The sequence below is a fragment of the Neoarius graeffei genome, chromosome 5, assembly GCF_027579695.1.
Source record: "Neoarius graeffei isolate fNeoGra1 chromosome 5, fNeoGra1.pri, whole genome shotgun sequence".
Classification (NCBI taxonomy): domain Eukaryota; kingdom Metazoa; phylum Chordata; class Actinopteri; order Siluriformes; family Ariidae; genus Neoarius; species Neoarius graeffei.
Window position 1 is genome coordinate 113,369,282 of NC_083573.1, and position 144,179 is coordinate 113,513,460.

General features: G+C 42.4%; 1 protein-coding gene across 2 annotated transcripts; it reads left to right on the forward strand.

Moving 5' to 3' along the window:
* The first annotated feature begins 24,584 nt into the window (after nt 1–24,584).
* On the forward strand, nt 24,585–102,832 carry mybpc2b (myosin binding protein Cb). Of its 2 annotated transcripts, XM_060922790.1 has the most exons (30): nt 24,585–24,643; nt 48,491–48,565; nt 48,643–48,663; nt 49,938–49,955; nt 55,494–55,553; nt 55,671–55,819; nt 71,005–71,122; nt 71,256–71,304; nt 71,419–71,478; nt 72,134–72,300; nt 79,629–79,761; nt 79,852–79,976; nt 80,917–81,022; nt 81,167–81,336; nt 81,726–81,891; nt 83,294–83,400; nt 83,654–83,683; nt 84,077–84,219; nt 86,048–86,207; nt 86,316–86,420; nt 87,413–87,601; nt 87,699–87,833; nt 88,422–88,589; nt 88,809–88,897; nt 89,356–89,551; nt 93,777–93,916; nt 99,676–99,835; nt 100,270–100,406; nt 101,297–101,483; nt 102,745–102,832. In XM_060922790.1, the coding sequence occupies exons 1-30, from the start codon at nt 24,616–24,618 to the stop codon at nt 102,768–102,770; spliced, it is 3,417 nt and encodes a 1,138-aa protein (XP_060778773.1). In that variant the 5' UTR covers nt 24,585–24,615; the 3' UTR covers nt 102,771–102,832. The 2 variants fall into 2 exon arrangements, with proteins under 2 accessions (XP_060778773.1, XP_060778774.1); XM_060922791.1 differs by lacking the exon at nt 49,938–49,955.
* The last annotated feature ends 41,347 nt before the right edge of the window (nt 102,833–144,179 follow it).

A 144,179-nucleotide genomic window follows, 5' to 3' on the forward strand; every position in this document is an offset into this window, starting at 1 on the left:
TTTACTTTGTAAGTGTGGGATAGTTGGATATATTCCCAGAAGGAAAAGCTTGGGGTCCCTTGGTAACTTCTTAGCTAATATTTGGTCAAACATATTAATAATATCTTGCCAGAAGGATTTCACTTTCACACATTCCCATATGCAGTGGTACAACATTCCCCTTGCTTCATTGCACTTAATACATGTATCAGGGATGTTATTATTAAACTTGTGCAATTTGACTGGGGTTATGTATGTGCGCATCAGCCATTTGTACTGAATAAGTTTCAGATTGCTGTTAATTGTTAGTTTCTGAGCTTTCATACATGCCTCTTTCCAGTCTTGTAGTGATATTTCATCACCTATATCTTTCATCCACAGTCTCAACTTATGCTTTGAAGATTCATCAGACCCAGACATGAATAAATTGTACAGGGATGAAATTAAACCTTTATCATAACAATGTCTTAAAGTTGTTGTCTCTAAAAAGGAAGTAACAGGTATGTCCAATGAATGGTTTTGAGATGACGATATAAAACTCCTAATTTTTTGGGATGTTATATTTGGTTGATATTTCTGAAAAGGACATAAATACATCATCTTTTCCATACACATCTTGCACTTTCCTCAATCCTTTTTCAGCCCATGTTCGAAATCCTGGATCGCTACTCCCTGGTTTGAAATTGGCATTTCCCCAAATAGGACTAAAACGTGACCAAGATGGATTAATGTTCAAATATTTACAAGTATCAAACCAAATATCGATCATATTTAATACAATAGGGTTATCTGTATTTTTCCTCAGGCTTTTCTGATCTGCTGAATACAAAAACAAGTGAAGTGGTAAGCTAGGCCTCACTGAGCAGGATTCCAAGTCTATCCAGACAGGGGTGTTTTCAGACGAGAAATAAAACTTGATGGACCGCATCTGAGCTGCCCAGTAGTACCACTGGATGCAGACCCGTTGCAACAAGGTAGGCAGACTTGGCAATTGCCTAGGGCCCCAGCCCTCGAAGGGCCCCTGCTGCCGAACAACTGGTTATGTATTCAATAGCAATGACAACTTTTTGAGCGCGGCAGCGCAGCGCCTAATGACACTTGTTGAAATACCCTAGTTCCAAGGGGGGCCCCCAATGCACAACAGCGCCTCCCTACATGCTTTGGCCGAAAAGTGCAATGACAGTCTGTTGTCAACCCCTCAATGCCCATCTCCGTCCAGTCAAGTGGTTGCAGAGCTCCGCGGCAAAAAAAAAAAAACATCAAATATGAAGCGAAATTACCCCTCAGGGAGCCAGAAGAGAAAGAAGAAAAGGGAAGAGAAAGACAGAAAAAAACAAGACACTGGTAAGTGAGAATGTACACACTCATTAATACCAAGCAGGTTGACAAGCAAATTTGGTAGCTAGCTTACGTTAATGGTAGTTATCTTGTAGACAGTGTTTATAACAGTGATGTAAACATTGTCATGCACAACAGGCTTACAAACTTGCAAGGACTGGCTAAAAATTCTAATATGTGCCACACAAATAGGTGAAAGACTGTCAACTTCTCCCAGATTAACTTATTGTGTTTATCAAAATGTCATAGTCAGAGTTAGTTTCAGCGAGCTGCATGGCTTTCATCAGAAGTAGCTAGTGTGTCATGAGCATGAATGGAGTAGGACAGGGGATGGCTCACAAGAAAGCTCTTTTTTACATAAATAGGCTACGTTTGTGACCTTGGTCGGATATTAATGCAGTAATTAGTCGACACTGCCATTACAAGCATGGCTGACAGATTTTCCAGACTGGAAGGTGTTTATGCCCTCTATGACTTCCTATTCTCAATAGATAGCATGAAAGACACAATCAAGAATGGAAAACTGCATGAGCGGTGCAAGACATTGGAGCAAACACTCCATGACATTGACGCAGAGGACTTAGCACTGGAGATCAATTCTGCTGTCCACACTTTCCCAGATAATGCATCCACCTGCCCATTTGACATGCTTGACTACATATACAGTGAGAAGCTACTAGACTTGTACAGCAATTTAAGCATTGCACTAAGTTTACTTCTTACACTTCCTGTGTCAGTTGCCTCAAGTGAGAGGAGCTTTTCAGCTCTGAAGCTTATTAAGAACTATATGAGGTCTGCCATGGGCCAAGAGAGGCTCTCCGGACTGGCACTGATGTCAATTGAATGTGATGTCCGCAGGTCTTTGGACATGGAGGGTATTGTGGCTGCCTTTGCTGAAGCCAAAGCCCACAAGCAGCAGTTTTAGACATTTTGCCCATGATTCTAGTTGTGTATTCTTAAATTTTTATGTGTTTTTCTATGCCTTTTGCACTTTTCTGTGTGTGCTGGTTCTTATTAAGATTCTTATTCATGTTTGTAATCATTTAATCACCATTTGAAGTTATTTCTACTTGTGTATATACTGTAAATATTTAGTGTTGTGTTATTTGCACATTTTATATGACTTTTTCTTATTTTCATATTTGATTTATATATATATATATATATATATATATATATATATATATATATATGTGTGTGTGTGTGTGTGTGAGTGTGTGTGTATGTGTATTTTGTCTATTCTTGTGTTTAATTGGGTTTGATAATTATTTATAATAATGTAAAGAGTTCATTTATTAAGTAAAAATCCTAAGAATGATTACAATATGTGTGATGTTTAGTTATTAAGTCTTCAGTGGGTAGGCAGCCATAAGGCCTTTCGTCGAGGGGGGGGATAATTATGGGCCCCAGATCCCCCTATGCCTAGGGCCCCCAAATAGCTTGAAACGGGCCTGACTGGATGTTTGGGCATTGAAGGCCTCCTCGATCATATGGAAGATATATTAAGGATAAACATAATCTTGGTGTCAGGGACCAAACAGGAGAGGAGATCAAATGCGCTCAAACCACAGTTTATTAATAACAGGGGAAAATGGAGTTGGGAGAATGTGTGTGAAGTTCAGTGGCAGGAGAACTGAGAGGCCGGGATGGCATCTGAGGTCTCCCATCCAAGTATTGACCAAGCCTAACCCTGCTTAGCTTCTGAAATCTGACAGGATAAGGCGTTGTCAGTGAGGTGTGGCTGTAGGCTAACAGTACTTGGGTCTCAGGCAGTCTCCCAGCAAGCAGACCCTCATCAGGCAGGAGTTAGAGAGCAGGCTGGAACACAGAGTCACAAATCAGGTAGCAAGATAGGGGACAGAAATGCAGGGTCAGGTTACCAGGGCTGAAGAGTAGGGCTCCAGGCAGGGCTGCTCACACCAGGCAGATGGAAAGGCAGGCGAGCAGCAGGGCTGAGCGAGCTGGAGATCAGGCGAAGGTACAGGAGAGGCAGGCAAGAGGCAGAGTCGACAGAACGGAAGGCAGATCAGGTTATTGGGGCTGGAGAGCAGACAGAACAGGATATTTACAGGAGTCAGAGTAGTAGGAACACAGAGCAGGTTATCAGGCTGAGAGTTGCAGACGATCTGACACAGAAGCTTGGGAGGACTGCAGCTTAAATACACACAGGGGGAAAGCAGGTGATCGGCAACAGCCAATGACAGTCACTGAAAGATAATAAGAGGAAGTGAGTGCAGGCGTGGCCGGTAATGCTGAGTGGAGATGTTACCTGAAGAGAGAAGCCCACAGGTAGGACCATGACAGAACCCCCCCTCAAGGGACGGCTCCAGAAGTCCCTAGCCACAGATCCACAAAGACGGGCAGGAGGAGGGGGAATACCGGTGGAGGGTTAGAACTCCTCTGACCAGTCAGAGTCCAAGGCCTCAGGATCTGGTTCAGGATCAGACTCAGGGACAGTAGCGGTGGGTGCATCGTCATTCCGACAAGGCCCCTTTTGTTGACCCCTCCGGTTGGCCGGCTGGTCCAGATGCAGGCAATGAAAGGTGCTGATGAGGGTGCGGTCTAAGATTCTCCCAGCAGGGACCCACATCCTCTCCTCAGGACCATAGCCCTCCCAATCCACCAGGTATTGGAGGCCCCACCCCTGCGTCGTGACTTCAGCAGTCGCCGGACGGAGTAGACCGGGCCACCATCGATGAGATGAGGAGGATGAGGAGGAGGAGGAGAAGGTGCAGCTGGGACCAGCGGGCTCTCGTGCACTGGCTTGATCTTAGAGACGTGGAAGGTGGGGTGCACTCTCATAGATTTGGGCAGTCGGAGCCAGACAGCAGACTGGCTGATGATCCTTTGGATAGGGAATGGTCCGACGGACCGAGGTGCTAGCTTACGAGACTCCACCTGGAGGGGCAGGTCCTTGGCAGATAGCCACACCTTCTGGCCCACCCAGTAGGTGGGCGCAGGCGTCCTCCGCCGGTTGGCGCCAGTAGAGTAGCTGGTGACTGACTTGAGGAGTGCAGCGCGGGCTTGAGACCAGGTGCGGCGGCATCGGCATGCATAGGTGAGGGCAGCCGGGCAGGTGACCTCTCCCTCCTGGCTGGGGAACAGGGGTGGTTGGTAGCCATACATGCAGTGGAATGGGGACAGCCCGGTGGCTGAGCTGGTGAGGGAGTTGTGAGAGTATTCCACCCACAGCAGGTGCTCGCACCAGGCCCTAGGGTTGCATGATGCCATGCACCGAAGTGCCTTCTCCAACTCCTGGTTAGTCCATTCTGACTGGCCGTTGGACTGGGGTCGGAATCCGGAGGTGAGGCTGGCGGTGGCCCCGAGTAGGTGACAGAACTCCTTCCAAAAAGAGGAGGCGAATTGCGGTCCCCAGTCCGAAACGATGTCCTTGGGCAGCCCATGGATGTGGAAGACATGTTGCAAGACGATCTGGGCAGTCTCCTTGACTGACGGTAGTTTAGGGAGAGGAACAAAGTGTGCCATCTTGCTAAAGCGGTCCACGATGGTGAGTATGACTGTCATCCCGTTAGAAGGGGGTAGACCCATAACAAAATCCAGGGAAATGTGGGACCAGGGTCGCATTGGCACGGGCAGAGGCTGGAGCAAACCGGCAGGAGGCCGGCTGGAGGACTTATTTTGATTACAGGTAGGGCAGACTCGGATGAAGTCTCGCACATCCCTGCTCATAGTAGGCCACCAGAACCATTGGGTGAGCAGGTGGTAGGTGAGAGTGGAACCAGGGTGGCAGGCTAGATGGGAGTCATGTCCCCATTGTATAACCTGGGATCGCAGGTCTTCAGGAACGAAGAGGTGACTTGCGGGGCATGCACTGGGGCTGGGTTGGTCACGGAGGGCTTCCCGCACTCGTTCTTCGATGTCCCAGGTCAGAGCAGCAACGATACAGGGGTCAGGTAGGATGGGAGCCGGGTCCTTGGAGGGGGCATCATCCTTCTGCAACTGGCGGGAGAGTGCGTCAGGCTTGGTGTTGCGAGATCCGGGCCGGTATGAAAGGGTGAAATTGAATCGGGTGAAAAAGAGAGCCCAACGGGCCTGTCTGGGGTTGAGTTGTTTGGCGGTGCGGATGTATTCTAGATTCTTATGGTCTGTCCAGACCAGGAATGGGACTATGCATCCCTCCAGCCAGTGACGCCATTCCTCCAGGGCGAGCTTGACTGCCAGCAGTTCCCGATTGCCTACGTCGTAATTGCGTTCGGCCAGTGATAGCCGGTGGGAGAAGAACGCACAGGGATGGAGCTTGTTGTCATCCGCAGACCTCTGTGAGAGCACTGCCCCGACTCCCACGTCTGAGGCATCCACCTCAATGATGAATTGCCGCTCCTCATCAGGCAGCCGGAGGACGGGAGCAGTGGTGAACCAAGCCTTGAGGGTGGCAAAGGCTTCGTTGGCAGCCGGAGTCCAGGTGAAGGGCTGTTTGGTGCTGGTCAAGGCGGTGAGGGGTGGCGCAATGGTGCTGTAATTACGAATGAACTTCCTGTAGAAATTTGCGAAGCCCAGGAACTGCTGAAGCTGCTTCCTGCTCTTTGGTACTGGCCATGAAGTAACTGCAGAGACTTTGGCAGGGTCCATCTGGATGCTCCCTTCTGCCACGATGTACCCCAGGAACCCCACAGACTTGGCATGAAACTCACACTTCTCTGCCTTGATGAAGAGAGAGTTTTCCAGGCGGTGACGATGCACTTGCTGGACGTGCTGGGTGTGTTCGGACAGGGTTTTAGAGAAGATCAGGATGTCGTTGAGGTAAATGAATATGAACTTGTTCAACATATCTTGCAGGACATCATTCACCAGAGCCTGGAATACCACTGGCGTGTTGGTAAGGCCAAACGGCATCACCTGGTATTCATAGTGACCAGTGGGGGTGTTGAACGTGGTCTTCCACTCATCTCCCTCCCTTATCCGAACCAGGTGGTAGGCATTCCGGAGATCGAGTTTGGTGAAGACCGTGGCTTCCTGGAGCAGCTCGAAGGCAGAGGTAAGCAGTGGGAGAGGGTATCGGTTCTTGACGGTGATGTCGTTGAGACCCCTGTATCGATGCAGGGGCGCAGGGATCCATCCTTCTTTTCCACGAAGAAGAACCCAGCGCCGGCAGGAGAAGAGGATGGACGGATAAGGCTGGCAGCCAGAGAGTCACTGATGTAGGCCTCCATCACCTTCCTTTCTGGGGCGGACAGAGAGTAGAGACGACCCTTGGGTGGTGCAGTGCCTGGGAGGAGATCAATGGCGCAGTCGTAGGGCCGGTGAGGAGGCAAGGAAGTGGGCTTGGTTTTTCTGAATACCTCCCGAAGGCTGTGATAGCACACTGGGACATTAGTGAGGTCGGGGGCAGAGCTGGCAGGTGGAGTATGAGTGTTTAGGATGGCGGCTCGTAAGCAGGTCCGGTGGCAGTCCTTGCCCCATTCTCTTATCTCTCCAGTGGCCCAGTTGAGGTGAGGACTGTGCTGGTGGAGCCATGGATAGCCCAGGATGAGGGGTTGGCCGGGGGAACGGAGCAGGTGAAATTGGATGGTTTCATGGTGGTTGCCTGACAGAGTCATCGGAACAGGGGCAGTGAGGCGGGTGACGATGCCAAGGAGGTGGCCATCCAGTGCCCTGGCTGGCACGGGAGAGGATAAGAGATGGCTCTGCAGACCCAACTGGCACGCAAGCTCGGTGTCCATGATGTTAGCCTCGGCGCCAGAGTCAATCAGGGTGGCCAGGGTGTGGGTGGAATCCAACAGACGAAGACAAACTTGGAGCATAGGTTTCTGGTTGGTGGAGGACTGGATGGTCATTGAGCCCAGCCAGGCCCCTCCTGTGTCCGGTGAGCTCGTCGCTTTTACTGGGCAAGAGGCAGCACAGTGACCATCACCCCCACAGTACAGGCACAGATTGGAGGTGATCTGACGCTGGCACTCTGCCGGGCTGAGTGAAGCACGGCCGATCTCCATGGGCTCTGACTGGTCCAGAAGGCTCAGCGGAGAAGCAGCAGGAGATGTAGAAGGGGCTGGGTTATTCCGTGCGCTGGTGACTGACTGAGTCTGGCGGGCCCTCTCTCGTCGCCGGGTCCGGACCCGGCGGTCAATGCAGACGGCCACGGCAATGGCCTCATCAAGTGTCGATGGTTGTTCATGCAAGACCAAATTGTCCTTCATGTAGTTGGCCAGGCTGTGCAGAAAAGCGTCCACCACCGCCTGCGTGTTCCACTTGCTGCGCCGGGCCAAGGTCCGGAAATCGATCGAGTAGTCAGCCACTGTTTGTCCACCTTGGCGAATACTCATCAGTCCTCTGGATGCCTCTACTGACGACGAGCCCAGGTCGAAGACCTTGGTCATCTCCGCTGCAAGCAGGGAGAAGGAGGCACACGCCGGTGTCCGGCGTTCATACTCTGCAGTCCCCCACAGGCGGGCGCGGCCAGTCAGACGAGTGATGATGAAGGCCACCTTCGCTGCCTCTGACACAAAGGTTCTGGGCTGCAGGTCGAACAGCAACCGGCAGCTGGTCAGGAAAGCATGGACTTGGGAGGGATCACCGTCAAAACGCTCCGGACTGCTGACCTTGGGTTCTGGGGCATTGAGTGTAGCAGGAGCACCTTCTGGAGCTGGAACGTCAGCGGTGGGTATGACGGGGGCTGATGCAATGAGGAGCTGCGGTGGTTGACTCGGAGGAGCAGGGGGTGCTAGGGCAGTGAGCAGCTGGAATGCTTGGTCCAGTTGTCGTTGCTGTTGCCCAAGCTGGATCAGGACTGTAATGTCGGCAGACATCCGACTGACCTCCCCTTCGGTACGCTGCAGCCGGTCTAGGCCAGAGGGTTCAGGCGTTGACTCGATGTAGTGGTCAGATCGTTCTGTTAGGGACCAAACAGGAGAGGAAGATCAAATGCGCTCAAACCACAGTTTATTAATAACAGGGGAAAAGGGAGAATGTGTGTGGGTGAAGTCCAGTGGCAAGAGAACTGAGAGGCAGGGATGGCTGGTGGTGACTTCTGAGGTCTCCCATTCAAGTAGTGACCAGGCCCAACCCTGCTTAGCTTTTGAGATCTGACAGGATCAGGCATTATCAGAGAGGTGTGGCTGTAGGCTAACAGTACTTGGGTTTCAGGCAGTCTCCCAGCAAGCAGACCCTCAGTAGGCAGGAGTTAGAGAGCAGGCTGGAACACGGAGTCACAAATCAGGTAGCAAGATAGGGGACAGAAATGCAGGGTCAGGTTACCGGGCTGAAGAGTAGGGCTCCAGGCAGGGCTGCTCACACCAGGCAGATGGAGAGGCAGGCGAGCAGCAGGGCTGAACGAGCTGGAGATCAGGCGAAGGTACAGGAGAGGCAGGCAAGAGGCAGAGTCGACAGAACAGAAGGCAGATTAGGTTACTGGAGAGCAGACAGAGTCAGACGGAACAGGATATTTACAGGAGTCAGAGTAGTAGGAACACAGAGCAGGTTATCAGGCTGAGAGTTGCAGACGATCTGACACAGAAGCTTGGGAGGACTGCAGCTTAAATACACACAGGGGGAAAGCAGGTGATTGGCAACAGCCAATGACAGTCACTGAAAGATAATAAGAGGAAGTGAGTGTGGGTGTGGCCGGTAATGCTGAGTGGAGATGTTACCTGAAGAGAGAAGCCCACAGGTAGGACCATGACACTTGGACATTTATTTTGCCAAATAAAGTTGGTAAACAATTTTCTCGTTCTGGTAAATAAGGAAGAGGGAGGTGGTAGGGGGATATTTTGGAATAAATAAAGGAATTTAGGAAGAATGTTCATTTTTAGGATATTTATCCTGTCAATCATTGAAATTGGTCATGATGCCCAGCGCTCTAGAGACAAGGTTGTAGTTTCCTGCAGTGAGTCATAATTTATTTGAGAAATTTTATTCACCTCAGGAAAAATCTTTATGCCCAGATATGTGAAATTATCTGTAGAGCTAAAAGGAGAAGCATGAACATTGCCATTTCTCCTATCTGACTCATTAAGTAACATTATAGAAGATTTTGAGTAATTGATTTTGTATCCAGATATTTTTCCAAAGGTTTCAATAAGATCTTTAAGTGCTGGAATGAAGCTATTCAAATTTTTAAGAAACAAAATCACGTCGTCGGCAAAAAGTGGTATCTTATGCTCCACCTGACCCTCCAAAATTCCATGAATATCTGTTTGCATCCTAATTGTTTCTTTCTGAATTTGCAGATTTTATCTCAGATCTGGTTATTTCCTTAGACAAAGCATTAGTTGTCGGAGATTTTAATATTCACTTCGATAACCCAGAAGACCCTTTAAAAACAGCGTTTTTGTCCATCTTAGATTCAGTAGGGATTAAGCAGAATGTCATAGGACCGACCCATAATGGTGGTCACACCCTTGATCTAATACTAACATTCAGATTAAACGTAGACCGTATAGTCACACTTTCACAGTCTGAAGTTATCTCAGATCATTATCTCATCTCATTCAAACTATGTCTGAGTAATAATATATGCACCTCACCACGCTACTGTATTAAACGTACTTTCACGTCAACTACTGCACAGAGCTTTATAAATGATCTCCCAGAGTTATCAACTTTGATTGGGTCACTGTCAGCCCCTGCAGAACTTGATCAGGCAACTGAATGCTTAGAGTCAACATTCCGCTATACTTTAGATAATGTAGCTCCTCTAAAAAAGAAAATGGTCAGAGACAAAAAAATTAGCACCCTGGTATAATGATGACACTCGCACATTAAAACAGACCACTCGAAAATTGGAACGTAAATGGCATCAAACAAAATTGGTAGTGTTCAAATTAGCGTGGAAGGAGAGCTTCCTGATGTATAGAAAAGCTCTTAGTGCTGCGAAATCAACATATCTCTCCTCCCTAATAGAAGATAACAAAAATAATCCTAGATTCCTATTTAATACTGTAGCAAAATTAACCAGGAATAAGTCCACTACAGGCACATGCACACCTGCAGTATGTAGTAGCAACGACTTCATGAACTTTTTAATGACAAAATTGAGAATATCCGACAAAAAATTCAAACTACTAATTTAAGGTCAAACAATGAAAGTTACCTTGTAGTTAACTATATAACTGTATCAGATCATCAGTTAGAATGTTTTACTCCCCTTAAAGAAACTGAATTACTTTCATTAATCTCTGCATCAAAAGCCTCAGCTTGCGTACTAGATCCCTTACCTACACGTCTATTCAAACAGATAATATCTGGAGTAATTGAACCACTTCTAAAAATAATAAATTCTTCTCTTACGATTGGCTATGTACCCAAATCCTTTAAACTAGCAGTTATCAAACCCCTGATTAAAAAACCTAACCTTGATCCCTGTCAGCTGTCCAATTATCGGCCAATATCAAACCTCCCCTTTATCTCCAAGATCCTTGAAAAAGCTGTGGCACAACAGTTATGCTCATAATTACATAGGAATAACATCCATGAAATGTATCAGTCAGGATTTAGACCTCATCATAGCACAGAGACAGCACTGGTTAAAGTAGTAAACGACCTACTGTTGGTGTCTGATCAGGGCTGTGTCTCGCTGCTTGTGTTGCTTGACCTTAGTGCAGCATTTGATACCATTGATCATTCCATTCTTCTGGATAGACTAGAAAATGTTGTGGGAGTTAAGGGAACGGCCCTCTCCTGGCTCAGCTCTTATTTAACTGATCATTATCAGTATGTTGATATAAATGATGATATTTCTAGATGTACTGAAGTAAAGTTTGGTGTTCCACAAGGTTCTGTCTTGGGTCCACTGCTTTTTTCTCTATATATGTTACCTCTGGGTGATATTATTCATAAACATTGTATTAGTTTCCACTGTTATGCTGATGACACACAGTTGTATGTCTCTGCAAAACCTGATGAGAGACACCAGCTTAATCGAATTGAGGAATGTGTTAAGGACATTAGGCACTGGATGCTTATTAATTTCCTTCTGCTTAACTCTGACAAGACTGAAGTACTTGTACTAGGACCACATACAGCTAGAAGCAAGTTTTCTGATTACACAGTGACTCTGGATGGCCTTTCTGTTTCTTCACGTGCAGCAGTAAAAGACCTCGGAGTGATTATTGACCCCAGTCTTTCATTTGAAACTCACATTGATAACATTACCCGGATAACTTTCTTTCATCTCAGAAATGTTGCAAAGATAAGAAATTTAATGTCATTGTATGATGCGGAAAAACTAGTCCATGCTTTCGTTCCCTCCAGGTTGGATTATTGTAATGCCTTACTGTCTGGATGTTCCAATAAGTGCATAAACAAGCTCCAGTTAGTTCAAAATGCAGCAGCAAGAGTCCTTACTAGAACTAGAAAATATGACCACATCACGCCTGTCTTATCCACACTGCATTGGCTCCCAATCAAATTTCGTATTGATTATAAAATACTACTATTGACCTTTAAAGCACTGAATGGTCTCACACCACAGTACCTGAGTGAACTTCTGCTCCTCTATGACCCGCCACGCCTACTTAGATCAAAAGGTGCAGGCTATCTGCTGGTACCTCGTATAGTGAAGGCTACATCAGGGGGCAGAGCCTTTTATTACAAAGCCCCAAAGTTATGGAACAGCCTTCCAAGTAATGTTCGGGAATCAGACACAGTCTCAGTGTTTAAGTCTAGGCTGAAAACATATTTGTTTAGTCAAGCCTTTTGTTAATGGTGTTTGTGAGGTAAAGGTGTAGATCTAGAGGGTCCTCAGACAGAGTGGTTTGGTAAACTGGGATGTATGGATGCTGTCAGTCCCCACTCGCTTGCTCACTCAAGTTTGTTGATGGTGTAGTGGCTGGCTGCTTTATGTCCCAGGGCTCCCTCATGCCTGTGTTACCTTCTGGCTCTCCCCTTTTAGTTATGCTGTCATAGTTAGTTGCCGGAGTCCCTGCTTGTACTCAGTGCAATATGTATACTGTTCCTACTTATTCAGGTGACATTGGGCATATCTAACCACCTGCTTTTTCTTTCCCTCCCCCCCAAAAAAATCTGTCCCTCTGAGTTACATGGAGTCAACAGAAAATCTTTTGGTGGAGAGGGTGGAGACCTCAACTGGCTATTGTAGCCTGCAGGGAATCGGCCATCAGACTTTCTGTCGCATGTCCCAGACCCGGTGAAACGTAACTGAATTGTCTTGGCCAGCCCTAAGGGTCCCATCTGCATCTCATCATTGCTGAGGAGTGTGCTCCCATCACCCAATCAAGCATCCAGCCAGAGCAGGTCATGCTATTTTTTAACCATATTAACATGCCATTGTTGTGTGTTATGCCTGATGTCAAGATACTCGTCTCTGCAAGCCTACCACACAGATTTAATACTTGTGTCATTTTTAGGGCATACCTAACAACCTGTGTTTTCTTTCTCTCTCTTTCTCTCCCCCCATCTATCCCTCTGAGTTACATGTTGTTCCTGGGATTGAGATGCTGGCCTCTTCTGCCCCTCGGACTTGCTTGATCCATCCTGGTGCCCTGTGTCTGGTTGGAGTCTCATCACATTGCTCCTGTGGAGGACGGCTCCATGAGGACAGTTGAGGGTTATACCTGGAGGATGCTCTGGATTCTTACAGTAATGCTTTTATGGCTGAGGACTACAGTTGACTTGCTAACTTTAGGACTGCAGTTGTCCTGAACAGTTTTGCACTCAAGTTTCCATCAATGAAGAGTTATAACATCAATGAAACTGTCTTCATGTTAAAACTGTTAATGTTATAGTCATGCTGTCTGTTGTTGTCCAAATGAGGATGGGTTCCCTTTTGAGTCTGGTTCCTCTCGAGGTTTCTTCATGTCGTCTGAGGGAGTTTTTCCTTGCCACCGTCGCCACAGGCTTGCTCATTGGGGATAGATTAGGGACAAAATTAGCTCATGTTTTAAGTCATTCAAATTCTGTAAAGCTGCTTTGCGACAATGTTTATTGTTAAAAGCGCGAAACAAATAAACTTGACTTGACTTGACTAATTGCTATGGCAAGTGGTTCTATTATGAGAATAAACAGTAATGGAGATAGAGGACTTCCTTGCAGGCAACTTCTGGAAATATTAAAGAGTTTAGAGACCGCATTATTGGTTAAGACTTCTACAGTAAGTCCTGTACAAAGCAATCTGACCCAATTACAAAATGTATCTCCAAAGCCAAAGCAAGTAAGCACTTCGAACAGATAAGGCCATTCGACCCGGTCGAAGACCTTCTCCACATCAAGTGAAAGCAGGGCTGTGTCTTTCACCGCTCTTTGACTGTGTAGAATATTCAGTACTCACCTGACATTATGAAACCCTTGTCTACCTTGGATAAATCCATTTTGATCTCCTCCCACCAGCCGAGGAAGCCGGCCTTCTAATCTTCTTGCAAGAACTTTGCATAGTATTTTTGTATCTTAATTTAGGAGGCTAATTGGCCGCATATTTTCACATTTTGTATTTGGTTTTCCTGGTTTTGGAAGCAGTGTAATTAGGGCAACTCTCATGGATGTAGGAAGGATACCATTCCTGAAGGATTCCTGAAACAACTCAAATAAGGGTGTCAGTAATTTGGATTGAAATGTCTTATATAGATCTATAGGAATGCCATTGAGGCCTGCTGCTTTTCCAGCCTGCATAGAGCCTATTGCATCTGCTATCTCCTGTTTTGTTATTCCTTCATCTAAAGTCTTACTCTCCTCTTCAAAAAGTTTAGGAATATTAAGATCATTCAAAAATTTTGTCTGTCCATCCAGGCTGGAAGAGCACTCAGAGCTATACAGTCTCTCATAGAAGACCCTGAAAGTCTCACTAATTTCTTCAGGATTCACAACAGTTTTACCATTTGGAGCTTCTATATAATTAATTGACCTTTCTGTTGCTGTTTAATGTGCCATGCTAATATTTTCCCAGACTTTTCCCCTTGTTCATAATATGATTGTTTGAGTTTCAATAAGTTGGCAGCCACTTTGTTAGCTGATAGTTCATTATACTGGGATCTAAGAGCAAGAAGTTCTGTATGCTTTTCTGGTGAGCTAGATTTATTTTGATAGAGATCAGTTTCAAGTTTTTTAATTTTCTCTTCTAGCTTCCGCATTTCAAATTGTGCTCTCTGTTTTTTGAATGAATTAAACAAATGATTTGACCCCTAATGAAGGCCTTAAATGCCTCCCATCTTATACTAGCTGAAGTTTCAGAAGTGTTACATTGGAAATACAGGTCAATTTGTTTATCTAAGAAATCTACAAATGCAGGGTCTAGAAGCCACTCTGGTTGGCAGTGCCATTTTGGGGGGGTCTCTTACAAGCTTGACATCTTCATATATCAAGGATACTGCTGCATGGTCAGATAAGACTATGCTGCTATATTGGCACTCTTTAATTTTGGAAACAAGTAATGCTGAAACTAGGAAAAAATCTATTCGTGAATGAGTTTTATAAGTGCTAGAATAGCAGAAGTATTCCACTGCCTCTGGTTTTCCATATCTCCATATATCCAGTAGATTTAACTCTTTCATAAAATGGTGTATTGTCTTCCTCGACCTGGTGTGAGTGTTATCAAAGCCTGATGATCTGTCTCCTGATGGCTCTAGTGTGCAGTTGAAATCACCAGCTACTACATAGTGTCCAGAAAGATTTGACATTGTCAGGGATAAATTGGTATAGAATTTGGGGTCATCTTCATTTGGCTCACAAACATTTATCAGATTTATATTTTCAGATAATAAAGTACCTTGGACCATGATATATCTGCCAGCAGGGTCCCCTATAACATTATGGATTTGGAGGGGGACTGACTTATGGATCAATATCATGACTCCTCTAGCATGAGTGGTATAAGGAGCAGAGAAAACCTGACCCTGCCACCTTTTTCTTATCTTAGAGATATCCCCACTTAGCAGATGAGTTTCCTGTAAGAAAATTATTTTTGACTGTAAAAATTTTGTCCTACTCATCACTTGCTATATCTTTGCAATTTTATTCAAACCTCTACAGTTCCATGAGGTGAATTTTAGCTTAAAACTCTGTCATGAATTATTTTTTTCGTATTGATAATGTATTGGAGAAAACACCCACAAAAGAAGCACAATAAGAGAAAAAAAGAGAAAAAAGGACCCCCCCATACTATGTTGCCATGGAAACTCCTCATCTCCTCTTCTTCTTTAACAACTGTTTATGACAATTTTGTCCACCTACGGTACCTCTCTCTAACTTTTCCGTCTTTTTTAACTCTAACTGCTTGTAACTATACTACACTAACCATTTAAACTATAGTTCTTATGATTGAACAGTGCAACTTTTTCAACTTCAACACAAGGTTGTATTAAACTAACTGACAGAGCGTAAACATCAGAGCGAACTGTCAGATACCTGTTATTCATCAGTGAGGATGGGTAAATTACTCAAGCAACTTAACACTTAACTGTTGCTGGTCTTTTCTTTTCATCTTTTATTACAGTCCGTTTCAAATCCAGTCTTTCCCGATGGGGCAAAGGTGAAATAAACAGAGATCCCATCCTCAAGTCCATTCTAATCCCTCAGAGACTGGAGAAAGTTGTCCGCCTCAGCCGGAGTTTGGAAAAGGTGAGATCTGTCATCATGCGTCACCAGGAGCCGCACTGGGAAGATGATCCTGTGTTTATTGATCCCCTTGTCGCGCAGCTTCTTTTGCACATCATTGTAGCTGCGCTGTATTCTGTGCACTCCAGCAGAAAGATCTGGGTGAAAGCGAACTTGCTCGTTGTCATAAAGGATTTTCCCTTTAATTCGTGCTGCCTTCAGCACTCGCTCCTTGTCTCTGAAATTCAAGAATTTCATTATGAGAGTCCTTGGGCGTCCTGTACTTGAGTTAGGGGGAAGAGTGCCGATTCTATGCGCCCTTTTGATTACCGAGCCTCTTGCGGCTCGAGCCCCAGGGCTCCCGGTAACCACCTCTCCATAAATGCTACGGCATCTTGGCCCTCTGCTTTCTCCGGTAAACCCACCAATCTCACATTGTTGCGTCTGCTTCTACATTCCAAGTCATCAACTTTATCAGTGAGAGTTTTAACGGTGTTTCCCAGTGTGTTGACTTTGGTTAGTAGCTCATTAACATTATCTTCCGCATCTGAAATCCGTTGCTCAGCATGTGCAATGCGCCCCGTGCATTCCTGCACCTGCTTTTTCAGATCGGTAATTGTTAGCTGCACAATGTTGATTTTCTTGTAAAGACCACTTTTCAATGAAATTATGGCTTTCATAATATCGTCGTTAGTTTTCTCGCCTGGATTAGCCATTTCCCCGGCGTCTTCTTCCTCGACGTCCTCCTCCATGAGTGACATGGCGTTGTTCATTTCTTCTCCATCAGAGTGTTTGTCTTCTTGTCGTTGTTTTTGTTTGTCCTTTTTGTTGGCCTTTGGTGGCATTTTTATGTCCAAGTACTGTGATATTCACATTGCTTAAGTTTAAATCAAGTTCTGGTTAGTTTTGTAGGATTTATTACAAGCTAGCAGCAGAGCTCAAAAAGTCGTGACTATCTAGCACATTTCCATAACCGGAAGTCCATGTCATCCTGATATTAAACTAATGATAGGAGTTTCTCTTTCTTCTTTTACCATCTTCCATAAACTTGACACTGAAGATCTTCTTCTGTGAGTTGGTACTCAAAAACATATCAAGGGTCACAGTTTGATTACTGTCAACAGTCCATGATCACAGGGCCACAGTCCATGTCTGATGACTTCCCACTGTGTAAACAGTCCACAAATACTCTTTCAACAGTGAGTTTTCCATGGCAATAGGAACAGTGTATGGACCCTTTTCACGTGACGTCACGACAAACGCGGCTGCCATTTTGGACATGAACTACCAGTAGTCTACCACAGCCAACAACAAGGAATGACGGCGAAGCATTGAAAGGAATATAGCCATCAAAGTTTTTACTTTCAGCAAGACTTCCATCATGCCATTATATTGTTGTGCACCTGGATGTAGTAACCATCAACACACAAGGCAAGATTTATCATTTTATCGGATCCTGACAGATGCTGACTGATGGAGAAGATGGATGGTCTCTAAAATATTGGCAAAATGATGTTTATTGACATAGCAATTGTGTGTAATGGGAAGCATTTGCATATCCGAAGTGTTGTGTTTACATCAAAGATAAAATAAACCGATATGACAATGACTGCTGCTGCCAGGTTGGGGACACAAACTAGTAGAAAGGAAGTGTGCCAACAGTGCCAACACACTTCCTTTGTGGTCGATTCTGCTTTAAGGTAAGATGCATTTAATTATTCATCTGCTGTGGGTTTGGAATCGGTAGCCTGACCGATTCGTTCATGTTTGTGGTGCCATTTGTTTGTTGACGCGTGTTGAAATGGAAGATTGGTTGTTGGCATGATTTCCAGTGATGCTTTGGTGCTGCTGTGGATCAGATGTGTTGAGTAGCCTGACTGTTTTTTTTTTTCTTGCATGTGGTATCATTGTTGACGCGAGGTTGTTTTTTGAACATGCCAATGCGGACACGATTTCCCCTGATGAGTTATGACTTCAGACGCGATGCGTGTGTGGAGGTGTGGAGTCCGCGTGATATGTGCGTAAGATAGGCTTCTCATGTGTTTGGAGATCCGCGCTCTGAGACAAGCGCAAGCACCCCCCCCAAGGGAAAAAAAGGGACGCCTCGAAAATATCAGCATAGTTCGAGCACTGGGTTGGAGAAAGTAATGGCAAATAGTGAGTGCACAAACCATAGAAGGTAAACTGTACACAGCGCCAGGGCAGTGTGATGGTATGTCTACTTTTAGATTGTGTTAGCTTATCAATGAACACACTCGTCACTCGACGAGTTTCACGTCTTTACGACGGATACTTAAATGTGTGTTAGGTATTATTGTTGCAGTCTAAGCAGTCATTGTAGCAGCAAGATGAGTGAGAACCGAAAGGGTCTGTGCCATAAACCGTTATTTCTTCATGTACAAAATGGCGGTCGCGCTTACGAAGGTCATGTGAGTGAAAAGGGTCTATAGAGGGATTTCACTGATGTCACCCGAAACCAGAAGTAAACAGACCCTGCGCCATTTTGGAAGACCAACAAACTCGTGATTAGGGGGAAATAACGTCAGCGGTATGTGAACCCACGAGAATAAAGTGGAGTGGCAAACAACTTAAACAAACAAATCTGAGCTGTTTTATTTATGATTTATTGGCCCAACAGTAGACTTGAAAGAAACCTGTGAGAGACTTGGCAAAAAACTGTGGATATAATGGATAAGTCTGTGCATGATCTGTGGACACTTTGAGGTAATAATAATAATAATAATAATTTAGGATGGTTTGGGGCTTGCTCTCCTTCCTAATATATAAATAAAGCATAGCTGTTGTGTAGGCATATATCATAAATACATAATTTGGATGAATTAAGCTAAATTATGGATACCTTAATAGTAACAAAAAGTATTAATTTTTCAACTGAAAAGATATATTATTAAAAGATAAATATCAACAAGATTACCTTGGCCATAACTATGTGTAGGTTATTCTTAATAACAGCTGTAATATCACGAACCAAGCCACTAACAACATAACTGTAAGCCTGTAGCCCTTTGTAGGCTTTCAAGTCATCAGCAGTGTAGGCACTGGGTGTAAACAACAAATAGTTTACAATGTCTGGGTAGCAAACAGATGGCAGAATTGGTGTCAGGTCCTCCTTATGTTTCCATTCTCCCTTGCCGCGAGTCTTATCATATGGGTCAAACCCATCAATCACAGCCAGTTTCTCCACATACCGTGCCCTTTCTGCAGCTGGTAATGTACTCACATAACCCGAATTATCATCCATCGTGTCACTTTACTCTCGCTCGTACTTTGTTTTATATTGTGAGTGCATGTACTTGGTCTTCCAATATGGCGCCTAACAAAATCTCGTGGCGCGGTGACGTCATGTGGTAGCCCTGGGCTACCGCGTGACATCACCATACCACAAGATTTTGTTAGGGCGCCATATTGGAAGACCTCAAGTACATACATACATACTCACAATATAAAACAAACTACGAGTGAGAGTGAAGTGACACGATGGATGATAATTCGGGTTATGTGAGTACATTACCAGCTGCAGAAAGGGCACGGTATGTGGAGAAACTGGCTGTGATTGATGGGTTTGACCCATATGATAAGACTCAGGGCAAGGGAGAATGGAAACATAAGGAGGACCGGACACCAATTCTGCCATCTGTTTGCTACCCAGACATTGTAAACTATTTGTTGTTTACACCCAGTGCCTACACTGCTGATGACTTGAAAGCCTACAAAGGGCTACAGGCTTACAATTATCTTGTTAGTGGCTTGGTTCGTGATATTACAACTGTTATTAAGAATAACCTACACATAGTTATGGCCAAGGTAATCTTGTTGATATCTTTTAATAATATATCTTTTCAGTTGAAAAATTAATACTTTTTGTTACTATTAAGGTATCCATAATTTAGGTTAATTTATCCAAATTATACATATGTATTTATGATATATGCCTACACAACAACTATGCTTTATTTATAGAATAGGAGGGAGAGCAAGCCCCAAACCATCCTAAATTATTATTATTATTATTATTATTATTATTATTATTATTATTAAATTGTAGAAGTCTGGGAGGCTTGCTCCTCATACAATTATCAACTTGGGGCCAATTTAGCATGTTTTAAATCTGAATCTCTTGCGTTTGCTTGCCTCAAAGTGTCCACAGATCATGCACAGACTTATCCATTATATCCACAGTTTTTTGCCAAGTCTCTCACAGGTTTCTTTCAAGTCTACTGTTGGGCCAATAAATCATAAATAAAACAGCTCAGATTTGTTTGTTTAAGTCGTTTGCCACTCCACTTTATTCTCGTGGGTTCACATACCGCTGCCGTTATTTCCCCCTAATCACGAGTTTGTTGGTCTTCCAATATGGCGCAGGGTCTGTTTACTTCCGATTTTGGGTGACGTCAGTGAAATCCCTCTATAAATGGTCCATGGTATTGGTCAAACAAATCAAGTCTGTGGGCTCATACTTGCTGTAGTCCATACATAAAGGGGGTCTGGATATAATATGGCTGTAGGGGTTGCAATCATGCGACCAGTCTTGGTGTCTGGTAAACAGGTAACATCTGCGGTGCTGACTGGACATTGTAGCAGGAAGGGATGCTGAGCTGATCATAGGTCATATGTCTTTGTGGGTGTCTCTCTTTTTGTGGTCACTGGTAGAGTGGTTCCTCAGATTCAGCAGCAGTACTTGATGAAGGCTGAAAACATATATGTTTAGTCAAGCCTTTTGTTGATAATTTTTATGAGGTAAAGGAGTAGATCTGGAGGGTCCTCAGGCATCAGTGTTTTGGTAAACTGGAATGTATGGATGCCTTTCACCCACCCACTCTCACTCGTTCACTCGGGTTTGTTGACAGTGGAAAAGCTGCTGCTTTATGTCCCAGGCTTCCCTCATGACTGTGTTACCTTCTGGCTCACTCTTTTAGTTATGCTGTCATCATTAGTCTCACCAGAGTTCCTGCTCGCACTCAGTGCAAAATGTACACTGTTCTTACTCTTTAGGTGACATTGGGCATACTTAACAACATGTGTTCCCCCATCTCTTCCCTCTGTCTGTCCCTCTCTGTTGAGTACATGTTGATCCTGAGACACCAGTGGTGCTCTTCAGACCTGCCTGATCCATCCTGATGCCCAACATCTGGTTGGAGTCTCATCAAATTGCTCCTGTGGAGGACGGCCTCATATGGACAGTCAAAAGACACACTTGGAAGATGCTCTAGACATTTACAGTAATGCTTTTATGGCTGAGGACTACAACTAACTTGCTAATTTTAGGACTGCAGTTGTCATGAACAGTTTTACACTCAAGTCTCCATCAGTGAACAGTTTATAACTTCAACAAAACAGACTTCATGTTAAACTATAATGAATTTCCTGGTTACACAGTTGTACTTTGTGACTCTATCGGACACAGTTATAGAAGTGAGTTATTTATAATCACGCTATCTGTTATCACTCAGATGAAGATGAGTTCCTTTTAGAGTCTGGTTCCTCTCAAGGTTTCTTCCTTATGCCATCTGAAGGAGTTTTTCCTCACCACCGTCACCACAGGCTTGCTCATTGGGGATAAATTAGGGATAAAATTAGCTCATGTTTAAAGTCTATAATTTTCTGTGAAGCTGCTTTGCGACCATGTCTGTTGTTAAAAGCATTATATAAATAAACTTGACTTGACCATGGCTTGTGCACTTCTTCCACCCAGACCCTATAGCCCCTTTTACATAGCCTGTTCAAGGGGGGAATGCCACACCTTTATTCCAACTCACTGTTCTGTATAAAATGTACAATCCCAATTCCAAAAAAGTTGAGACAAAGTACAAATTGTAAATAAAAACGGAATGCAATAATTTACAAATCTCAAAAACTGATATTGTATTCACAATAGAACATAGACAACATATCAAATGTCAAAAGTGAGACATTTTGAAATTTCATGCCAAATATTGCCTCATTTGAAATTTCATGACAGCAACACATCTCAAAAAAGTTGGGACAGGGGCAATAAGAGGCTGGAAAAGTTAAAGGTACAAAAAAGGAACAGCTGGAGGACCAAATTGCAACTCATTAGGTCAATTGGCAATAGGTCATTAACATGAGTAGGTATAAAAAGAGCATCTTGGAGTGGCAGCGGCTCTCAGAAGTAAAGATGGGAAGAGGATCACCAATCCCCCTAATTCTGTGTCCACAAATAGTGGAGCAATATCAGAAAGGAGTTCGACAGTGTAAAATTGTAAATAGTTTGAACATATCATCATCTACAGTGCATAATATCATCAAAAGATTCAGAGAATCTGGAAGAATCTCTGTGCGTAAGGGTCAAGGCCGGAAAACCATACTGGGTGCCCATGGTCTTCGGGCCCTTAGATGGCACTGCATCACATACAGGCATGCTTCTGTATTGGAAATCACAAAATGGGCTCAGGAATATTTCCAGAGAACATTATCTGTGAACGCAATTCACCGGGCCACCCGCCGTTGCCAGCTAAAACTCTATAGTTCAAAGAAGCCGTATCTTAACATGATCCAGAAGCGCAGATGTCTTCTCTGGGCCAAGGCTCATTTAAAATGGACTGTGGCAAAGTGGAAAACTGTTCTGTGGTCAGACGAATCAAAATTTGAAGTTCTTTATGGAAATCAGGGACGCCGTGTCATTCGGACTAAAGAGGAGAAGGACGACCCAAGTTGTTATCAGCGCTCAGTTCAGAAGCCTGCATCTCTGATGGTATGGGGTTGCATTAGTGTGTGTGGCATGGGCAGCTTACACATCTGGAAAGACACCATCAATGCTGAAAGGTATATCCAGGTTCTAGAGCAACATATGCTCCCATCCAGACGACGTCTCTTTCAGGGAAGACCTTGCATTTTCCAACATGACAATGCCAAACCACATACTGCATCAATTACAGCATCATGGCTGCGTAGAAGAAGGGTCCGGGTACTGAACTGGCCAGCCTGCAGTCCAGATCTTTCACCCATAGAAAACATTTGGCGCATCATAAAACGGAAGATACAACAAAAAAGACCTAAGACAGTTGAGCAACTAGAATCCTACATTAGACAAGAATGGGTTAACATTCCTATCCCTAAACTTGAGCAACTTGTCTCCTCAGTCCCCAGACGTTTACAGACTGTTGTAAAGAGAAAAGGGGATGTCTCACAGTGGGAAACATGGCCTTGTCCCAACTTTTTTGAGATGTGTTGTTGTCATGAAATTTAAAATCACCTAATTTTTCTCTTTAAATGATACATTTTCTCAGTTTAAACATTTGATATGTCATCTATGTTCTATTCTGAATAAAATGTGGAATTTTGAAACTTCCACATCATTGCATTCCGTTTTTATTTACAATTTGTACTTTGTCCCAACTTTTTTGGAATCGGGGTTGTATGAATATGGAATGATTGTCATTGTTGTTCTGCCTCTGAGCTGGCACCAAAGGTAGTCATAGATCCAAATTGGTGTCTGTGTAAATGAGAGAGACAGCATAGCTGGACAGGAGTATTATGTATGTTGCATATGATGCACAGAAACTTTTCCTGTGTTTGAAGAGTGGTATACATGTGCATGGCTAACAAAAGCACCTCAACACTCAGTTCACCTTGTGTTATTGTTTTGAAAGCAATGCTGGTATGCTCGCTGTAGACACATTTATGATGCGTGTGCTATATGTTACATGTTGGAGATGCCAGTGCACCGTTGTGTTCCATGTCAACACTTCTGCTTCCAGAATGCCAGCACATTGTATTAAAACACAGTCTGTGGTGGCTTTATTTGGGTTTTGTTTGATTTAGTGTAAACAACTAAAAACTGGCACAATGAGAGGTCTTTTTAACAGTGATATATCTGGATCTCTGCTTAAAAGGGGCTGATGACCTGCTGTCAGACTTAACCACACCTACAGTTCCGAGTGTAATCATGACTATATGATACCATACTACAGATATTACCAACATGGAACAGTTTACAGTGTTAAATGTATTCGGGGTAAATAAACAATGTGTGCCTAATGTTAACTCATTTATAGCAAATTATTCAGATGGAGCCAGTGAATAATTTAAATTCTGTTTGAGACCCTTGCAAGGAAACACAGTGTGTTTGTGGGTAACTTCCAAATTTAGCACTGAATACTGTGAAGGAACCACAAATGACCTCAGAGAGAGAGAGAGAGAGAGAGAGAGAGAGAGAGAGAGAGAAAGGTGATAGAGGTGATAGAGGTTTGAGAAGTGTAATAACAGAAGTTTAAATAAATATACATATAACAGGAGACTTAGAGAAATGTTACATGGCATTATGTAAAGCCAAGAGAAAATTCTGACTCCGTTTCAACACTTCAGCACTTCAGAGATGGCAATCACTCCTTTCAACACTTTTGTCTAACTCTCTTTTTTCTTTCTCTCTAAAGCTATCTGTGTCTCATTTCTTTCTATGTGTCTCTCTCACATAGATAGATAGATAGATAGATAGATAGATAGATAGATAGATAGATAGATAGATAGATAGATAGATAGATAGATAGAAATAAAAAAAATAACAGGGTAGTTAAAGGCTAAAGTAAAAAGAGAAACAGATCCTTTGCTTCTGTTCTTGGCTTGACCACCATCCAGAAATGTTCTCCTTGAAGTCACTGAGGGGTTTCAGGTGTCATCTCTCTCTCTCTCTCTCTTTCTCTATATATTTTAATCTCTCTCACACTCCTCCTCCTCCCTCCTCTTGGAATGACAGCATGAGGAATAAAAAGGAAAAAGTTCGCAGACAGCTGCAGACCAGTGAGAGACTCAGCCGTCACCATGCCCGAGCCCAAAGCCAAAGCTAAAGGTACCTCATCATTCCTGATTATATTTTAGGGTTACAGAATTATTAGTCATTTTGATGTTATCATTGAAGGTATTACAATAAATATTACTATGATGATGGTGATGATGATGATTATTATTATGATTATTATTATTATTTTGTTGTTATTATTATTATTATTATTATTATTATTATTATTATTATTATTATTATTAGTTGTAGTAGTAGTAGTAGTACAAACCAAAGTGTGTATTCAGTGCATGTAGTGTACACATAATTGTTTGCATTGTATGAATAATAATAATAATAATAATAATAATAATAATAATAATAATAATAATAATAATAATTATTATTATTATTATTATTATTATTATTATTATTATGAATGCAATACTATTCTACACTGCAGAGAGTTGGTTTACTTAAGATTAATAAGAATTGCAGAGTGTGCACTGTGATTAGGGCAGGCTTAGCAGGTGTTTAAATGTCAGCGATATCTGAGTGTGTGGGGGGGGGGGAGGGGAGGAGGTGTGTGATTTTATACTCATAAAATGTATAATAATGTAATGTATGCAATAGGATAATGTCCAGATATTTGTGATCTGTACATCTCAGTACTGTTTGACTCTATAATGCACAGATGTGTATTGGTTTATATCACACACTATCTCGTGTCACCCAGATGATGAGTCTGGTTCCTCTCCATCTCAGGGGGTATTTCCTTTCCACTGTCACCTCTGGCTTGTTCATTAGGGATACGAATCTAAATCCATATTCAGATTTCTGTAAAGCTGCTTTGTGAAAATGTCCATTGTTAAAAGTGATATATGAAGAAAAAAAAGGAATTAAATTGATGTGAGGCTGTTTAGGGTCTGTGGTTTGGGACATGCTTTGACCCACTCGTATTGTGTTTTTGTGTGTGTCGTAATTGTGGTGTGTGTTTTGGGACATACCCACAGTAGAATGATGCTGAGATGTTTGTATTATGTATTAAATTATTTTGTGTGGTTCAGGACACATCCATAATCCACCACAATACATCACATGGTGTCTAAAAGAAGTAGGCTAGTGAGGATGGATTCCCTAAAATACACTGCACCAGGGCATACACTATTTTGGGCATTCTTAATTTCCCTGAGGGAACCCTCCCAAAGGGATCAATAAAGTTTTATCTAAATCTAAATCTAAATTTCCTTTCTAATTTGGACAAGCCTAAATATGTACAATTAGGGATCATTGTGAAATATATATGACTAATATTAAAGAAAATGAAGACAGGAAACTTAGAAGCATGAAACTGGGAATTTGGGTTATCCAATATAGACCAGACTAAGGAACTAAGAGACTTGGGACTTTGAGGAGACTTGAATTGAGGGAAAAGGGAAACTAGAAATCAAGAATAAATCTAGCGAACTAGAGAAAATAAATTAAATATTAGAGAAGACCTAGGCAACTATGAGAATCAAACACTAGTAGAAACTAATGGATCAGAAGAACTAGGAAACTATCAGTAATTAGGGATAGACTGACTATGAAACTGGGAAAGTGAAGAATAGGAATCTAGAACAATAAGCAGAGAACCTCATAGACACTGGAGATTACACAGCTAGAAGATTTGGGAGATTGGGAAATGATGAAGATATGAGTATAGAAAGCTAAGAAACTATGGACATAGGAGACAAGGGAAGTATGGAACTGGGGAACCAGAGAAGGAATGAGGAAATTTAAGAACTACTACAAGACGAGGAAATTTAAGAACTACTACAGAAGTGTGGAACCAAAGAAAGGACCGGAGATGTACAACATTGTAGTTTGCCTATATATAGAATAGAACATAAAATAAAAATATTTAATATATACTCATCTACGATGAGTCTGAGAGTGTGATGGTTCAAGCCAAGCCCATGTTCTCTAATTTTAGTGATGTATGGTGAGATGAGACTGGAGAGCCAGTGGCTCCACTACTCTCCTGCTGTTTGAACCCTCAGTGTCATCACTGATTCCTGACTCTCACTCTGCTTTCAGTCCCATATAAATCACAAAATCACATCATCACTCGTTATATCATGTCCTGTAACTCAATGTTTAAATTTCAAAATATATGAAAACTCCTCCCAGCTCTTCACTGTCTTCCATCACTGTCAGTGTTCTCCAGTTACACCAAGTATCAGGTTTAACATACAGCTTCTTGCATTTAAAGCACTTCATGAATTTGTCCCTGACTCCCTCTCAGCTTTACCTCTTTCTCACACCAGCTTGGCTCTCAGACCTTATCCCACTGCTCTTCCCACAAATCCTCACAGAACTCCCCACACTCAGAGCTAATCCACATTCTGATAGCAAACACCTGCTGAACACCAGCCTGCTCATAAGGAGGTACTGTTAGCGCTAAAGCATCAGTACATGACTTAATGTCAGGTTACATCATGTGTTCATTAGAACAGTATAAACACAAAAACTATCATGAATTAGAACATACACCTCTGGACATTTCTAAAGTATAAATGGAGAGAGAGATTGTGTGTGTACTTGTATTTGATGACCAGAATACAATTTTTCCCAACAAAGTTCAGACATTTTTGGGAAGTGAGGACATTTCAGCTGGTCCTCACTTCTTCAACGGGCTGTTTGAGGGTTAAGACTTAGTTTTAGGGTTCAGGTTAGAATGAGGTTTAGGTTAGGATTTGGGAAAGGGGTGGGGTTAGGCATTTAGTTGTGATGGTTAAGGTTACGGTTAGGGGCGAGGGAATGTATTATGTCAATGAGTCGCCGTAAAGATAGAAGCACAAGAATGTGCGTGTGTGTGTGTGTGTGTGTGTAAGAGGAATGGGCTGAGCTGTAAAGGGTGTAAAATTTTATCCTTCCTCTCATCTTGCAACCTTTTAATAACCTTAACCAATGTTAATCTCCTAAATTATCACTCAGAGGAATACTACCTCATCTCAGCGCACACGTGTGTGTAAGTGGTCTTCTTTACATATTAACAGGCTCCAGGGGAAGCCATGGCCTAATGGTTAGAGAAACAACTTTGGGGACAAAATGTTGTTGGTTCAATTCCCTAGACCAGCAGGACTGGCTTAAGTGCCCTGGAGCAAGGTGTCTAACTGCTCTGGCAAGAGTGGTAGTGTACTTCGTGTCTGATCAGCCAATGAAAAACTGATGATGTAATTATCAGTTTGGGCACTGAACCTGAACACTCTCCATGTTATTTTGTTGAAATGAAACACGTTTCATTGTAGATGATCATGTTTCAATGTGCACACAGTAAAACACAAACATATATGTACATCTTCTGTATTATTTATAAATAAGACACATTGTAAGAACAGATGGGGCAATGCAATGTTTTGAATGAATTCCGAAAAATTGTGAATGAATTCCTTGATATTTCCATCAATAAAGATCAATACAATAGGACAATTTAAAATGGAGTTAGGATCTCACGACGCAAAACATTTCCACCTGTGTAATTACTGAAACATCAACTGAATATCATAAATTAAACTAAAAGATTAATTTTTAATCATATAGTTAATATTAACTGAACTAAAAATATTATTAGAATTAAATTAATTAACAAAATTATCATTTAATGGTACTATAAAATAATTTAAAATGGTAAACGAATATCTTGTAAAATAGTTAGGTAATGTCCTTTAAAATTGTAAAGTAATATAAGTTAATATGCAAGTTGATAAATAATTCAATAAGATATTATATTTTAAAACTAAATCAGTTTAAAATTGGAAGTTAATATAATTTAAAATTCTAAATGAATGAGGTGAGAAATTTGTAAGTTAGTCAACTCCAAAGTTGGAAGTTAATGTAATTTAAAATTTTAAGTTAATATACTTTAAAATTGGCAATTTATAGTTTAAAAGTGGAAGATGATATAATTTATGTGTAAGTTAATAAAGCTTAAATTGTAAATTAGTGCAATTTAAGATTGCAGTTTAATATCAGTAAAATTAGAATGAATTAAAAATTGTAAATTTATATGGAGTAAATTTGTAAGTTAGTACAGTTTAAAACTGTACATTAATATAGTAATTATCACATAAAAGTTTAAGTTAATGTAGTTTAAAATAATTATATTGTTGTTAATTATATGAATATAGTTGAAAAATTGTAAGTTAATATTGTTTAAAGCTCATATCATTGTTATGACAAGACTGTTTCATTTAATTTCTCTTTTTTGTAAGGACAGAACACATTTATCAACATTTCTGTAAATGTGTTTTACACTGGTGCTTGAAAGTTTGTGAACCCTTTAGAATTTTCTATATTTCTGCATAAATATGACCTAAAACATCATCAGATTTTCACACAAGTCCTAAAAATTGACAAAGATAACCCAGTTAAACAAATGAGACAAAAATGTTATACTTGGTCATTTATTTATTGAGGAAAATGATCCAATATTACATATCTGTGAGTGGCAAAAGTATGTGAGCCTTTGCTTTCAGTATCTGGTGTGACCCCCTTGTGCAGCAATAACTGCAACTAAACGTTTGCGGTAACTGTTGATCAGTCCTGCACACCGGCTTGGAGGAATTTTAGCCCGTTCCTCCGTACAGAACAGCTTCAACTCTGGGATGTTGGTGGGTTTCCTCACATGAACTGCTCGCTTCAGGTCCTTCCACAACATTTCCATTGGATTAAGGTCAGGACTTTGACTTGGCCATTCCAAAACATTCACTTTATTCTTCTTTAACCATTCTTTAGTAGAACAACTTGTGTGCTTAGGGTCGTTGTCTTGCTGCATGACCCACCTTCTCTTGAGATTCAGTTCATGGATGGATATCCTGACATTTTCCTTTAGAATTCGCTGGTATAATTCAGAATTCATGGTTCCATCAATGATGGCAAGCCGTCCTGGCCCAGATGCAGCAAAACAGATGTCTGCTCTTAATGCAGTGTCTCCTGAGAGCCTGAAGAGCACAGGTAGCCAATGTCAGTTTTCAGCCTTGTCTCTTGCATACAGAGATTTATCCAGATTCTCTGAAAGTTTTAATGATATTATGGACCATAGATGATGTCATCCCCAAATTCTTTGCAGTTTTACATTGAGGAATGTTATTCTTAAATTGTTGCACTGTTTACCACCTCAGTCTTTCACAGAGTGGTGAACCCCTCCCCATCTTTACTTCAGAGAAAGTCAGCCTGTCTGGGATGTTCTTTTTATACTCAATCATGTTACTGACCTATTGACAATTCAAAATCAAATCAAGTTTATTTGTACAGCGCTTTTAACAATAAACATTGTCGCAAAGCAATTACCAATTTAGGGTTTTTTTTAGCATTACACAACTTTTTCAGTCTTTTGTTGCCCCGTCCCAAGTTTTCTGAAATGTGTTGCTGACATCAAATTCAAAATGAGCATATATTTTTCAAAAAAACAATAAAATTTCTCAGTTTCAAGATTTGATATGTTGTCTTTGTACTATTTTCAACTAAATATAGGGTTTCCATGATTTACAAACCATTACATTCGGTTTTTATTTATATTTTACACAGCTTCCCAACTTTTTGGGAATTGGGGTTGTATTTAATTTAATTATATAATAATTTAATTATAATAATTTAAAGAAGTCACTCTGTTTTGTTTCTGTATCTTGTAAATGATGTAGGAGCTTTTTTTTAAATAATATGCATTATATCTTTCTTAAAGATTTTATTTTTACACTCCAATTTTATGGTAATATCTGATGAAGTGTTGTTTTAGAAGATGATGGGGTTTTGTTTGTTTGACTTCCCAACATGAGGACATGTATTACACAAATTAAAATATTTTTAATAGAAATACCTTTAAATCCCGACAGAATTTGTGTGCTTTAAATCACTGCTCTACACATATAGTGTCTCAACATACAATAATGAAGTGAGGTTTATTATTATTCTAGTAAAATATAACTTACCAATGATTGCAATGACTGAAATGTATTAAATAAAGCCACTTCGTACATTTTATCAATTTATATTTGCATTTAATTTAGTGGAATGCCAGTGAAATTAGTTAGTTCCTGTTGTCACTGATGTTATAGCAGCTATAAACAGTTGTTTCCTCACCAGTCGCTCTTTATTCTCTCTCAAGTTAATAAGACAGAAAAAAAACAACTTTCTCCTGAAATCACAAAGAGGTGTAAACTCCTCTGTCCTGAAAATGTCAGAAAACTTAAAGTTACAGCCTCTGACTTTTACACAGAACTGACACTGGAGACTCCTTCCAGAAACATTACAGAAACGTCACCATATCAGCAATTACACATGTTTTAATCTCATTTATGTGGAGTGTCTGCACAACATGTCCCTGTAAATGAGTTGTGGGTGGTAAAAGAGAGCAACTGGACTTGCTTGAAGATTCTTGAAGATGTTTCACCTCTCATCCAAAAGGCTTCTTCAGCTCTGTCTGACTGGTAGGGAGTATCAGGTATTTATCCTCTCATGGATGAAAAGCTCATCTAAGGTGTCATTGAGTCCTCCTGCTGGTGTGGGTCACTGGGGGCTGGTTGTGAATGGCCTCGAGAGTTGTTAGGGTGATCAATGGATTGCCCGTTAAGGTGATCAATGGAATGCTGATTCTCTCTGTCCTCCTGTGAGTCACTGAAAACAGCTGGGTTTTGGTGTGCATTCAGTTGTCTGGGAAGTGTGCCAAGGACTGCATTGTAGGTGGCTGATAAATTATGTCTTAGACCCCACCTCTGTTCAGTGATGGCCATTCCAGGTTGACAAAAATGGCTTCTTTAACTCCTCGCTCATACCAATGATCCTCTCTGGCTAAAATGTGTATGTTGCAATCCTGAAATGAGTGTCTTTTGTTGTTAAGATGAAGGTAGACAGCAGAGTCCTGGCCTGAGGAACTGGCTCTTCTGTGTTGAGCCATGCGCCTGTGAAGCGGTTGTTTTGTCTCCCCAATATACGAGTCCATGCATTTCTCACTGCACTGAATTGCATACACTACGTTGTCCTGTTTGTGTCTGGGTATTCTGTCCTTAGAGTGGACCAGTTTCTGCTTCAGGGTGTTACTGGGTCTGAAATGTACCGGAATGTTGTGTTTGTAGAAGATCCTCCTGAGTTTCTCAGATAGACCAGAAATGTAGGGAATGACAATGTTCTTGCGTTTGTTCCTGTTATCCTCCTTGTCTGTTTTGTTCCTTTTTCTGCTCTTGAGGAAAGACCAGTTGGGATACCTGCTGTTCTGAAGTGCTTTCTTAATGTGATTCTGCTCCTTCTCTTTTCCCTCTACCATTGTAGGGATATTCTGAGCCCTGTGTTGCAAGGTCCTAATGAGCCCCAATTTGTGTTCCAGTGGGTGGTGAGAGTCAAAGAGTAGGTACTGGTCTGTGTGTGTGGGTTTCGGGTAGACCTCGATGCTCAGGCTTTTGTCTTGTCTAATGTGTACACCACAATCCAAGAAGGCTAGATTATTCCCACTGACATCCTCCCGAGTGAAGTTGATGTTAATATCCACTGCATTGATGTGCTTAGAGAAGGCTTCCACCTCATGGGTTTTGATTTTAACCCAGGTGTCATCCACATATCTGAACCAGTGGCTGGGAGCAACTCCTGAAAAATTGGTCAAAGCTTTATGTTCCACTTCCTCCATGTAAAGATTGGCCACAATAGGGGATACCGGTGAGCCTATGGCGCATCCATGCTTCTGTCTGTAGAAACTTTCATTAAACTGGAAATAAGTGGTAGTCAGGCAGAGGTCAAGCAGGGTGCAAATCTGGTCCGTGGTGAGGTTCGTTCTATCCAGTAAGGTGTTGTCTCGAAGGAGTCGTTTTCTAACAGATTCAACTGCTTCTGTGGTGGGAATGCAGGTGAACAGAGAAGTGACATTGTAGGAAACCATGGTTTCATCTGCGTCTAGTTTGAGGTCTGCAACTTTAGTAGCAAAATCTTGGGAGTTTTTGACGTGATACTAAAGTTGCAGACCTCAAACTAGATGAGCCAGTTCCTCAGGCCAGGACTCTGCTGTCTACCTTCATCTTAACAACAAAGGACACTCATTTCAGAATTGCAACGTACGTATTTTAGCCAGAGAGGATTGTTGGTATGAGAGAGGAGTTAAAGAAGCCATTTTTGTCAACCTGGAACGGCCGTCACTGAACAGAAGTGGGGCTCTAAGGCTACATCCACACGACAACGGCAACAAGATGTTATTTAAAAATATATCACATCCAAATGGGCAACGATCAGTAAAATATCAGGTCCATATGGCAACGCAACGCTTGCTGAAAATGATGCAATACACATGCCACACCTCTAGGGGCGCTGTAAGATGGTCCCTTCGGAGACACCAGAACAATAGAAGAAGTAAGGACGCATGCGCATAATGCGCGAGACTTCATATTAGCCACAAAGTCAGGAAAATCTGTTCGTAAAATTACATTATAATGACCAAATACAATGAAAAGTATTTTTCCAGTCTCACCTGTGAAAGGTAATCCCATGTGATCTCGTTTGGACGGCAAACCTGTTGGTACAGTTAAACGCAGCTAATCTTTATTCTCCGCTTTGACCTATCCAATATGGCGGCGAGGATGACGTATGATTCTACGCGGAAGGCGGCGTCTTTAATGGTCCGGAATAAATTGAATGCTACATGTTGATGGATTAATTTGCTCTTCTACGCCCTTTTTGAGGAATGTATTGTAGGACTTAAACCAACATATAAAGAGGTGAGATCGCTCCTTTTTTTCCCTATTTTTGCTGGCGGGATTGACTCTGCCCTAAGGGCTATTCTCTCTCTCCCTCTCTCTCTCTCTCTCACTTTGCACCATTACACAATAAATATTCACAGTGAAAATATTTTGTAAGCGTGTTTCATGAACCAAGTTATAGGATTTGTTGACAACTCGCATCGAGTTCGTTACACTTCTACCTGGCGTGAAGCACTCACAGTCATGTGGTTGTGACGTCATCGTAAACAAATCCGTTCTACTCATCCAGACGACTTCACAACGGCAACGTTGCCAGATCTTTCCACTCTGGAACCCGTTCTCAAAAAGATTGCGTTTTGGGCACCCAAAATGCCGGTGCCGTGTGGACGCCAGGCCGAAACGATAAGCAATTGTATCAGAGTCACCTGAATCCGTTGCCGTGTGGACAGGGCCTAAGACATCATTTATCAGCCACCTACAATGCAGTCCTTGGCACACTTCCCAGACAACTGAATGCACACCAAAACCCAGCTGTTTTCAGTGACTCACAGGAGGACAGAGAGAATCAGCATTCCATTGATCACCTTAACGGGCAATCCATTGATCACCCTAATGACTCTCGAGGCCGTTCACAACCAGCCCCCAGTGACCCACACCAACAGGATGACTCAATGACACCTTAGATGAGCTTTTCATCCATGAGAGGATAAATACCTGATGCTCCCTACCAGTCAGACAGAACTGAAGAAGCCTTTCGGATGAGAGGTGAAATCTCTTCAAGAATCTTCAAGCAAGTCCAGTTGCTCTCTTTTACCACCCACAGTTTACCATGACCTGGATGACTGAGAATCTTCACAGACCCTGTAAATGAGCTTCTGTTACTATAGAAACAATAACATCTTAAAATGAGTGCATGAATATAAACCTGCACTCCTGCCAGAGCTACTGTTATAGAAAATTAATCAACACCTTCTGACCAGTCAGAGTCCAGAACTCAATAGCAGTATGGTGTTAAAATAGAATACTAAGCAGAGCTGTGAGAGTAAATACTCTAAGCTTAATAGGTTTGATCTAAAACATTATTAGTACTTAGTAAAGCTGTGTGTAACACCACTGGATTCAGAGGTTTAGTGATGCAGAAGGGGTGTGTGTGTGTGTGTGTGTGTGTGTGTGTGTGTGTGTGTGTGTGTGAGAAAGAGAGAGAGAGAGAGAGAGACTGATCTGTTTAAGTACTTATAGAGCTCTAAATACTTTCACACCAGGGAATTGGTGCAAACACACTCATATTACACTCTTTGATAATGGCACGAGGTTAAAACTTATACCCACACAGTTTATCTGTGTGTGTGTGTGTGTGTGTGTGTGTGTGTGTGTGGCATGGCATTTCATTAGAGAGGCATTACACACTATGGGAATGAGACTTAGCAGTAATGTGATGGCCAAGAATAGCAGATCGACATGGATCTGAAAAGTGTTTGTGTTCCATTGATTTGCTCACTTTTAGATGTTGCGCAATCACACCACTGTGTGCCATCAGCTTCAGAGTGTTATTATTGCCCCTATTGGTCAAAAACGGAAATTACGATAAATGCTAACAGAAGTCCATTGAGGCAGGGATCATGCTGTTCCATACCAAGCAGATTTCTGCTGAAACCCACCATCCATTATCTGTAGCCACTTATCCTGTACAGGATCGCAGGCAAACTGGAGTCTATCTCAGCTGACTATGGGCGAGAAGGCAGAGTACACCTTGTACAAGCCACCAGGTCATTGCAGGGCCGACATATAGAGATAAACAACCATTCACACTCATGGTCAATTTAGAGCCACCAATTATCCTAACCTGCATGTCTTTGGACTGTGGGGGAAACCTGAGCACCCAGAGGAAACCCATGCAGATGCAGGGAGAACATGCAAACTCCACACAGAAAGGCCCTCATTGGCCACCTGGCTCGAACCCAGAACCTTCTTGCTGTGAGGCAACAGTGCTAACCACTACACCACTGTGCCGCCCACTTCAAAACACAGTTACAACAAGTGTTGCCAGGCAAAACAAACCTCACCCAGTAGCACTTATGATGAATATGAAGAAAGATCTCATCTCATTATCTCTAGCCGCTTTATCCTGTTCTACAGGGTCGCAGGTAAGCTGGATCCTATCCCAGCTGACTACGGGCGAAAGGCGGGGTACACCCTGGACAAGTCACCAGGTCACCAGGCTGACACATAGACACAGACAACCATTCACACTCACATTCACACCTACGCTCAATTTAGAGTCACCAGTTAACCTAACCTGCATGTCTTTGGACTGTGGGGGAAACCGGAGCACCCAGAGGAAACCCACGCGGACATGGGGAGAACATGCAAACTCCGCACAGAAAGGCCCTCGCCGGCCCTGGGGCTCGAACCCAGGACCTTCTTGCTGTGAGGCGACAGCACTAACCACTACACCACCTTGCCGCCCATGAAGGAAGATATCATGAAAAAATTATTTTGGCCTTTATGGTGACCTTGACCTTGATTTCAACCTTGTGTGTGAACATACTTGGCTGATAAACATGGTTCTGATTCTGATTCTCTGCTGCTCTCAGCCAATCAGAACACACTGTACTGCTCTCAGCCAATCAGAACACACCGTACTGCTCTTACACCATATTGTGTGATTGTTACACTCTTACATTCTTACAGCACGATGACATAGTGGCTACCATGTCTATATGAAGCAGTTGGAGGTTCTATTTGAGACCAAATGCCCATCTATCCTGAAAGTTTCATGAAGATTGATATAGCCATTTTCCTGTAATATCATTTACAAACAAACAAACACACAATTACCTTGCCTCATCCCTGGCGAGGTAATTAAAACCACTCTAAATGCGCTGTTAGAATACTGTTTAGATTACTGTCTACTGGCTAGAAATCTGTTTCAATTTCAGCTCATCAACCCACCAACCTCATTTCTCAACCATATAGGGAAAGTTTTGTGCTTAAACTGTTGTTTACCATATATGGTGATTTGTGGGGATTTCATTAGGAAAATTAGTGTGCTTGTAAATGCAAACCCATTTAGAATGTGTAAGATTCATCAGTTCATTGTGTACATCATTGTGTGTACCCATAGGCTACATTTGATAAATGGCAACATTGTTATGTATACTGGTGGATTGTCTGGATCATCAGAATTAGAACTTTAAACACCCCTGGTTGGTTATGGCTTTATCCAGTTCTAACCTCTTGTTAAATCTAGTTTCCATATTTAGTTTCGTTCTCTTCTCTACTCTCTCAGAAATAAAGGACTAAAACGGCACTTTTCCTTGTTCTTAGTGTGATACCATCAAGTAATTTGTGTTGTTCTACTTGTAAATACAACCCTGTTTCCAGAAACACTGGGATGCTGTATAAATGTAAATAAAAAGAGAATGCTTTCCAAATCATGGAAACCCTATATTTAATTGGAAACAGCACAAAGACAACATATCAAATTTTGAAACTGAGAAACTTTATTGTTTGTTTGTTTGTTTTAAATATAGGCTGATTTTGAATTTGGTGCCAGCAAGGAACACAAGAGACAAGGCTGAAAACTGACATTGCATGCCTGTGATCTTCAGGCTCTCAGGAGACACTGCATTAAAAACAGACACATGTCTGTAGTGGAAATCACTGTATGGGCTCAGGAACACTTCAGAAAACCATCGTCTGTGAAAACACTTCATTACTGTATCCACAAATGCAAGTTAAAACCAGATATAAACAATATCCAGAAACACCGTCACCTCCTCTGGCCTCAAGCTCTTTTACGATGGACTGAGGTGAAGTGGAAAACTGTCCCAAGCCAACTCCAGTGATGAGCAATCAGCTGCTGTCGAGGCCATGCAAAACTGCATTGTGAACATCAGAGAATGGATGTTGTCGGACAAGCTTAAACTAAACGATGATAAAACAGAATTTGTCATCATCGAGATGAGACAGCAACTTGTGAAAGTTAGTATAGACTGCTTGCGAGTTGGTGACAGTGTAATTGCACCAGCTAGTGAAGTAAAGAACCTTGGTTGCTAGTTTGATGAACAATTAAAGATAGACACACACATTAATAACATCCATAAGGTCGCCTTTTCCCACTTGTATAACATTAGAAGAATTAGGAAGTTTCTCAGTGTTGCTTGTACTCAGATTTTAGTTAATGCTTTTGTGACAAGCTGCCTTGACTACTGTAACAGCCTCCTGTATGGCTTGCCTCGTAATCAGCCACACAAACTCCGACATGTACAGAATGCAGCAGCAAGGCTAATTTGCAATGTTGGATGTTTTGATCACATCATTCCCTTCTTGTTTAGTCTCCACTGGTTACCAATTAGTTACATCATTCAATTTAAAATTTTACTTTTTACCTATAAATGCACTCACTCCTGCGTATATTACAGAACTAGTAAAACTCAAAACTGCTTCTAGGTACAATCTAAGTTCTTCTGATGACAAACTCTTCCTTCAGTTTTCCAATATAAGGACCCTAGCTACTCTGGGTGACCAGTCCTTTACTGTCATGGCACTCAAACTATGGAACAGTTTCTTCTTCTTCTTTAAAGTTTCCCTATGTTTATCCGAAACACCACTAATGTAGATGCTTTTAAATGCATCCTGAAAACTTATCTATTCAGGAAGGCATATTGCTGTCAGGAAAATAATTTAATTTTAATGTTTATATTATGGCATATTCAATTTTCATTTTCTTTACTATTATGGCATTAGCTTGATATAATTTCTATATAATACTGTATATGTTGAAATGAAGTTTGTGTAATCCATCCATCCATCCATCCATCCATTATCTGTAGCCGCTTATCCTGTATAAGGTCCCAGGCAAACTGGAGCCTATCCCAGCTGACTATGGGCGAGAGGCAGGGTACACCCTGGACAAGTTGCCAGGTCATCGCAGGGCAGTTTGTGTAATATTTATAGTTATTTATATTTATATATTGTAGGCCTGGGTTGGACACTGTGCTTTGCATAGGCTGAGGCGGATGCGGGTGAGCAAAACCTATTGTTTGGGTTCGGCCTGTGTGGGGTGTGGCATTTGACCCAGGCATAAGAAAAGCATAAGACAGGCTAACTATATTTTATTGTTATTTATTTCCTATAATGCATGTGTGAGCATATTCAGTGTAATATGCACACTATGTCAATTAATTATTATTATTATTATTATTATTATTATTATTATTATTATTATTATTATTCCCGAGGTCTGATGAATCAAAAGTAGAAAGTCTTTTTTAGAAATCATGGACACCAAGTCCTCCAGGCTAAAGAGGACACTCAAGCACAGTGAAATTCATCCTCTGCATTTAACCCATCTGAAGCAGTGAACACACACATGCACACACACAAATGAGCAATGAGCACACATACATACCCAGAGAACTGGCCAGCTATGCTACAGTGCCCGGGGAGCAGTTGGGGGTTAGGTGCCTTGCTCAAGGGCACTTCAGCCCAAGGCTGCCCCATGTAAACCAAACCACATATCTATGGACTGTGGGGGGAAACCGGAGCACCCGGAGGAAACCCAAACTATTAGTAACAGCCACTCCGGAGAGTATGGCGAGGTATTGTCTATGTCGCTCATTCACAGTTAGTTGTTGCAGCTTCTCATATGGCTGAACAAGCCAATTCGCGATTTGCATGTGCGGCCGCAGTTAGGGCAGGTTGTTCCTCCTGGAAGAGTTGGTCTGCTTGGGGCTTGCTGCCTTGCTTTTCAGGCTTGTCTCTTTCGAACAACATCATCTATACATTCGGATTCGAAGGTCTCGACTATTTTGGCCGTCGCCCGGCACCAGGAGGAGCGGTCTGAGGTGAGACTTTCAAAGTCATTTGGCTCGACTTTTCCTTTTTTGAGGTATAATTTCAGAGTGTCTTTGTATCTCTTCTTTTGACCTCCTTGAGAGCGAGTTCCCACCTCAAGCTCTCCAAAGAAGATTTGTTTCAGGAGACGTGTGTCATCCATTCTGGCACAGTGCCCTGCCCAGTGTAGCTGGTTCTTCATGACCATGGATTCAATGCTGGTACTCTTTGCTTCTTCCAGCACGCTGACATTTGTCTGATAGTCTTTCCAGGAGATCCCAAGAATTCTTCGTAGGGAGCGTTGGTGAAATTGCTCCAGGGTTTTGAGGTGTCTGCGATATGTCACCCATGTCTCGCTGCCATATAAGAGTGTTGGTATGATCACAGCTTTGTACACCATTAGTTTTGTGTCAGTTTTGAGGTTACAGTTCTCGAATATGCGTTTCCGAAGTTTTCCAAAAGATGCTCATGCACTCCCAAGTCGGTGAGTAACTTCGTCATCGATGTTTGCTTTAGTGTTGAGAATGCTTCCGAGATAGCAGAAGTGTTCAACAGATTCCAGTGTTTCCCCATCTAGTTGAATATTTGCCATGGGAGCCTGCTAGCCAGGAGCAGGTTGAAACAAAATCTTCGTCTTTGTTTTGTTCATTTGGAGGCCAAGCAGCTTATAGGCTGAGTTAAAGAGATTGAGGGTATCCTGTAGGTGCTTTTCTGACATGGCTACAACGGCACAGTCATCAGCATATTGTAGGTCATTCCTTATTATTTTCTGGACTTTTGTGGTTGCCTTGAGCCAGCTCAGATTGAAAATACTTCCATCAAACCGGTATCTGACTGTGACACCGGCGGGGAGTTGGTCTTTGATGAGAACAGTGACCGCGAAGAGGTAGACGTCGAAAAGGGAGGGTGCCAAGACACAACCTTGCTTGACACCGGTCACAATGGGGAAAGCGTCCGTTTCCAAGTTATTGTACAGCACAGTGGCAGTCATGCCGTCATGCAACAATCGCAGCATCTTGAGAAACTTGTCTGGGCAGCCCAGCTGTTTCAGAATTTTCCACAAAGCTTCACGGTTCAGGGAATCGAAAGCTTTGGTCAAGTCAATGAAGGCCATAAACAGGGGCTGCCGCTGCTCGACGCACTTCTCTTGCAGTTGTCTGGACGCAAAGATCATGTCAATTGTGCCACGTTCTGGTTGAAAGCCACATTGTGATTCTGGAAGAATCGATTCGCTAAGTGGTTGGAAACGAGTGATGAGGACCCTTGCCAAGATCTTGCCAGTGTGAGACAGCAGCACGATGCCACAGTAATTGCCACAGTCTGATCTGTCCCCTTTTTTGAATAACACAACAATCATCGCGTTTATTAGTTCGTTTGGTAGAGCTTCATCCTCCCAAACATGTTGAAAAAACTTCATCAGTTGAGTGGCTAGGACAGGCCCCCCAGCTTTATACACTTCAGCAGGGATGCCATCAGGTCCATAAGCCTTGTTATTACTCAGGCTCATAATAGCCCGGGCAACTTCTTGGAGACTCGGCAGGGAAGCAAGTTCAGTTCTTTCGGGAAGAAGAGGGATCCGACTTATAGTCTCTGCAGTAACTGTGGTTTTACGATTCAGAAGTTTTTCAAAGTGTTCTTTCCATCTTGCCATGATTGATGCGTTGTCCTTGAGCAGTGAGCCATCTTCCACTTTCAGGGGAGCCAGGCCAGTCTTTATTGGTCCATATAACGCCTTTGTGGCCTGAAAGAAACTTCTCATGTCGTTACTGTTGGAGAAACCTTGAATTTCGGAGGCCTTATCAGACCACCATTTATTTTTCATTTCTCTGATGCGTACTTGCACCTTAGCTTTGAGGTCGGAGAATTTCTTGTGTTTAACGGAATTATCATGATCATCTTGCCAAGATACGAAGGCACGATGTTTCTGGTCCAAAAGCTCTTGGATTTCAGGATCATTTTGATCAAACCAATCTTCATTCACTCATTTGTGAGTGCCAATTGTTTGGGTACATGTTTCGATAATGGCAGATTTCAGCGAGCTCCAGTGCTCGTGGACACTGCCAGGGTCAACATTGGTAGAGATACTGTAAGCTGCTGCAAATTTTCATTTAAACAAGTCTGAAAGTTTTCCTTTTCTAGTGGAATCTTCAGTTTCAGTGTGTTTAACTTCTTCCATACAGGCCTGGAGGTTTTTCGGAATTTGTTCCTCAGAGCGATATCCATACACGAGCGGACTAGTCTGTGGTCCGTCCAACATTCGTCGGCACCTCTCATCACACGGGTGCACCTCACGTCTTTTCTATCCCTTGCTCTGATGATCACATAGTCCAGGAGATGCCAGTGCTTAGATCATGGGTGGCGCCAGGTAGTTTTATGTCTGTGTTTCAGGCGGAAAAGCGTGTTAGTGATGACTAGGTTGTGCCGCACACAGAATGTCAGCAAAAGGTGACCATTAAAGTTTGCATTGCCGACACCTTCCTTTCCTATGGCTCCTTGCCAGAGCGCTGCGTCCCTGCCAACACAGGCGTTAAAATCCCCCAACAAAACAATCTTATCGGTAGTCGGGATAGCTTTCATGATGGTTTCCAAATCCTCATAAAACTTCTCCTTGACAGCATCGTCTGAGGTTAGTGTGCATAGCAGCTAGCAATTGTTGCATTTTGGTTGTCATCAAGTTTCAGGTGGAGTGTCATGATTCTCTCATTCACTCCAATTGGTGTTTCTTCCAGTTGATTCACTATATTGTTCTTTATAGCAAAACCAACTCCGTGTATTCTTCTTTCTTCCTGTGGTAGACCTTTCCAAAAGAAGGTATACCCTCCTAAATCCTCTTTCAGTTGCCCTTTATCCGCAAGGCGAGTCTCACTCAGGGCAGCAATGTCCACGTGAAAGCGAGCAAGCTCCCTGGCAACAAAAGCCATGCGTCGTTCTGGGCGGTCACAATCATCTTTATCTGTAAGTGTCCTCATGTTCCAAGTCGCAAAGAGAAAATGGCAGGTGGGCACTTCTGATTTTTCTTTTTTGTTTTCTGGGTTTTCTTCTTTCTTTTCTTACTGCTAGGAGACGACCCACTGGGCGCAGCAACCCAGCCAGGAAGAGTCGGGATGAACTATTTTTGAGGCACCTTTTCTAGCCCCATCCCCAAAGGGGGGAGCAAAGTGGATCCTAAAGAGGGTTGCTCTGTCATAGGTGTCGCTGCCGAGAAGTGACTTCATCCCTTTTTCCAGCCGCTTAGCGACCCATGACATCTACCGCCAATTGTGCAGAGTTGTGACTAGGAACTCCCAGGAGTCGCATCCCTGTCCCACTCGCCATGCATCCATCGCCGGTTGGACTTTTCAACACCACCAAACATAGACACCTGGTTTGCGCGTGATTGATTATTGTGAAGAAGCCCCTCCGCACTCTTGACAGTGTGAAGGTTGACACAGTGGCATACCGAAGTAAGAAGACTGTGCCGCCCGCATGCCACTGCAGCAGATGGCCGTCAGGATATTCCGAGTAAAAGTATCAAGTGCCCTTCCAAAACTGCGGTCCAGGAGGTTTCTGTCAGGGACCTCACCCTTAGGCTTAAAAGCCTGTCCCACAAGGCAGCGGGAGGCAGAGACTTTTTGAGGTGGTCTCTGCAAGCTATTTAACCCATAGCTGGGACCCTGACAGGTACTACCACCCCGGGTCAGGGTGGACCTGGGAGCAATGATGACTGAGAGGTAACTCCACCTTCCCCAAAACTCCAGAACTCCCGAACTGGAGCCTCATCACCGAATGCAGTTTTGAGTCATACCCAGGACCATAAAACCCACACAGACACAGGGAGAACATGCAAACTCCACACAGAAAGGCCCCTGTTAGCTGCTGGGTTCAAACCCAGAACCTTCTTTCTGTGAGGCAACAGTGCTCACCACTACATCACCATGCTGATTACAGAAGGACCATCCGGCTTGTTATCAGTGCACAGTTCAAAAGTCAGCATCTGTGATGGTATGAGGGGGCATTAGTGCACATGACATGGGTAGCTTGTACATCTGGGAAGGCATCATTAATGCTGAATGATATAAACACATTTCAGAGCAATATACTGCCATCCAGACAAAATCTTTTTCAGGGAAGGCCTTCTTTCTTTCAGCAAGACAACGCCAAACCGCTTTCTGCACATATTAAAACTGCATGGATCAGTAGTAAAAGAGTCCAGGTGCTAAACTGGCCTGCCTACAGTCCTGACCTGTCTCCCATTTAAAACATGTGGTGCAGTATAAAGTGCAAAATACGACAAAGATGACCCTGAACTGTTCAGCAACTGAAATTGTATATCAGGCAAGAATGGACCAATGTTTCTCTTTCAAAATGACAGCAATTGGTCTCCCCAGTTCCCAAACATTTACAGAATGTTGTTAAACGTAGAGGTGATGCAACACAGTGGTAAACACGCCCCTGTCCCAACTTGCTGAGCACATAAATGACTGAGTACATATTAAAAATAAATAAATAAATAAATAAATAAAGTTTCTCAGTTTCTACATTTCATATGTTGTCTTTGTACTATTTTCAATTATATATAGGGTTTCCATGATTTGCACATTGTCACACTCTGTTTTTATTTGTGTTTTAATTATGTTTAACTAATGTTCTAAAACATTAGTCATGTTACAGGCCTTTCTTCGATATCTTTGAATCATAACTAAATAATACAGTGAGACTAATGTATTTTTTCTTATAAGATTTTAAGAGTCCTGGCATGCGCACAGCATGGGTGGCACAGTAGCATACAGTGCCTTGCAAAAGTATTCATACCCCTTGAACTTTTTCACATTTTTCCACCTTACAACCACGGACTTAAAAGTTTTTTATTGAGATTTTATGTGATAGACCAACACAGAGTAGCACATAATTGTGAAGTCAAATGAAAGTGATAAATGGTCTTCAAAATTTTAAACAAATAAAAATCTGAAAAATGTGATGTGCATTAGTATTCAGCCCCCCTGCGTCAATACTTTGTAGAGCCACCTTTTGCTGCAATTACAGCTGCAAGTCTTTTGTGGTATGTCTCTACCAGCTTTGCACATCTAGACACTGAAATTTTTGCCCATTCTTCTTTGCAAAATAGCTCAAGCTCAGCCAGATTGGATGGAGAGCGTCTGTGAACAGCAATTTTCAAGTCTTGCCACAGATGCTCAATGGGATTTAGGTCTGGACTTTGACTGGGCTATTCTAACACATGAATATTCTTTGATCTAAACCATTCCATTGTAGCTCTGGCTGTATGTTTAGGGTCATTGTCTTGCTGGAAGGTGAATCTCCTTCCCAGTCTCAAGTCTTTTGCAGCCTCCAACAGGTTTTCTTCCAGGATTGCCCTGTATTTAGCTCCATCCATCTTCCCATTAACTCTGACCAGCTTCCCTGTCCCTGCTGAAGAAAAGCATTCCCATAGCATGATGCTGCCACCACCATGTTTCACAGTGGGGATGGTGTGTGCAGGGTGATGAGCAGTGTTAGTTTTCCACCACACATAGCACTTTGCATTTAGGCCAAAAAGTTCAACTTTGGTCTCATCTGACCAAAGCACCTTCTTCCACATGTTTGCTGTGTCCCCTACATGGCTTCTGGTAAACTGCAAATGGGACTTCTTATGCCTGTCTTTCAACAATGGCTTTCTTCTTGCCACTCTTCCAAAAAGGCCAGATTTGTGGAGTGTACGACTTATAGTTGTCCTGTGCACAGATTCTCCCACCTGAGCTGTGGATTTCTGCAGCTCCTCCAGAGTGATCATGGGCCTCTTGGCTGCTTCTCTGACCAGTGCTCTCCTTGCTCGCTCTGTCAGTTTAGGTGGATGGCCATGTCTTGTTAGGTTTGCAGTTGTGCCATACTTTTTCCATTTTTGAATGATGGATTGAACAGTGCTTCTTGAGATGTTCAGAGCTCGGGATATTTTTTTATAACCTAACCCTGCTTTAAACTTCTCCAGAACTTTATCCCTGACCTGTCTGGTGAGTTCTTTGGTCTTCATGATGCTGTTTGTTCTTCAGTGTTCTCTAACAAACCACTGAGGCCTTCACAGAACAAGTGTATTTATGCTGAGAGTAAATTACACACAGTAGGACTCTATTAACTAATTAGATGACTTCTGAAGGCAGTTGATTGCACTGGATTGTATTTAGAGGTATCAGAGTACAGGGGGCTGAATACTAATGCACACCACATTTTTCAGATTTTTATTTGTCTAAAATTTTGAAGACCATTTATGATTTTTGTTTCACTTCACAATTATGTGCTACTCTGTGTTGGTCTATCACATAAAATCTCAATAAAAAACTTTTAAGGTCGTGGTTGTAAGGTGGAAAAATGTGAAAAAGTTCAAGGGGTATGAATACTTTTTCAAGGCACTGTAAGTGGTTAGCGCTGTCGCTTCACAGCAAGAAGGGTCTGGGTTCGAGTTCAGTGGCTGATGGGGGCCCTTTCTGTGTGGAGTTTGCATGTTCTCCCTGTTTCTGTGTAGGTTTCCTCTGGGTGGGTGCTCTGGTTTACCCCACAGTTCAAAAACATGCAGTTAGGTTAACATGGGACAGCCTTGGACTGAAGTGCCCAAGAATGGCCGTGTGCACGTACATGGCGGTTTTGCTCTCCTATGATGAATTAAATTTTGTTGTGCAGTGACAGTAAAGCCATTCTTCTTCTTATGATTACAGCAGCAGCTCTTAGATTGAAATCTACACTCTCCAGCTGAGATTAAACCCGTGAATATTCTGTATCCATTTTAGGGTTCTTTTTATTCAGTAGAATAAAAATAATCTTAAAGGAGTATGCATACAAGAAGGAATATACACTATGTGGCCAAAAGTATGTGCACCCTTGACCATCACACCTATATGTGGTTTCTCCCAAAACTGTTGCCACAAAGTCTGAAGTGCACAATTGTATTGAATGTCTCTGTACACTGTAGCATTATAGTTTCCCTTCACTGGAACTAAAAGACCCAAACCTTTTCCTGCATGATGTGCACAAAGCAAACTCCATGAAGACATGGCATGTTAAGATTAGAGTGGAAGAACTCCAGAGTCCAGCATAGAGCCCTGACAACCATCTTGAACATCTTTGGGATGAACTGGAATACTGACTGCATGCCAGGCCTTCTCATTTCACATCAGTGCCTCAGCTGACATGATGTAATTTTCTTGTGGTGTAATGCCCACAGATCTCCAAAGGCATGTTCCAAAATCAAGTAGAAAGCTTTTCCCGAAGAGTGAAGGCAGAAAAGGGGAAACCAACTCCATATTAATGACCAATGTTTCGGAAATGGATGCTCAACAAGCACATATGGGTCCAATGGTGAGGTGTCCACATACTTTTGGCCATATTGTGTAAGTTTGGACCCAACAATGGGGTCTGGGAATTTCAGGGGTTATCTAAAGTCATGCCATTTTTTGCCACTGACTATCAAACCAAATTTTCAAGTTTTATATTCAAATTTTGGTATTAGGAAAGAAAAAAAGAAAAATATTAAATAGCATCAACCATTATCACATCTTACTCTGTGGACAATTACTAAACTACTCCAGAGAGGCTGTATTTCAGTGTGAACATGATATTGTAAGGTCAAAATAAGGGGGTAAGCAGTTCCTGAGGACTCAGCAATGAGGCCACAGTTATCTGTCTCTATTTTGAGTCACCACAAACAGATACTGAACTTCTTTGGAGGCAAGTGTCCATATCAAGACTTTATTGCCCCTGTGTGGCCACTGAGGTGATGCAATAATCCATTTTCAGCACTTGGGGGTGGAGGGTGGTTTAGAGGCCCAGAGCTTGGATCCAGTTCTCCCTGAAGTGTTTCTTGGAGTACAGTCTGTAGACCCCACTGATCTGGTGTCAAATGCTTGAAATTCAGAACAATCATCTCAGGCTCTATTTCTGACCTTGAGGCTGGAGCTGTCTGGTAAAGGCATCTAGTTTCAAATTCTTGGGTGGAGGGTGAAAGGATTAAGTTAGATCTGAAGAGAGAGAGAGCGAGAGAGAGAGCACCAGGCCTAATACTCATTCAGGGGTTATGGTTAATCTGTAAAAGGTTTGGTGAACCCTCTGCACTCAGTACTTCCAAAGCCAAAAAATTGCTGATATTAAATGTTATGAGTTTGGAGAGGGTGAATTGTCCTGTCAAATGCTGTGATGTTTCTCTGATCTATATTAAAAGGTCAGGAATGACGAGGAGCAGTGAAGTTTGACTTTAATTCAAGAAGAACTTCATGAGGGAAGTCTAGCGGCAAATTCTTAGTCCTTAAAATACAGATGAACCACAGAGACATACGCAGTACTGGTACTCGCAGTGCTGTAGGACTTATCAGATATGAGAGCCATGTGCTTTTAGATTGCTCAGAGAACACCAGGCTGTCATCAAAATGCTGCAGTTCAAGCAGTTTAGCATATCACAGAGGACATTGTTAACATGAGCTTAGGATCCTGCTGAGATCTTATTTAATCCCAATGGAATGATGAAGTACTTACTGTGACCAATAAAAAATGTGTAAATGTACACCATCTTGTGCTCATGTGGTTCTTGGGTGGACACCAGGTTGGAAGCAGTCCTGATGCCCACCCAAGGAATAACAGCTACCTTAGAATGGGTTTAAGAGCTTTCCTCTTTCTTTATTGATTGTAAAATTGAACAGTCAGATCAATTAATTGATCTACAAGACTCACAGCCCAAAGATAGACTGGAGAACCCAGAGGTCCTACTGGTTCATGGGCTGAAATTTCAGTTTAACATTTTTTTTCCCCCTGGCTAAGGTTGCTTCATATATCTATAGAGTCTCGCACACTCAGTCATCTGAAAGAGTAGAAGTGGAAAAAAATGAAGAGCAATCTCTACTCCTCAGGTTTCTCTCTCTCTCTCTCTGAGGGCTCTATGAGGATCCATTTGCACGTGTGTGTATATTGTGTGTGTGTGTGTGTGTGTGTGTGTGTGTGTGTGTGTGTGTGTTATTTATACACTCAAACTGAAAAAGGAATGTGTGAGAATGTGTCAGAGTATTAAAGAGTAAATCACATTAAACACATAGGAAGTTACTGAATAAAGTTTCAAGATAAAAGAAAATAAGTTGAGATAAGATGAGATAAGGTTAGTTAAACTAAGGTGAGGTAAGATTAGATAAGATAAGATATCTTTATTGTGACTGAACAATTACAATGAGATATTATTTGGAAGAAGCCAATAGATGTCATCAGAATAAAGGGTATAACAACAGGTATAAGATAAAAGATAAAAATAAATACTTCTTCTGATATTAAAAAAGTGAAATGTTAGTTAAAATAAAGGAAGTCAAAATTTCTCCTTTGATAAAAATTGTCTTCTCTTTTTACTGTGGGTCTGAAGCAAAAGCAGCTCCTAAAGCAGCTCCTGAACCAGCTCCTGAAGCAGCTCCTGAAGCAGCTCCTGAAGCACAAAGTGGTAAATAAATCTGCTTTTCATCTTCTTCTTCTTCTATTATTATTACATTGCTTATCACCATTTTTTGTCCATTTCAGGCCCAGAAGCTGAACCTGATGGTAAGCGTGTGTGTGTGTGTGTGTGTGTGTGTAACTGACAGAATTATTAAATTGTTTATTTGATTACTCCTTTGTGTTCTTTTCCCCCAACTCTAAATTAAAGTGACATTTTGTCTCAGGATGAGAAAATCAGATCAGCAGCGCCCCCTAGTGCACTGAGTCCTTCATCAGTCTGATTATTTTCACTGAGGTTGTGTCACAGATGTGTGAAGACGAGTTTTTATTGAAGTGTATTTTATGACAGAGGTTTGCAATGCTGCACACAAAACTGAATCACGATGAAACACTGACGTACCCTTTATTAATGTGTTACCTAATTGCTAGTTAATGTGCTAATCAGCCACTAATGTAGGAGTTGAATCAGGGGCGTCACTAGGAATTAAGCTTTACTGGGGCACTGCCCCCCCGACACACACAAAAAATGCCCCCCCGCACAATGCACCTTAACGTTACTGTCCCCAACCTATGCAAAGTGGATCATTCTCGTGCTCTCGTGGATGAAGTTATGCGAGGAATAGGTCAACGAGATGGAAAACACATCCCAAGCCCCAAAAATTGTATTGTTGGCATTTGGGCTTTTAATGCATGCTGATGCTAAACGTGTCGCCTCAACTCTCACGATTCACGAACTCAGCTGGTTAGTTATGACTGACTAGCACATAGCCTACAACCTTAATCTGACCTCTCTCACCCTCCTCCTCATCTGTCACTGTTTCCCTGCCCCCGTCTCTGCTTCGTGAGAAGAATTGTCTGATATTCATATGGAAAAGTAATTTAATATCGTTTAATTCAATGTAGTTTAATGGGTTTGTTAGAATATGGTTTGCTTAGTTTTGTTGCAAAAACTTCGCCCTACCTTAACTCATCCAGAGCCCGTTCTCTGACTCATCTCTCCAGTAGGCTAAATGGACTCATGGCACGCCGCATGCATGCTATGTTTACAGTGAGAATCTCCCAAACCAATCAGAAAATTAGTTAGAAAGAAGAGGCGATAGAAGTTTGAAACACACTCTGTCCTACAACTTACAGTCGATAAATGATCTGCCAAAGAAATTAGTTTGTTACGAAAATCTTTCAACATTTTCTTACTGGGGCACAGCTGATTTTTACTGGGGCCTAGTGATGCCCCTGAGTTGAATCCTGAGACACCAGGCTACTGTTATTTCTTTCTCCATAACTATTAAAGTGAAAGTATTCTGCATTTTTATCCTTTAGTCTTTATAACTATTGTATTTATAATCACTTTATATAATGAATGGTTAAATCCTTAACAGACACAGATGGAGAACACGGTAAGACACACTGGGTGCATGGAGAAGTAACAATAATAATAATAATAATAATAATTATTATTATTGAGACCAGAGATAGTAAAATATTAACATGATCACATGGGATGTTTGGACATATATTTATATGTACACACATATGATATATATGGTTTACATCTATATTTGCAAATATGAAGGTCAAAGATGACTGATTTTTTTTAATCCATGATATAATTCCAATTTCCCATCTCTGTTTACTCATAAATCTATTTACATGTTAAATTATATAAATATTCAACAATTACGTATTTTCCAGTTTTGTGGGATATTTTTAAATTCACTGATTTTTTTTTTTTGTATGTTTAGGAAGTGAAGTGTCTTTTTGTGACCTGTATATTGTGTTGCATTATATAAACTGATCAGCTATAAAATTAAAAACACTGACAGGTGACGTGAAGAACATTGATTATCTCATTACAGTGCCACCTGTTAAGGGGTGGGATATATTAGATATATTAGGCAGCAAGAAAACAGTCCTTTCTTGAAGTTAATGTGTTGGAAGGAGGAGAAATGGGTGAGCATAAGAATCTGAGTGACTTTGACAAGGGCCAAATAGTGATGGTGAGATGACTGGGTCTGAGCATCTCCAAAATGGCACATCTTGCTGGGTGTTCCCGGTATGCAGTGGTTAGTACCGAACAAAAGTGGTCCAAGGAAGGAGAACCAGTGAACTGGCAACAGGGACATGGGTCATTAACTTTTTCAGCAGTTCACATCAACTTTAAGAACTCACTGGTGTGTGTGTATATATATATATATAATCTCAAGCCACTTTATCCTGTTCTACAGGGTCGCAGGCAAGCTGGAGCCTATCTCAGCTGACTACTGGCGAAAGGCCAGGTACACCCTGGACAAGTTGCCAGGTCATCACAGGGCTGACAAATAGACAACCATTCACACCTATGGTCAATTTAGATTTACCAGTTAACCTAACCTGCATGTCTTTGGGGGAAACCGGAGTACCCGGAGGAAACCCACATGGACAACATGCAAACTCCGCACAGAAAGGCCCTCACCAGCCACGGGGCTCGAACACGGATCTTCTTGCTGTGAGGCGACAGCGCTAACCACTACACCACTGTGCCTCTATATATCCCTCCACAATTATTGGCACCCCTTGTAAAGATTAGTAAAAAGGGCTAGAAAAAAATCCACCTTTTGGTGAAGTTGCTTCATGTCACACTGAAAAAAATGAGAAAAGCCCAACCTTTATTTGAATTAAATTTACTCAGAGGAAAACAAATCCCTCATCAAGAAATAACTATTTAAAAAACCTACATGTGCTACTATTATTGGCACCTCTGGAAATGATAGTGAACACAATGTAACTGAAGCAGGTTTCCCATTTACATTCAGGATTCCCACAGGTCATGTAATTTCTGGAGTATCATGGAATTTTAAAAAGTCTTTTCCAGACTTGGAAAATCAGAGGATTTGATCATATTTTGTGCCAAGTCATGGAATATTGGGGAATTTTGTTTGTAGCAAGTTTAACTTTTGAGAAAATGGCAATATTTTCCATCTAGTATTTCACTAGGTTTAAGCAGTGAAAACTATTTTTTATACTGAAAACATCTGTGAATTAGTAAATAAACCTCATAAATTGATGGGTTTAAAATACCATGGCTTGTTTTTGTCTGCTCAGCATAAAGGCAGCCTGTTTTTCTGTTTATTATAGGTCATATATTTGGGGAACATTGGGGAAGCCATAGCGTAATGTTTAGAGAAACAGCTTTGGGACCAAAAGATTGCTGGTTCGATTCCCTGGTTTGATTCCCTGGACCAGCAGGACTGGCTTAAGTGCCCTTGAGCAAGGCACCTAACCCCCAACCGCTCCAGCAAGAGTGGTGGCATACCTTGTGTCTGATTAGCCAAAGAAAAACTGATGATGCAGATTATCAGTTCGGGCATTGAACCCGACTGACCGACCGACTGATAGGTCATGGAAATTCAGCTTTTTAGTCAGTGAAAGTCAGGGAACTTGACATTTGACTTACAATGGGAGATCTGTAAATTGTACGTTTGAGTTGATTGGAGAGTGTAGCAACTTTCAAGCTGTAATCCATGACTTCCTGATTAACTGGGGAACAAATATGAGGCAACACAGAGGTGAAATTCCCTCAACATCAACATGGGAAAGATGATGATGCCCTTTATTGTCACTAGTCACATGTACCAGCGAAATTAGCCGTCAACCTGTCCGTACATATACAACATACAACATGACATAGGGTAGACAGGACAGGAAGACAGGGATGAAGATAAAAAGGAAACACAACATGAGGAGAGATAAGGAAAAAAATGAACACCCCCCCACTATGCTCCTGTCAGGAGTACAGTGTGGGAACATTTAAAAAAACCTTTGCATAAGCACAACTACAACACAGGTACACTTTAAACATGGGACTTGAGGGGGGGAATCAGGGGTAAGGGGGGAGGGGAGGAGGTAATCCAGTGCAAGCAAACAGCCATCCGCTCCTGCAGCCATGAAGGCGCTGGTCACGCACCCGCTTGTCACACTGGGGGTAAAAATGGCGACCACGGAGAGTTAGAGAGGAATGCGAGGAATGAGAGTGTCTCCCAGCAGTGACCTTCAGGGGGAAATTTTCCTCAGCAATGGCCTGAACCAAGGCCGGTGCTGTCTCAGGGCGCCGAATGTCGATAAGATATGAATTGTTTGGTCTTTCCAGACGCAGTCTTTGCACGTCCACACCGCTCGTCCATATCTGTCCATTCCGTCCATTCTATTGAAATTGATCTCCGAAAAACATATTCCTTGCAAAGCTAAAAGCTGCTCTGAGATAACCATTTTGTGGTTAAAGTTCTGAATGTCCACAGTCTGAGTGCCAACAGCTTTGCCCACCACTCCAATCATATCGGGCAGCTTTGTGGGGCTTTGAACAGCTGTCACCATTGTCTGATTTCCTCGATATACCAGGGCAATGCCTAATCCAATCAGCAAAAGTCCTGTAATCATGGTTCCGAATAGGTAGATATCTTCAATTTCCTCCACAGAAAGAATCGCCAGGCACACGACCTGCCACTGCTCCCACGCGTCCATCGTGTAACCAGCCACAAACGTTCCGGCAGGACAAACGGGTTCCTCCGAACCCAGGCTTCTCGTCAAGAAAACTGTGTCAATTTCGTTAGGAGACCAGTTTATCAATTCCATGATTTTTTAGTTTAGAAAGTAATGCAGGAAGAGTCTTTTCAAAAAGTACAGCAGACGAGACAAGACAAGACACAGAAGCACAAGCAGGGAAAAAAAGGAGGGAGAGGGAGAGCAGAAAATACGACCACCTTCCGTGGAAGCACAGAGAGAAAAAAAAAGATAAGAGACATGCAAACCCAATGAGGGAGAAGTGGGTTGACCCTCATAAGTCAGGGAATGGGTATAAAACACAACTCTTCATCTGAAAATGTCAATTTCCTATGTCCTGTTAGGGCGATAATAAAAAATGGACCCCACCTGGAACTGTTACACACTCACCTGGAAGAAGAGCCAAGTTTATTTTACCCCATATACAGTGAGGAGGGGGTAAGAAAGGCAAAAAATAAATCCCAAAGGATCACTGTTGGTGAATTATAAGAAAAGGTAAAATCTTGGGGTTTCTGAGTCTCCAAAACCCCCATCAGACTCCACCTCCATACCAACAGATTATTCAGAAGGTATAGATGGTATTTGGAAGGGGTGCCAATAATAGTGGCATGTGTTTTTATTGAAAATAATTACTAATTGATGAGGGATTTGTTTTTCTCTGAATACATTTATTTCAATTGAAGTTAGAATTTTTTTTCTTTTCCTAGTGTGAGATGAAGCGACTTCACCAAACCCTTTTTACGTATCTTCTTTACAAAGGTTGTGTGTGTGTATATTTTATATATATATATATATATATATATATATATATATACACACACACTATTAGGTACACCTACCTAGTGCCAGGTTGGACCCCCTTTTGCCTTCAGAACTGCCTTAATTCTTTGTGGCATTGGCATTGATTCAACAAGGTGCTGGAAACATAGCTCTGAGATTCTGGTCCCCATTCACATATTAGCATCACACACACAGTTGCTGTAGATTTGTCGGCTGCATATCCATGATGCAAATCTCCCGTTCCCCTACATCCCAAAGGTGCTCTGTTTGGGTAAGATCTGGTGCCTGTGGAGGCCATTTGAGTATAGCTAACTCATTGTGATGTTCAAGAACCCAGTTGAGATGATTTGAGCTTTGTGACATTGTGCATTATCCTGCATGGTCAGCAACCATATTCACGTAGGCTGTGTTGTTTCAATGATGATCAGTTGGTACTAAGGGGCTTAAAGTGCACCAACAAAATATCCCCCACACCATTACACCACCACCACCAGCTTGAACCGTTGATACAAGGCAGGATGGAACCATGCCTTCATGTTGTTTACGCCAAATTCTGACCCTACCATCTGAATGTCACAACAGAAATCGAGACTCATCAGACCAGGCAACGTTTTTCCAATCTTCTATTGTCCAATTTTGGTGAGCTACTGGAGTCCACCTACTTCAAGGTTTGGTGTGTTGTGTGTTCAGATATGGTCTTCTCCATACCTTGGTTGTAATGAGTGATTATTTGAGTTACTGTTGCCTTTCGATTATCTCAAACCAGTCTGGCCATTCTCCTCGGACCTCTGGCATCAACAAGGCATTTTTATCCAGAGAACTGATGCTCACTGGATATTTTCTCTTCCAGATCATTCTTTGTAAACCTGAGAGATGGTCGTTTGTGAAAATCCCAGTAGATCAGCAGTTTCTGAAATACTCAGACCAGCCCATCTGGCACCAACACACATGCCACATTCAAAATCACTTAAATCACCTTTCTTCCCCATTCTGATGCTCGGTGTGAACTTCAGCAGGTTGTCTTGACCATGTCTATGTTCCTAAATGTGTTAACTTGCTGCCATGTGATTGGCCAATTAGATATGTGTTCACAAGCAGTTAAACAGGTGTACTTAATAAAGTGGCTGATGAGTGTGTGTGTCATATATATATATATATATATATATATATATATATATATATATATACACTGTATACACATACACTAGGGAACTTACAAGACTGGAGGTCTCAGCAGACTTGGTAACGAGGAAGTAATGAATAGTACACACGTTTTGATGTTTTGTTACGTGTGTGTGTGTGTGTGTGTGTGTGTGTGTAATATACACATGTGATCTATTTTACTGAAAATGTGTGTCATATCATAAAGTTATCAATTTTCCAAAATATATAAATAATGAATCACTTTTGTTTGTGTGCATGTGCTGTACTAAATGTGTGCCAGTGTGAAAACACACATGGTCCACGTGTGTGTGTTTTAAAATACACATGTAATTTGTTTTTAATGAATGTGTGTGTAAAACATACCAGTGACCTGTGCTATAGAAAATGTGTCAGTGTGGCTACATGGCCTGTGTTTGTGTGTGTGTGTGTTCTGACTTGTCTATTCTGTATTAAAGAGAAGACTGAGCTGACTGGTCTGTTTGTGGAGAAGCCAAAAGATGCAGTGGCCATTACAGGTACAACACACCACCAACAACTTGATGGATTATATTAAGATTCTCAACATGCTCAATCATTTGATCAAATAAACTGGTATGTGTTTTACTGTATTTATTTATTGTGTGTGTGTGTAGGGAAAGATGTGGAGTTTATAGCTAAAGTGGATGCCTCCACTCTCAGCAGGAAACCCACTATGAAGTGGTTGAAGGGGAAGTGGCTCGATCTTGGCAGTAAAGCAGGAAAACACCTGCAATTTAAAGAGTTATATGACAGGAACACCAAGGTGTGTGTGTGTGTCTATGTGTGTGTGTTTTCATGCACTAAATTCGAGGCAATAAGGGAACAGGAACACGAACAATAAAGGGAAAGGCAGGGTCTTACTCAGGAGCCCAGCTATAGCAGCTTAACAGTGTTAAGATTTAAACTCACAACCTCCTGATCACTGCTGAGATTTAAACTCTCAACCTCATGATCAGTGCTAAGATTTAAACTTACAACCTTTTGATCAGAATCACTTTATTAATCCCCGGAGGGAAATTCAAATTTGCTACCAAGCTCCTGAATCAAAGAAGAAAACATGTCTCAAAATAGAAAATACAATCTTCTGAAAAAATAAATAAAATTTAAATAAGTTCAATAACTTAAGTAAAAGCAAAATGAAGTGATTCCATATACAATGATTCCTATATACATATATTGCCCCTGAGTTAAGGATACAGTATACATAGTAAAGACAGTGTACCACAGTTATACAGGGGCATTGTACAGCTTGACTGCAGCAGGTAGGAATGATTTCCTGTCTCTCAGTTGTGCAGCGTGGAAGAATCAGCCGTTTACTGAGGTGGTGTTTACATTAGACAGTATCAGCGGATCATCAGATTAACGTTTTTAAAACGATTCGCGTGCACACAGCAACGCCAATACACGATTCGCGTGCACACAGCAATGCCAATACACGGATACGCTAATCACATGACTAATTAGATGGCACGTCACATGATCCCAGTGCATATCGGGCATGCGCAAGTCACTCACCACTTGCAAGTGGAAGGATGGCAAGCGAACACCTTCTCCAGCAGATAAACACACCTGGCTGTGATGTTCATGTTCTCACTGAGTTTAAGCGCCTGAAGGAGGTAAATAAGTTGAAATGTGTAAATAAACCTCAGTGCGGCTCAGCGCTTCCTCCTGCGCTCCAAATCACTCCGCCCTGAACAGCGAGTGCCCTCTGGAGGGTGCGCACTCCGGCCCTGCGCAGCTCACAGAGCGCGCGAGTGAAGCGTACAAGCAGTGATTCAGGACTGAGCCGCTGTGTGTGTGATCCCAACGCCAGCGAATCAGGAAGGTGGATGTCACAGTGACGTTGTCCAATGACGACGTCAGCTAGAGCTCAGCACTGCGTTTCCTTGTTCCTCAATGTTTATACAGCACCGGATCAGATACAAACTGGGTTGAATACGTGGGCCCTGGCAGATTCAAGTTGTTCCGCCTGTGGAGTCGTTTCCCGGCGTTTTAATGTGAACGGACAGTGCATCCGCGACAAAAACGAGAAGGATACGGTCTAATGTAAACACCACCTGAATGTGCTCCTGTGGCTGATCAGCTCCTCACGTAGAGAGTGGGAAGGACAGTCTAAGATTGTTTTAATTTCCTATCAGTGCTTGGATTTAAACACAACCTCCTGATCAGTCACTACGTTTACATGCACATAGAGAGAATCGAATTTCTGCCGTTGCTCGACTGAAATCGAAGTTCAAAATGTCATGTATATACCTTAATTCGGCTGAAATTGAACCGAACTTTATTTCTCGGAATCGAGCTACACGACCTAGTTTATGCGATTTCTGCCGAGCTACTTTGTGCATGTATACCCTATCGAGCTAGTTGTCGAGCTACTTCCGGAAGTGACGAGTGACGAGACCACAAGCGGGAAACACAACAGCCTCGGTCGGCATGACAACAGTAGTAGCGAGCAGCAGAAGAGGTCAGGAGGAACAAACGAAGAAGAGAAAATGGCGATGTAGAGCTCTCTGAAGTGTGGGTGGAGCACAGAGGATGGCAGGACAAAGCTTCTGGTACTAATAGGCTTTTTATTGTCAGACTTTTCAGTTTAACAGCCTACTTTTATTCTTGAGAGAAAAACACGCACGCACTGTGTTCTAGTCCCGGGATGAGCTCTCCCCTCTGCCTCCTTAAATAGGGCGCGGTTACTGGGAAGACACACAAACACAGGTTAATTACTGTCAGGTGTAGTGATTTGCCACTCACCTTCCCTGGCTCCACCCTCCTGTCACAGACCGGCGCTTGACCACGCCCCCACTGCCACAGGCAAGCAGAAACGTGTACTTCTGGAGCAATGAGGAGACAGAGTTCATGCTCATTCAGCTTAAGGAGTTGAATATATTAAAATTCATGGACGGGAGAAAAACGCGCAATGGAGAACACGGAACTGATAACTTTGTTTACACTCTTGAATAGCTCTTCTTCATGATGACAACCGGAAGTGTACCAACACGATGGGGCATGTTGCGCCACCTGTGGCTCGGGTGCACAATGCACCTCACACAATAGCCCGATTTCATTGTGTGCATGTAGGATTGGATTTCTCTGGCACCCTGCTGGGACCTTCAGCTCGATTACTGACAGCAGCTCGATTTGGATGTGCATGTAAATGTACTGAGTGCTAGGATTTTAAGCTCACAAGCTCCTGATCATTGCTAAGGTTTAAACTCACACCCTCCTGATCAGTGCTAAGATTTAAACTCACACCCTCATGATCACTGCAAGGATTTAAACACAAACTTCTGATCGGGGCTAGAATTTAAACTCACCAGCTCTTGATCAATGCAACGATGTAAACTCACAACCTCCTGATCAGTGCTCAGATTTAAACTCACAAGAAATGAAATACAAAAATCTTTATTAATCCTCCCGTAGGGGATCTTCCAGATTAATTTACATGGTAATAAAAAAATATACAATATTAAAATTAACATTGGTACAATAATCTCATCTATCTTAAATAATAAACTCGTTCCTTAAACATCTAGACAATAATATTTTCTTTAAATTACCCTTAAAAGGCATATGTGCTAGAGCTTGACTTGATGTTTGGGGGAACGGTGTTCCATGCTCTGGCGCCACGATATACAGTGGGGCAAAAAAGTATTTAGTCAGTCACCAATTGTGCAAGTTCTCCCACTTAAAAAGATGAGAGAGGCCTGTAATTTTCATCATAGGTACACTTCAACTATGAGAAACAAAATGAGAAAAAAAAAATCCAGAAAATCACGTAGTCTGATTTTTAAAGAATTTATTTGCAAATTATGGTGGAAAATAAGTATTTGGTCGATAACAAAAGTTCATCTCAATACTTTGTTATATACCCTTTGTTGGCAATGATGAAGGTCAAACGTTTTCTGTAAGTCTTCACAAGGTTTTCACACACTGTTGCTGGTATTTTGGCCCATTCCTCCATGCAGATCTCCTCTAGAGCACTGATGTTTTGGGGCTGTCGCTGGCAGGGCCGGCTCTCGGTCTTTGGCTGCCCTAGGCGAGATTGAGTTTTGGGCCCCCCCCAAGAAAAAAAAAATCCTCTAATAACATCTAAATAACACTTTAATCTAATCACTCTATTCTATTACTATTAAACAATGTACGGTGCATGGACAATAAACAAGAAGTCATTTTTATCTTTTTCATTATTGTTATTATTGTTATCATTATTCACATAAAGTGTCACAAAGTAAAATGACCACAGAAATTCAATACATCTCCATATAATGGGCAAAAACTCTTCTGTACCCTGTTCAAAGTGTAGTGCATGGACAATAAACAAGAAATTAGTTTCTTTTTTGCTATTAAAAGTTAAGTCATCTCTGAAGAATTAACAAATTAAATGAATAAAAAAGTTCTACAATTCTAAATTGTGCAAACTTACCGGTAAGCACCCTGTTAGGACATCAATGGGCTGTATTTTCAAACAAAAGTGCTATTATGGGTACTTTGTTATTGAAGTAACATTACAATGGGACTCGTCTGGTCTTCCTAATGGCAAATTCCTTGATAATATCATCAAATGATATTTCTCTTGAGATCTCTTGGTTGATGCTCAAGGTAGTAGTTTAAAAAACGCTGCAGTAACTAGCTGTGCAAGACAAGCAAGCAAGTTGTTAATATGGACAATTGAGAATGCGAATGTGCATGTAATGCGATGCAGCGAGTGTGCTATATGAGCTATAGTGTCGGCTTTATTATTGAGGCTTCTTATTTTGCTATTGATTGTTATTCTACCTGGTGGTGATTAAATGGCAAATGCTTGGAAAAGATGCACCTCTGATGCTGTTGGGGATGACGGTGCCGTATGGTTGGTGAAAACAATTCGTGACACAAACTCGCCACCTTGGATCGATGGCGAAGTACGGCATCTAATTCGTAAAAAGTACACAGCTCTTAAGAAATTTCGCCAGCATAAAACTGATGAACGCAAGCTAAAAAGTTATGGACTGTTAGTCAAAACCTAAAGAATGTTATGCGAAACAAATACCATCAATACCTAGCCAAAATTGAAATGTCATTTAAGGACAACCCCAAGACCTTTTGGAGTTATCACAAAGCATTTCTTGGTGGACGATCAGGTGCAACTTCGATGATTTTTTTACAATGGTACAGTTGCTGAGAAACCAGAACATAAAGCGGAGCTACTTAACAACTATTTTTGTTCTGTATTTCTTCTGGCTACTACATATGAAAACAACTCGCCATCTTATAAACCACTTACTGATATGGAAATTTCACAAATGGTGTCGGTTAATGAAGTCAGAGAGTGCTTGAGTAATTTAGACATTTCTAAAGCGTGCGGTCCAGATGGTATTTCGTCGCGTCTTTTGAAGGAATGTTGTAATGAAATAGCTCCCAGTCTCTGCGCGATTTTTAACTTCTCTTTGAGCCGGGGTAAGCTACCATACGAGTGGAAAATAGCGGATATTACACCTCTTCACAAGAAAGACTCAGAAGAACCCGCCGAAAATTATCGACCTATATCTCTTCTTACTATCATCAGTAAAGTATTAGAACGTTGCGTTGGCACCCGGCTTTATGATCATGTGAAACATTTAATCACCCTTTTACAACATGGGTTCTTAAAGAATCGCTCATGTGTTACTCAGTTATTGTCTGTTTTGCACGCCATTGGCCAAGCACTGGACAAGAACATCCAGACTGATGTTATTTACTTGGACTTTGCAAAGGCGTTCGATTCCGTGAATCACATTATTCTTCTATCCAAGCTTAGAGCTTATGGTGTTTCAGGGAATCTATTTGCATGGTTCACGGATTACTTAACAGGGCGTGACCAAAGGGTGGTGGTGGACGGCGCCGCGTCAAAGTGGGCTCCAGTTACTTCTGGTGTCCCACAAGGGAGCCTACTCGGGCCGTTATTGTTTACAATCTTCATTAACGATCTCCCGGACAAAGTTGTAGGTGGGGCAAGGGTGGCGTTGTACGCAGACGACACTAAGTTGTATCAAAGTGTAACTACAATCAGTGATTGCCAGTCCCTACAAGCAACTCTAGTAAATTTGAACGACTGGTCAGAGCGAAATATAAATTTCAACACCTCAAAATGTAAATCGCTCAGCATTACGCGGAAAAAATCTCCTTTGCTTTACGAGTATTCCTTGGACAATGTAGTATTCGAGCGTGTGTCCAATGAAAAAGATCTTGGAGTAACTATTACGAGTACGCTCTCCTGGAAAATTCATATTCATACGATCACTGCAAAAGCCAACAAGCTCCTTGGGCTTCTAAAACGGACATGTCCTTTACTAACTGATGTGTCCGTTCGGCGCACGCTTTACTTGTCACTAGTGAAGTCTCAGTTGTGTTATGCTACACAAGTATGGTCACCCGCTCAAGTCACTTTAAAGGCCCAAGTCGAGCGTGTGCAACGGCACGCTACCCGATGGATACTACAAACCCGGGTTGGCACTTACAAGGAGAAGTTGATCACCTTGGACTTACTCCCTTTAGCATACGATAGAGAACTGAAAGATCTAGTTTTTTTTTAATAAATGTTTATATAATTACATTGACCTTGATGTTAAATGTTACACTAGTTTTATTTCTCATGGCCGCACATGGCAAAGTAATTTGTTCAACCTTACAATACCAATCTGTAGAACTAGTACATTTCAGGCCTCTTACTTTAATCATATTGTTAAATTATGGAACTTCACTTGCTCTGTAATATATTCAAGTTTTGTAAGTCTAGGTGCTTTTCAACAATCTGTTCGCAAACTATTATTTGACCGCCTGATAACTACTTTTGATATAGACTGGCCCTGCACATGGTCACTAATTAGCTCATGCCCGTGCCACGGCATTTAATTTGTTTATATTTTCACATTAGTTGTAATTAGTTTTTTCCTTTCTTCCTTTTTATAATTCTTAATTTCCAGGGCGGCGCCTCGCATGGGTCTTTTGTCCCGTTCGCGCCTTCCCTTTTGGGTGGGTTTTTTTTTCCCTTTAAGTATGTTTTTTTTTTTTGTTTGTTTTTTTGTTACATTGTAAATGTTTTAAAACCCAATAAAGCTGTTAAAAAATAAAAAAAATTCCCACTGAAAAATGCATGATGTGATTACTACAGCAGAGGTAAGAAGCGGGTATTTCTACATCCCCAGCCGCATCAGAGGTGTTGTAAAAAAGGTTTTCAACCTTTCATGAGCCAGGGCACACTTTTTTCAATGAAAAATCTCAAGGCACATCACCAGTAGAAAATGTTGACTGAAACTAAAATGCTGTTGCCAATATTTACAATATACAGTCATTCTATAATTTTCCACGGTACACTTGGTGATCTCTCACGGCACACTAGTGTTCCGTGGTACTAGAGTTCGGCAGCACAGTGGTTGAAAACACTGTACACTACTGATGCACTTGGTAACATCTCCATTCAATAACTCCATCCCTCCTTTTTGGTGGGGTTTTGGTCGCCCTTGGCGCCCCTGGGCACACTTTGCGCTCTAGGCAATTGCCTAGGTTGCCTATAGCAATTGCCGGCGCTGGTCAACATGGACTTTCAACTCCCTCCAAAGATTTTCTATGGGGTTGAGATCTGGAGACTGGCTAGGCCACTCCAGGACCTTGAAATGCTTCTTACAAAGCCACTCCTTCATTGCCCGGGCGGCGTGTTTGGGATCATTGTCATGCTGAAAGACCCAGCCACGTTTCATCTTCAATGCCCTTGCTGATGGAAGGAGGTTTTCACTCAAAATCTCACGATACATGGCCCCATTCATTCTTTCCTTTACACGGATCAGTCGTCCTGGTCCCTTTGCAGAAAAACAGCCCCAAAGCATGATGTTTCCACCCCCATGCTTCACAGTAGGTATGGTGTTCTTTGGATGCAACTCAGCATTCTTTCTCCTCCAAACATGACAAGTTGAGTTTTTACCAAAAAGTTCTATTTTGGTTTCATCTGACATTCTCCCAATCCTCTTCTGGATCATCCAAATGCTCTCTAGCAAACTTCAGACGGGCCTGGACATGTACTGGCTTAAGCAGGGGGACATGTCTGGCACTGCAGGATTTGAGTCCCTGGCAGCATAGTGTGTTACTAATGGTAGCCTTTGTTACTTTGGTCCCAGCTCTCTGCAGGTCATTCACTAGGTCCCCCCATGTGGTTCTGGGATTTTTGCTCACCGTTCTTGTGATCATTTTGACCCCACAGGGTGAGATCTTGCATGGAGCCCCAGATCGAGGGAGATTATCAGTGGTCTTGTATGTCTTCCATTTTCTAATAATTGCTCCCACAGTTGATTTCTTCACACCAAGCTGCTTACCTATTGCAGATTCAGTCTTCCCAGCCTGGTGCAGGTCTACAATTTTGTTTCTGGTGTCCTCTGACAGCTCTTTGGTCTTGGCCATAGTGGAGTTTGGAGTGTGACTGTTTGAGGTTGTGGACAGGTGTCTTTTATACTGATAACGAGTTCAAACAGGTGCCATTAATACAGGTAACGAGTGGAGGACAGAGGAGCCTCTTAAAGAAGTTACAGGTCTGTGAGAGCCAGAAATCTTGCTTGTTTGTAGGTGACCAAATACTTATTTTACCGAGGAATTTACCAATTAATTAATTAAAAATCCTACAATGTGATTTCCTGGATTCTTTCCCCCCATTCTGTCTCTCATAGTTGAAGTGTACCTATGATGAAAATTACAGGCCTCTCATCTTTTTAAGTGGGAGAACTTGCACAATTGGTGGCTGACTAAATACTTTTTTGCCCCACTGTATAAAGGACTGTTGTGCAAGTGACGTGCGGCATTTGGGCAGACTTAAGCTGTCTCTGTTCCTGGTGTTATACCTGTGTACCTCGGATCTCATATGATAAAGTTCTGTTAAGTACTGAGGTACTAAATTATTTCTCATTTTAAACATCATTGTAGCTTCCCTGATGTAAAGAAGGTCAGATCTGGGAAGTAGCCCAAGCTGTTTGATAATTGGAGTGATATGGTCAAACTTCTTTTTGCCAGATAAGGGATGGCCAGCAAAGTTTTGTGCTAGTTGTAATTTTTCAATGTTATGTTTACTTGTCCCTGACCATACCGTAGAACAGTAAAACATTTTGCTGAAAACTAGAGTTGATAATGAATAAAGTTGATTTTTCAAAAAGGTTTCTTATCCTACTTATCATACAAAGTTTAGCCATTAGATCAGATGCAAAGAACTAGAGACCAGAGGTTTAATAATAAACTCACACGTTTAAGCTGAGACATGTGGAACATGGGGTGGATGTGTCGCATGGTGAGTGGTAGTGCCAGTCTGATGGAACATGGGTTGATTACCTTTTTGATGAGGAAGGGTCCTAGGTACCTGGGAGCCAGCTTGTGGGTGACGGCTCTGAGTGCCAGATGGCGTGTGGAGAGCATGACTCGTTGCCCCACCTGGTAAGTGGGTGCCTTAAAGTGGCATTTGTCAGCCTGCCTCTTGGATGGTAGGGCAGAGCGAATGAGTTCTCTCCAGGCCAATGCCCACGTCCTCCTGCAGCAGCGTATGAAGATCTGGGCAGAGGGTACAGTGACCTCCTCCTCTTGGTTGGGGAAGAGTGATGGTTGGTAACCCAGGGAGCACTGGAAGGGTGAGAGACCTGTGGCAGATGAAGGAAGAGTATTATGAGCATACTCGATCCAGGGTAGGTACTTACTCCCAGAACAGGCATCCCTGGATGCCATGCACCTGAGTGCAACCTCTAAAGCCTGGTTTGCCCATCCTGCCTGACCGTTGGTCTGTGGGTGGAAGCCTGAGGAGAGACTACAGGTGGCCCTGATGAGTTTGCAAAAAGCTCTCCAGAATTGCGTAGTGAACTGAGGACCCTGATCAGAAACGATGTCATTGGGCAGTCCATGTACAGTGGTGCTTGAAAGTTTGTGAACCCTTTAGAATTTTCTATATTTCTGCATAAATGACCTAAAACATCAGATTTTCAAACAAGTCCTAAAAGTAGATAAAGAGAACCCAGTTACACAAATGAGACAAAAATATTATACTTGGTCATTTATTTATTGAGGAAAATGATCCAATATTACATATCTGGGAGTGGCAAAAGTATGTGAACCTTTGCTTTCAGTATCTACTGTGACCCCCTTGTGCAGCAATAACTGCAACTAAACGTTTCCAGTAACTGTTGATCAGTCCTGCACACCGGCTTGGAGGAATTTTGGCCCATTCCTCTGTACAGAACAGCTTCAACTCTGGGATGTTGGTGGGTTTCCTCACATGAACTGCTCACTTCAGGTCCTTCCACAGCATTTCGATTGGATTAAGGTCAGGACTATGACTTGGCCATTCCAAAACATTTATTTTATTCTTCTTTAACCATTCTTTGGTATAACGACCTGTGTGCTTAGGATTGTTGTCTTGCTGCATGACCCAAATTATCTTGAGACTCAGTTCATGGACAGATGTCCTGACATTTTCCTTTAGAATTCGCTGGTATAATTCAGAATTCATTGTTCCATCAATGATGGCAAGCCATCCTGGCCCAGATGCAGCAAAACAGGCCCAAACCATGATACTACCACCACCAGGTTTCACAAATGGGATAAGGTTCTTATGCTGGAATGCAGTGTTTTCCTTTCTCCAAACATAACACTCCTCATTTAAACCAAAAATTCTATTTTGGTCTCATCCGTCCACAAAACATTTTCCAATAGCCTTCTGGCTTGTCCACGTGATCTTTAGCAAACTGCAAACATGCAGCAATGCTCTGTTTGGAGAGCAGTTGCTTTCTCCTTGCAACCCTGCCATGCACACCATTGTTGTTCAGTGTTCTGCTGATGGTGGACTCATGAACATTAGCCAATGTGAGAGAGGCCTTCAGTTGCATAGAAGTTACCCTGGGGTCCTTTGTGACCTTGCCGATGATTACACACCTTGCTCTTGGAGTGATCTTTGTTGGTCGACCACTCCTGGGGAGGGTAACAATGGGCTTGAATTTCCTCCATTTGTACACAATCTGACTGTGAATTGGTGGAGTCCAAACTCTTTAGAGATGGTTTTGTAACCTTTTCCAGCCTGATGAGCATCAACAACCCTTTTTCTGAGGTCCTCAGAAATCTCCTTTGTTCGTGCCATGATACACTTCCACAAACTTTTGCTGTGAAGATCAGACTTTGATAGATCCCTGTTCTTTAAATAAAAGAGGGTGCCCACTCACACCTGATTGTCATCCCATTGATTGAAAAGACCTGACTCTAATTTCACCTTCAGATTAACTGCTAATCTGAGAGGTTCACATACTTTTGCCACTCACAGATATGTAATATTGGATCATTTTCCTCAATAAATAAATGACCAAGTATAATATTTTTGTCTCATTTGTTTAACTGGGTTCTCTTTATCTACTTTTAGGACTTGTGTGAAAATTTGATGACGTTTTAGGTCATATTTATGCAGAAATATAGAAAATTCTAAAGGGTTCACAAACTTTCTAGCACCACTGTAGACGGAAAATGTGCTGGATGAGCGGTTTCTTTGGCTGAGGGGAGCTTAGGCATAAGGATGAAATGAACAGTCTTGGAGAAATGGTCAATGACAGTGAGAATGCATGTGTTGCTACCTGAGTTGGGGAAGCCTGTGACGAAGTCCAGGGTGATGCGAGACCAAGGTTGATGTGCAGTCGGGAGGGGTCTTAGCAAGCCGACAGGGGGTCGATTGGCTGTCTCATTCTGGAAGCATGTGTCGCAGAATGCCACGAACTCCTGGACGTCCTCCTTGATGGATGGCCACCAAAAGCACTGCTGGATGAGTGCCAGTGTTTGGGCAGCTCCCGGATGACAGGCCAGCTTGGAGCCATGACCCCACTGCAGCACCTGGGTTCGCACAGGGCTGGGAACAAACAGATGGTTAGGAGGAATGTTGTTGGGGTTACCTTCACCAGGGTCCTGCTCCAGGGCCTTCTGCACAAGTGTCTCAACCTCTAGAATGACGGCTCTCACCAGGCAGCGTAGAGGAAGAATGGTCTCAGGCGGCTTGGACTCCTCTTGGTGGGAGGAGAACATCCTGGACAGGGCGTCAGGTTTGTCGTTCTTGGAGCCTGGGCAGTAGGAAAGTGTGAAGTTGAACCAGGAGAAGAAGAGAGACCAACAGGCTTGATGGGAATTAAGGTGTTTGGCGGACTGGAGGTACTCCAGATTCTTATGGTCGGTCCAGACTAGGAAGGGGAACTCCGACCCCTCGAGGCAGTACCTCCACTCCTCCAAGGCTAGTTTAACAGCCAGTAGTTCTCGGTCGCCGATGTCATAATTCCATTCGGCTGGGGATAGCCAGCAGGAGAAGGAGCATGGGTGGACCTTGTCATCACTGGCCCTCTGGGAAAGTATAGCTCCTACCCCTGACTCGGAAGCATCAACCTTGACAAACTGCTTGGTTGGATCGGGTATGGTGAGAATGGGTCCACAAGCAGAACACAGACAGTAATCCAATAAATAATATGATTTAATTCAGGGAAAAAAAGGTCATGGCAAAAAGATAAACAAACAGGACAAAAAACAAATGGCAAAAATAGTCTGGACAAAATAAGACAAACAACTTGACAAAAACATGAGACAGGCAAAGACAAAAACACTGGTGCAAAAAAACATGAACAAGAAAAGACCCTTAATGCAAGAAACCATGAATCTGAAATAACCCTAATGCAAAAAACACCATGAACCAGAAGAGTGCTAGTGCAAAAACCATGAACAAGAAAAAGTCACTAGAGAGAATAACCATGACCAGTAAGAGAGGCACAGAAATGGCTAAAGAAGCAAATGAGATGTTCTGGTAAAGTCCGAGTCTGAAAACAGCTTATTTATACACAGCAGTGAAAACCAGGTAGTTAATACAGGTGAGAGGGAATTCCTGTCCCGGATCGGCGCTGGCATGAGAGATCCATAATCTCCGGAGTGGATGTCCGGAGCGGAGCATGACACTTTATTTTTTTAAATTCATATCCAAATTGTAGCAAGTGTTACCAGGCAAAACAAACCTCGCCTGGCAGCACTTATTTTACACCTATATGTTGAAAATAGTAATATTTCTCAATCATCAGCTGTCAGGTTATAATCATATGAAAATTTATGATCTTGAGTTTCACATGTCAAAGTCATTCAAGGTCAAAGGTCATGGAGGCAACTGAAAGCCCATATGGGACTTCTTATATGTTGATAATAGTAAACATCTAGCTACCATTAACCATTTTAAAGTTATAGCCCTTTGAAAACCCATGACCTTTAGTTTGACCTTTCAGAGTCACTCACGGTCAAAGATCATGGTGCCAAAGGAAAGGCCATATGGGAGTTCCTATATGCTCATAATAGTAAATATTTGTCTATCAGCAACTGTTTTTGAGCTATAATGGAAAATATGTTATTTTGACCGAAAGGTTGACCTTTCCAGTGATCTTGCCCTTGACTCAATTAGCCCCAAAATTTAATCAGGTAATCTCTGGACCATTGCCCACCTACCCTGAAAATTTGAAGTCAATCAGTGCAACCATCTAGACACTAGATTGTTAACAGACAGACACACACATACACACAAACAAACTGCACTGGTGACAATACCTCACTCTGCTGACTCTGTTGCAGGCGAGGTAACAATGTGAAAAAATCATTGACAAATTTAACACATCATTATTCACATTAAACATGACACGATTATGTGAGCATTCCACAAAAACAATCATGTGATGATGAGCTGGTGCTTTTTCAAAAAGGTGTGGAAAGAAAGTTGTAGGTACGTCCTATCCTGAGGTGAGAATGCGGGAAGTTTCAGTGCTTCAATTCAGGATTTACTGAGACTGATATCAAGCTCCACCATATCACAGAGTAGGCTCCAGACCATGGACCGGACACCCACCATTTTAACTGCCAAGTGCCTACTATTTATTTCCAGACATTGTCTTTAAAGTCATTATCATTATCATTAGCATTTTGTCAAACAGCACTGGGTTTTGAGACACAACCTGAAGGAGAAAGTCCGTCAAGCCTGCAGCAGTGTGATGGTGTTTCCACATCCTGCACCCTGATTGGGTGAATGCGTTCTTTTCATGGACGAAATAATAGAAAAATCAAGCTGCTTAAATATCACTTTTTTTTTCAAATGATCATTCACTTTTGATGTGAAAGCGTTAATTTATAGGATAGTTGATGGAAAAAAAAAAAAATATATATATATATATATATATATATATATATATATATATATATATATATATATATATATATATACAGTGGTGCTTGAAAGTTTGTGAACCCTTTAGAATTTTCTATATTTCTGCATAAATATGACCTAAAACATCATCAGATTTCCACACAAGTCCTAAAAGTAGATAAAGAGAACCCAGTTAAACAAATGAGACAAAAATATTATACTTGGTCATTTATTTATTGAGGAAAATGATCCAAGATTACATATCTGTGATTGGCAAAAGTATATGAACCGTTGCTTTCAGTATCTGGTGTGACCCCCTTGTGCAGCAATAACTGCAACTAAACTGTTGATCAGTCCTGCACACCGGCTTGGAGGAATTTTAGCCCATTCCTCCGTACAGAACAGCTTCAACTCTGGGATGTTGGTGGGTTTCCTCACATGAACTGCTCGCTTCAGGTCCTTCCGCAACATTTCCATTGGATTAAGGTCAGGACTTTGACTTGGCCATTCCAAAACATTAACTTTATTCTTCTTTAACCATTCTTTGATAGAACGACTTGTGTGCTTAGGGTCATTGTCTTGCTGCATGACCCACCTTCTCTTGAGATTCAGTTCATGGACAGATGTCCTGACATTTTCCTTTAGAATTCGCTGGTATAATTCAGAATTCATTGTTCCATCAATGATGGCAAGCCGTCCTGGCCCAGATGCAGCAAAACAGGCCCAATCCATGATACTACCACCACTGTGTTTCACAGATGGGATAAGGTTCTTATGCTGGAATGCAGTGTTTTCCTTTCGCCAAACATAACGCTTCTCATTTAAACCAAAAAGTTCTATTTTGGTCTCATCCATCCACAAAACATTTTTCCAATAGTCTTCTGGCTTGTCCACATGATCTTTAGCAAACTACAGATGTGAAGCAATGTTCCTTTTGGAGAGCAGTGGCTTTCTCCTTGCAACCCTGCCAGGCACACCATTGTTGTTCAGTGTTCTCCTGATGGTGGACTCATGAACATTAACATTAGCCAATGTGAGAGAGGCCTTCAGTTGCTTAGAAGTTACCCTGGGGTCCTTTGTGACCTCACCGACTATTACATGCCTTGCTCTTGGAGTGATTTTTGTTGGTTGACCACTCCTGGGGAGGATAACAGTGGTCTTGAATTTCCTCCATTTGTACACAGTCTGTCTGACTGTGGATTGGTGAAGTCCAAACTCTTTAGAGATGGTTTTGTAACCTTTTCCAGCCTGATGAGCATCAACAACGCTTTTTCTGAGGTCCTCAGAAATCTCCTTTGTTCGTGCCATGATACACTTCCACAAACATGTGTTGTGAAGATCAGACTTTGATAGATCCCTGTTCTTTAAATAAAACAGGGTGCCCACTCACACCTGATTGTCATCCCATTGATTGAAAACACCTGACTCTAATTTCACCTTAAAATTAACTGCTAATCCTAGAGGTTCACACACTTTTGCCACTCACAGATATGTAATATTGGATCATTTTCTCAATAAATAAATGACCAAGTATAATATTTTTGTCTCATTTGTTTAACTGGGTTCTCTTTATCTACTTATAGGACTTGTGTGAAAATCTGATGATGTTTTAAGTCATATTTATGCAGAAATATAGAAAATTCTAAAGGGTTCACAAACTTTCAAGCACCACTGTGTATGTATATATATATTTGTTTCAGACAGTGAAGCTGGTTAAGTGTTTCTCGTGTGTGTGTGTGTGTGTGTGTGTGTGTGTGTGTGTGTGTGTGTGTGTTCAGGTGTATACATATGAGATGAAAATAGTAAAAGTGAAGCCAGGCGATGCAGGAGCTTATAGATGTGAAGTGACATCGAAAGATAAATTTGATAGCTGCACCTTTGAGATCTCCGTGGAAGGTAAGCAACATACATGCGCATGCTCACACACACACACACACACACACACACACACACACACACACACACACACACACACACAGACTGAAGTGTCATTAAGTTTAAAGCTATGTTTGACTGTATGTGCTTTTAGCTGCTGAACAGGATCAGTCTAAGGACATTCTGTCTGCCTTCAAACGAGCGTAAGTCTGTGTGTGCAGAAAGTGTATTTGTATATAAAGTGTATATAAAGCTCTGGGTCTTATTGATACCTGTGTGTGTATAAAGTGTGTCTATTTATAAATGTGTGTTTGCAGTGATGCGGGTGAAGATGAAGGAGAGTTGGACTTCAGCGCACTGCTCAAAGCCACTAAAAGGTCAGTAATCATTCCTTCTACAGATCAGACCAGGGTTCTAATCAACACACATTTCACTGCATAAATGCATGGTTTGAGTGAAATTGGTCAGAATTAATTTACTGGACTATTTTTTTTAAACCTGAATTCTCATCTCATCTCATTATCTGTAGCCGCTTTATCCTTCTACAGGGTCGCAGGCAAGCTGGAGCCTATCCCAGCTGACTACGGGCGAAAGGCGGGGTACACCCTGGACAAGTCGCCAGGTCATCACAGGGCTGACACATAGACACAGACAACCATTCACACTCACATTCACACCTACGCTCAATTTAGAGTCACCAGTTAACCTAACCTGCATGTCTTTGGACTGTGGGGGAAACCGGAGCACCCGGAGGAAACCCACGCGGACACGGGGAGAACATGCAAACTCCGCACAGAAAGGCCCTCGCCGGCCACGGGGCTCGAACCCAGGACCTTCTTGCTGTGAGGCGACAGCGCTAACCACTACACCACCGTGCCGCCAACCTGAATTTAAATTTAAAATAAATAAAAAATGTATGTGGAAATATCTTATCCTAATTTAATCATATTAGTAAACATAATAACACTCACCTGTGTTTTTTAGACACCTTCACTCAGTGTGTGTGTGTGTGTGTGTGTGTGTGTGTGTTAGGCCTCAGAAGGCGACGCCGGAGATTGATGAGGAAGCAATCTGGGAGTTGCTGAAGAATGCTCACCCAAGTGAATATGAGAAAATTGCATTTCAATATGGAATTACTGATCTGAGAGGACTGCTGAAACGTCTGAAGAAGAAGAAACCTGTGCAGAAACACAGCGAAGGTAAGAATGTGAGGTTAATGGGGGATCACAGAGGAGAGAGTAATAAAGAGGTTTGTCCCCTGGTTACCATGGAAGCTGACATTGAGGCATGGCCAAGAGCTTTGTACAGATGCTGATTCTTTCTACTTGATATCCTTCAGCAACACATCTCAATTTTCTATGAAGTGCTACCGGTCTCACCATTTTCACCAAAGCCCCCTCAACTGTTTTTCCAACCACACCCCTCAACCACATCCTCAATGCTCCCTCAACCATGTCTTGAAAGCCCCTCAACCACATTCCCAGTGCCCCCACAATAAAGTTCACAAAATCCTCAACCATGTTTCCAAGCTCCTCTCAACTTCATTCCTAAAGCACATCTTAACCACATTCCCAAATCCCCCTCAACCATGTTTTCAATGTCCTCTCAACCCTGTTCCCAAAACCCCTTCAATCATGGGGGACTTAAGCACTCAATGGGCTTGATGGGCAACGTGTAATGGAGCTTCTTGTTTACTTTCTTTTTCTTTTCTTTCTTTCTCCTGTGAATGCTTTTCAGTTTACATAAATTACACCAAACATAAACTAAACTCTTACTATCTTTAAGTTCGAGTTTGAAGTGACTGCAAGTACAGCTCCATTTCTCTCACACTCATAGTGTCACTGAAAGTACAAAACACACATAATAGATTAGCAGCAATAATATACAGGTGAGAATCATCACTGCCCAACTAAGGCACTATTAGTATCTGGAATCTGTTGCCCTATTTTATTCTTTGTAGTATATGTATCCATCCAGTATCCCTGATCCAGGGAGCATGCCTAATCAATTAAGTCTACCCAAGGTTGAAACCTGGTAACCATGCCTAACCAATCGAGCACTTCATAAATGTGCGGCATTGGGCATTCATCAAATTTTGAAGCCTTTATTTGTCGCAAGTACACTAGTGCACAGTGAAATTCATCCTCTGCATTTTACCCATCTGAAGCAGTGAACACATGCATGTACACACAAGTGAGCAATGAGTGCACACACATACCCAGAGCAGTGGGCTGCTATGCTACAGTGCCCGAAGAGCAGTTGGAGGTTAGGTGACTTACTCAAGGGCACTTCAGCCATGGATACAGAGGGAGGGGAAAATGCTGTTCATTCATTCCCCCCACATTTTTCCTGCCAGTCCAGGGAATCAAACCAGTGACCCTTTGGGTCCAATGTTGCTTCTCTAACCTTTAGACTATGGCTACCCCAATTATTTTCTAAAGTCCTTGCTAAAACAGACCCCTCTGTTGGCCTTGGGCAACAAGACCATGGGCTGTTCAAATCACTGTGGAGCTTCTTCATTACTTTCATGTTAAGCATATCCTTGTGTTCCTCCCAAACCACTTTTTTGTGCTCAATTAAGTGGTAGGGGCACCTGTGTACAACCAGACCTAGAGAAGATTCAATGTAGTGCTCTTTAAGCAAGTGGGTGGTGGTGACAAAAAAATGTTGGGAATTTGAAACCTGAAAACCTGTGCTCCTTGGGATGGTGAGTGGTCATCTCCACAGGGGACCAAGTGAATTGGGCAAGTTCCAGCCCCTTCCTCTTTGGTACCACATTGCCAGAAGCACAGCCACCTCTCTCCATGATATCAGGAGATTGAGGTAATATGCTTGAAGTATCTCATCTCTATCCCTTCGTTTGACATCACAGTCGACTCCTCTGACTTTCCATGTAACCTCAAAAGGCCCTTGACACTTTGTGAGTAATTTGGAGCTTGATGTGGGTAGTAATAGGAGTACCTTATCTCCTGGTACAAATTCTCATAGCCAAGTTCCCCTGTAATACAGTCAGGACTGTCATTCTTGGGCCTGTCACAAATTCTCCTGTGTTAGGTAACCCAAGGTGTAGAGTTTTACTCTCAAGTCCAGAACATACTGACTTGTGTTTTGTTGGTGGTAGGTCCCTGCTCAAAAGTTTCCCCAGTGACACTGAAGACACTGTGGGGTGTGAGCCCATACAGTCATTTGAATGGAGCAAACTCCATGGAGGCTTGGAGGACATGTCATACTGTAAATAACAGGGGTGAATGAATTGGGAATGAACTTACAAATCATATTGTTTAGGGTTTGATTAAACCTTTCAAATAGTCCATCTGTACTGTTTTGTAAACACTGGTGACAATCAATTTAACCCCCAATAATTTGAACAGTTCATGAAGAGTGCATGATATGAAAGTACTGCCTTGGTTAGTCAGGATCTTGACCCAGGAGATAATGATGAAGAGCATCTCTGCAACACTGTGTTCTGAGATGTTGTGAATTTTTATATTGTATTGCATAATACATACAACTAGCACAAAGCAATGTCTATATCAATTCCTTTAAAAGGTATCTCTATTAATGGAAAGGGGTACAAATAGTAATTTTTGGGGTGGCATGCAGATTCACCAGCTGACATTCATGCCATACTGAACACCACCTGTGTACAACACAGTGAACACAATGTCCTGCCAACCATCCCAGATAGCAGAGGGTCGTTGATTCGACGTGGAATCATCGGCATGTTCTTCGACCTATACGCCGTCGAATCACCGTCGATCACCGACGTTGATTCAACACCGCTTTGCTCATACGAGTTTCCATTGAAACGACGTTGAAAAGTGGCTGGTGGTCGACAGAGAATAGACCCCCTTTCACCCTTTATTCAACTACGGATTTCGGTTGATTTATAATTGAATTTATAGTTGAATTTTCGGCGATGATTCATCCAACTTTACTTCCTGTTTTATGTACAACAGGAAGGCTACAAATTAAGCAAAACAGGCTAAATTAAACTAGCTAACAATAAAGCATCGGGGCTCTTGCCTAGGATGAACACACACATGCAGACTTCAACCATGAAAGTGAAACTTAATTTATATCTACGTCCTGTTTAATGTACAACAGGATATAAAAATGCATGCAACAATGCACCTCTCCTAATGTTTGTCAAGCTATCTAATGAGGCATAACTTTTAACATTTATAAGGAACAGAACACACTTGAACAAGTTCTTAGAAACATTTTATGATTTATTTATAATTGTGGCCTATTCCTCCTGCGGCGCAGACCTGTACATGGAAACAGAAAAACATAACCAAAATTAATTTGATGCAGCATTGATAAAGAAAGTCAGCAGTAGGCTATGGGTTTCTAAATGCCACCCTACCTCATTATTTGGACATGGGGAAAAACTATATTTAAAATCCAAAGAGGGATGGAGGGAGGAAAATTAAAACAAAAGAAAGAAATGAAATATAGAGTAGAGAATATTTGATAAAATTAAGGATGTTTTTATTCAGTAAACATTTAAAAAAATGTTCTACAACACTCTAGCCTAGTGACTTACCAGTAACAAAATAGACTTGAAGTATTCAGATCCGCTCTGCATAAAGCAGCTAAATCCTCTCTCTGTCTCCCGGCAGAAAGCTCCTTGGTTTGCTCCCCTTGTGTCTCAATCACAGCTGGTATTCTGTAGAAAGACTTCTTTTCACCTTTCCCATCAGCTTTGTTAGAACCCTAACACAGCACAAAAGTTTACCATTGTAGGTTTTTGATGAACCAAGTGCCTCGTGGGTTCACATACCGCGCGCTGCCTTTATTTCCCCCGAATCACGAGTTTGTTGGTCTTCCAATGTGGCGCAGGGTTTGTTTACTTCCGGTTTCGGGTGACGTCAGTGAAAGGGGTCTAATGGGGGCATTACCGCCACCCACTGGATTGGGGTGTAAAGCAGTCTGAACAAAACGTGTAAACATAAACATAGGAGAAATGAACCCGTTTTTCTAACTCATCCTCACTTAGTCTACTTTTCTTTTTTGATTAGTCTGGATTTGATATTGTAAATTTAAATGTGAATCAATGTATATTCATCGGACATGAACAAATGAATAAATCTTGAGTAATCTTGAGGCGTGTGTGTCCGGGGCGCGGTGTCGCGGGGGGGGGGGGATCGAACGAACCCTCCGATCCCCCCTGGCTACGGGCCAGATCCTACCAATGTTGAAAACTGGCCGGCAAAAGTGACGATGGTTCAACGTCGTATATTCAACCTTCTCTGACGGTCGACAGATCAACCTTTACCCACGTTGATTCAACGGTGATAAATCGACCCTCTCAGACGGCGGAGAAATCGACGTTTCACGGCGCCGTTTCAACGTTGATTTTCTGACGTACGACGGAAACCGACCATTCTGACCAAAACTCTACGTCGTTTCAACGACCCTCTGCTATCGGGGATGGGTCATGAGATAGAGATATATTCTGAACTGACATCAATGCTCAGCACCACCTCCCATGCCAATGCTACACATATTCTGCACTGTACCTCACTCCTGCAGGGTCTATCCAGAAACATTTTCCCCACCAGTATCTGAAAATCTTCCCAGCAATGCCAGCAAGCTTGCCCAGGATTTATCCTAATCCTGTTCTCAAAACCCTATCAAGCATGTTCCTAAATTCCCCTCAACCAGATTCCTAAAACCCCCTAAACCATGTTCCAAAACTCCCTTTGACTTCATTCCCAGAGCCTCTTCAAACATGTTCTGAAATCCCCTCAACAATTGCAATCTCTCTAATCCCTTTTAATTTCAATAATTCTCATCACATTCCCTGCCCTATTTATTGTACAGTAGTGCTTGAAAGTTTGTGAACCCTTTAGAATTTTCTATATTTCTGCATAAGTATGACCAAAAACATCATCAGATTTTCACGCAAGTCCTAAAAGTAGATAAAGAGAACCCAGTTAAACAAATGAGACAAAAATATGATATTTGGTCATTTATTTATTGAGGAAAATGATCCAATATTACATATCTGTGAGTGGCAAAAGTATGTGAACCTTTGCTTTCAGTATCTGGTGTGACCCCCTTGTGCAGCAATAACTGCAACTAAACATTTCCGGTAACTGTTGATCAGTCCTGCACACCGGCTTGGAAGAATTTTAGCCCGTTCCTCCATACAGAACAACTTCAACTCTGGGATGTTGGTGGGTTTCCTCACATGAACTGCTCGCTTCAGGTCCTTCCACAACATTTCCATTGGATTAAGGTCAGGACTTTGGCTTGGCCATTCCAGAACATTAACTTTATTCTTCTTTAACCATTCTTTGATAGAATGACTTGTGTGCTTAGGGTCATTGTCTTGCTGCATGACCCACCTTCTCTTGAGATTCAGTTCATGGACAGATGTCCTGACATTTTCCTTTAGAATTTGCTGGTATAATTCAGAATTCATTCTTCCATCAATGATGGCAAGCCGTCCTGGCCCAGATGCAGCAAAACAGGCCCAAACCATGATACTACCACCACCATGTTTCACAGATGGGATAAGGTTCTTATGCTGGAATGCAGTGTTTTCCTTTCTCCAAACATAAAATGCTTCTAATTTTAACCAAAAAGTTTATTTTGATCTCATCTGTCCACAAAACATTTTTCCAATAGCCTTCTGGCTTGTCCACATGATCTTTAGCAAACTACAGATAAGAAGCAATGTTCTTTTTGGAGAGCAGTGGCTTTCTCCTTGCAACCCTGCCATGCACACCATTGTTTTTCAGTGTTCTCCTGATGGTGGACTCATGAACATTAACATTAGCCAATGTGAGAGAGGCCTTCAGTTGCTTTGGTCCCTGGGGTCCTTTGTGACCTCGCCGACTATTACACACCTTGCTCTTGGAGTGATCTTTGTTGGTCAACCACTCCTGGGGAGGGTAACAATGGTCTTGAATTTTCTTCATTTGTACACAATCTGTCTGACTGTGGATTGGTGGAGTCCAAACTCTTTAGAGATGGTTTTGTAACCTTTTCCAGCCTGATGAGCATCAACAACACTTTTTCTGAGGTCCTCAGAAATCTCCTTTGTTCGTGCCATGATACACTTCCACAAACATGTGTTGTGAAGATCAGACTTTGATAGATCCCTGTTCTTTAAATAAAACAGGGTGCCCACTCACACCTGATTGTCATCCCATTGATTGAAAACACCTGATTCTAATTTCACCTTCAAATTAACTGCTCATCCTAGAGGTTCACATACTTTTGCCACTCACAGATATGCAATATTGGATCATTTTCCTCAATAAATAAATGACCAAGTATAATATTGTTGTCTCCTTTGTTTAACTGGGTTCTCTTTATCTACTTTTAGTACGTGTGTGAAAATCTGATGATGTTTTAGGTCATATTTATGCAGAAATATAGAAAATTCTAAAGGGTTCACAAACTTTCAAGAACCAGTGTAACTCTACCCCCTTCAATACCAACACCTCACCCATTAATCTGAAAATCAGGAGTTCTTTCCAAATGCCCTTGGTTCATCTTAATCTCTTTCCTTTCATTCTAACTCCTCCCTTTTTTATTCAAACCCTGGAAAGGCCTTCCCTGTCTCTACATATCATATTTCCTTCTCCCAGAACCCCTGCAGTATTCCTTACTGCTCAAATCAAACCTCAATTTTCATCCTCAATAATAATAATAATAATAATAATAATAATAATAATTTAAACTTGTATAGCACCTTTCTCATACCAAGGACCCTTGACAATTAGGGGAAAAGAAAATAAAAGTCCACCAAAGGAAGTTCAAGATGTCTTTCCAATAGTGTAGCTGCCACAGTCCCACCAAAAGGTGGCCAAAGATAAGTCCCACACCACCTGCACAGCCACTGTGATGCCACCGGGCACCATCTCCCAGAACATCATGCCATGGATCCACAATGCGAGCATAGAAGCACCGCCACACAGAGTGCTGGTATGTCCCATACTGCCTCCATAGCCACCACAACACCACTGAGCAACATTGCTCAAAATGCTGCGCCAAGCACAAAAGCACCGCCTCACAACCCTGATGTTAAAATCCTTCACAGGTGATGTGGCTTGGATTGATTTACTTCTGAAGTTCATCACCTAATCTCCTCACACCTCTGCTGAGTGCTACTACATCTTCACTATCCACTTCCTCAGTTCCACCTAGACACACATTCCACTTGGACCAGTCCAAGTACTCAGCATTCTCCCCATGATCAGTTAAACCACATCACAGCTCATACCACTATCACAGCTAAACCTTTACCTCTGTTAATGATAACTTCCTACAAACTGCCAGCTCCTCCTTTATTCCCCATCACTCCCCATAATGATGTCTTCTCATGTACCCCTTCTATACCCACTCCTCTACCCTCTTCTTCAGTTCTGACACAAATATCTCCTGGGGGTTGAGTAGAGTGAAGGAAATGTTTCCCAGAACTTCTCCCTTTTACATTTACACAATCATTCATCTGAAAAGATGGGTTCTCTCTCTCTCTCTCTCTCTCTCTCTCTCTCTCTCTCTGTAGCATTTCTGAAGCGTTTAGATGAGTGGTACTCTGTAATGAAGGGGAAGAAGGTTGTGCTTCGTGTGGAGGTTGCAGATCCCACCGCTGAGGTGAAATGGCTCCGAAATGGCCAGGAGATTAAACCTTCAGCCAAGTGAGACACAAACACAAGCTTATTTTCTGTGTCTGAGAGTTCTGATTGGCTGATTGGTTCCTCACCACTTATTGGTTCTCTGTATTGTAGGTACATCATGGAGGCCAATGGGAATGTCCGCACTCTTACCATAAATAAGTGCAGCTTGGCTGATGATGCAGCTTACGAGTGTGTGATTGGAGAAGAAAAGTGTTTCACTGAGATCTATGTCAAAGGTATGTGGGAGATGGTGTAATGTACTCTGTGTGTGTGTGTGTGTGTGTGTGTGTGTGCTCTTGGAATTAGTTGTTCATATACAAAGTCAGAGAGACAGGTGTGCAGGTATGCAGTGGTATTTAGTTGGGAGGCAGAAGGTTGAGTAATATGACTGTCTCAGGGAAGAAACTGTTTCAGGATACTCCTGTATGTTCTGCCAAATGGCAGGAGGTTGAAGAGTCCATGACAGGAATGGGAGGGGTTATTCACAATGTTGGTGACTTGGTGGATGCAGAGGCTATTGTACAAGGAGATGATGGTGGGTTGAGACCCCCAATGAGCTTTTCAGGTGTTCTCATGATCCACTGTAGGGCCTTGCAGTCAGAGTTTGTGCAGTTCCTGTACCACCCTGTGAAACTGCTGATCAGGATCTTTTCTCTTGTTTCCTCTGTAGAAGGTGGTGGGGATGGGAGGAGAAGGTAAGCTCTCTTCAACCTCTGCAGTAAGTAGAGGCTCTGCTGGGTCTTCCTGATTAGGCAGGTGGTGTTCAGAGTCCAGGAGAGTCCCTCTGTCATGTGTAAAGCAAGAAATTTGGAGTTTTTGACTCTCTCCATGGTTGTTGTGTTCATCTGCAGCAAGTGCAGTGCAGTGAGTGGTCTACTCAGGTCCTCCTGAAGTCAACAATCATCTCTTTGGTATGATCTCCAAATCTGTCATGTGGGTGTGAAGTGGTCTGTGAAGTGCTGAGATGGCTCTCTCAGATCAGGTTGCCACCTGTTTCAGAAGTGTTCTATGTACTGGGATTAACATAATAGAGATGTGCAGTCATGGTGGAGGTGAGGTGGAGCCTTGTTAGCACAATGAATGGTGGTGTACACAAGGTCTAAAGCATTTGTGACACAGGTTGTGAAATATTTGCATATTCGTGTGTGTGTGTGTGTGTGTGTGTGTGTGTTTCAGAGCCACCAATTACAATCACAAAGCTGCTGGACGACTATCAGGTGGTGGTTGGAGAGAGGGTGGAGTTCGAGGTAGAAGTTTCAGATGAAGGAGCACAAGTCATCTGGTTGGAAACACACACACACACACACTCTGTTATACACATGTTCATTTAATTTATTTCTATTGTGCTTTAAACGATGGAAAATATCAGAAAGCAGAAGTTAATATGTGTGTGTGTGTGTGTGTGTGTGTGTGTGTGCACGTCTAGGTGCTATGAGGAGCAGGAGTTGAGCCGTGATGATAAGAATCTGCACTATCGCTTTAAGGTAGATGGGACACGCCACAGGCTTGTAATTCAGGAGGCCGCATTGGAGGATACGGGAATGTACCATGCTTACACCACCGGGGGCCACACTAAAGGAGAGCTCATTGTGGAGGGTAGATATCTGTCTGTCTAACTGTCTGTTTGTCTGCCTGTCTCTCTGTCTGAAGCTATCTCTCCCAAAAAATGTACATTTTTATGCACAGCTGTATTCAACTGAGTATGTCTCATAACCACACTCCCTTCTCCTCCCCTCTGTCTCTCTCTGTCTCCTGTCTGTCTCTGTCTGTCTCCATGTCTCTCTCTGTCTCTCTCTCTCTCCTGTCTGTCTCTCTCTGTCTCCATGTCTCTCTCTGTCTCTCTCTCTCTCTCTCTCTCTCCTGTCTGGCTCTCTTCCTGTCTGGCTCTCTCTCTTTCCTGTTTCTCTCTCTCCTATCTGTCTCTGTGTCTCCCTGTTTGTCTCTCTGTGTCCCTGTCTCCCTCTTTCCTGTCTGTCTCTGAGTAGAGAAGGAGTTGGAGATTTTACAGAGTATTGCTGATCTGACGGTGAAATCAGCAGAACAGGCCATGTTTAAGTGCGAGGTCTCAGATGAGAAAGTGACAGGAAAGTGGTTTAAAGACGGAGTGGAAGTTCTGCCAAGTGACCGCATCAAAATCACACACATCGGCCGGTACAGTGCGCGCGTGCGCATACACACACACACACACACACACACACACACACACACACACACTCCTCTAATTTAGTATTTATCTCTTTTTTTATAACGTGTGTGTGTATCCATCCATCCATCCATCCATCCATCCATCCATCCATCCATCCATCCATTATCTGTAGGCGCTTATCCTGTTTTGTTTTATAATAATAATAATAATAATTATTATTATTATTATTATTATTTCAATTTATATAGCGCCTTTCTCAAAACCCAAGGTCGCTTTGCAATTATAGGGGAAGAAGAAAAAAAGTCTCATTTGTTTAACTGGGTTTTCTTTATCTACTTTTAGGACTTGTGTGAAAATCTGATGATGTTTTAGCTCATATTTATGCAGAAATATAGAAAATTCTAAAGGGTTCACAAACTTTCAAGCACCACTCTCTGTGTGTATGTGCGTGTGTGTGTGTGTGTGTGTGTATATATATATATATATATATATATTTTTTTTTTTAACTTTTTTTTTTTACTTGTGTGGCTTGATATGTCCTGTTCTGCTGCTATCCACTGTGCTGCTGCAAACAGGAAATTTCCCCACTGTGGGATAATAATAAAGGTCTTCTTCTTCACACACAAACAACAACAGCAACAACAAAGCCCCTCCAACATGTTTTGTTCCTCTTACAGCACAGCAGTTTGCCATTGATTACAGTTTTGAACCGTGGTTTCAGCTTTAGCTCTGAGTGTTACACAGCACTGACACTGGAGACTCATTCCCTCCAAACAGAAAACTTCACCATATCCCTGAGAACGTTGTTAAATCTGTTTATTATGTGGAGTGTTTGCCATTCGAGTCCCTGTGAATGAGCTGTTACTATGGAAATGATAACGTATTCCAGCTGCACTACTGTTAGAGCTGCTGTTCCTGAAAATTAACCAGCACCTTCTGACCAATCACAGTCCAGAATTCTATAGCACTGTGGGATAAAATGATTAATTATGACAGATACAGACATATATTATATCTAATATTATCTGTCAACCTCATATCTTAAAAAAAACAAAAAAATCAATCCTGATATCTTCTTTTGTTCTACAGATAAATGCTCCATACAAACAAAAATATCTTCCAATAAAACTAAACTATTTCAAATATGACACTGAGAAAAAGTAAATACAAATAGGTTGAAAATTTTGCTTTGGTCTTTGGTTGTAATCTTAATATGAGGAATATTCAACAAAATTCCACCCAGATATTTTCACTCAGATATATCAAAGCAAAATGTTTTCCAGTGTACTAATAACACAGTGAACTGCTCTCTCTCTCTCTCTCTCTCTCTCTCTCTCTCTCTCTCGTGTGTGTGTGTGTGTGTGTGTGTGTGTGTGTGTGTGTGTGTGTGTGTGCGCATGCGTGTAGGATCCATCGGTTGACAATAGATGACGTGAAGCCAAGTGATGCTGGTGATTATACGTTTATTCCTGATGGATACGCTCTGTGCATCTCTGCCAAACTCAACTTCCTGGGTGAGATTTTACTCTTCATTAATTTGCCATTAATTATCCATTAATTATTCAATAGCCTTTTCAAATAATTAGGTATATAAGAATGTAAAGTTTTATACGTAGCAGACAAACCTGTATCTCTAAGCACAGATATTTATAAATATTTATTTTTAGCCTCTCTGAATTTGATTTATTTTCCATAATTAAAAAAGTGTTTTTAAAAGTAAATAATCTATTTGTCTACTCGTATTTCTTGCCTCTTTTTTATTCTCAGAGATCAAGATTGACTATGTGCCAAGGCAAGGTGAGCAATCAATCAATCAATCAATCAATCAATCAATCAATCAATCAAGCAATCAGTTGATTAATCAACCAAATTAATTAATCACTCAAACTATGAAACACTCGACCAATCAGGCACTCAATCTCTGTGCCTAACAATCGCTTAATTGATTAGTTAATTAATCCACCAATCAATTAATCACTCAACAAATCAATAATTCCATGAAACAATCAGTTGCTCTATCAATCATTCAATCAGTCAGTGTCACACTTCATTAATCTGTCCATCATCAGCCCTGTAAACCATCTTTCATTAATCTCATTTGTCTCTGTGTCTGTCACTCTTTTTCCTGTCTGTCCTGTCTTTCTCGATTCTGTCTTTCTCTATCCTCTCTCCTTTCTGTATCTCGATCAGATCCTCCTAAGATCCATCTCGATGTGTCAGGCAATGTGGTGTCTCAGAATACAATCATTGTTGTCGCTGGCAACAAACTCCGCCTTGATGTGGAGATCACGGGAGAGCCCGCCCCTACTGTGTGCTGGAAGAAGGGGGATAATGTACACACACACACACACACACACACACACACACACACACACACACACACACACACATATATATATATTAAATCTGTCTTAAATCTTTAACACTCGAATTCTGGATGTTTTCATCCCAACCCAACGGGGTGCCCCGCCTCCTTCTCCCCATACAAGCTCATCCCTCCGTCTTCAGGGCAGTTCTCACTGATACAACTAAACATTGTGATGCAAATGTTGAGCTTGAGTTAGGCTACATCCACACGACAACGGCAACGAGATGTTATTTAAAAATATATCGCGTCCAAATGGGCAACGATCAGTAAAATATCAGGTCCATATGGCAACGTAACGCTTGCTGAAAACGATGCAATACACATGCCATACCTCTAGGGGTGCTGTAAGACGGTCCCTTCGGAGACACCAGAAGAATAGAAGAAGTAAGGATGCATGCACATAAACTATTATGCGTGAGACTTCATATTAGCCACAAAGTCAGAAAAATCTGTTCGTAAAATTACATTATAATGACCAAATACAATGAAAAGTATTTTTCCAGTCTCACCTGTGAAAGGTAATCCCATGTGATCTCGTTTGGACGGCAAACCTGTTGGTACAATTAAACGCAGCACATGAATGAGGCATCTTTATTCTCCGCTTTGACCCATCCAATATGGCGGCGAGGATGACGTATGATTCTACGCGGAAGGCGGCGTCTTTAATGGTCCGGAATAAATTGAATGCTACACGTTGATGGATTAATTTGCTCTTCTACGCCCTTTTTGAGGAATGTATTGTAGGACTTAAACCAACATCTGAAGAGGTGAGATCGCTCCTTTTTTTCCCTATTTTTGCTGGCGGGATTGACTCTGCCCTAAGGGCTATTCTCTCTCTCTCTCTCTCTCTCTCTCTCTCTCTCTCTCACTTTGCACCATTACACAATAAATATTCACAGTGAAAATATTTTGTAAGTGCGTTTCATGAACCAAGTTATAGGATTTGTTGACAACTCGCATCAAGTTCGTTACACTTCTACCCGGCGTGAAGCACTCACAGTCATGTGGTTGTGACGTCATCGTAAACAAATCCGTTCTACTCATCCAGACGACTTCGCAATGGCAACGTTGCCAGATCTTTCCACTCTGGAACCCGTTCTCAAAAGATTGTGTTTTGGGGCACCCAAAACGCCGGTGCCGTGTGGACGCCAGGCCGAAACGATAAACAATTGTATCGGATTCACCTGAATCCGTTGCCGTGTGGACAGGGCCTTAGTTTGAGCAAAGCAACAGTTAAAAAAGGTTTTTTTTTTTAAAATAGTGTGTCTGTGTGTGTTTGACACATGTGCGATACACACATTAGTGATGTTCAAGAGAGACAGAATCAGACAGTGTAAAAATCAGTGTGCTTTTATGGAAGAATAAAAGTCAAGTTTATTTGTATAGCGCTTTTAATAATATACATTGTCGCAAAGCAGCTTTACATAAATTTAAAGACTTTAAACATGAGAAAATTTTACCCCTAATCTATCCCCAATGAGCAAGCCTGTGGTGACAGTGGCAAGGGAAAACTCCCTCAGACAACATGAGGAAGAAACCATAGTAAATAAAAAACATAGTAAATAAAAAAATGACTGAAATGACAGATTTATAATTGATCTCAGATAGGCTGAGACATATCTGTGATAGATTTCAGATAAGTCTGAGTCAGATTTAATACTGATTGTGACTGATTTAAGACAGATCTGAAACAGATTTGAAACAGATTTAAGACACATCATTATCCCGTCAGAAACTCCCTTCTGTCCTGGTCAATCTGTACTTTAGCTTTCAAGGCTCCTCCCCCTTTACAGGAACTGTCAGCAACAGAAGGGCGTGTCAGAGTGGAGAGCAGGACCGGCCTGAGCTCCTTTGTCATTGAGGGGGCGGAACGGGATGATGAAGGAAACTATAAAATCACTGTGACCAATCCAGCAGGACAGGATAAAGCTAATTTATTCGTCAAGATAGTGGGTGAGGAATAAAAGACAAAAAAAATACAGCTGTAAATCTTTATGATCTGTGTGTGTGAAACAAACTTCACATAGTTAAGCCTTTATAACCCATAGTGTGTGTGTGTAGATGTGCCTGATCCTCCTGAACATGTAAAGTGTACCGCGGTAGGAGAGGACTGCGCTTCTATAATCTGGGAGCCGCCCAAATTTGACGGAGGAGCACCGCTAAAGGGTAAAACCTTTTATTTGGGATGTAACACTTTTTAAATGTCTGTTATTCATTTACTACAATGGGTGCTGATGTACACTTGTGTATTGGCTTTCATGCACTTCCACTCTCTGACCAAAGCTTAGCTTAGCTAATGGCAATGTCAGTGTTGTAGTTGAGTCACTAAACCTCAAGTCCAAGTCCAGTCTCGAGGCCCCAGTATTCAAGTCCAAGTCAAGTCCAAGTCATTAAAGAAAATTTTGAGCTGAGTCCAAGTCGAGTCCACCATTGAGCCGAGTCAAGTCCAAGTCAAGTCCAAGAACAAGACGCCAACTGCACCATTTGACAGTGGCTGTTGCTGCCTATATATGAAACTGTTTACAGCGCATGAGAGAGTCCACTTAGTGCAAGTGCTGTCTGGAGCATGCCCAAGAGTCTGTTTGATGCACGCACCAAGGTGTACAGGTGTGACACTCTTGCATGAAATTAGTACAAAATTAATATAGATATAAATACCTTATACCAAATTATTATGGCATATTGCAAAAAATAATGAAAAAAATCCAAGTCCTTGTCTCCAAGTTACAAGTCCGAATGCAGTTAATGTACGAGTCTGAGTCCAAGTCCGAGTCATCAGTGCTCAAGTCCAAGTCAAGTCATGAGTCCTTAAAATTAGGGCATGAGTCAGACTTGAGTACTGCAAGCCTGGGTAATGTTATAAATGACTATTTGTAAAATACAGCAGGATATGAGTTATCAGGATCCCTTCAACAGTTTTCGTTCTGTTTATATATCACCATGCCATCTCCAGTACAGTGGTGTTTCTTTAACTCAAGTGTCCATGCTATGGGTTTCATGTGTGTTCTTTGGGTTGATTGATGACTCCAGCTTTCAAAAGCTTTCTACTTTAAATGTTTCCTGAAATGAGTCCTCACAGAAATGTTAAGTGTTTTCCTCAGAGGGACAAACAGAAGATGGGTTTTGGGTGCTCAGTAGAAATGTCTGTTTTTCTGCAGGTTACCTCATGGAGAGGAAGAAGAAAGGATCATCTCGATGGACAAAGCTGAACTTTGATGTGTTTGAGGGTACAAAGTATGAAGCAAAGAGAATGATTGAGGGAATTCTGTATGAGATGAGAGTTTATGCCGTTAATGGCATTGGAGTCTCAGCACCAAGTCTCAACTCCAAACCTTTCATGCCGATTGGTAAGAACACACAACAGTGAGTGTGTGTTACAGTCTCTCAGTGACAGTATGTGATTGGCTGGTGCGCTTGTGATCTACATTTCTCTCTCTTTCTTAGCCCCCACTAGTGAGCCCACAAAGTTAATAGTTGAAGATGTGACTGACACAACCTGCTCTCTGAAGTGGCTGGCTCCAGAAAAAATTGGTGCTGGCGGTTTGGACGGATATGTCATTGAGTACTGCAAAGAGGGAGGTAAGGAGAATTTATAGCCCAGCTCACAGTATGTGCAAATCTGCACTACTGCATGGGCACCAGAGGGTCAAATCACAGAAGGACCCAGAAAACATGGCACTGTCCTTGAAACTACATCCTTCAGATCACCAGGTGGTGCTGCCAGGTTAAAGAAATGTGGGTCAGATAGGGACTACAGGAGTCAGGTCAGTGACAGAGATGAGAACAGAATAAGGAGCTGGACCTACAAAAATGGATCCATTTCAATTTCAAGGGATGTCCCAAGTGCAAGGACCGAATAATGGGATATGGGGCCAGATCAGAGCAGGAATTAGAGCAGGTTCAAAGGATAAATCAAGAACCAAATGAGAATTTACAACTGCATCCAAATAAGGTTCATGAGCTGGAGGGTCATCATAAGTTGACTGAGAATCAGAGGCAAGATCTGTACTAGAACTAGAGACAAGGTCAGGAACTGGATCTTCATCAAATGTTCAGACAGGATCAGGATTAATTTTGATTGGCTGGATAATCTCTGGTAATGGATTGGTTATTCCTCCATTCCACGGTTCCTTCATGCATGTGTACTTTTTACTGTTTGCTTGTCAGATACGACGTGGCAGGTGGCAAACACTGAGCTGGTGGAACGTCAGAACTATGTGGTGAAGAATTTGCCAACAGGAGAGAAGATGAATTTCCGTGTTGTAGCAGTGAATATTGCAGGTCGAAGCCCTCCTGCTGTCCTTGCCCAGCCTGTCACAGTCAGGGAGATCATGGGTACATCTTATGAAAAAAATATTATGATTAGGAAATCTGAATTCATTCAACTGTTATATATGTGTCATTTAATGTTGTCTGCCACAGTATGTAGTGCAAACTGTCATATTAGTGGGATTGTTATCCTACCTGTAATGTTTTCCTACCTGGCATAATGAATAAATGGAAAATGGGCAGGGATTCTCTGACACTTTCATTCTTTCATTTCCTTTCTCTCAGAGCATCCTAAAATCCGTCTTCCTCGCTATCTGAGAACTAAATACATCAAGAAAGTGGGAGAAACCATCAACCTGCTCATTCCCTTCCAGGTGTGATTGAGTTTTGCTGTTCACATTGTTTTTGACTGGTTGCTAGTTATTCTGGTTGTTGTGGTTGTGGGATTTGCATCATCCCATTTCAGGCACATTCCAAGATCTTAGTCCAACATTTCTGAATGTCTGTTTTTCGGCACTCAGCTGTTGGTAGGGGTTCTCACACGATTGAATATTTCATGATTTGTGGATTGTGCGAAATTATAATGAAAGCAATCTCCTTAGAAATGACATCATATGAACATGCCTCACTCAGTGATGGTTGAAGTGTGCATTGCACACACAGCTTAATCTGGCATTTTTCTTGTGTAACTAAATTAGAAACATCAAGAACAATATTGGTCAACGTTGGACAATTTAAGTTTGCTTAGAAAAAACTTTCCCTGACTCTTTTTTTTTTTGTGTGTGTGTGTGTGTGTGTGCGTGTGTGTGTGTGTGTGTGTGCGCGTGCTTAGGGTAAACCTCGCCCTGTGGCTCAGTGGTTGAAGGATGGAGAACCAGTTGATCCTAAGAAAGTGGGAATCAGAAACTCAAATGTTGACTCGGTATTGTTTATCCGTACAGCAGAGAGAGAACATTCTGGAAAATATACACTAGTCCTGCAAATTGAGAGCATGGAAGACAGCGCCACCATTGATATCCGTGTTGTGGGTAAGTAAAAAAATTAAAATAAATTGATCTACAAAAGACAATCATATTTTTAAATCCACTTGTTACATACAGTGAGGGGGAAAAGTACAACCCCGATTCCAAAAAAGTTGGGACAAAGTACAAATTGTAAATAAAAATGGAATGCAATGATGTGGAAGTTTCAAAATTCCATATTTTATTCAGAATAGAACATAGATGACATATCAAATGTTTAAACTGAGAAAATGTATCATTTAAAGATAAAAATTAGGTGATTTTAAATTTCATGACAACAACACATCTCAAAAAGGTTGGGACAAGGCCATGTTTCCCACTGTGAGACATCCCCTTTTCTCTTTACAACAGTCTGTAAACGTCTGGGGACTGAGGAGACAAGTTGCTCAAGTTTAGGGATAGGAATGTTAACCCATTCTTGTCTAATGTAGGATTCTAGTTGCTCAACTGTCTTAGGTCTTTTTTGTCGTATCTTCCGTTTTATGATGCGCCAAATGTTTTCCATGGGTGAAAGATCTGGACTGCAGGCTGGCCAGTTCAGTACCTGGACCCTTCTTCTATGCAGCCATGATGCCGTAATTGATGCAGTATTTGGTTTGGCATTGTCATGTTGGAAAATGCAAGGTCTTCCCTGAAAGAGACGTCGTCTGGATGGGAGCATATGTTGCTCTAGAACCTGGATATACCTTTCAGCATTGATGGTGTCTTTCCAGATGTGTAAGCTGCCCATGCAACACGCACTAATGCAACCCCATATCATCAGAGATGCAGGCTTCTGAACTGAGCGCTGATAACAACTTGGGTTGTCCTTCTCCTCTTTAGTCCGAATGACACGGTGTCCCTGATTTCCATAAAGAACTTCAAATTTTGATTCGTCTGACCACAGAACAGTTTTCCACTTTGCCACAGGCCATTTTAAATGAGCCTTGGCCCAGAGAAGACGTCTGCGCTTCTGGACCATGTTTAGATACGGCTTCTTCTTTGAACTATAGAGTTTTAGCTGGCAACGGCAGATGGCACGGTGAATTGTGTTCACAGATAATGTTCTCTGGAAATATTCCTGAGCCCATTTTGTGATTTCCAATACAGAAGCATGCCTGTATGTGATGCAGTGCCATCTAAGGGCCTGAAGATCACGGGCACCCAGTATGGTTTTCCGGCCTTGACCCTTACGCACAGAGATTCTTCCAGATTCTCTGAATCTTTTGATGATATTATGCACTGTAGATGATGATATGTTCAAACTCTTTGCAATTTTACACTGTCGAACTCCTTTCTGATATTGCTCCACTATTTGTCGGCGCAGAATTAGGGGGATTGGTGATCCTCTTCCCATGTTTACTTCTGAGAGCCACTGTCACTCCAAGATGCTCTTTTTATACCCAGTCATGACCTATTGCCAATTGACCTAATGAGTTGCAATTTGGTCCTCCAGCTGTTCCTTTTTTGTACCTTTAACTTTTCCAGCCTCTTATTGCCCCTGTCCCAACTTTTTTGAGATGTGTTGCTGTCATGAAATTTTAAATGAGCCAATATTTGGCATGAAATTTCAAAATGTCTCACTTTCGACATTTGATATGTTGTCTATGTTCTATTGTGAATACAATATCAATTTTTGAGAGTTGTAAATTATTGCATTCCATTTTTATTTACAATTTGTACTTTGTCCCAACTTTTTTGGAATCGGGGTTGTATTTGAATATGTTTATTTTTTGTTATTTAATATATTTCCAATGCATATACATATTGTTTATGTTATATGTCAGGGAGAGTGGTAGCACAGTGTTTAAGATGTCTACATGATTTTTGACACACATCTTTGTCCTATTTTTTTGCATGAGGTGGAGGAACAGAGATAACTGAGATGTAGTGCATTGCTTATTGTTCTCTAACTGTTGTTCCTGCTGCTTTCAGGTCATCCTGCAACTCTTTTCATGTGACTTCTGGCTTGGTTCTTACCTTTCTTATCATTAGTCTGAGAGCATGTTGTGAAATCCTTTGTGGTCTACCTGTCTGGGGATGAGCGGTTGTAATTTCATTACTAACTGTATAGACAGAGATGATTAAGGTATTTGTTGTGGTTCTGTAGTTTGTTACTCAATTCAGTTAAATTCAGTTTTATTTATATATCACTTTTAACAATGGACAATGACACAAAGCATCTTAACAGAAACAACAAAAACAATATATGTTAATATAAAATTACAACATGTTATATTAAACATATGAACTAATTTGATCCCTAATAAGCAAGCCGGGTGGCATGGTGGTGTAGTGGTTAGCGCTGTCGCCTCACAGCAAGAAGGTCCGGGTTCGAGCCCTGTGGCCGGCGAGGGCCTTTCTGTGTGGAGTTTGCATGTTCTCCCCGTGTCTGCGTGGGTTTCCTCTGGGTGCTCCGGTTTCCCCCACAGTCCAAAGACATGCAGGTTAGGTTAACTGGTGACTCTAAATTGAGCGTAGGTGTGAATGTGAGTGTGAATGGTTGTCTGTGTCTATGTGTCAGCCCTGTGATGACCTGGCGACTTGTCCAGGGTGTACCCCGCCTTTCGCCCGTAGTCAGCTGGCATAGGATCAAGCTCACCTGCGACCCTGTAGAACAGGATAAAGCGGCTAGAGATAATGAGATGAGATGAGATGAGAATAAGCAAGCCTGAGGCAATGGTGGCAAGACAAATCTCCCTGAGACTCCATGAGGAAGAAACCTTGAGAGGAACTAGACTCAAAAGGGAACCCATCCCCATCTGGGTGATAACAGATAGCATGATTATAAATAACTCACTTCTATAACTGTGTTCTATAGAGTCACAAAGTACAACTGTGTAATCAGGAAATTCATTATTATTTTAGCATGAAGTCTGTTTTGTTGAATTTATAAACTGTTCATTGATGGAGACTTGAGCGTAAAACCATTCATGACAACTGCAATCCTAAAGTTATCGTGGAGATTGTACACTGTAAAACCCGATAAGGTCACTGAGCTCAAAAATTTTATTGAAACAGATTACGTTAAAATTTTTGAGGTAAGTAACTTCAATTTTTTAAGGTAAGATTTCTTAAAAATTACACTATAGTTACACTTAATTGTAATTTTTAAGAAATCTTACCTTAAATTTAAGTTACTTACCTCAAAAATTTTTACATAATCGGTTTCAATAAAATTTTTGAGCTCAGTGACCTTATCGGGTTTTACAGTGTAGTCCTAAACCATCAGAGCAAAACTGTAAGTGTCCAGAGCATCTTCTAAGTGTGTCTTTAGACTGTCCATATGGGGCCGTCCTCCACAGGAGCAATGTGATGAGACTCCAGCCAGAAGTAGGGCATCAGGATGGATCAGGCAGGTCTGAGGAGCAGGAGAGGTCAGCACCACTGGTGTCTTAGGATTGACATGTAACTCAACAGAGAGAGACAGAGAGAGGGGAGAGAAAACACAGGTTGTTAGGCATGCCCAATGTCACCTAATGAGTAAGAACAGCATACATTGTGCACTGAGTTCAAACAGGGACTCCAGCAAGACTAACTATGACAACATAACTAAACAGAAGAGCCAGAAGGTTGGGGTTACCAACAAATGGCCTGCACCTTTTGATCTAAGTAGGCATGGTAGGTCATAAATGACCAGAAGTTCACTCAGGTACTGTGGTGTGAGATCATTCAGTGCTTTGAAAGTCAATAGTAGTATTTTATAAACAATACGAAATTTGATTGGGAGCCAATGCAGTGTGGATAAGACAGGGGTGATGTGGTCATATTTTCTAGTTCTAGTCAGGACTCTTACTGCTGCATTTTGCTGCACTTTTACTGGATCTTGTTTATGCACTTATTGGAACATCCAGACAGTAAGGCATTACAATAATCCAACCTGGAGGTAACAAAAGCATGAACTAGTTTTTCTGCATCGTGTTGTGACATTAAATTTCTTATCTTAGCAATATTTCTGAGATGAAAGAAAGCTATCCGGGTGATGTTATCAATGTGAGTTTTGAATGAAAGACTGGGGTCAATAATCACTCCGAGGTCTTTTACTGCTGCACGTGAAGAAACAGAAAGGCCATCCAGAGTTACTGTGTAATAACATAGTATTACATAATGTATAACAAAATATATAACATGCATAACAAAAACATGTGACCAAATACTTATTTCCCCTCACTGTGTTAAAGATTATCATTATATAGTAAACATTAATTTTTATGAAGTGTTATTAACAAGAAATAATGTTGATTCTTTACAGATAAGCCAGGGCCACCAGTCGCTGTAAAAGTGACAGATGTTTGGGGTTTTAATGCAGCATTGGAGTGGAAGCCACCTAAAGATGATGGGAACTGTGAGATCACTGGGTACACCATCCAGAAAGCTGATATGAAAACCAAGGTAAAGAATCATCCAATTCAATTCAATTTTATTTATATAGCGCTCTTAACAATGGACATTGTCACAAAGCAGATTTACAGAAATCAGGAAATAAAATTTAAATTGACACAGATTGTGTGACTATTTATATAATGCCAAAGCAGAAAACATTGGGAAAGGAGAAGAAAAATGCAATAAAACAGAAAGCAGTCATTTGTAAATGTACTTTGACTTGTATTTCATTGCAGACAGAATGAACCCAAGATAGTTCATGTTTTATTGGTGAACTTCATTTCATTTGTTAATATCCATCCATTCCTGCATTTCAGTCCTGCAAGACATTCCTAAAAAAAAGTTGGGGTGGGGCAATTTAGGGGGAATAATGATGTGAAACAGACAATGTCAACAAGTGACTATAATCATGATTTGGTACAAAATCAGTATCCAGGAAAAGCCGAGTCTTTGAGGAGTAAAGATCGGCCGAGGAGCTCCAGTTTATCAACAAATGCATAAGAAAATTATTGAAATGTTTAAAAACAATGTTCTTCAAAGAAAGATAGGAAGGGATTTGGATATTTCACCCTCTACGGTGCATAATATAATTAAAACATTCAAGGAATCTGGAGGAATTTCGAAGTGTAAAGGGCTCAAGCCTAATCTGAACCCCCATGATCTCCGATCCCTCAGATGGCATCAAGAACTATTATTCATCTACAGCTGATAGAACCACATTGGCTCGGGATTACTTTGGCAAACCTTTATCAAGCTACAATACGGAGTTACATCCACAAACACCAGTTAAAACTTTACTGTGTAAAAAGGAAGCCTTATGTTAACCGTGCCCAGAAGTGCTGTCGACTTCTCTGGGCTCAGAGGCGTCTGGGATGGACCATCACACAGTGGGAATGTGTATTGTGGTCAGACGAATCAGCATTCCAGGTCTTTTTTGGAAGAAATGGACGCTGTGTGCTCTGAAGAGGAAAAGGACCATCCAGACTGTTAGCAGGAACAAGTCCAAAAGCCAGGGTGTGTCATGGTATGGCGTTGGGTCAGTGCCCTTGGCAAAGGTAACCTACATTTCTGTGATTGAGCATTAATGCAGAAAAGTACACTGAGATTTTGGAGCAACATCTGCTGCCTTCAAGACGACATCTTTTCCAGGGAGATTTCAACAAGACAATGCAAAACCACATTCTGTTCACATTACAAAGGCGTGGCTGTGGAAAAAGAAGGCATGTCCCCTCTGTTCCCAGTAGAGAATGTGTGGAGAATTTAGAAATAAAAAATATGACAGTGACGACCCCGTACTGTTACACACCTTAAGACCTGTTTACAGAAGAACAGGACAAAATAACACCTGAAACACTTCATCACTTGGATAATTCAGTCCATAAACATCTTTTAAGGGTTGGGAGAAGGAACAGGAACATTATAAAATAGGAAACGCTTTACCATCCTGTCCTGTGCTACATTTGTTGAAAGGAACTTGAGTATGAGCATCAACAGAGTTTTAACTTTGTCTTTGGTTGGCACGGTGGTGTAGTGTTTAGCATGGTCGCCTCACAGCAAGAAGGTTCCGGGTTCGAACCCAGCAGCCGGTGAGGGCCTTTCTGTGTGGAGTTTGCATGTTCTCCTTGTGTCTGTGTGGGTTTCCTCCGGGTGCTCCGGTTTCCCCCACAGTCCAAAGACATGCAGTTAGATTAATGTAGGGCGGCCTTGGGCTGAAGTGCCCTTGAGCAAGGGACCGAACCCCTGACTGCTCCCCGGGCGCTGTAGTGTAGCTGCCCACTGCTCTGAGTGTGTGCGTGTGTTCACTGCTTCAGATGGGTTAAATGCAGAGGATGAATTTCACTGTGCTTGAAGTGTGCATGTGACAAATAAAGGTTTCTTCTTCTGGTATCAAACTGAAATTAACTGTTCATTGATGGAGACCTGAGTGCATATTGTTCTTCTCAATTCCAGTCTATCAGCTATCCAGGAAGGAAGTCTTGAGGCTACGTATCTATTTATGTTTTCTATCGAATTAGCTTATATGGAAATGAAGATCAATTGGCATTACATAAGAAGTAGGTTATTATGAAGAGATGAGCTAAATTAGAATTTCATCAAACCTTTTTAGTACATTGCTGAAAAAAGCATGTCATATCAATGGGACCCTGAAAAGACCATTTAACATCACTTAACTTTCATAGTGGCCTGAGATAGTGATCAATGTTTTAGTCACAAATTAAATGCAGACATGATTCCAGGAACTGTCAGGATCGAGTTTGGTAAATCAATTGGATTCTTTTACTTTATCTAATACAATATGTAGTAAAAATTATATATTGCATTTTTTTTACAGTAACAGAGTTCATAGCTATGCATCCTGTACAATTGTGGAATGTTCCATCATTAGTTTTGAGAGACGTACAATAGCATGTGACATTTATGATATTTATTGTGAGTTATTGTCAGTTTGCTGGAGGATTAGTGGTTAAAGGTGGATGTTTTACTGTGCAGGGGTGACACTGTTCCTGAACATTTCAGTAATGTCTTGATATTCAGGTGGAAACTTGAACTCTTTATTAATTTCACATGGAGACCATGGCAGAGAAGTTCTTATCAGATGAAGTGAACACCAAGCCAATTTTCCTTTATATTATGGAATAATAAGTTGGATTATGCAAGGCTAAGCAAAGACATACGGCTGTTATTCCCGGTGACAAGGTATTAGGACTCATTATGTCAAGGTTTTGTGCATAGTTTGTTGGAGACACTTCTATACTTCCCTGAAGGAGATCTTTAATTTCTGGGTTAAATGTTCTGTGAAGCCCTGTGGCTCCAAGGTTAATCTACACTGAAATAGTGAACATCATTTAAGCACCAGGCTGGAAGTACGGTATTCACTCTTACCCCTTTTCCACCAAATCAGTTCCAGGGCCGGTTCGGGGCCAGTGCTGGTGCTGGTTCACAACTCGTTCTACTTGCGAGCCAGCTGAGAACCAATTTGCTTTTCCATAGCTCGCGGTGCCACGTCATTACGTCGCTGTATACGTCATTACGTCGTTGTATACGTCAGTTATGTTGCTATGTTTGCTTAAACCTTGGTGCGAATAGCAAAGCAAAAACAACACGGAAGAAGCAGCAGCAGCAGCAACAACAACAACAATAATAATAATAATAATGGATGACTTCGCATTTGTACAGCTGCTGCTTCTTGTCGCTTAAAAATGGCGATCTTCCGCGGTCTTGTTATTGTTGTTGGTCTTAACAACTCCGCCCCCCCGCTGACATAAGCGGTTCTTTCCTTTGGCCCAGCAGAGAGTTGGTGCTAGCCTGGAACTGGTTTTTCTGGCCCCAGAGCCAGTTCTTTGTCAGTGGAAACAGAAAACCCGGTTCCCAACTAAGCACTGGCCCCGAACCAGCCCTGGAACTGCTTTGGTGGAAAAGGGGCATCTGACTACAGTGAAGACAAAGATACTTTTTCATTTTAGCTGCTTACCTCAACAAATAACCTCACTGGACTGAAAGTCTGGAACAAGTAACTGAGCTTGGAGAAAGGAAAGGTTCTCCAGATCTTATGCTGCATTTCATTAGGGTGGCAATGTGGTGTTGTGGTTAGCACCATTGCCTCACAGGAAGAAAGTTTTGGGTTCAAACCCGGGGGCCTTTCTGTGTGGAGTTTGCATATTTTCTGTGTCTAGTTTGCTCTGGTTTTCCCCACAGTTTAAAGACATGCAGATTAGGTAAAAAAAAATAAATACCCAGCACAAGCCACTGTATACTTAATGTTGGTCCCAAGCCCCAAAAGGGAGTCAGGAAGGGCATCCATTGTTATAAAAAAAAAAGATTGAAAATTAATTGGGGCTTTGCCCTGTATTCTTTCCCTGTTGTGAAGTATATGACAAATCAGTTAAATTAAATTTACATCAGAAGTCACACCTGAGTTGACCATGTTCCAGGACAAGAAGGCAGAAAACCAATATCAGCAATTAGCAATACCAGTTCTAGTAGCAAACATTGTTAGCAATACCAGATGAAAACAAGGCATTATGTGGATTTTATGCATACAGCAGTGTAGCAACATGCCCACGGAGAGAAGTTGGACAGTACTATGTGCACAGTTGATTTAATGAGACACAGATAAGACAGAAGTATGAATAAACAGCTTTTATTTACAGCTTTCATTACTGTTGATGCATGGAGCAGCCATCTTGAATTTTGAGGTTGGGGTTTGTGAGAGTCCTCTGACTTTTTGAGTTGGAAATCCAATTTCATGGGGAGTTCCAGTTGAAATTCCAGTTCCATTTTCCAAGTACAAATGGAAATGCACCATTAGGTGGTTATCAAGTTGGAGAACCAGTTAAAAGAATATGTGTGTGTGTGGGGGAGGTGTTAGACCGATCATCCTTTCCATGTTTGGTTGTCTTTAGTAGATAGTTTTTAAGCATTAAAGCAATTTCAGAACTTGCAGCAGATAGATATTCGGGCATACCTACCTACCTACCTACCTTCCTTCCATCCATCCATCCATCCATCCATCCATCGGACTTCATCTAGCATCATCACAAACATTGGCACCCCACAAGGATGTATCCTCAGCCCCATCCTCTACACCCTGTTCACTCACGACTGTGTCGCCTCCCACAAGGACAACATCATCTTGAAGTTCGTGGATGACACCGCAGTGATAGGACGCATCACTGGCAGAGACAAAATGGCCTACAGGAAGGAGGTGGCCAGTCTGATGCCATGGTGTGAGGACAACAACCTCGCCCTCAACATGGACAAGACGAAGGAGATGATAGTGGATATGAGGAAGGAGAGGAGACCTCATCGGCCACTGTTCATCTGAGAGCTTGAGGTGGAGAGGGTGAGCAGCTTCAAATACCTGGGTGTTCACATCAGTGAGGACCGCACATGGATACTTAACACCACACAGCTGGTTAGGAAGGCTCAACAGCGACTGTACTTTCTGAGAAGGCTGAGGAAGTTTGGTCTGTCACCCAAGATCCTCAGCAACTTCTACAGCTGTGTGATTGAGAGCATCCTGACCAACTGCATCACTGTGTGGAACTGTAGCAGCACTGCAGCTATGGACCGCAAACGCCTGCAGAGGGTGGTGAAGACTGCTGAGAGGATCACCAAAACTCCACTGCCCTCTCTGCAGAGCATCTACCACCGCAGAGTCCACAGTAGAGCTGCCTCCATCCTCAAGGACCCCGCCCACCCCCAGCATGGACTGTTCACACTTCTACCCTCAGGCCGGAGGTACAGAAGTCTGAAATGTAAGACTGTCAGACTAAAGAACTCTTTCTTTCCCACCACCATCAGACTCCTGAACAGCTGACAGGAGTCTATAACCATGGATTACCTCCCTGTAAACTGTCCTTGACTGTTTACATTTGTTTGCACATTACTGCCTTTTTGCTGCTGTTCCTTGACTGTTTACATTTGATTACATTGTTTGCACATTCACACATTACTGCCCTTCTGCTGCTACATCGGATCATTGCCTTATTTTTGTATTATACTACCTATTTTGCACTACATTTACCTTTATTTTGTACTATGCTGGGTGTTTTTGCTTTTTTGCTTTTATTTTGCACTATATTGCCTTTCCTTTGTATTACTTCTTTCACCTATTTATTTATTTGTAATTAGCATTCATGGTGGACAGCAAACTAAGAATTTCACTGTGCAAGAGGACATGTCCTTACTGTGCATATGACAGTAAACACTTTGAACTTGAACTTAATCCATATTAAAATGTGTTTTATTATAATGTAATGTTACAGGAGTGGTTCACGGTGTATGAGCACAACCGCCGCCCTAACTGTACTGTGTCTGACCTGGTGATGGGGAACCAGTACATGTTTCGTGTGTTCACTGAGAACCTCTGTGGCCTGAGTGAGGATGCGTGTGTGAGCAAGGACACGGCTACCATCACCAAGTCCGGTCAGTGGGTGAGGGTGTGGTTGTAGTCATATGATGAATGTGTATTTCCTGGTCAGATTTGATTGTAAAATGAACATATGCAAATTAAGACACTTTCCTTTCTCACTAGTTTCATCTCTTCCTATCTGTCCAATCAAACTCTTTGTAATTTATTAATCATTAATTTCAGTAATAATAAAGGATTCCAAAAGATAAACTTATTGGATGATCCTTTTCTCTGCTGAAACTGTTTTAAAAGTTATATTTCTTCGATTTTTTTAAAGCTTTTGATGTGCTCAGACACAATTTTTCCTGTACAATTTACTTCTTTTCTAAATTCTTGAATAAATATAGTCTGCTGAATGCTGTCTCATTCACACACTCTTTCTCTCACTGTCTGTCTATCAATGTGTCTCTCTGTCTGACTCTCTCTCTCCCCATCTGTCTCTCTGTAGGTCTGGAGTGTAAATGCGCTCCATTTAAAGAGAAAGACATGACCTGTCCTCCAAAATTTACGACCCCATTAGTGGACAGATCCGTGGTCATGGGTTACAGTACTGCTATCAGCTGCTCTGTGAAAGGATTTCCAAAGGCAAGACACTCACACAATAATATTTTAATTCAACTGTATTTGTATAGCACCTTTTTTAATAATAGACAGTGTCATAATGCAGATTTACAGAAATATATAAAAGATGGAAATCATTTTTAAATTTATCCCTAATGAGCAAACCAAAGGTAAGGGTGGTGAGGAAGAACTCCTTGAGACAACAAAAGGATTTGTTTGGCCAAGCTAACTTAGATAAGTGAATATTAAATGGAGCTACTGTAGGTTTATGATTCTCAGAGGGCTTTGAGAAACATCTTGAACATAATAATGCTGACTTTAATATTTTTACTTTGGATAACTAATTTTCAGGAAGGGGAAAAGTCTTTGTGTTAATCATAACAGCTGATAAGATCACAGCAGGTTAGCAGTATTCAACTAAAAGTGCACATACATAAATGACCTTATTTAAAACTTCAGATGTGCTCCTCATAGCGACGACAGCAATGATAACAGTACCCTTTATTTCTTAAGCATTAATTATTATTCTTAATGATTAGTTTATAGCTATAAATAAGTACCATTCACTAATCATTACCATTTTTGGCTAGCACGATGAACAAATGAGACACGTTAATTTTATAACTGAATTTCACTGTCAACTTTTTAAACACAGTACATCATCAGACCAGAAAGGTAAATGAAAAAAAGTCTATGAAAGTCTGAAAACTCTTTAACCCTTTAATGGTAACTCTTTCTAGCTTTCTTTGTATCTAATCTCTGGTCTGATTAGCTTCCTCAGATGTGTGTGTGATTGGATAAACTGAAACAGAGGATCTGATACAGAAGTTGCACTGGTTCATATTTTGAAAAGTGGACATTTGACTCTAGTACAATATTTTTCATGTTGTGTGTGTGTGTGTGTGTGTGTGTAGCCTAAGATTATCTGGATGAAGAACAGGATGATAATCGGTGATGACCCGAAGTACCTGATGCAGAACAATCAGGGAGTTTTAACACTGAACATCCGCAAACCGAGCACGTTTGATGGAGGGAAATACTCCTGCATGGCTGTTAATGAGCTTGGACAAGATGAAGTGGAGTGCACGCTTGCGATCCGAGGTTTGTGTGTGTGTGCAGGCCCGCCGACGGGGGGGACAAACGGGTATGTTGTCCCGGGCCCAGGAATGGGGGGGGCCCAGAACTGGGCTCTCATGAAGTTGCGATTAAATTATTTTATTTCATTTCAAAATGTGTTGATTTGGGGGAGAAATGTGCTATATTTGCATTCAATAAATGATTTCTAGATCTTTTGCCTTTATTGTCTTTGAAAAAGGCGTCAAGAACCCCCTACCACCCCTAATGCAAAAATGGTTTGGTCTGACTCTTTGATTAAGGGGAAAAAAATGACATCGTTCGATCATAGCGCTTCGACAATCAGCGTGCGTGCCATTTGCCAACATGCACAAGTCAGGAGCACAGACAAGAGAAAAAGAGAGGAAGAAACCAAGAGACTCAGGGGCTCACTGCATAAATATTTTAAAAAAGATTGGGATGATGCAGCAGGTACTAGCAAAGGCAGTGGGGCAGCTGAGCCAGGTAAGACACAGCCAACTTTTTCCCGCCCCGTAAAGTAACCCCAACCAAGGCACGTGCAGCACGCAATTCATGTTACAAACGAGGGGAGAGCAAGTCACACTGAACACCATATCAAACGCACAGGGCATTGAATCATTTCATAACCACAACGGCTTAATAACATTGTGTTTCATATATCTGATTGAAGCTAAGAATATTCACATTAGCCCGCAATCATATCCCGCCGTTTCTCGAGCGGTGTGTTCTTCTCTGCTTTTCACACTGGACAGTACGCACGCACAGTATACTATGTTCGCCCCCAGCCCTGCCCAAAATCCCCCGTCCATCGCTGCTCCTTCAAGAGCACCCCAATCGCGTGATTATAGTAGACTATCCACGAGTTTAGGAATACCTTTTTGAATACCTTTTTGAATACCTGTCATTTAAGGGTTGGAGTGAGTAGAGACTGGGATAAGAGAGGTGGGTGTGTGTGTGTGTGTGTGGGTTGGCCCGGGGGGGGGGGGGGGGGGTGTTGTTAGGGGGGGCCCATTCAGAGCATTTTGTCCCGGGCCCAGCCAAAGCTGTCAGCGGCCCTGTGTGTGTGTGTGTGTGTGTGTGTGTGCGCGTGTGTGCGCGTGTGTGCGCGTGTGTGTGTGTGCTGCATGAAGTTTTTCCTCTCTAGCTGTCAATCCAAAGTTTCTATTTCTAGACTGTTATCTATCTTTTTGTATTTCTAATGTCTGTCTCTCTCTATCTCTTTGTGCCACTTACTCCCTCTCCATCTCTCTCTCTCTCTCTCTCTTAGCCGTCACTGTGGAAAAAAAGGACTAAAGATGAGTGAATGAAGAAATGAAGATTTATTTTAAGAATTAAAGACACAACTTCAAGTTATGGAGGAGAAAAATAAATACATTTCACCATGAATTCACCTTGCTGTCATTGTGCTCTGTTTTACATTACATTCTGATATTCATATTGGACACAAATCCAAATTACACGATAGTCTGGTCTTTATATCAGCATCTAGTCCCAACTACACTACAGTCTGATCTTTATAACAGCATCTAATCCCAGTTTCATTAAAGTCTGATTTTTATATAAGCGACTAATCCCATTTACATGACAGTCTGAGCTTCATGTCATCCTCTAAACTCAATTTCACTACAGTCCAGTCTTTAGATCAGCATCTATTCCCAACTACATTACAGTCTGATGTGGGTGCTATTGGTCTTAAGTGATCAGTCTCAATAAATCAGTCTCATTAATAATACCATTAATTTTGGTGTTTAATAATAAATTACCAGACAGCTAGATTATGGTATATTCCAAATTATCACCACTACTGATGCAGGAATAATTTATTACTTACCGTATTACATAGACAGCCAATAGCACTCATATACAGTTGGGTGAAGGCAATTTTGGAGTTCTTTGAGATTGTGTGACTTCAAGTATATAGCAGCAACAAAGAAACACAGTTTAACTGAATAATTGAATTTATTATAACAATGATATACATTCAATAAGGTCAGCGGATATATATATATATATATATATATATATATATATATATATATATATAAAAAGCATCAACAGTGAGGTAGTACTGTGTGTGTGTGTATGAGAGGGATTGGAATCTTATCTAAGGTGTGTGTGTGTGTGTGTGTTTGAGGGTGTTTGTGTGTTGGGGGGAGGTGAGAATCACCTTGTGGTCTTCTTGAGACAAAGGCATTAGCCGTGGTTGCTAATCCACTGCTAATCCACTACACTATAACATTACTAAATTCACTGAAATCTTGATGAGGTCAAAATGTGTGTAATAATGAAATTAAGGATGTTAGTAAGGATAGAGGAAAGCATGCAAAACTTATCTTTTTGAAACAATGGAGAGAGAGCAATTGTAGAACAACAATGATCAGTATGCACAATTAAACAGTTTCTGAGTTTAAATCCATACTACTTCATAAAGCTAATTCCTAAGACTAATTTGCCCAAATGCCAGCCTTACTTCCAGTAATTGATATCTCGATGTGGGATGTGAAGAGATGTCCCGGAGTTTCGCGGAGTTTCACAGAGCTCGTAGAGGCTTCTGTAACAAGCAGAGAATTCTTGATCTGATGTTTCATCATTCATGAGGAAGAGTCTCTGATCAATAATGTGCACAGCGATTAAGTCAGATGGAATCTGGTCGCTTCTAACTTTTAATTAACTGCTTGGGCTGCAGTCGTAACGTTACTTATAATAATCAAATAAAAACTGGTTGTAACTCAATATGAGGGCGCAACTTAGGCAATTTTACCGTGGCCAGTGGTATACGAAAGCGCGCTGAGTTTTCTTTTTCTTGCAAGGCAGACGTCTTGATCTCGGATGTTCTGATGAGTGGGTATCCTCTTTATGTCTGTACGACACGGAGTCCACAGCGCCAAAAGAGAGAGAACGGAAGTTGACTGAGTCACTTATGGCTTCGGGGGGGATGTGACGTAGGTAATCCCGCCCAGGCGTGACGTAGGTCATCGCAGAAGTTGATTGATGGGATTTGTAGTTCTAGACGGGACGGTGACTGTACCTACATTCCCCCTTTTGGTCTCAGGGGTATGATGGAGTCGTAGCACTGAGAGCACAGTACAGTACAGTCCACATGTCCATAGTCCTTGAGGTGGCTTTTCTCTGTACAGTCCATGATGTCCTGTGAAACCTGTGTAAACTCATGAGTCCTAGTAAGACAGTTGGAGGCATAGGCATTTGGGCCAATATCAGGCTATAAGCATTTGGGCATATAATCACTATCTAATTAGGTCAAAATCACATCTATATAAAAAAAAAACATTAAACATTAAACACTACATAGGTACTTCATTTCCTATGCATAAAAACAAGAAAAGAGAAGGAATGAAGGAAATAAAAGAAGTATTAGTGCTTGGGTTAGTAAGCCTAATCTTCTGGAAAGGTAATAGCAGCGGGTGGTCTGGCCAGAAAGCGTGCGCTACTGCGGCTAAAGCTGTCAGGGACGCAGACCATCTTATCCAGCTTGGCATGTAGTGTTATGTACTTGTGTGCCATGTATGCGATGCCAGTGGTTAAGCCCCAGCCACTGAGGAGAAGTCCCAAAGCAATCAGACTTATAGTAGATCCCAGATCAGATGACTCTCTGACCTGGTATTGGGAGACCATAGTCGAAATTCCAATCTGGCCTAAACTAAATTTCACCATTTTGGTCCCTTCAACCAGTAGTTGCTGTTGGAGGGTGTTATTGAGCTCAAGATCATAACCTTGAAATGCGTCTATCATTTCAATCTCAGAATCGTACCTGTCAGTACTAAGATGGTGTAGGGTGATATCACCTACATGAATGGTGGCTCCCTGTGGTACACTAAGGAACACCGTTTGGTTTGGGATTTTTATTCTGGTGGCTGTGTCATGCTGATCGTATGACATCAAGACTTCAGTTTTTGGAGTGTTAACAACCCACCGATTACCAGCTCTCTCTACTCTAGTTTCCATATCCTCATCCTTTGCGGACATTTGACCTACACACTTTTGTTCGGGCGCTTTTGCCCTCAAACCACACAGGCGATCTGTAGTGTCTCTAATGAATGGGTTGCTTGGGCAGACCCAGTGGATGTCTTTAGTGGAGGTGCACATCTCTAGGTTGGGAATAAAGTAGACAGAGGGGCTGTCATCATGGAATGCTACCATGGGTGGTGTCTGTATGCGTATACGGACATTGTTTTTCCAGAAACCCACATTGAGGACAGACTTGAGTCTATATATGTTGTTTTTCTCAATAATGGGTAGGTTCAGCATGAATCCTATCTCTAGGTCTTGTGGATTCACAAAAATGGGAATAGCACTGCCAAGACTATAGGCCAGGTATATTTGCGATGAATACACATTAGTAGTAGTAGTGGATTTTAGTATTTTATCTACCATGCTAAGGGGTATCAGATACGGTGGGATTTTACCACTACTCAGGGTACTGATTGATTGAGCTGCTAATTTCTCTAAGCAGGTCTTGCATCAAATCCCTTACTACCTGGACGTATTTGATCTCGCTCTTGATTATTTTGGCCAACTTGTCTACGGCATGCACAGTGTTATGGATTAGAGCAGAATGCATGTTAACGGTTAGTATAGTTCCCTGCAGGGTTTTGCCTAAGCCCTGCAGCTACTCCTGTTGAGAAAGCAGTTTCTCTCGGATCTCCGGCATTTCCTCTTTCAGAATGCTAACTTCTCTTTTCACCGCACTCAGACTGACTGAGTTGGCTGCAGAGAGACCAACAGAGAACAAGGACACAATGGCAGATGCAGCAGTAAGTAAACCCCCGAGGAACCTTTTCTGACGTGTTTTGCCACTCAGCTCTTCCTCGGTGACTAAGAATTTTTGTAACTGCTCCAGCATGTGGACAGTGGTGCTTTTAGCATTTTCAACTGTATTCCAGATCTCGCCATTTGGTCCGCTATCATCGGTCGATTGTGGTAGTGACTTGAGGTGTTTACGGTTTACGTCCCATGGGTCTAGTCGGGCGTATACTCTTTGAGTGTGAATGTGGCACTTCGTAAGAAGGAGCCCAGGAGCCTCCTGCAGGATGATGCCAGCAGGGGGGCCAGGCTCCACCACCTCACTTGACTGACTCAATTGTAGGGTTAGGAGGATGCACAGGATCCCGAGGGAGTCCATTCTGTAATGTACATAAGGGTTATTACTTTATTGGGTTGGTAAATGTGACTGGGAATGATAGTGTACACTTATGGGTGAGTGAGGCATACAAGCTAGGTGGACAGGATGGGCCTAACTGTCGTCCACCCCCTTTTGGAGTGAGGACTGTTCAAAAGGCTTGATTTGATTGCTATGGACCCATCGATATGAGGGCATTTGATTAGGCCTGGATGTCCTAATGCGATACACGACGGGGGACAGTTTTCCCACGATCGAAAGGTCTCAACCAGGGTGGTAGGAACGTCTTTGAGACTCCTACTGGCTTGGTAAAGTTGACGTATAGGACTTTGTCGCCTATCTGATATTCGTGATGGGAGGCTTTTCGGTCATAGTAGGCCTTTTGTCCTTTTTATGCTCGTTTTGAGATTCTTCTGGGCCCATGCAAAGGTTGACTGTAGGTGGCATTGTAGGTCGGCGACATATTGATGTGCGGTGGGTGCAGTTGTGACGCTCATGTCCTCTGGTCTGTACAGGAGATGCAGTGGGAGAACCATCTCTCGCCCAGTCATCATCTCAAAGGGTGTGACTCCAGTGGTGCGATGAGGGGTGGACCTAATGGCCATTAGCACCAAGGGAAGTTTCACATCCCAATCTTTACCATGGGGGGTGACATACTTCCGCAGCATGCTCACAATGGTTTGATTGGCTCGTTCAACCTGACCAGAGGATTGAGGGTGGTATGCGATATGGAATTTCGCCTCAATGCCTAACATGTTCCACAGCACAGCCATTACACCAGCAGTGAAATGGGTGCCTTTGTCTGAGTTGATGGATAGAGGGAGGCTTTTCTGCACGAATACGGGGCAGGAATGGCTTTGACACAGCGTGTCAAACAAAGTCTGGCTGATGGCTGACTTCTCAGACCAAAACATCATAGCTACATTGAGGACCGTGGTCCCATTGACTCGCACTTCACCTGATAGGATAGGGCAGTACATAGCTGAGGTTGAGTTACTCAAGGAACAAAGGAAAGAGGCGTGGTTTTCCAAAGAATTGTGGCCACTAGGGGGAACCGCGATGTCGGGTGTTTCGACACCAGACTCGGTGTACAAAGACATGAACTGAAGTTCATCGGAAATTTGGTCTCCCGTGGCTCTTGGTTGGTCGGTGTCTGCACTAACCTCATCGCAACGGGCTTGTGCATGTTTTGTGGGATCCAACGGCTGTGGGGTTGTGATTTGGGCCCGCAATTGACTGTGACAACAATCAATAAGTGGTGCCAACCTGTCGAGTAGGTCTTGGCCAATCAGTAGTTTTTCCGTACCCACAGAGCAGATGTAAGTGGGATGTATGATTGACATGCCTTGGAATGTGAGTTCCAACCATGCCATTTGTGTTACTGGGGCTTTGTTTTGATTGAAGCTGACTAAGTTTATGTTGCAGGGCTTGGTTGGGATTGGGTCACCTTGTGAGAGCCGTGTCTGAGAGATGGTGGCAAAGACTTTAGCGCACATGAGAGGTGCGTTTTGTGTGTTTGTGTTCACCACCAGGGGGGGCCCTACATCCTGACCATCGCCTGCTGTTTCACAGGGATCTCCTCCCCCTTTCACGAGATATACTCGTGGTTCCTGGCCTAGTCATGCTAGTGGGTGGCCTGTGTCATCTTTCTTGGGCTCTTTTGTTTTATCTGTTGAGGGATCTGAGCTCTTCTGTAACAGTCCTTTAATCTCAGCCAACTGGGCTTTCAAATAATCCAGCTCTGAGCGGAACTCACCAAGTTGGTCTGAGTCACTGTGTTGGTCACCTCTACCCCTACGTGTAGAGCTATGGTCGGAGCGCTCCTGCCGTCTCTGGCCAGAGCGGGGATGACGATCTTGCTGCCAACCGCCTTGTTCCTTATGACCCTTTTCATATGATGAGCGGTTGCCATGGTCACTGTGGCCTTGCCCTCGGTCTCTCCTGGCCTTACCTTGCCGATTCTTCCACTCACCTTGGTGATGGCTCGGCAAGGGGCGGTTCGGACCGGGATTTCTCCAGGTGGGTCCCCCTTTTGGAGCTTCACCTCCTTCTAAGGCCAGCAGGGGCCTGTCTGCACCTTGGAGACTAAAGACCCTGGGTTCATCATTGTCTCTGTCTGTGGTTTTGACAATGGTCTCCCAGGTCATTTGGGCTAGTTGCCTAATTTCCCTCATCGAGTAGAAACCTTGTTGACACATCAGTGTGACTTGAGTCCGCACGCTTGGGTGGAGGTTATGTAAGAAGAGGGATTTGAAGCCTGTATCTTCTTCCAAGCCAGGTGCGCTACTACCCTGGAAATAGGCAGTATGTAGCCATCTATAATATTCACGAGGCGCCTCAGACCGTTTCTGTTTAATTTGTATTGCACACAATGTCGCAGAGGTTTCATCCATGTACAGCGCATATTCTTCCCTCATGTAATTGCGAAGTTTCGAATAGCTATCGCGAACGTCTGGGGGTAGCGTCTCTAAAAAGGCACGAACGCTGCTACTGGAGGTCTTCCAGATCAGTTTAAGTTTCTCTCGAGTTGTGGCTTTCGGCAGGTCCATCAGGCATCGTGCAATTTCTCGCAAATAATCATTTACATTTGTTCTTTTATTATCAGGATCGAATCGCTCAACATCTTTGGCAAGTAGGTCAATTTGCCGTATGCGAAGGGCTTGGTGCATGTCCTTGTGCGGCCTCCTTCGCTCTCCTGAGTACTCACTATCTGAGCTACTCTGGTATCACTTCCGTTTCGCATGAGATTCGTAGTCTGATTCATCCTAAGATGGATCAGGGATACTGTAGCACACTGACCTGGGTGTGCTATGGGTCTGGGCTCGGGATGAGCACAGTATGGCTCCACCCTGGCTAAACGATGAAGGAGTCCTGTAGTGAGTTGATGGAGTTTGGCGGGATGTCTGGTCCTCGACCAGGTAATCCAAGGTGTCCGGCTCGGACGCCTCCTCCCGCTCTGAGCTTCGGCGCATTGCTGGGGGTCTTTCATGCCCCTCGCGCCCTTCTTGCGGGGTCTGCTCCTTGGCAGCCCTCTGGGCAGCCTTTTCGGCTTTCTCTAGCCTTTTGGCGCAATCATCAAGGGAGTTTTTCAAAAGCTCATGCTCCCTATATAAATCATTGTTATCGGCTGCCAGCTTGGCATCGCTGGTGGTCAGCCTTTCAACCTTTCCATGGAGGTATCTGATTTCTAAATCAGTATCTTGGAAGTGTAACAGGAATAGCCTACCTAGTGCCTCTTAGACACTAATAGTTGTTCTTTTTGGATCTCTCATATGTTTTATTGAGTTATCTATGTTATTTTGGCATTCACCCTTACTCATGTTCCTAATGTTTGCTCTTTCAGAGGCAGAGCAGTGAATGAGGTCTGCGATGACATCAAAGAGAGACACGTCTAGAGCATTGTCTTCAGCCTCTGAGACACGAGGGGATGCCATTTTACTTAGGTTGGATATTAAGTAATTAATCAATGACTTAATTAATTAAGTCATTGATTAATTACTTAATATCCAACCTAAGTAAAATGGCATCCCCATAATTAATTAATTAATATTAACTATGCAATCAATTAATCAATCAATAAAGTTTGTTTTGTTTGGAAATGCTATCTCTTATCCTAAGTTAATAATAGGTTATTAGTATTTTGTGATATGGTTATCATGCTACTTTTAACCGTTTAACACACCTGGGGATATACCTTGGCAGTTGCTTAATCAAACTGATAATTTATCTGCTGTTGCAACAATATTCAAGAAGTCAACAAACCAATCTCCTCACACGGGGCACCAATAAATATGCGGGTGCTATTGGTCTTAAGTGATCAGTCTCATTAAATCAGTCTCATTAAATCAGTCTCATTAATAATACCATTAATTTTGGTGTTTAATAATAAATGACCAAACAGCTAGATTATGGTATATTCCAAATTATTATGATCACTACTGATGCAGGAATAATTTATTACTTACCATATTACATAGACAGCTAATAGCACTCATATACAGTTGGGTGAAGGCAATTTTGGAGTTCTTTGAGATTGTGTGACTTCAAGTATATAGCAGCAACAAACAAACACAGTTTAACAGAATAATTGAATTTATTATAACAATGATATACATTCAATAAGGTCAGCGGATAAAAAAAAAAAATCTTCTCACCCCCGGCAGGGGGGGTGGTGGTATCCATGTCATCCTCAAGCTCGGGTCCTCTACCAGAGGCCTGGGAGTTTGAGGGTTCTGCGCAGTATCTTCGATGTTCCTAGGACTGCGCTCTTCTGGACTGAGGCTTCAGATGTTGTTCCTGGGATTTGCTGGAGCCACTCTCCCAGTTTGGGGGTTACTGCCCCAAGTGCCCCCACTACCACGGGGACCACACAACCCTTGACCTTCCACATCCGTTCCAGCTGCTCTTTCAACCCTTGATACTTCTCAAGTTTCTCATGTTCCTTCTTCCTGATGTTGGCGTCAGCTGGGATCGCCACATCTATCACCACCACCCTCTTCTGCTCTTTGTCCACCACCACTATGTCCGGTTGATTAGCCAGGATCTGTTTGTCAGTCTGGAAGCTGAAGTCCCACAGAACCTTGGCCCTGTTGTTCTCAGCCACCTTCTGTGGTATGGCCCATTGGGACTTGGGTACTTCTATTCCATACTGGTTGCAGATGTTCCTGTATACTATCCCAGCCACTTGGTTGTGCCTCTCCATGTACGCTGATCCAGCTAGCATCTTACACCCTGCTACTATGTGCTGGACTGTTTCAGGGGCTTCTTTGCACAGTCTGCATCTTGGGTCTGATCTACTCTGGTAGATCCTGGCCTCTATGGCTCTTGTGCTTATGGCCTGTTCTTGTGCTGCCATGATTAGTGCCTCTGTGCTGTCTGTCAGTCCTGCATTATCCAGCCACTGGTAGGATTTCTTGATATCAGCCACTTCCTCTATCTGACGGTGGTACATGCCATGTAGGGGTTTGTCTCTCCAGGTTGTCTGTTCCTCCTCCTCCTCTGCACTCTCATCAGGGTTCTGCTGCCTGAGACATTCACTTAGCAGTTCATCCTTTGGGGCCATCTTTCTGATGTATTCTCGGATTTTCGATGTTTCATCCTGGACCGTGGTCTTGATGCTCACTAGCCCTCGGCCTCCCTCTTTCCGCTTAGTGTATAGTCTCAGGGTGCTGGACTTGGGGTGGAACCCTCCATGCATGGTGAGGAGCTTTCTAGTCTTGATATCTGTGGCTTCTATCTCCTCCTTTGGCCAGTTTATGATACCAGCGGGGTATCTGATGACTGGTAGTGCGTACATGTTGATGGCTCGGACCTTGTTCTTACCATTCAGCTGACTTTTCAGGACCTGCCTTACTCTCTGGAGGTATTTGGCTGTGGTTGACTTCCTTGTGGCCTCTTCATGGTTTCCATTAGCCTGTGGGATGCCAAGGTACATGTAGCTGTCTTGGATATCACCTATGTTGCCCTCTGGTAGGTCAATCCCCTCAGTCCGGATCATCTTGCCTCTCTTTGAGACCATCCGGCCACACTTGTCCAATCCGAATGACATCCCTATGTCATCGCTGTAGATCCGGGTGGTGTGGATCAGCGAGTCTATTTCTCGCTCATTCCTGGCATACAGCTTGATGTCATCCATGTAGAGCAGGTGGCTGATTGTTGCCCCACTACGGAATCGGTACCCGTAGCCGCTCTTCGTGATGATCCGACTGAGGGGGTTCAGGCCTATGCAGAACAGCAGTGGTGATAGCGCATCTCCTTGGTATATGCCGCACTTGATGTTGACTTGGGCAATGGGTTTTGAGTTGGCCTCTAGGGTTGTCTTCCACATTTCCATTGAGTTCTGGATGAAGGTCCTTAGGTTCCTGTTGATCTTATACAGTTCCAGACATTCCAGTATCCATGTGTGTGGCATTGAGTCGTAGGCTTTCTTGTAGTCAATCCAGGCAGTGGACAGGTTGGTTGGTCTCTTCTTACAGTCTCGGGCAACTGTTCTATCAACCAGTAGCTGGTGCTTGGCTCCTCTGGTGTTACTGCCAATTCCTTTCTGTGCCTCGCTCATGTATTGAGCCACATGCTTACTCATTTTTGCCGCAATGATGCCTGACAGGGCCTTCCATGTTGTGCAGAGACAGGTAATTGGCCGGTAGTTGGATGGGATGGGTCCCTTCTGGGGGTCCTTCATGATTAGGACTGTCCTGCCTTGGGTTAGCCATTCTGGGTGGGTTCCATCCCTCAGCAGCTGGTTCATCTGTGCTGCTAGGCGTTCATGGAGTGCAGTTAGCTTTTTCAGCCAGTACGTATGGATCATATCGGGGCCTGGTGCTGTCCAGCTCTTCATCTTTGACACTCTTTCTTGGACGTCTGCCATTGAGATGGTTACTGGTTCTTGTTCTGGGAGGTTGCTGTGGTCAGCTCTTAGGTCCACTAACCATTGGGCATCGGTGTTGTGTGATGCCTTTCTTTCCCATATGTCTTTCCAGTATTTTTCCACCTCAGCTCTAATAAATTGAATTTATTATAACAATGATATACATTCAATAAGGTCAGCGGATATATATATATATATATATATATATATATATATATATATATATATATATATATATATATAAAAAGCATCGACAGTGAGGTAGTACTGTGTGTGTTGTGTGTGTGTGTGTGTGTGTGTGTGTGTGTGTGTGTGTGTGTTGGGAGGAGGTGAGAATCACCTCATGGTCTTCTTGAGACAAAGGAATTAGCCGTGGTTGCTAATCCACTGCTAATCCACTACACTATAACATTATTAAATTCACTGAAATCTTGATGAGGTCAAAATGTGTGTAATAATGAAATTAAGGATGTTAGTAAGGATAGAGGAAAGCATGCAAAACTTATCTTTTTGAAACAACGGAGAGAGAGCAATTGTAGAACAACAATGATCAGTATGCACAATTAAACAGTTTCTGAGTTTAAATCCATACTACTTCATAAAGCTAATTCCTAAGACTAATTTGCCCAAATGCCAGCCTTACTTCCAGTAATCGATATCTCGATGCGGGATGTGAAGAGATGTCCCGAAGTTTCGCGGAGTTTCACAGAGTTCGTAGAGGCTTCTGTAACAAGCAGAGAATTCTTGATCTGACGTTTCATCATTCATGAGGAAGAGTCTCTGATCAGTAATGTGCACAGCGATTAAGTCAGAAGGAATCCGGTCGCTTCTAACTTTTAATTAACTGCTGGCTGCAGTCGTAACGTTACTTATAATAATCAAATAAAAACTGGTTGTAACTCAAGATGAGGGTGCAACTTAGGCAATTTTACCGTGGCCAGTAGTATACGAAAGCGCGCTGAGTTTTCTTTTTCTTGCAAGGCAGACGTCTTGATCTCGGATGTTCTGATGAGCGGGTGTCCTCTTTATGTCTGTATGACGCGGAGTCCACAGCGCCAAAAGAGAGAGAACGGAAGTTGACTGAGTCACTTATGGCTTTGGGGGGGATGTGACGTAGGTAATCCCGCCCAGGCGTGACGTAGGTCATCGTGGAAGTTGGTTGATGGGATTTGTAGTTCTAGATGGGACGGTGACTGTACCTACACTGATCTTTATTTCAACCTCTAATGCCAATTACACAACAGTTTGATCTTTATGTCAATCTCTAATCCCAATTATACTACATTCTGATCTTTATATGAGCATCTAATTCCTGTTACACAACAGTCTGGTCTTTATATCAGCCACAAATCCCAATTACATGACAGTCTGATCTCTATGTCAGCATATAATCCCAAGTACACTACAGTCTGATCTTTTTATCAGTGACTAATTCCAATTACACTATAGTCTGAACTTTATATCAGCCTCTAATCCTAATTACACTACAGTCTGATCTTTATAACAGCATCTAATCCCAATTACACTACAGACTGTTTTTTATATCAGCCTCTAATCCCAATTACACGACAGTCTGATCTTTATATCAGCATCTAATCAGAATTACACTACAGTCTGAGCTTTATATTAGCATCTAATCCCAGTTACACAACAGTCTGGTCTTCATGTCAGGGTCTAATCCCAATTACACTATAGTCTGATCTTTATAATCAGCCTCTAATCCTAATTACACTATAGTCTGATCTTTACGTCAGCATCTAATCCCAATTACACTGCAGCCTGATCTTTATGTCAACCTCTAATCCCAGTTACACAACAGTCTGGTCTTTATATCAGCCTCTAATCCCAATTACACTACAGTATTGTGTTTATATCAGCATCTAATCCCAATTACATTACAGTCTGATCTTTATTTGATTCCAAGATGGCGGCGCGCACACACGCAGCGGCTCATCTCTGTCCCGACAGAATGGTGTTTTCGTGTTTTTTGTGTTTTAAAACAGTGTGTATCTGTTCGTCTTTATCGCGTCCATCAGTCTCAAGGTGCACATACTCCCATGACTTTCTGCTCGACATCCGCAGAACTATATTCACAGATATAAATCCAGCAGACGCGGAAATGCTACGTGGCTACGGTTTGCTCTGGAGGCCTGCTCAATCACCGACCCCCACTCCTGCATCCAGCCTGCAGTGGAAGCGCCACAGGCGGAACATGCGGAAGCAGAAGAGAGGCAAGCGCGGAGGTATCCGAGCTAGGCTAGCGGCTAGCCCTCACCGGCCGGCTATCCCTACCATCACTCTGGCCAACGTATGCTATCTGGACAACAAGCTGGATTATGTCTGCCTGCTCCGCTCATCTTTTAAGTCTGTGAGTGAGTGCTGTGTCCTTGTGTTTGTGGAAACATGGCTTAACGACAGTGTCCCGGACTGTGCCATTCAGCTAGCCCAGCTAACATGCTACCAGTCAGACAGAGCGCTAGCCGATGGGGGGAAGACTCGTGGCGGAGGACTCTGTGTTTACATCAGTGATGCCTGGTGCCGTGATGCTGTTGTGGTCTGCAAACACTGCTCACCACTGGTGGAGTTTATGATTATTAAGTGCCGGCCATTCTACATGCCGAGGGAATTTACAGCCATATTGCTGGTAGCATTATACATCCCTCCCGGCTCCAATAACAACAGGAATGAAGCACTGAATGAACTCTATCAGCACATCAGTGAGCAGCAGACAGCCCACCCAGATGCTTTCCTCATCCTGGCTGGGGATTTCAACCATGCAAACCCCAAAAGCATGTTTCCAAAACTCTATGGACATATCAACTTTCCCACACATGGAAACAATACTCTGGACAATGTTTACACCATGCATAAAGACGCCTACAAGGCCCTACTCCTCCCCCATCTTGGGGCCTCAGATCACTCCACTTTTATGCTAATGCAAGCATACAGGCCACTGGTTAAAGTCACCAAACCAGCTACAAAACAGATATGTGTGTGGCAAGAGGGGTCCTCAGAGGCACTCCAGGACTGTTTTTCCACCACTGACTGGAGCATGTTCAGACAGGCGGCCACCTACAGCAACATCAGAGATCTCCAGGAGTACATGGAGACAGTCACTGCCTACATGAGGAAGTGCATGGATGACGTTACGGTCACCAGAACCATCTCCATTCGGGCCAATCAGAAGCCATGGCTGACAGGGGAAGTCCATAGGCTCCTGTGGGCTCGGAACGCCACCTTCAGAGCTGGGGACGAGGTGGGCCTGAGGACAGCTAGGGCCAATCTGTCACGAGGCATCAGGGTGGCCAAGAGACAGTATTCCAGGCACATTGCTGACCATTTCAATGACAGCAGAGACAAAAGGAACCTGTGGCGCGGGATTCAGACCATCACAGACTACAAGCCCTTGCCACAGACCTGTGACAACTCCACGTCTCTGCTGAATCAGTTGAACGACTTCTTCGCTTGCTTTGAGGCAGACAACAGCACCACGGCACAGAAGACCCCACCACCTCCTGGTGACCAGGTGTTGACACTGTCCCCAGACAGCATGAGGAGAGCTCTCAGGATGACAAATGCATGAAAAGCCCCGGGTCCTGATAATATTCCTGGTCGTGTCCTGAGAGAGGAGCTCACAGATGTCTTTACAGACATCTTCAACATCTCGTTGAGCCAGGCTGTTGTCCCCACCTGCCTCAAAACCACCACCATCATCCCGGTCCTGAAGAAGCCGTCTCCCTCCTGCTTCAATGACTACCTCCCTGTCGCACTCACTCCCATCCTCATGAAGTGCTTCGAGTGGCTAGTCATGCGGCATATCAAGTCTGCCCTCCCCCCCGCCCTGGACCCTTTCCAGTTTGCATATCAGTCCAACCGTTCGACCAATGATGCCATCTCCACTGCCCTCCACTCTGCCCTCACCCACCTGGAGACAAAAGACTTGTATGTCAGAATGCTGTTCATAGACTTTAGCTCAGCATTCAACACAATCATTCCTCAGCAGCTCATTCATAAACTGGACCAGCTGGGACTCAACACCTCCCTGTGCAACTGGCTGCTGGACTTCCTGATGGGGAGACCACAGACTGTACAGGTTGGCAGCAACTCCTCCAGCACCATCACATTGAACACGGGGGCCCCCCAAGGATGTGTGCTAAGCCCCCTCCTCTTCACTCTGCTGACCCATGACTGCACACCAACATCCAGCTCAAATCTCTTCATCAAGTTTGTGGATGACACGACTGTGGTGGGTCTCATCAATAATGGCGATGAGACAATCTATAGGAGTGAGGTGAGCCGCTTGGCCATGTGGTGCAAGGACAACAATCTCCATCTGAACATGGAGAAGATGAAGGAGATTGTTGTGGACTTCAGGAGAGAGCACACCCAGCATGCTCCACTATCTATCGATGGTGCTGCAGTGGAGAGGGTGAGCAGCACCAAGTTTCTGGGTGTGCACATCTCTGAAGACCTGTCCTGGAGCAACAACACTGCATCACTGGCCAAAAAAGCACAACAGCATCTGTACTTCCTCCGCAAACTGAGGAGAGCAAGAGCCCCGGCCCCCATCATGCACACTTTCTACAGAGGCACCATCAAGAACATTCTGACCAGCTGCATCACTGTGTGGTATGGTGCCTGCACCGTGTCCTGCTGCAAGACTCTGCAGCGCATCGTGAGAGCAGCTGAGAGGATCATTGGTGTCTCTCTCCCTTCTCTAATGGATATTTATAACTCCTGCCTCACCTGCAAAGCCATCAGGATTGTAGGTGACCCCACCCACTCATCTCACAGCCTCTTCAGCCTGCTGCTGTCGGGGAGGAGACTGTGGAGTCTCCGGGCCAAAACCAGCAGGCTCAAGAACAGTTTCTTTCACCAGGTGGTCAGGAGGCTCAACTTCCTCCCTGTTCTGCCCCTCCTCCCCCCCCGCCCCCTGCCACAGATTCTGCCCACACACCCCCCGCCCCCCCTTCAGCATCTGACATATCATCCTCACAGTTCCCCCCCCAAACACACACACACACACACACACACACACACACACATCTCATCGTTCATTAACACACTGAACTCAGGGACCGCACATCTCACTTTACCTCACTCATTTGCACTATTCCGCACTACCTCATCTTAACAGCTGCTAGTTTGTTTATACTGCTTATTTCATGTTTACCTGCTATACCTCAAGTGCCCTTGACTGTGTGTTTATTTGCACCAATTTACGTGTGTATATATATATATATATATATATATATATATATATATATATATATATGAGTGTTTAGTCTACGTCTAGTTCTTATCTAGAGTGTTTATACTGTTTATATTGTTTGTTTTTTCAATTATTCTATTTTTATTTATTGCATTGCCTGTTTGCACCGTGGGTCAGAGAGGACTGAAATTTCATCTGTGCTGTATGTCGAGCATGTATAGCATATTTGACAATAAAGTTGACTTGACTTATTTCAACCTCTAATGCCAATTACACTACAGTCTAATCTTTATCAGCATCTAATCACAATTACACTACAGTCTGATCTTTATGTCAACCTCACATCAAAGTTACACAACAGTCTGATCTTTATATCAGCATCTAATCCAAATTAAACTACAGTCTGATCTTTATATCAGCAACTAATCCTAGTTACACAACAGTCTGGTCTTTATATCAGCCTCGAATCCCAATTACTCTACAGTCTGATCTTTATAACAGCATCTAATCCCAATTGCATGACATTCTGATCTTTATATCAGCATCTAATCACAATTAGACTGCAGTCTGACCTTTGTCAACGTCTAATGCCAGTTTCATTACAGTCTGATTTTTACAGTATATAAGTGACTAATCCCATTTACACGACAGTCTGAGCTTCATGTCAACCTCAACTCAATTTCACTACAGTCTAGTCTTTATATCAGCATCTAATCCAAATTACATTACAGTCTGATCTTTATTTCAAGCTCTAATGCCAATTACACTAGTCTGATCTTTATGTCAATCTCTAATTCCAATTAATTATACACTCTCAACTTTATATCAGCATCTAATCCCAATTACACTACAGTTTGATCTTTACTGTATATCAGTATCTAATCCCAGTTACACAACAGTCTGGTCTTTATATGAGCCTCTAATCCCAATTACACTACAGTCTGATCTTTATGTCAGCATCTAATCTCAATTACATGACAGTCTGATCTCTATATCATCATCTTGTCCCAATTACACTACAGTCTGATCTATATATCAGCATCTAATCACAATTGCACGACATTCTGGTCTTTATATCAGCATCTGATCTCAATTAGACTGCAGTCTGATCTTTATGTCAATCTCTAATCCCAGTTACATTAAAGTCTGATCTTTATATCAGTGACTAATCCCATTTACACAACAGTCTGAGCTTTATATCAGCATCTAATCCCAATTACACAACAATCCAATCTTTATTTCAACCTCTAATCCCAATTACACTACAGTCTGATCTTTATGTCAGCACCTAATCCCAATTACACTCCAGTCTGATCTTTATATCAGCATCTAATCTCAATTACACTACAGCTGGATCTTTATATCAGCATCTAATCCCAGTTACACAACATTCTGGTCTGTATATCAGGGTCTAATCCCAGTTACATTCCAGTCTGATCTTCACTTCAGCAGCTAATCCCAATTACACTGCAGCCTGATCTTTATGTAAACCTCTAATCCCAGTTACATTATAGTCTGATCTTTATGACAGCATCTAATCCCATTTACACAACAGTCTGGTCTTTATATCAGCATCTAATCCCAATTACACGACAGTCTGAGCTTCATGTCAACCTCTCATCTCAATTTCACTACAGTCTGTTTTTTTATATCAGCATCTAATCCCAATTACATTACAGTCTGATCTTTATTTCAACCTCTAATGCCAATTACACTACAGTCTGGTCTTTATATCAGCATCTAATCCCAACTACACAACAGTCTGATCTTTATCAGCATCTAATCCCAATTACACTACAGTCCAATCTTTATATCAGCATCTAATCCTAATTACACTGCAGTTTCATCTTTATGTCAAACTCTAATCCCAGTCATATTACAGTCTGATCTTTACATCGTCATCTAATCCCAGTTACCCAACAGTCTGGTCGTTATATCAGCATCTAATCCCAATTACACTACAGTCTGATATTTACATCAGTGACTAATCCCAGTTACGTTACATCTGATCTTTACATCAGCATCTAATCCCAATTACACTGCAGCCTGATCTTTATGTCTGCCTCTAATCCCAGTTACATTACAGTCTGATCTTTACATCAGCATCTAATCCCAGTTACATTACAGTTTGATCTTTAGATCAGCATTTAATCTGAATTACACAACAGTCCAATCTTTCTTTCAACCTCTAATCCCGATTATACTACAGTCTGATCTTAAATATCAGTGTCTTATCCCAATTACACTACAGTCTGATCTTCATATCAGCATCTAATCTCAATCACACTCCAGTCTGGTCTTTTTATCAGCATTTAATCCCAATTACTTTAGAGTCTAATTTTTATATCAACCTCTAATCCCAGTTACATTACAGTTTGATCTTTAGGTCAGCATCTAATCCCAGTTACACAACAGTCTGGTCTTTATATCAGTGTCTAATCCCAGTTACATTCCACGTTGATCTTTTTGTCAGCATCTAATCCCAATTACCCTGCAGCCTGATCTTTATGTCAACCTCTAATCCAAGTTACATTAAAGTCTGATCTTTACATCAGCATCTAATCCCAGTTACACAACAGTCTGATCTTTATATCAGCATCTAATCCTAATTACACTGCAATCTGATCTTTATGTCAACCTCTAATCCCAGTTACATTAACGTCTGATCTTTATATAAGTGACTAAACCCAATTACACTACAGTCTGATCTTTATATCAGCATCTCATCCCAATTACTCTATAGTCTGATCTTTATGTCAACCTCTAATCCCAGTTACTTTATAGTCTGATGTTTACATCAGCATCCAATCCCAGTTACACAAAAGTCTGGTCTTTATATCAGGATCTAATCCCAGTTACATTCCAGTCTGATCTTTATGTCAGCATCTAATCCCAATTACACTGCAGCCTGATCTTTATGTCAACCTCTAATCCCAGTTACATTATAGTCTGATATTTACATCAGCATCTAATCCCAGTTACATTACAGTTTGATCTTTATATCAGTGACTAATCCCACATACACGGCAGTCCAATCTTTATATCAGCCTCTAATGCTAATGACACTAGTCTTATTTTTATATCAGCATCTAATCTCAATTACACTACAGTCTGATCTTTATCTCAGCATCTAGAGTTAAAAATGCACTTTATTAAATATTATTTCCAATTTGTATTTGTAAGTTTTAGTTATCATTTTATGATTATTTTGAGTATTTATGAATTTTATCTCTAGGAGTTATTTTTATTTACCATTATTTTATAAATTTTCCCTGTGTTAATTACCCTCCTGCACTCTGCCCTTTTCGTTCCTCCTGGGTTTCTGTAGCCCCTTCCCTCTGCCCTCACAGTCCTGTTCTGTTCTGCTGAGGGTAAGCTGTGTGAAAAATACAGCAGTAATATTGTGTTATTTTCTTTGAAATTTATGTCGAAATATTCTGTGTATATTATTTTCTGTTACATACTTTGTTACCAAGTTGTTTTGTGTTGCTTTGTACCGTTAATATAAGAGTTGTGGATGTTTTTAGTTTCGCGTTTTTGGCGCAATTTGTTCATGCAGTCGTGCAACCCATGCAGCATTAGTTTGCACTGGTGGTGCTATCATTATATGTGTGCATGTTTAGGAGCAGAGTTGTAGGAAGGAAGAGACAGAAGATTTATAATCTGTGTTGATGTCTTCTGCAGGTATGTGTTTTTCTTTTTGGGTTATGAATTTTGTTGTTTTGTTACTTCACCCCACGCTTTGTGTTCATTTCGCCACTAAGTGGCATTGTTTTCTTCTTGTGTATATGAAATGTTTTTCTGTAAAAATTTTAAAGCTCTGCCCAGACAGTCCTGTTGCGTTCTGCTGAGGGAGCAGAGGTGTAGGAAGGAAGAGACAGAAGATTTATAATCTGTGTTGATGTCTTCTGCAGGGAGAAAATGAATACAGGAAAGCAGCATCTCGAGTCCTCTTCCTTCATGCCCAAACACACACCTGTTACATATGCTGCAGTCAGATCTTTATATCAGCATCTAATCCCAACTACACTGCAGTCAGAGCATCATATTGAAAACAAAACACAATTACCATGCAGCCTTATCCTCATATCAGACCATAATCCCAAATACACTCATTTAGAGCTTCATAATGGAATTCTAATCCCAACTGAGCAAAGGTTTGATCTTCATACCGCCAGCTATCTGATGAGATAAGAACTGATTACTTCTACAGGAACAGATGAGCTGATAGACATTATAAATTACAAACCGCATGATGTTAGGTTCATAACTTGTCAGTAAACATGTGAGGTCCCAATGTTCTCACAGTTTTCTTCTACCAAAACTGTCTCTGTGGGAGGGACATTAATCTCTGCCTTGTCAGTCAGTGGCTCTATCCAATCATGGGCATCTGTGGACTCGTATGTAGAAGATGGAAGATAGCACTGTTCTCGGATTGTGTTACACCACTTTGTAATGTAGCAGAGGCAGCAGTTAAGGTGCAGGGGCTTCAATAAGGACATTTTAGCTTTTGCTAAAATGTGACAAATGTTCCCTAGCTGTGAGACTAGCCCTGTTTTTGAGCTTTTCATTATATTATTAAATTATGACAGATGCCCTGTTGAGACAGTATTAGTTTCTAACCTGACATTCATACTAACAAGTGACAAAGCAACTTATTTACAACATTTTCTGCAAACGTGGATGGCATGGGACTGCCATTTCAGCAACAGCGCAACAAAAGCAGCATTTGAATTGAGATTTCCTGAATTCTATGCAAATTAGACATGATGTGTTAAAGCAAAAAAATCCAAACGATTGGCTCAAATGATTTCTTGTACAAATCCAGTGGCATTTGTGGTCTGAATATAGTTTCAACTTATCCTGTTATATAGAATCTCTCACTAAATGTGCACAGAGTCACTGCAAAGAAAAATTACTATAATTACTGTATGATTACAGTACAAAAATTATTTTCTTTTCCTCAGATTTCAATTGGTAAGAATAGTTTAAACTTGAGTCTCCATCACTGAACAGTTTATAGCTTTAGTTTTGCTGGCCTCCAAGTTAAAACTCTTGCTCATACTGAAGTTCCTGTTAACACAGTTAGCACTGTTTGACTCTACAGGATACAGATATCCAGGAGTAATTGTTTATAATCACACTATCTGGAGTCACCCAGATGAGGATGGGTTCCCTTTTGAGTCTGTTTCCTCTCAAGATCTCTTCCTTGTGTTGTCTGAGGGAGTTTTTGCTCACCACCGTTACCTCAGGCTTGATCATCAGGGATAAATTAAAATTTTGAATCTGGATTACTGTAAAGCTGCTTTGTGTCCACTTTTAAAAGTGTGATATGAATAAAATTTAGTTGAATCAAATTCAGTTGTCCACAACTGAATAAACAAAATAATCTTGATCCAATGTTCATCATTATTGAGTTCTGAGACCCAAAAGTTTCTATATTAATGTTTTATAATAATAATAATAATAATAATAATAATAATAATAATAATAATAAAAACCCTTTTAAGCCTATCAAAAAAAGTCTGTTTTGAGTACAGTCTTCTGGATATTGTAGATTAGTGAATATTTTTGGTTTGTGATTTGAGATGCACATCATGAACACAGTGATGTGTTATCCCCTTGGCAGAAAGGTTTCGAGAGAGCTTGAGCTCATTAATGTGTTCAATATCGCTGTGCTTGAAATTGCTGCACATTACAATTCAACTTGGAAACCTGATGGACAGGAATGTTTTATCTCTGACATGCTATCTAGTGGATATGGCTCTAAATTCCCCAGACGTACATAAGATAGAACACAGCAGCTGCATGGGCACATGTGGATATTTGAACCTTAACTGAGAGCCTTAAACACAGCGCCACCACTGCAAAAACTGGCAAAAACATTTGCAGTGATTCACTGAAATACTGATTCATGTGTTGTTTAATTTGTCTCATCTCATCTCATTATCTCTAGCCGCTCTATCCTTCTACAGGGTCGCAGGCAAGCTGGAGCCTATCCCAGCTGACTACGGGCGAAAGGCGAGGTACACCCTGGACAAGTCGCCAGGTCATCACAGGGGTGACACAGACAACCATTCACACTCACATTCACACCTACGCTCAATTTAGAGTCACCAGTTAACCTAACCTGCATGTCTTTGGACTGTGGGGGAAACCGGAGCACCCGGAGGAAACCCACACGGACACGGGGAGAACATGCAAACTCCGCACAGAAAGGCCCTCGCCGGCCACGGGGCTCGAACCCAGGACCTTCTTGCTGTGAGGCGACAGCGCTAACCACTACACCACCGTGCCGCCCTGTTTAATTTGTATTTAACTAATTTGTTTCAGAAGCTCTAGATAGCGACTATTATTTCTCATTGAAAAAAAGTGGAAGTGTCCAGCTGTTTTGTTAAATATATTTATTTGTTCTGAGAATAATTAATATAAAGTGACCCTTTGCCACTGTACGATTGATGTTATGATAACAGCCCTCAATCAGTTCTCCAGATGGCGCTGTTTTCATAAATGCGTTTACTTTGTCCTTCTACGAATACAGTATATGCAGTAATGTGACATGGCCTTCAGAGGGGAGTGTTACACAGTATTAAACTCTCTCTCTCTCTCTCTCTCTCTCTGTGTCACACACACACAGACAAACCAAGACTTTTTCATTTGTCATTTGAAAATTCATCAACTAAAAGTTTACACTGTCCATTAGAATAAACCCACCCACCCACCCTCTCTCACACACACACACACACACACACACACACACACACACACACACACACACTTCTGCTGCAAGCTGCAGTGGTTAGGATCATCACCATGGCATTCAAGAGTTTCCATGGCAACTCAAGAGGCTGAGGCATTCTGGGTGGAGAGAGAGAGAGAGAGATGTATTGAGCTATTTTCAGCCACTAGTTGTCATAGAAACAGAGGCCTTAGCACAGATGCAGACATTCAGATCCACAAATGCTGAAAAAACATCCACCTACATCCACCCTAAGCTACAATAAACAGCAAACAAAATGTGATTTGTTCAGGGTGCACCTACATGCGCCCTGAACCGATATTAACACCTACATCCACCCTGAACTGCTATAAACACTAACATCCACCCAGAACCTCTATAAATGCCTAAATCCACTCTGAATTGCTATAAACACCTACATCCACCCAGAACCGGTATTAACACCTCCATCCACCTTGAACTGATATTAACACCTACATCCACCCTGAACCGCTATAAATGCCTACATCCACCCTGAACCACGAAACACCTACATCCACCCTGAACCATGATAAATGCCGACATCCACTATGAACCACTATAAATGCCTACATGAACCCTGAACTGCTAGAAACACCTACATCCACCGTGAACTGCTATAAACACCTACATCCACCCTAAACCACTATAAATGCCTACATCCACTCTGAACCACTAGAAATGCCGACATCCACCATGAACCACTATAAACATCGACATCCACCATGAACTGCTATAAACACCTACATCCATCGTGAAGCAATAAACACCTACATCCACCCTGAACCTATATGAACACCTACATCCACCCTGAACCTATATGAACACCTACATCCACCCTGAACCGATATGAACACCTACATCTACCATAAACTGCTATAAACATCTACATCCAACCTGAACCCCTATAAATGCCTACATCCACCCTAAGCCACTAGAAATGCCAACATCCACCATGAACCACTATAAACATCTACATCCACCATGAACTGCTATAAACACCTACATCCCTACATGAGGGATGCATACAGAGTCACACCCCTCCCCCCACTAGGGAAGTCTGATCACAACCTGGTTCGTCTACAGCCGAAGTACACCCCCCTGGTCCAAAAGCAGCCTGCAACAACTAGCTCCATCAGGAGGTGGTCCCCTGAAATGGAAGATGCCCTCAGAGACTGCTATGACACCACCGACTGGGATGTGCTGCTTAGCCCACACTGTGAGGACATAGAGGGGCTGACACACTGTCTGACAGATTACCTCAGCTTCTGTGCAGATGTGGTCTCCCCCGCTAAGACTGTACAGTGTTACCCTAATAACAAGCCATGGGTAACACAGGAAGTCAAAGCTGTCCTCAACAGGAAGAAGGCCGCCTTCAGGAGCAGGGACAGGGAGGTGATGAAAGCAGCACAGCAGGATGTGAAACACTGTGTGAGGGAAGCTAAGGATAGCTACAGGAGAAAGGTGGAGCAGAAGCTGAAGGAGAACAGCATGAGGGAGGTCTGGGAAGGTGTGAAAACCAACACAGGCCACAACACAAAGACCAGAGTCATTGAGGGGACAGTGGAGAGGGCGAACGAGTTGAATGACTTCTTCAACCGGTTCAACCAGCCCATATCCCCCCACCCTCCCCCTCGCTGCAGCCATCTCTCCTTCTTCCCTCAACACACCTCCCCCCAGTCATCGCAGCAGCCCCCTCCTCAACACAGACTCCTCCATGCATTACTGCAGACTAGGTCAGAGGTCAACTGAGGAAGCTTCACCCCAGGAAAGCAGCAGGCCGACAAAGTGTGTCCCCGACTACTGAAGACCTGCGCTGCTGAACTGGGTGAACCACTCCAATGCATTTTTCAACTTCAGCCTGCAGCTGGGGAGAGTGGCAACCTTCTGGAAGACATCATGCATCGTTCCAGTTCCCAAGAAGAACCGGCCCAGCTATCAGAATGACTTCCGACCAGTGGCACTCACTTCACATCTGATGAAGATGTTGGAATGGCTCTTCCGCAGCCTCCTCAGACCCCAAGTGCAACATGCCCAGGACTGTCTGCAGTTTGCATACTGGGCAGGTGTTGGTGTGGAAGATGCCATCCTCTACCTGCTACACCAAGCCCACTCACATCTGGATAAGGGAAATGGCACAGTGAGGATCCTCTTCTTGGACTTCTTGAGTGCCTTCAACACCATCCAGCCCCTATTGCTTCAGAACAAACTGAACAGGATGCAAGTGGACCCCTGCCTGGTCACCTGGATCTCCAGCTACCTCACCGACAGGCCGCAGTACATCAGGCTGAAGGACATCACGTCTGACACTGTGATAAGCAGCACCGGAACACCCCAGGGCATGGTGCTGGCCCCTCTTCTCTTCACCCTGTACACTGTGGACTTCTGCTACAACTCAGAGCTGTGTCATGCTCTGCCCCGGACATCCACTCCGGAGATTACGGATCTCTCATGCCAGCGCTGATCCGGATCTGGGACAGGAATTCCCTCTCACCCGTATTCACTTCCTGGTTTTCACTGCTGTGTATAAATAAGCCGTTTTCAGACTCAGACTTTGCCAGAACGTACTGTTAGGGGAGGTGGAGGTGTGGTGAGATAAGGATCCACAAGCATAACACAGACAGTAATCCAATAAAAAAAGATGATTTAATCCAGGGAAAAAGGGCGGGACAAAAACAAATGGCAAAATAGTCCAGGTAAAAAAGAGACAAAAAAATTGACAAAAACACAAGGCAGACAAGGACAAAAACACTAGAGCGAAAAAACAAACAAGAAGAAAACCCTCAGTGAAAAAACCATAAACAAGAAAAATAGCTTGAACAAAAACCATGAAATGCAATAAAGGCACAGAAAAAGCTGGAATAGCAAAACAAGATGTTCTGGCCTTTATTGCATTTCATGGTTTTTGCTCAAGCTATTTTTCTTGTTTATGTTTTTGCACTTAGGGTTTTCTTCTTGTTTATGTTTTTTTGCTCTAGCGTTTTTGTCCTTGTCTCCCTTGTGTTTTTGTCAATTTTTTTGTCTCTTTTTACATGGACTATTTTGCCATTTGTTTTATTACTGTCTGTGTTCTGCTTGTGGATCCTTATCTCACCACACCTCCACCTCCCCTAACGGTACGTTCTGGCAAAGTCTGAGTCTGAAAACGGCTTATTTATACACAGCAGTGAAAACCAGGAAGTGAATATGGGTGAGAGGGAATTCCTGTCCCAGATCCGGATCGGCGCTGGCATGAGAGATCCGTAATCTCCAGAGTGGATGTCCGGGGAGGAGCATGACGAGCTGCGTCACATTCAGAAGTTCGCCGATGACACAGCCATCGTGGGGTGTATCAGGGATGACGGAGAGGAGGAGTATAGAAGCCTGGTGAGGGACTTTGCTGTTTGGTGCAACAGGAACCATCTGCAGCTCGACACCTCGAAGACAAGGAGCTGGTCATTGACTTTGGGAGGTCCAGACCAAAGTCACGACCAGTTCTGATCAAGGGAGTCGAGGTGGATGCTATGGATTCCTACAAGTACCTCAGGCTGTGGCTGGACAGCAAGCTGGACTGGACTTGCAACACCAAACACTTGTACAGGAAGGGACAGAGCAGGCTATATGTTCTGAGGAGGCTGCGGTCCTTTAACATCTGCAGGAAATTCCTGTGGATGTTCTATCAGTCCGTGGTCACCAGTGTCCTGTTTTACACCGTGGTGTGCTGAGGGGACAGCACATCCAAGAAGGACACATCCAGGCTGGACAAACTGATCAGGCAGGCCAGCTCTGTGGTCGGAATGAAGCTGGACTCTCTGGTGATGGTGGCAAAGAAGAGGACTATGGACAAAATACTGAACATCATGGATGATGCCAGTCACCCTCTGCACACCATCATCAGCAACCAGAGGAGCCTGTTCAGTGACAGAATGCTTCTTCCCAAGTGCAGGACTGACAGACTTAAAAACTCCTTTGTCCCTCACGCCATCAGACTGTACAACTCCTCTCTGGGGGGGAGGAAGGGTAAAAGGAGGACAGAAGACGGGAAGGAGCAGTAGCCTAGCCTAACAATAAGCAATACTGGACAATGTGCAATATAATGTGCAATACCTCTTCTGTTGGACTTTTTTGTTCCTTCCTCTTCCCCAGATCTTATTCTTTTTTTTATATTTGTATATGTAAATACCTAATTTAATCTAATTTATCTAGAAGTTTTTCTCTATTTCTATTCTCTGTTTATCCTGTAATGATGCTACTGGAATTTTAAATTTCCCTGAGGGAACCTGCCCAATTGGATCAATAAAGTTCTATCTAATCTAATCTAATCTAATCTAATCTAATCTAATCTAATCTAATCTAATCTAATCTACCGTGAACCAGTATTAACACCTACATCCACCCGGAACCTCTATAAATGCCTACATCCACCCTGAACCACTGTAAACAACTACATCCACCCTCACTCACTCACTCACTCACTATCCGTTTACGTCAATGTTTCCACCAAAGTGGGTTTGACGGCACATGGTATTTATTCTTTCCCTCCACAAATCACAATTAGCAGCATCTCTGGTATCTAGTCCAGATAACTTAAGATCTTCTCACAACACCTCTTGCCAGCTCTTTCGTGGCCTTCCACGTGTCCTACATCCAGTCACCTGGAGGGAACAGATCTTCTTGGTCCAAGACACACTCCGCTGGACATGGCCAAACCATCTAAGACAGTTCCGCCTGAGGACTAGATCAAGATCTTTTATGTTTAGCCTCAGGCAGAGGTCATGTATGCTGATGTTATTTGTAGGCTTAATAGCACACATCCAACGGAGCATGGCCCTCTCATTCCTCTGGAGACATGCCAGGTCAGATCTTTTCAAGGGCCAGCTTTCTCAAGCATAAAGCAAGGCCCCCCTAACACAACTATCGTAAACTTTGCCATGGGTGTGCAGGGACAGATTCTTAGCACAGAGTATCGGCATCAGCTCCCTGAATTTTCCCCAGGCAGCTCTGAATCTGGTTATTGTGGCAGCCTCACAGCCACCACCCGCAGATATGCTATCTCTCAGATAGCGAAAAGAATCGACAACTGCAAGCTGATGGTCATCGACTGTCAAGGAGTCAAGTGGTTTGCCATCGATGGGATGGGCTTTACCAAGACATCTGTTGCACTTGAAAGAGGGATTTGGCCTTAATCTGCCACAGATACCACTACACTTCTTGTGAATCCCGTGGGCACAGCCAGTGCAGTAGATGGAATTAACACCGACCCCCTTCCTGCACACACCACAAGGATGTTCACCAGAGTCCTTCAGTGTTTCCAGGTTTGGTCCGGGGATCATGATCTTAGTCTTCTGAATGTTAACACGGAGGCCTCTTGACTCCATTCCAGCTTTCCAAGAACTCAATTTCTTCTCTAGTCCCTCTAAGGAATCCGATGCAAGTACAAGGTCGTCAGCGTACAGCAGCTCCCAAGGGCACCCAGAACAAAAATCATGAGACAAGGCCTCAAGAACAATGATGAACAACAGAGGACTCAATACTGAGCCCTGGTGGACCCTGACTTGGACATCAAAACTGTCACTGAAGGAGTTGTCAACCCTGACCCTACTCATCGCTTTTGAGTACATAGCTTTCACAGTACAAATTAGCCATTCTGGTATACCCAGTTTCCTCATCACCCACCATAGTACCTCATGAGGGACACAATCAAAAGCTTTTTCTAGATCAACAAAGGCAAGATACAAGTTCTTGCTTTTCTCCAGATGTTTTTCTTGCAGCTGACGAAAGATGAAAATAGCATCATTGTACCTTGCCAGGTACAAAACCAAACTGCATCTCGTCTATTTCCACCAGTAAATGAATGATCTTCTCCAGTACCCTCTCGACTACCTTAAGACAGTGCTTTGTTAGCTTTAGCCCCTGTTAACTTCCTCTATCTAAAGCATCACCTTTGCCCTTATACAGATTGATTATATGACTCATGTTCCAATCGTCTGGAATTACTTTCTCAGTGATTATGGCATTTGCAAGGTCACAGAAAAGTGGGCAACTGACTTCGGCTGAGGCTTTTAACATTTCGGTCACAATGCCAGAGGGACCAGGAGCTTTGCTTTGCTTCATCTTATTGATTGCCTCTGCCATCATTTCAGTGGTAATAAGGATGGGGGGACCAAGTACTGGTTCTGCTGTAGGCAGGTCATCAACTGACCAAGGGAACTCCACATTTAATAATCGCTCATAATGATCTTTCCAAGCCTTCGCTTTTGCCTCAGTACTGAGTGTGAGGTTTCCACGATCATCCCTGACACAGCACTCACCCACCACATCCTTATTTACCTTCTTCATCTGTTTTGCAATTTGAAAGATATCTTCATTGCCTTTCTCTACATTTGCAAAACTGCCCACCTCAGCTCTCTTTTTTGCCATGTAAACTGCTTTTTTAGCTATACGTTTAGCTTGCAGGTAATCTTCTTTACTGCCACCCTTCTTCCAGGCTTTCCACCTGCACCTTTTCTCCACAATGGCAGAACTGACAGAGTCATCCCACCACCAGGTTTCTTTTCTCCAATTGCCTTTTATAGTGTACCCACAGATTTTGTCACTGATTTTCAGGAGGCTGTCTCTCAATAGTTGCCATTGACCATCCACTGAAGAGGGATGGGGACTTTTGTTAACTTCCAACCTCACCTCACTCAGGAATTCTTTTTTCACCACAGGATCTTTCAGCTTCCACACACGAAGCTTGGGAGTAAAGGATTGTTTCCGTTGCTTCTGGAAAATAAGACTGAGATCACAAACAAGCAGCTTGTGCTGGGAAGCACGTTCCTCATTAGGCAGGACTTTCACGTTATGAACTGATTTGAAATCACGTTTCTTAGTCAAGATATAATCGACCTGAGTTGAGGCACCTCCCAATTGGTAAGTAACAAGGTGGCTTTCCCTTTTCTGAAAAAAGGAGTCGCAGATGACAAAGTCATTGGCTACAGAGAGTTCAGGAATCCTCTCCCCCTCGATGTTACGCTCACCATAGCCAAACCCACCATGTACACCATCATATGCAGAGGACTCACTTCCAATATGACCATTAAAGTCACCACAGACAAATAAGCACTCTGGGTCAGCAATCTTTGAAACAGTACATTGAAGCAGATCGTAAAAGGCATCTTTAGTTCTTTCATCCAGACCAGATTGTGGGGCATACACGGAGAGAACAGTGAGTATTAATACACCAACATTGATCTTGATTGTACAGATTCTGTCAGAGACATGATTCCGCAAGGAGAAAACCAACACCACCAGTACCCTTCTCATTTCCTACCCAGAAAAATTTGTACTTAGAATCTTTACCAACAATCATATGGGCCGAGCCACCCCTCCACCTAATCTCTTGAAGACAACACAGATCAATCCCTCTTCTTGAGATGGTCTCCACCACCTCACCACTTCTGCCCTTCATAGTGCCAACATTTAGCATTGCTATCCGGAACTTTTGGCGTGGTCGCTTGATGACGATCTGGCGATGCCCACGCCTGACACCCACCCTACCATTGACGACACCCCTATTTCTAGGGGTCCCGTACTCACTATCACTATTAGAAACAATAACCATGATTCACTATATGAAGCTGAGTTTTACAGCTGGACGCCCTTCCTAACACCAACCTGGAATTCCACAGCATCCAGGGAGACTGGGTTCAAAATGGGATGACATAAGATTGAATCATACAAGTACATGAGCTAAAGATGTTAAAACAGAACTGTCAAGAATTGGAGACTCAGATGTCAAAGAAAAGAAAGACCATAAGTCAAAGAACACCACATCACCAGAACTGGTTTTGAGGCGCCAGTGACCCACCTTTCGCCCCATCTCCTGTTGGTACAAAACAGTTCAGCCACGTGAAGGCCAGGAGCGGGACTTGGTTGTCAGAGGCTGTATTTTGCGCTCACCCATTGGGGCATTTTATAGGCTGTTGAGAACAAAGAGCCTCAAACAACCACCCCGGCGATAACAACCCATTTGAACCAATGAACCGCAAAAATGCCTACATCCACCCTGAACCGATATTCAAACATTTAAAAGATTCAAAGATTATCAATTCACTAAATATCCATGAGATATAGGATAATTGAAATACCCTTTCTCTCTCACCTTACTTGTAAAAAACAGATAAAGATTACACAAAAAATAAATAAATAAGAAAAAATATATATATATAAAAAAATATGGATAATATAGATAAAAAATTAAGAAAAGCAATAGATAGATAGATAGATAGATAGATAGATAGATAGATAGATAGATAGATAGATAGATAGATAGATAGATAGATAGATAAAATATACACTCGAAAATCAAACACTGTGCAAAATAGCAGTAGTGCAAACACAGTACAATATCTAACGGAGATTGTGCTAGAAGAGCAGCTTATAAGGTGTATATGAACAGTAGTGCAAATGAGCAATAGCAGCAGATACAGCAGTGATGCTAATGTTTGTGGTGTGATGTGCAAACGGATGAGATGGAGTTTCTTACGTGAATGAATGTGTTACATACCAGGGGTAGGGGTTATGTAGTGGACAGAGTTCAGTATCCTGGCAGCCTGGTGGATGAAGCTATTTAGCAGTCTTGTTGAGTAGACTGCGAAACAGCTTCATCCATCAGGGTGTCAGGATGCTGAACTCTGTCCACTACCTCACCCTACCCCTGGTATAAACACCTACACCCACCCTGAACTGCTATAAACATCTACATCCACCCTGAACCACGATAAATGCCTATATCCATCCTGAACCACTACAAACAAGGTTTTCATGAGTGAGATTGGTGCTGATTGGAGTCTGAGTTGGCGCTTGCGCATTCTGTGCTATGCACTTCCTGGGTTCTGAGTTGTTTGCGACGAGTCTTTTTTCCATGAGTGTTGGAGTTAATCACTAATCTTTTTTTATTTTTTCTCCAAATAATTTTTCCAGTATCCTCTTCATTTTTTATTGGACTTTCACTTTCCTTTTTCCATTATTTTTTCCAGAAGAACGCCAAGACCGGAAGCTTTCTTTTTTATCCTCCTGTGTAAAGGCCACAAGTGGAGGCCATCTACATTGGATCTGCTTTAATATCAACAGATCTTCGATTAAGGTACATGAATCTTTTCATCATGGCACACCTTCAGCATGTTCAGTGTGCTGAGAGCAGGATGTTTAGTCATTCTTCCTCCGTCGCTAGTGATAGCTTTATTTGTGAAAAGTGCAGATTAGTTAGCTCTCTGATGGAGAAGATTGCAGTTTTAGAAGTGCATATCCAGACTTTAGAGAACACCAGTGAGAAGGAGAACAGTGTAGTTTCTGTAGGGGAAAGTTTGGATGCCCTAGGTGGAGTTAGTAATCCCCCAACTCTGGTATTAGAACACTTACAGTGGGGCGAATGGGTGACGACTCGGCGGCATAAGTGTAGAGCCAAAGCTACCTCTGAGACTTGCCCATGTGAGCACCACTCCTCTCCGCTTCACGTGTCGAACAGGTTTGGTCTCCTGAGTGAAGCACCCACTGAGAAACCTGAAAGAGCTCTGGTTATAGGGGACTCTATCATACGGCACATGAAATTAGCTCGGCCTTTTGGGGCACCAGCAGCTTTAGACAGGTGTATACCCGGAGCCAGAGCACCAGACATAGCAGGTAATCTTAGGGTCCTAGGCAAGCACAGGTTCTCAAAGATAGCTATCCATGCAGGAGCTAATGATATACACCTTCGTCAGTCTGAGGTTACTAAGAGTAACTTTGTAGAGGTGTTTAAATTAGCGAAGGCAATGTCCGATGCTGTAGTATGCTCTGGATAAAGTAGTAAACAACCTATTGTTGGCTTCTGATCAGGGCTGTGTCTCACTGCTTGTGTTGCTTGACCTTAGTGCAGCATTTGATACCACTGATCATTCCATTCTTCTGGATAGACTAGAAAATGTTGTGGGAGTTAAGGGAACGGCCCTCTCCTGGCTCAGGTCTTATTTAACTGATCGCTATCAGTATGTTGATATAAATGGTGATTTTTCAAGACATACTGAGGTAAAGTTTGGTGTTCCATAAGGTTCTGTTTTAGGCACACTGCTTTTATCTTTATATACAGTATATTACCTCTGGGAGATATTATTCATAAACATTGTATTAGTTTCCACTGTTATGCTGATGACACACAGTTTTATGTTTCTGCAAAACCAGATGAGCGACACCAGCTTAATAGAATTAAGGAATGTGTTAAGGACATTAGACACTGGCTGCTTATTAACTTCCTTCTGCTTAGCTCTGACAAGACTGAAGTACTTGTACTCAGACCACATGCAGCAAGAAGTAAGTTTTCTGATTACATAGTAACTCTGGATGGCCTTTCTGTTTCTTCACGTGAAGCAGTAAAAGACCTCGGAGTGATTATTGACCCCAGTCTTTCATTTGAAACTCAGATCAATAACATTACCTGGATAGCTTTCTTTCATCTCAGAAATATTGCTAAGATAAAAAAATTTAATGTCACTACACGATGCAGAAAAACTAGTTCATGCTTTTGTTCCCTCCAGGTTGGATTATTGTAATGCCTTACTGTCTGGATGTTCCAATAAGTGCATAAACAAGCTCCCGTTAGTTCAAAATGCAGCAGCAAGAGTCCTTACTAGAACTAGAAAATATGACCCCATCACCCCTGTCTTATCCACACTGCATTGGCTCCCAATCAAATTTTGTATTGATTATGAAATACTTCTATTGACCTTTAAAGCACTGAATGGTCTCGCACCACAGTACCTGAGCTAACTTCTGGTCCTTTATGATCCGCCATGCCTACTTAGATCAAAAGGTGCAGGCTATATGCAGGTACCTCGGATAGTAAAGGCTACATCAGGGGGCACAGCCTTTCCTTACATAGCCCCACAGTTATGGAACCGCCTTCCAAGTAGTGTTCAGGAATCAGACACAGTCTCAGCATTTAAGTCTAGGCTGAAAACATATCTATTTAGTCAAGCCTTTTGTTAATGGTGTTTATGAGGTGAAAGAGTAGATCTGGAGGGTCCTCAGACAGAGTGTTTTGGTAAACTGGGATGTATGGATGCTGTCAGTCCCCACTCGCTTGCTCACTTGAGTTTGTTGACAGTGTAGTGGCTGCTGCTTTATGTCCCGGGGCTCCCTCATGCCTGTGTTACCTTCTGGCTCTCCCCTTTTAGTTATGCTGTCATAGTTAGTTGCCGGAGTCCCTGCTTGTACTCAGTGCAATATGTACTGTATACTGTCCCTACTTATTCAGGTGACATTGGGCCTACCTAACAACCTGTGTTTTCTCTCCCTCTCTCTCTACCCCCCCTCCCCCTAAATCTGTCCCTCTGAGTTACATGTTGGTCCTGGAATCAAGATACTGACCTCTTCTGCTCCTCAGACCTGCCTGATCCATCCTAGTGCCCTATGTTTGGCTGGAGTCTCATCACATCGCTCCTGTGGAGGATGGCCCCATATGGACAGCTGAAAGTCATACTGTACTTGGAAGATGCTCTGGACACTTACAGTGATGCTTTTATGACTGAGGACTACAGTTGACTTGCTAACTTTAGGACTGCAGTTGTCATGAACAGTTTTGCACTCAAGTTTCCATCAATGAACAGTTTATAACATCAACGAAACTGACTTCATGTTAAAACTGTTAATGTTACAGTCATGTTGTCTGTTGTCACCCAAATGAGGATGGGTTCCCTTTTGAGTCTGGTTCCTCTCGAGGTTTCTTCCTCATGTCGTCTGAGGGAGATTTTCATTGCCACTGTCGCCACAGGCTTGCTCATTGGGGATAGATTAGGGATTAAATTAGCTCATGTTTTAAATCATTCAAATTCTGTAAAGCTGCTTTGTGACAATGTTTATGGTAAAAAGCTCTATACAAATAAACATGACTTGAATTGACAAACACCTACATCCATCCTGAACCGCTATAAAGACCTACACACAATCTGAACATCTATAAACACCTACATCCACCGTGAACCACTATAAACACCTCCAGCCACCCTGAATTGATATTAACACCGACATCCACCCTAAACCTCTATAAACACAAACATCCACCGTGAACTGCTAGAAACAACTATGTCTACCCTGAAGTGCAATAAACACCTACATCCATCCTGAACCTTTATAAACGTCCACATCCACCCTTATCCATGATGAATGCTGACAGTAATGCTTGAAAGTTTGTGAACCCTATAGAATTTTCTATATTTCTGTATAAATTTGACCTAAAACATCATCAGATTTTCACACAAGTCCTAAAAGTAGATAAAGAGAACCCAGTTAAACAAATGAGACAAAAATATTACACTTGGTCATTTATTTATTGAGGAAAATGATCCAATATATCATATCTGTGAGTGGCAAAAGTATGTGAACCTCTAGGATTAGCAGTTAATTTGAAGGTGAAATTAGAGTCAGTTGTTTTCAATCAATGGGATGACAATCAGGTGCAAGTGGGCACCTGTTTTATTTAAAGATCAGAGATCTATTAAAGTCTGATCTTCACAACATGTTTGTGGAAGTGTATCATGGCACGAGCAAAGGAGATTTCTGAGGACCTCAGAAAAAGCGTTGTTGATGCTCATCAGGCTGGAAAAGGTTACAAAACCATCTCTAAAGAGTTTGGACTCCACCAATCCACAGTCAGACAGATTGTGTACAAATGGAGGAAATTCAAGACCATTGTTACCCTCCCCAGGAGTGGTCGACCAACAAAGATCACTCCAAGAGCAAGGCGTGTAATAGTCGGCGAGATCACAAAGGACCCCAGGGTAACTTCTAAGCAACTGAAAGCCTCTCTCACATTGGCTAATGTTAATGTTCATGAGTCCACCATCAGGAGAACACTGAACAACAATGTTGTGCATGGCAGGGTTGCAAGGAGAAAGCCACTGCTCTCCAAAAAGAACATTGCTGCTTGTCTGCAGTTTGCTAAAGATCACGTGGACAAGCCAGAAGGCTACTGGAAAAATGTTTTATGGATGGATGAGCCCAAAATGGAACTTTTTGGTTTAAAGAGAAGCATTATGTTTGGAGAAAGGAAAACACTGCATTCCAGCATAAGAACCTTATCCCATCTGTGAAACATGGTGGTGGTAGTATCATGGTTTGGGCCCGTCTTGCTGCATCTGGGCCAGGATGGCTTGCCATCATTGATGGAGCAATGAATTCTGAATTATACCGTCGAATTCTAAAGGAAAATGTCAGGACATCTGTCCATGAACTGAATCTCAAGAGAAGGTGGGTCATGCAGCAAGACAACGACCCTAAGCACACAAGTTGTTCTACCAAAGAATGGTTAAAGAAGAATAAAGTTAATGTTTTGGAATGGCCAAGTCAAAGTCCTGACCTTAATCCAATGGAAATGTTGTGGAAGGACCTGAAGCAAGCAGTTCATGTGAGGAAACCCACCAACAGCCCAGAGTTGAAGCTGTTCTGTACAGAGGAATGGGCTAAAATTCCTTGAAGCTGGTGTGCAGGACTAGGGGGTCACACCAGATACTGAAAGCAACAGTTTACATACTTTTACCACTCACAGATATGTAATATTGGATAATTTTCCTCAATAAATAAATGACCAAGTATAATATTTTTGTCTCATTTGTTTAACTGGGTTCCTTTTATCTACTTTTAGGACTTGTTTGACAATCTGATGATGTTTTAGGTCATATTTATGCAGAAATATAGAAAATTCAAAAGGGTTCACAAACTTTCAAGCACCACTGTACATCCTTTCTTAACTGATAATTACACCGACATCCACCCTAAACCACTATAAACACCTACATCCATGCTAAACCACTATAAACACCTACAGACACCCTGAACCAGAATAAATGCCTACATCCACCCAAAACCTTTATAAACATCTACATCCACCCTGAACCACAATGAACACCAACATCAACCCTGAACTGATATTAACACCTACTTCCACCCTGAACTGCTATAAACTCACTTCTTGAGTGCCTTAAATACCATCCAGCCCCTATTGCTTCAGGACAAACTGAACAGGATGCAAGTGCACCCCTGCCTGGTCACCTGGATCTCCAGCTGCCTTACCGACAGGCCGCAGTACGTCAGACTGAAAGACATCACGTCTGACACTGTGATTAGCAGCACCGGAGCATCCCAGGGCATGGTGCTGGCCCCTATTCTCTTCACTCTGTACATCGCAGACTTCTTCTACAACTCAGGGATGTGTCACGTTCAGAAGTTTGCCGATGACGCAGCCATCGTTGGGTGTATCATTGATGACAGAGAGGAGGAGTATAGGAGCCTGGTGAGGGACTTTGCCGTTTGGTGCAATAGGAATCATCTGCAGTTCAACACCTCAAAGACCAAGGAGCTGGTCATTGACTTTGGGAGGTCCAGACCAAGGTCACAACCAGTTCTGATCAAGGGAGTCGAGGTGGAGGCTGTGGATTCCTACAAGTACCTCAGGCTGTGGCTGGACAGCAAGCTGGACTGGACTTGCAACACCAACCGCCTGTACATGAAGGTACAGAGCAGGCTATACTTCCTGAGGAGGCTGCAGTCCTTTAACATCTGCAGGAAACTCCTGTGGATATTCTATCAGTCCGTGGTCGCCAGTGTCCTGTTTTACACCGTGGTGTGCTGAGGGGACAGCACATCCAAGAAGGACACATCCAGGCTGGACAAACTGATCAGGCGGGCCGGCTCTGTAGTCGGCATGAAGCCGGACTCTCTGGTGACGGTGGCAGAGAAGAGGACTATGGACAAACTACTGAACATCATGGATGATGCCAGTCACCCTCTGTACACCGTCATCAGCAACCAGAGGAGACTGTTCAGTGACAGAATGCTCCTTCCCAAGTGCAAGACTGACAGACTTAAAAACTCCTTTGTCCCTTACGCCATTAGACTGTAGAACTTCTCTTTGAGGGGGAGGATAACCTGAAAACAGAATTCTCGAAAACTGGAAGATAAATGACAAACAAAATTAGTAGTATTCAAATGAACATGGAAGGAGAGCCTCCTGAAGTATAGAAAAGCTTAGTGCTGCTAAATCAACTTATCTCTCCATCCTAATAGAGGATGACAAAAATAATCATAGATTCTTATTTAATACTGTGGCAAAATTAGCTAGGAATAAGACTACCATAGAAACATGCACACTCTCAATATGTAGTACCAACAACTTCATGATTTTTTTTCAATGGCAAAATTAAAAATATCCGACAAAAAATAAATCTGAATTAATTTTAAGCCAGACAATTTGATAACTAAACCTGTCGTTAACAGTATAACTGTATCAGCTCATTGAATATAATGTTTTACTCCTTTAGAGAAATTTAACTAATTTCATTAATTTCCTTTTCAAAATCTTCAACTTGTGCCCTAGATCCCTTACTTACAGGTACATGATTCTTCAGACAGATAATACCAGAAGCAATCAAGCCTCTTCTAAAAATAATTAATTCTTCCTTTAGAATTGGCTATGTACCCAAATCCTTTAAACTAGCAGCTATTAAACTGCTAGTTTAAAGGACCAGCCCTCCATTGTAACCCTAACTATGTAATAGGCGAGAGGCCGAGGGCTACAGAAACGGAGATCGGCGCCGCCTAATGCACCATATGGTGCGAGAAGGACTTTAGATTTTAAACTTAGTTTAAAAACCCTGATCTTGATCCCTGTCAGCTGTCCAACTACAGGCCAAGATCAAACCTCCCCTTTATCTCCAAGATCCTAGAAAAGCTGTGGCACAGCAGTTATTCTCATATATACACGGGAATAACATCCATGAAATGTATCACTCAGGATTTAGACCTCATCGTAGCACAGAGACAGCTCTGGTTAAAGTAGTAGTCAAGTCAAGTCAAGTGTGTTTGTATAGCGCTTTTAACAATAAACATTGTCGCAAAGCAGCTTTACATAATTTGAACGACTTAAAACATGAACTAATTTTATCCCTAATCTAGTAGTAAATGGCCTACTGTTGGCCTCTGATCAGGGCTATGTCTCCGTACTTGTGTTGCTTGACCTTAGTGCAGCCTTTGACACCACTGTTCATACTATTCTCCATGATGGGCTAGAAAATGCTGTTGAAGTTAAAGGAACAGCCCTCTCCTGGCTCAGGTCTTATTTGACTAATTGTTATCAGTGAGTTGATGTAAATGGCTGCTTCTCTATGCATACTAAGGTAAAGTTTGATGTTCCACAAAGTTCTGTTTTAGGCCCACTGCTTTTTCTTTTATGTATGCTACCTCTGTGTAGTAGTATTATTATTTGTCACATCCATGCCCATTTGCGCTCTGTATGTGCAGTACGCACCAAAGATTGCCATGTGCAATACATGCCGCAAGGACTAATTACTATGCACCTGTTCCTGATCAGAGCACAATCACGGCACATGCATATAAGGACACTGCAAGCACAGAGACTTGGTGAAGTATATGTGTTGTACTCAGTATCTCAAGTTTTAACAAGCCCTGTATTGTTTTGTGCTTCTCTGGCTATCGACTCTACTTTCTGTATATGGATTCTGCCTTTCACCTTTGCCTCTGTTGTTCTGTTTGTGCCTCATATGACCCTTGCCTATTTCATGACCCTGCCTTTGCCTGATGTTTTTTATCTGTATGCCTGCCTATTTTGTAAATAAACTCTTCATGTGGGGCAGCACGGTGGTGTAATGGTTAGCGCTGTTGCCTCACAGCAAGAAGGTCCGGGTTCGAGTCTCGTGGCCGGCAAGGGCCTTTCTGTCCGGAGTTTGCATGTTCTTCCCGTGTCCGTGTGGGTTTCCTCCGGGTGCTCCGGTTTCCCCCACAGTCCAAAGACATGCAGGTTAGGTTAACTGGTGACTCTAAATTGACCGTAGGTGTGAATGGTTGTCTGTGTCTATGTGTCAGCCCTGTGATGACCTGACGACTTGTCCAGGGTGTACCCCGCCTTTTGCCCATAGTCAGCTGGGATAGGCTCCAGCTTGCCTGCGACCCTGTAGAACAGGATAAAGCAGCTAGAGATAATGAGATGAACTCTTCATGCATTTACATCTGTTCAACTGCACCAGTTCCCACTCACTTGCTCAATCGAGTTTGTTGACAGTGTAGTGGCTGGCTGCTTTGTGTCCCAGGGCTCCATTATGCCTATGTTACCTTCTGGCTCTCCCCTTTTAGTTATGCTGTCATAGTTAGTTTTGCCAGAGTCCCTGCTTATGCTCAGCGCAAAATGTATATTGTTCCTACTTATTCAGGTGATACTGGCCATACCTAACAACCTCTGTTTTCTCCCCCCCCAATCTGTTCCTCTGAGTTGCATGTCAATCCTGAGATTGAGATGCTGACCTCTTCTGCTCCTCAGACCTGTCTGATCCATCCTGATGCCCTATGTCTGGTTGGAGTCTCATCACATTGCTCCTGTGGAGGATGGCCCCATATGGACAGTTGAAAGTCGCACTTGGAGGACGCTCTGGACACTTACAGTAATGCTTTTATGGCTGAGGACTACAGCTGACTTGCTAACTTTAGGACTGCAGTTGTCATGAACAGTTTTGCACTCAAATTTCCATCATTGAAGAGTTTATAACATCAACGAAACTGACTTCATGTTAAAACTGTTAATGTTATAGTCATGTTGTCTGTTGTTGCCCAAATGAGGATGGGTTCCCTTTTGAATCTGGTTCCCCTTGAGGTTTCTTCCTCATGTCATCTGGGGGAGTTTTTCCTTGCCACTGTCACCACAGGCTTGCTCATTTGGGATAGATTAGGGATAAAATCAGCTCATGTTTTAAGTCATTCAAATTCTGTAAAGCTGCTTTGTGACAATGTTTATTGTTAAAAGTGCTATACAAATAAACTTGACTTCACTTACTAGGTAGGGCTGCCACCTCACAAATTCACTTCATCCTGAGCTTGAGTTGCTGGCTGTGTGGAATTTACATTTACATTATGGCCCTTAACTGACTTACAATTATCTCATTTAAACAACTAAGTAGTTGAGGTTTTAGGGTCTTGATCAAGTCCCCAGCAGTGGCAGCTTGGCAGCACTAGGATTTAGATCTCATGACCTTCCAATCAGTGGTCCAAAATCTCAACCACTGAGCTACCACTGACCCACATTCACTTTTTCTCCTCATGTCCATGTGGGATTCGTCCAGGTTTTTTGGTTTCCAAACACATGTGAGCAGATCACATTGTGTTTTAAGACTGCTGATCTCAACTCATGCCCAGTACAACAGCTACAACCCCGATTCCAAAAAAGTTGGGACAAAGTACAAATTTTAAATAAAAATGGAATGCAATGATGTGGAAGTTTCAAAATTCCATATTTTATTCAGAATAGAACATAGATGACATATCCAGGGGTGCAGATAGGATTTTTGAACTGGGGGGGACTGAGCTGTCAGCAAATGATTCCATTTTGTGTGTGTGTGTATATATATATATATATATATATATATATATATATATATATATATATATATACACACACACACACACACACACACACTACCGTTCAAAAGTTTGGGGTCACTTTGAAATGTCCTTATTTTTGAAAGAAAAGCACTGTTCTTTTCAATGAAGATCACTTTAAACTAATCAGAAATACACTCTATACATTGCTAATGTGGTAAATGACTATTCTAGCTGCAAATGTCTGGTTTTTGGTGCAATATCTCCATAGGTGTATAGACCCTTTTCAGTCACATGACCTTCGTAAACGCGACCACCATTTTGGACATGTAGCAGACTTCGGCTCGAATTGGTTTGAATGTGAGGAAGGCGACAAACGGAGAACATACAAGAAAAAGGAGCGAGATGCAGAAAACACCTTCGCTATCCAGCGACGTAGGGCATTTACAGGGCGAGCAGAGGGAGAAATAACAACAGTAACGACACATTAGCAACGCCATACAGAAATAACGGTTTATGGCACAGACCCTTTCGGTTCTTGCTCATCTAGCTGCTACAATGACTGCTTAGACTGCAACAATAATACCTAACACACATTTAAGTATCCGTCGTAAAGACGTGAAACTCATCGAGTGACGAATGTGCTCATTGATAAGCTAACACAATCTAAAAGTAGACATACCATCACACTGCCCTGGCGCTGTGTACAGTTTACCTTCTATGGCTTGTGCACTCGCTATTTGCCATTACTTTCTCCAACCGCTGTTAGAGATTACAGGGAACGGCCTGGATTTAAGAGACAAATACATGTTCCTCTTGTTTTGAACACTTAGCCCATGTTTACATTAGACCGT

What these genes read in the sequence shown, in the direction of transcription:
- mybpc2b (XM_060922790.1), top strand. Translation starts at nt 24,616, where the DNA reads ATGCCCGAGCCCAAAGCCAAAGCTAAAG. An exon ending in AGATGCAGTGGCCATTACAG is followed by an intron (nt 55,554 to 55,670) that starts GTACAACACACC and finishes GTGTGTGTGTAG; the next exon opens with GGAAAGATGTGGAGTTTATA. An exon ending in CATTGATATCCGTGTTGTGG is followed by an intron (nt 89,552 to 93,776) that starts GTAAGTAAAAAA and finishes GATTCTTTACAG; the next exon opens with ATAAGCCAGGGCCACCAGTC.